Source organism: Leptonotus elevatus, chromosome 10, assembly GCF_054856555.1.
Source record: "Leptonotus elevatus isolate MCC_2025b chromosome 10, RoL_Lele_1.0, whole genome shotgun sequence".
NCBI classification, from domain to species: domain Eukaryota; kingdom Metazoa; phylum Chordata; class Actinopteri; order Syngnathiformes; family Syngnathidae; genus Leptonotus; species Leptonotus elevatus.
In genome coordinates, this window is record NC_141248.1 from 12551413 (window position 1) to 12655303 (window position 103891).

General features: G+C 40.2%; 6 protein-coding genes across 41 annotated transcripts; 4 read left to right on the forward strand and 2 right to left on the reverse strand.

The window, feature by feature from the left end:
- Window positions 1–241: 241 nt before the first annotated feature.
- spryd3 (SPRY domain containing 3) lies at window positions 242–16940 on the forward strand. Its single transcript, XM_086086805.1, has 11 exons — window positions 242–350; window positions 1328–1474; window positions 1626–1701; window positions 8330–8454; window positions 9746–9878; window positions 9953–10138; window positions 12223–12372; window positions 13826–13883; window positions 14829–14948; window positions 15032–15156; window positions 15228–16940. The coding sequence occupies exons 2-11, from the start codon at window positions 1347–1349 to the stop codon at window positions 15360–15362; spliced, it is 1236 nt and encodes a 411-aa protein (XP_085942931.1). The 5' UTR covers window positions 242–350; window positions 1328–1346; the 3' UTR covers window positions 15363–16940.
- A 158-nt stretch (window positions 16941–17098) lies between these two features.
- Window positions 17099–31496, reverse strand: LOC147167118 (LIM domain and actin-binding protein 1-like). Of its 6 annotated transcripts, none has more exons than XM_086086801.1 (11): window positions 31331–31496; window positions 31101–31214; window positions 28280–28421; window positions 28045–28090; window positions 22963–23448; window positions 21928–21982; window positions 21764–21852; window positions 20395–20473; window positions 19671–19705; window positions 19458–19591; window positions 17099–18646 (listed from the first exon to the last, which is right to left on the reverse strand). In XM_086086801.1, exons 3-11 carry the CDS (start codon window positions 28399–28401, stop codon window positions 17647–17649), a joined length of 2046 nt encoding a protein of 681 aa, XP_085942927.1. In that variant the 5' UTR covers window positions 28402–28421; window positions 31101–31214; window positions 31331–31496; the 3' UTR covers window positions 17099–17646. The 6 variants fall into 6 exon arrangements, with proteins under 6 accessions (XP_085942927.1, XP_085942926.1, XP_085942930.1 ...); XM_086086800.1 differs by having other exon boundaries at window positions 31101–31245; XM_086086804.1 differs by having other exon boundaries at window positions 22963–23141; window positions 23310–23448; window positions 31101–31384.
- A 1284-nt stretch (window positions 31497–32780) lies between these two features.
- Window positions 32781–52432, forward strand: znf740a (zinc finger protein 740a). 27 transcript variants are annotated; one of them, XM_086086360.1, is made up of 20 exons: window positions 32782–33130; window positions 34542–34710; window positions 34857–35039; window positions 35239–35385; window positions 35811–35931; window positions 36108–36191; window positions 38513–38596; window positions 39057–39140; window positions 40181–40264; window positions 41296–41379; window positions 41972–42055; window positions 43026–43109; window positions 43421–43504; window positions 45282–45365; window positions 45684–45767; window positions 46518–46601; window positions 46930–47013; window positions 48362–48445; window positions 48810–48928; window positions 50145–52432. In XM_086086360.1, exons 2-20 carry the CDS (start codon window positions 34666–34668, stop codon window positions 50316–50318), a joined length of 1881 nt encoding a protein of 626 aa, XP_085942486.1. In that variant the 5' UTR covers window positions 32782–33130; window positions 34542–34665; the 3' UTR covers window positions 50319–52432. The 27 variants fall into 27 exon arrangements, with proteins under 27 accessions (XP_085942495.1, XP_085942496.1, XP_085942488.1 ...); XM_086086361.1 differs by having other exon boundaries at window positions 32783–33130; window positions 35239–35355; XM_086086369.1 differs by lacking the exon at window positions 48362–48445 and having other exon boundaries at window positions 32781–33130.
- A 679-nt stretch (window positions 52433–53111) lies between these two features.
- Window positions 53112–55633, forward strand: LOC147167120 (single-strand selective monofunctional uracil DNA glycosylase-like). The gene is made up of 2 exons (XM_086087931.1): window positions 53112–53474; window positions 54658–55633. Exons 1-2 carry the CDS (start codon window positions 53172–53174, stop codon window positions 55222–55224), a joined length of 870 nt encoding a protein of 289 aa, XP_085944057.1. The 5' UTR covers window positions 53112–53171; the 3' UTR covers window positions 55225–55633.
- A 160-nt stretch (window positions 55634–55793) lies between these two features.
- On the forward strand, window positions 55794–62032 carry LOC147167121 (calcium-binding and coiled-coil domain-containing protein 1-like). The gene is made up of 11 exons (XM_086087930.1): window positions 55794–55988; window positions 56352–56544; window positions 57649–57751; window positions 57857–58077; window positions 58154–58366; window positions 58429–58577; window positions 59097–59166; window positions 59262–59516; window positions 59787–59912; window positions 60167–60234; window positions 60310–62032. The coding sequence occupies exons 2-11, from the start codon at window positions 56404–56406 to the stop codon at window positions 60335–60337; spliced, it is 1374 nt and encodes a 457-aa protein (XP_085944056.1). The 5' UTR covers window positions 55794–55988; window positions 56352–56403; the 3' UTR covers window positions 60338–62032.
- LOC147167122 (retinoic acid receptor gamma-A-like) lies at window positions 61839–103050 on the reverse strand. Of its 5 annotated transcripts, none has more exons than XM_086087926.1 (8): window positions 102911–103050; window positions 88407–88767; window positions 67698–67846; window positions 66057–66362; window positions 65785–65961; window positions 65477–65681; window positions 65248–65406; window positions 61839–63904 (listed from the first exon to the last, which is right to left on the reverse strand). In XM_086087926.1, the coding sequence occupies exons 2-8, from the start codon at window positions 88573–88575 to the stop codon at window positions 63564–63566; spliced, it is 1506 nt and encodes a 501-aa protein (XP_085944052.1). In that variant the 5' UTR covers window positions 88576–88767; window positions 102911–103050; the 3' UTR covers window positions 61839–63563. The 5 variants fall into 5 exon arrangements, with proteins under 5 accessions (XP_085944052.1, XP_085944051.1, XP_085944053.1 ...); XM_086087925.1 differs by lacking the exon at window positions 102911–103050 and adding an exon at window positions 99965–101141; XM_086087927.1 differs by lacking the exon at window positions 102911–103050 and adding an exon at window positions 89032–89426.
- Between the last annotated feature and the right edge of the window lie 841 nt (window positions 103051–103891).

Sequence of the window (103891 nt, forward strand, 5' to 3'; positions counted from 1 at the left end):
TTTTTTTTTTTGACCAAATGTCAGCTGCCCGCTGTGTTTATTGTCGAGGGGAAAACATAAACATGTTTGATTTTCTGAAAAACTGCAATGAATAATCCCTTGAAACTTAAACATAAAAGATCGTTTCAGTATAAATAAACACATATACAGTTCGGGCGCAGTTACGTTATGCGCCTTGAACGCGCACGTAAAAATACTCACGCGCACGTTTTATTAGTCCGCGGATCCGATTGGCTGTAGAGGCGGAACTTCCGGTAGTACCGGTTGGACAGTGGACACGAAGTAAAAGACTTCATCTGCCTAAAATCAGAAGAAAGTCAGAAGAACATCGAGTTACGACTTGTCAAAGAGTAAGAAAGTAGAATGCGAAAGCGGGAATGTAACTAGTTTGAGTTAAAACCGACGTATCGATGGGTTGTCAGCGGTTTTAATCACTCAGAGCGAAAAGTAGCAGCTAGCCGGACAACTGTGTCGTTTTGGTGAATCTTGTGGTGCGTTTGGAGACGTCGTAAATATGTAAACAAAAGTGTCGGAATTGCACGTTTCTCTTTGGGCATCTTCCGACGATTTTAGAATGTTTACTGAAGTGTTGACGTTTGGTTACAATGTTTCCGCGCGTGTGCGACCGTAGCGTTTGCTTGCGTTCAACCCGGGATTGTAAATGGTCGATTCTCATATATCTTTGTGTTGCATTACTTAAAATAAAACACTGTGGAACTTGTATCCCATCGCATTTTAGTGTTCTGTTACTTAAAGTACCCCCCAAAAAAGTTTACTCGAACCCACTTTTTTTGGTCTTTACATAGTCAAGTGTGTTTGTGTTGAACTATGATAGCCTTTTGGTGTGATATGTACTAACATGTTCCTCTTCCACTATTTACGTCAATTTGGTCTGCTTTCTAAACCTGTTTGAATGGTTTCTAGTCTTCTAATTGACTTGTCAGAGCTATTATGTATCATCATAGCCATGTCTAATTACATAACCACATATACAGTGTTTTTTTTTTATGTCTTGATCTCATACAGTGTTACTTCTATGAAATGAACAGCATATTTTTTTTGCAAATATATTCAGGCACTTGTGATATTTCATTTAGAGACTTAGGTTACTAATGGTGTAGTAGTTCACTCACCTGTCTTCCCATGGGTTAAATTTTCACTCACTGATGTGACAACCAGTTCAGGCAATAGTCATCAGGATTCCACCTTCCCACAACCCTTAACAGGATAAGTTCTATTGGAAGTGGATGGATGAAACGAGGAATTCAGATGTTATGCGTCTGATCATCAATATTTGAATGACCCGATTTGTTTCTTTTGGCTTCAGATTGTGATGATTCTCACAAATGGACGACATCAACCTCCATTATCGCTTTTTGAACTGGAGAAGGCGAATACGAGAAATTCGTGAAGTACGACCAGTGCGCTACCGAGAGCGCCTGAAAAGAATGCTGAGGGATGGTGACGTGCTCAGGTAACGCCAAAGAGAGTGTACCTCTGCATTGATTACTTTCACTTTCACTATGAAAGAAACATTTTGGGCTAGTCACATCTGGCATTTGTTGTATTTCACACATCAAAGCGTTGCGTAATGGTGGCTTTTTGTGTTTGCATTCTCATTGCAGGTACCATGGGAACTCGGATGAAGTTGGCTGTTTTGTGGCGGCGAGGCCATTGTCGAAGAGAAATTGCTATTTTGAGGTAAGTGTCACAATAATACAGTACAAATAAGAATTCAACTGTAAGATCTCAGTTTATTTTGATATAATGTGGAAAGTGGCGGCCGTGGCTCAGGGTGTAGAGACGGTTGTTCAGTAACCAGAAGGTCGGCTGTTTGATCCCCACTCCCCCCAAGTTATGTGTCGTTGTGTCCTTGGGCAAGGCACTTCACACACACATTGCCTCCGCTGCTACTCACACCGGTGTATGGAAGGTGCGAATGTCTGGTGGTGGAAGCCTCGCTTCTGTCCGGCTGCCACCAGCCACCACAATGTGGATGTGAGTGCATGAATAATGTAACTATTCCATTGTAAAGCGTCTTTGAGTGTCTAGAAAAGCGCTACATAAATCCGATGCATTATTATTATTATTATTATTATTATTATTATTATTATTATTATAATAAACTACTTAAATTCATCATCCATCCATCATTAATAATAAATAAATAATAAACTAAATTAATAAATTTATAATAAAGTGTATATATCAAAGTGCTATAGAATAATAATAACGTTATGCTCTATGTGATTTCCTTCTTAACCTCAATTTTTTTTTAAATATGAGAAACTATTCAACATAGAAATAATTAAAACATGATATAATCTATGTATCATAATGCTTTTTTAAATGTGTAGGCAATATTTTTGAAGCTACATTTACAAGAAGAAGTGACTTCTGGCTTTAGTAGTGTGAATATTATTATTTTTCAAATAAAACTAAACACAACTAAAATACGGTAAACTAAAACTACACACCCTTTGTGTTATTCAACACAAAATACCCACTGTATATTAAATCTGCAAAATTGACATTGTATTTGTAAAAAAAAGCAAGAAAAAAAAAAGCACCTTTGCCACTTATGCTGCATTCAAGGAAAGTGGGAAGTCGGACTTTTCTGTCTTCATGCTAGGAAGTGTGCAACTGCATTGGAACGCCCCTTTGAACTGACCCTGCTTTCACGTGCTATGGGAAAGATGCACCTTACCACTAATTACTATTAATTACGACCGAGTTCTGTTCATGTGCTTTTGTTGTTATAAATAAAAATACAAAAAAAATACATATAGCAGCTGATGTACTCTTTGCTCGTAAAACCAAACAATTATGGCAAATAATGAGTTGTAAAGGACAGGACATTGAATCGTGTCTGCTACATAATTGTGTAGATTCTAAAACAACCTGCTGGCGAACGTTAACGCCCTTCACAAATCTTTTTCGGCGCTCGCCGCCATGTTGAAACTTGAAAAGTTCTCTCAGCTCGGAAACTCGGGTATCAAAATAAATTCCCAGTTGTCCAGTGGAAAATACGACACGAGGGGGCGTTCACGTGCAATTTTCTACTCGAGATGTGGTATTTACCATAATTTCGATACTTTATTTATTTATTTATTTTATCAATAGACACGGAAAAACTTTCCAGCACATTTTTATTGCGTTAGTGTTGAAGCTCAGGATGACAAAACTGCCCACACTTAAGTGCATTCCAGACCAGATATTCTGTCAACTTTTATTGCAACTTTTCCGTGTTTTTTAATGCTTTTATTTTTGCCAAGCTCTTGGTGGCAGGTATTGTAGAATATTATGAAGTCATAATTACGGGATCGTGACAACGCTCCCCTCTGTAGGTATGTAATGGGGTGTGTTTATAACGCACTTCTGACAAACGACCAAAAAATTGGCTGCAATTGCGGTGGGGTGTCAGGCCCGTAATTAGCGTCTCTGGGGTGTGTTCAGCAAAAAGCGCTTACTGTTTGCATCGTTGCTGGCCCGCAGGCTCATCCATCTGCGCTGGATGTCGATAAACCCGCCTTGATTTCGAGTCTGGGTCAAGGAAGTGCTGTCAGTGAATCAGTCGGGGAAGTTGACGATATAACTGGAAAAGCCCCCGGTGGGAGATGTTACACCACATGGACGCCTTTTATGGTGTTCCACTAACCCCTTTCACATTTTCCCGTCTACACCTACACATGAGATATAGCTCATGGAATGATGCACTTTTGTTAACAATGACCTGTCCAGAATGGTCTTTTTCGTGAATGGGTGCGGGTTTTGTACCGTCAGTTCTTTCCCCTCCCTAGTCTGTATGTCTACTGTATAGAACGTGTTATTTAATTTAAGACGCATAACAGGCTTCGGGTATTGGTTGTGTGTCTCCACCTGCATGAGTCATAATAATTAAGATTTCAGTACACTTTGTTAGAATGAGCTTTTAAGCTTTAATCTGGTTACAAATGACAATACAGTATCCCAGATTGTATACAGACCCTTCAATGATGTGGTTGACCGCTGATTTGTTTGAATTTGGAAACAATCTTTCCCATTGGAAAAAATGAAATTACAAATACCGGCAATCTCATCCAGGGTCAAACTGTTGTCTTTAAAACCATTAACTATTCAGACAATGTTGTAAGTAACATTTTAATGGTAACGAAAGTGTAAAAATGAATTTGCCGCTGTTAAGAATAAAACATTGAAACATTCTTTGATGTTGAGGTACAAAATTGGAAAGTTCTTCAATTCACATGAATTCAGTTTGATTCGATTTTGATTATTCTTATTGATATTGATTATTCTTCTTAAATATCAAGGACATGATCAAAATAAAAATAAAAACCCCCATTAAATTCCATTTTGCGTTGGCAGTACCTAGACTCATTCACTCCCAGCCATTTTCACTGAAGCAACCCCCTTCGCTCCCGGCTGATTTACTGGATTTTGACCAATTTTGCAAGGCCCACAGAATATTGTGTTCTATTGCTATAAAAACATGAAACCTACCAAAAGAAAGATTACAGTCTCTTCTTTCATCAGGACATTTTTTTCATCATTATTCACAAATCTATTTAGAATTCTGAGTAATTGAGGGTTTTTTCAACATGTTACTGGTTTATTTCCTATGATCTGCTGCCACCAGCTGGCCGTTTGTGTTATAACTACAATTTCTTCAACCGCTCTTTGCAGTTGAAAGGCTGTATCAAAACCTTCTGCATTAAAAACAACAACAACCATAAAACGTATAAATACGTCTTTGGGACACGTAAAATGTTTGAAATAGAACATAATTATACGTTTTTGGGAGCAAATGAGTTACATTATTTATTTATTTATTTATGAAAGTAACACATAATCACTTACGTGTTACATAAACATTGACACCAGCATGGATGAGATGCAAATGTTCTCGTAATTCTAATATAATAAATTGTAAATATAAATTATAAAGATTCAGAATTGTCATAAAGTGCAATATGTCCGGTCTTTCATAAATGAAATTTATGTGAACAGCTAATTTGAAGAAAACAGTAAGATACCAAAAAATTGGCCTTTAGATGCATATTTTCTTGTTAATTAATGGGGGGGAAAAAGAGATATTAAAATAATCGAGTCATGGTTTTATAAATCTTATCACGCTTTCTAAAAAGGAAAATCAATTCAATATTGATTATTCCTTTTTTAAAGCCCTACTGTTAACAGATACATGTGTAAAATCATACAGAAAACCTGCCAAAACTGTTACCATAGTTACAAGTTTCTACCTGACCATGAACCTGCAAGCTTGTAACCGTTACATCATGAGCATGCATGTTGCCATAGCAGCAGTTCAGAATCAGGACAGCAACAGGAGGACCGCATTTCTTCATGAAACAAAGAACATTCTGTTTTCCAACTTTCCACATATCGCCTTACCTCAGGCTCACTTGCCATCTCGGAATCTTAGTTGTTGGCCTCGAAAACAAAGATTTACGAGTCAGGGTGTGAGCGCCGACTACATCATATGTTTTGTTGATCTGAACATTCATCAAATCACCTTCCAAGTATCTTTTTCTGAAAAATATTTTATTGTCTTTCCCAGATGGATTTGTGAAGCAAAAAGAAATAAATATGTTGTCATAGTATCTAAAAATGTCTTCATCTTTTTAGTAATGACAAGTAAGGACAGTTTCAGTTTGTGTTATGGATATACAGTTTCTATAGATATACAATGGGTATAAAAAGTGTACATACCCCTGCTTTTATTGTGCTATAAAAAAAATAAATTGAGCCCAAGATAAATTATTTGTACACATTTTCCACCATTATTGTGACCTATAACCTGTATAACTTAATAAATAAATAAAACAATTGTTTTGAAAGCGGACGTACCGTAAAAATCAACAATAGATATAATGTGGTTGCACCCTCTTGTAATGGGATGTAACTCTTTAGAATCAGCCAGTCGCAATCAATTCTCTGGTGAGATTTGTTTCCCCAAATTGTACAAGATATAGACCACAATAGAGAGAAAAAACGTAAGAAATTATTTATCTTTGTCTCATTTTTTAAAATATCACAACAACAAAAAACAGAAAAAAAAATTCTATGTACATACAGTATATAATTTTTTTGCAGTAAGATCATTAGACCTGTAAGTATTTCTTTCATAAACGATTATTGATTGTTGTTTTTAAATTATTTGGATTGTATGGGAGAATCGTTGTGAATGTTCTGAACGCCTGTTTTAATGCTAGTGTTGTACTGAATTAAATTGCGTTGCCTGGAGGAGTTGTCATGAAGTGGTTGTGGCTCAAATTCCCGTTGGTCTTCTTTAGACAGCAATCTAGTTGAGACTGCTGGCTGCAGCAAAGTAGTACGTGCTACTTTTGCCTTCAATTCTACAAGAGACGACTGATGAACAATCAATTCCACAGAATCGGAATTCCCAACAATCAATAAATCCCGATACCAACCAGGAGAATGACTGCCACCTAAGAATTGAATAATAAATATTAATTAATAAATAATAATCGATGATGTGATCCCGCATTGTTTTCCTCTGACCACAAAATATGCCTCCCGACGTGGCTGTTTACCAAGTGAGAAGCTCCTCGTTGCGTCAATTTGGCCTTAATAATTTGAAGCATGAACGATTCTGACTGGATCCAGATGATATTTTTTGGCTGTTTATCCTGTGACAAATTCAGCTCGTGAAGGAGAGTACGTGCTGCTGCCCGCATGGAGTATGGCAGCTGATTATGTGGCCAGTGTGCTACTGCATACACGTTTGCAACTACAGTAAACCCTCCAAAGTCAAATTCAGTCTGTTGTGATGCCGCTTGACTTCCAGGCTGAAACCGATGTTAAAATCTGTCTTTTTCCTACGTCACAGTACGTATGAGTTGGTTTATTGGATAAGCATGCTGCACCTGTTTTCAGCAACATTTGTTTTGACATCTTATTGAAGATTCAACTTTGGAAGTTACACCATACATGATTTCGATGCTAACTTGCAGCGGCAGACGGAACCATGTTCAGACTTGCCGAGCACACCCACGCTGTCCGGTCTACCGTTTAGTGATACACTAACCGCACCTTTTAACCTTTCGACTTGCATGTGCTTCCTTCTTATGACTCACAATGTGGGAGGCGCAGTGGAGAAGGGAGGGGGGGAGGACATCTGCGTCAGTGGGGTTGGGGGCCTAATCAGCGACGCGACCTCCTCATAGATCTGATGTCAGTATTTATGGGCCATCTGACAGATTTAAAAAGAAAAAAAGATGTATTCGCTTCTCAATCACGAGGGATCTTTAAGGGATCCGTTGAGGTCATGAGAAAGAAGTTGAAGTTTTCATCTTTTGCTTGCCCTTCGTCTGCCAGCAGCGCTCGAGCTTGTACGCTTCCATGCAGGGCTTCCCAGGAATCACGTCACACGCTTGGTATTCAGTTGCGATAACAACGGCACAGACCGGTTCCTGGCTTCGCTCTGAGTCAGTAGTTTGTATATTGGAGTTGGACATCCTACAAGATGAAAAAAAGAAAAACAATTCCATTGAACTTCATATTCATTGTATTAAGTAGATGCATATTAGTCAAGCTTAGTCACTTTTTGGGGAAAAAATAAATAAATAAGTGCAAGCTAATTGCTAATGTTAACATTTATTTACTGAGCAGATAAACTTAGCAACATGACATACCATAAAACTGACAGAGTGGAGAAGTTACGCGTGACCATATCCAACTATAATACACGTCACATAATGTAACATTTTGTAACATAAGCCAACTATTTATTCGGCAACTAGCCTTTAGCAACATAATTAAGTTAGCACGCTGACTGCTTTTCACATTTCTGAAACTTTTTTCTATCAACTGTTACTTCACTCTGACGGAGTGGAGATGTTAAGTGTGACAGTTTCCAACTACACACGTAATCTGAACGTTATGAAACATGAGCGTAAATATTTATTCCGCGACTAGCCTCACTGTTTCAGGCTCCTTTTCAAGAAAGACAAAATGGTGGACATGATGGCACAAGGGTTTCTTAAAGGGGCAGTGACCCCATCATGAAAAGGTGGATAGTGATTTCAGGGGCACATGAAACATTTTCAATATGATGAGGAAAACATAATATACATGATAAAAAAAATACTTATTTTTTTTAAATTTATTAGATCACTTGTGTACAGTAAAACCATGTAAAAATGTTTGATTTTTGTATCATTTAGGCACTTGTGACACACACATGTTAGTTAGTAGATCATTGTGCGCGCCATGCCACATATACATAGATGGCATCTTTTAATCTAATGTTTTTACAGATTTGTTACTGTGTTTTTTGTTTTGTTTTTAGGTGACAATCGTCGATACAGGAGTGAGGGGGATGATTGCTGTTGGTTTAGTGCCTCAACTGTACAAGCTGGACCATCAGCCGGGCTGGCTCCCAAATTCTGTGGCTTTCCACGCAGATGATGGCAAGTACGTGTGACCTTTTTTGTTTATTTATTTTTTCCCTTGAGGTATGCACATCATGACTTGCGGTCATGTTAAGGAGTTCATAACGTGGCAGTTTTCCTGCAGCTCACTTATCACTTACATTTAACTTGTCTGTCATGCATTGAAAGAAGTTTAAGGAAAGGTGACCTATAAATGTACACATGACACTGATTGCGCAACATTTCCGTACAGATTTGGTTTTGCATGCGCTGTGAATTCATGCGAATTCAATACTTGACTGTCACACTTCCCCTTAAAAAGTCTCACAGTGGTGGGAACGGAGAGAAATCAACAGTAAATCTCCTAGCCAGTGCCATCATCAGTATAAGTTGTATCAACATACAGTAAGGCTTGTTTTTTTTTAATCATCTTTTTTTCTTTTTTTTTAAGGTCAATGTTGATTTGACAGAATACAGTTCAGATAACTGATTCATTGGTTGATTAATTAAAAAAATTATACATGTTTAATAGGGGTGTGAATTGCCTAATACCTGGCGATTCAATTCGTATCACGATTCATAGGTCACAATTCGATTCGATTCTGATTAATCCCGATACGAATCTCTAAATTGATTATTGCGATTTATTTTATTACTCAAATTTACAAAATGCTAATCAGTAAACTTGTACATGTACACTGCAAGATTTGTATGAAAATGTATTTATTTATCTGAAAATTCAGGCTTATAACTGAGCCACTGCATTTAACAAACAGTTTGCAGTTTGTTTTATGTTTGAACATCACTGAAATAAAATTTTAAGGCTTAATGTTCCATGAATATAACATTCTTCCATACTTAATGTGTGAATCCTAACCCTAAGTAAGACGTTTTGTTGAATATTTAAAAAATTATGTTTAAAAATCGATTCGGCCGCATATTGAATCGATTCGAGAATTGCGCGCTGTAATATAGCGATATATTGCCGAATCAATTTTTTCTAACACCCCTAATGTATAATGATTAACGTGACTTATTTTTTGCTTCCTTAAAACTTATCGTAAAAAACATAGTTATTTGACAGTTTTACAATACTTTCTCCCTTACTATTTGTTTAACATTACAACAGACAGGAAAATGGTCAAACATGGGCCGATTAAAAAAAAAAAAAAAAAAAAAAAAATATATATATATATATATATATATTTTGGGTGTTTGAATACCCAATGACAATGAATTCTAGTGTTATAATAATCGTCACCCGATTTTAAAATCACTAATATCGTCAAATTAATCAGTCAGGCCCTAGTACGAGATGTCTCCTATTCCTGCAGGCTGTACAATGGCAACACAGTAGGACAACAATTTGGTCCAAAATGCTGCAGGGGGGACCGAATCGGCTGTGGAATATCCCTGGACTCCGATGATGGACAGTTGACTGTTTTTTTTACCAAGAACGGTAAAGAAGTAAGTGCTGTTACGTTTTGTTGACTTCCAATTGGGTGAATTTGAAGACTTTGTACGTATACTTTTGTGTCCAGGTTGGCAGCGTGGACGTGCCGGCAGCGGAATCTCTCTACCCTGCTGTGGGAATGCATTCGCTGGGGGAGGAAGTGCTGCTGGACCTGCACGCTGAGTGGAGAATGGAGGAGGATGATGGGCTGATGATAGTAGACAGCCATGAAGATGACTGGGGCCGCCTCCATGACATTCGAGTGTCTGGCACTGTAAGTACTCAACAGGCAGAGCGTGTTTTGTTTTTGTGATCAATAAAGTTTGGGGAACACAAACTAGTTAGTGTCTATGTAATGTGTTTCGTCACTTCTGGGGATTTTAAAGGAAAGTTCTCACTTGACACTTTTTTTTATGACAATATGAATCATTAGCGAGTCTGTCAAGCAAGAAATGCCAAATACAGAAGTAATTGTTCACAATTTTTTAATGATAGAATCAAATTATTATTACGGAAGAGGTCATTGACCTCCCTCCAATTTACGCTCCCCACCCATTTTGGAGACGTCCAGACTGCAGTGTTGGTGTCTGACTCAGATGCTGATGTGCACGAAATCTGAGCTCAATTATAGGAGGCAAGAGGGAATCGCAGCCTCGGGCAACAAGCGTCTGCAACACCTTTTCTTCATGCGTGATTTCTACAAATTAGTCCCCTATCATTTTACTGACGTCCATTCTTTCGTACATCACGACATGCGCATGCTAGCTGAATTCCTTTATACGGTCCTCAGGAGACCTGTTGGGGGGGAAAACAAAAAACAAACGGGCTTCTCACAGCGTGAACTTGCAAGCTTCTGGGGTGCTGCTTATTTCCATATATTACGGTAAAAGTGATTGCTATTTGTCTGTTAATAGTATTTTTTTAAAGCAACATACATTTGGTTCAATCATCAACATCAATTTTCATAACATTTTAAGCAATGTTTGTTTTAGGCTGTCGCTCATTTTAGGTTTTGCCATCAATATTGACATTCCCCAAAAATTTCCTTTTGTTGCACATCAAGCAGTCATCTCAATTTCATGACAAGGAGCATGTCCTTTGTCTTTAGTTTATAATGCTGGTTAACAGCAAAGAGATGACTTTTTGTGGCCCTGCACGTATTTTTGACGCTGATTTAAAAAATGTTCTTTACTTTTTTTCCTAGTACATCAGCTTTTTGAGAGATTTACATTTTTGTGTGTTTTAAGTTTGACCAATAAAAGCTTGCACCATACGGATTTTCCCATGGAATTTATAGTTCACCTGTCCACCTGTTTCTCAGCCTATCCTTTAATTCATAAATATAACTATATATTACAATACATATTATATTATTGTTATTAGGGCCAGCCAACTGATGTTTGTGAATTATTTTTACCTTTATGTACTCTGACTATTTACAGCAGTTAGACACAAGTGACATTGGTCTCATTATTTATTACACATAAATCTATATACCACAACCTTATGTCTCTAAATACTGAATTTATAAACGAAAAATCGTCATTGGCCTAAAAAAGTCCATATTGGTCAGGCTCTAATCATTATTATAATTATGAAAGCCTGGTTTGCTAGCTAGAGAAAAAAAAAACGAGAATATTACAAATCAGCAAAAAAAAAAAAAAATCTACAAAAGTGAATTTACATCTCTAAATTTACAAATCTCAGTTTGTCATGTTAGTAGTGCAGATTTGCAAGTAAAAAACTGTTAACTCATTCACTGCCATTGACGGCTATAGACGTCAAAAATTAATCTTAACTATTTCTTTTAGTTTGACACTTTTTACACTTTTGTTAATAAGAATATGAAAACCTAAAAACTTTTTTTTATTGTACATTTAGAACAGATATAAAATTTGTGATTAATCGTGAGTTTATTAATTAATGAAGTCATGTGATTAATTACAATTTAAATTAATCGCCTGACGCAATTTAAAAAGAAAAGAAAAGATAATTAAAAATTAGGGGCATCAAGCGATTACAATTTTTTATTGTAATTAATGGCATGGCTTCACTAGTTAACTCACAATTAATCACAAATGTTATATCTGTTCTAAATGTTCAATAAAAAAATCGAGGTTTTCACACTCTTGTTAACAAAAGTGGAAAAAAAAAATGTAACTAATAGAAATAGTTCAAATGAATTTTTGACGTCTATAGCCGTCAATGTGTTAACATACTATCAACATCAGTTGTTTCATTGGTTTGTCTGTTTTTAATTCGAATCATGATGACAACCTTTTGCTCTCCCGACTCTCTTTTGGGACATTTCGTCTTGTGTATGTTTGAAGCGCTAACACGAGCATGTTGTTTCTTCAGCTGCTGGAGTACACGGGCAAAGGGAAGAGCATCGTTGACGTGGGCTTGGCTCAGGCCCTTCGCCCGCTCAACACGCGCTTCCACTACTACGAGCTGGAGATCACAGACGCCGGGGAGAAATGCTACATCGCCCTGGGGCTGGCGCGCAAGGTACGAGGCAATCGGCGCGAGGCTACACGCTGCGGCTCAATCTTTCCAGTCTGTGTGATGATGGATGAGGGAGGAAAAGCTAACAACAGAATAAATATTGTCTCATTGTGCCCTCACATCTGCGTTTGCGTCCGAAGCAGGTTGTTCCACTTAGATGCTAATCTGCCTCATTAAGGAGGAAAGTGCAGTCACATCGGGGAAACTTGGTTAGGTGTTGTTTGATTGCAAATGATTCACAATCTGGAAACGGAAAAAAAGACCTGTTGAATGTTTATACATGATCGAGCCATTGTGTCATTGAAATAATATTGGAGAAGAAAGTGGGCCTTCGATCTGGAGATGTTCTGCCATGTGCTCATTGTTTTCACTTTGCGGCGGCGGTGGGCGCGTCGCCACATCGGAGAATAGAGTTGTCATTTTCATGATCATTTTTCTTGGAATTGTTTTCCCTGCACGTCTGTTGTTTTTAGAAAGAAAGAAAAAATAACAAGTCGGTCGTTCCTTTTGCTCTAATAATCAAAACAAAGGTATCTTTTTTTCCTGTCAGGGTAACAGTTTGTTCTTTGCTCAGTCCTTCCACAAGGGTTTTATTTCCATGTTCTCTTTTGAGGAAAACTAATCAATCTGCCTCTCGCTATTGATCTGATTTGGGTTGGTTTTCACTTGGCGCATGTGTTTCTCTTGTAATGTCCAGCACACGCACAAGAAGGAACAATCGCATATCTCATCTTGTGCCAGTCCGATCGGTCAATCTTATGACATTCCTAACACGTCAGCCATGTTCTTCCACTGTCAGGGAAAGTCAAGGCTGGTGATGTCAAAAGCCATTTGTAAGGAAAATGTTTATAAAGACTCTTAAAGCAACCTCACCCTGTTTAAATGCACAACTTGAAGGGTTGACGGCTAAAGCTGCAGAGAGCGCAAGTGCTCACATCAAACTTCTGCTGTCTTTGTTTTGCAAGGTCAAAGCCGTCATAAGGGGAAATTCTTAAGACTCTTAAGGCAACCTCACCCTGCAACGCAATATGAAAAGTTGAAGGATAAAGCTCGCACGAGCACAGAGGTCACGCCAAACTCTTAAGTCGCAGCACTTAAAGTGGAAGTCAAGCCAAAAATGTCTTTACAAGAATATGTTGTATGCAGCCTCACTAGTCTAAACATGCTATTCTGATTAATATTGCGTTTGTGGAATAGGAATTAAGCAGCAAAATCCACCCGTTTTTAGCCATATCAGGGGGTGGCCATTTTGTCACTTGCTGTCCACTGAAAACGGCGTCACAGTTGTAAGCAAGAATTGCCACGGTGCGCTAAAATGATCTACATGCACAAAAATACAGATATGATGCTGAACTTTACACCTTGGTTGGTAGATCAGCTTTTACATCACACCAGGGCCAAAGATTAAAGTCCATTTTCACGCATACTTGACGAAGTGTATAATTTTGTCCCACAGGACTATCCTAAAAACAGACATCCAGGATGGAGCAGAGGGTCCATCGCTTATCATGCTGGTGAGTATTGACTAGGGCTGTCACTATCGAGTCTTTTTAAAATCGATTATCCTATCGATTATTCCATCTAATAGTTTATTTTATTTTTTTACGTGAATTGAATTCAGTGAATATAACTACTCATTATTTTTATCATCATCATTGTTTTACATTATCATCTGTGCATAGGCATTATTAAACAACACAATTAGCCTATGGTAAACATTAGCGATTAGCATTAGCACACTAGTGATTACAATTTAAGGTGAACACACTAGCCACCATTTAGTTCACACATACATCATTATATGTACAGGAGTTGATATAACTACTAATTGTTTTCATTTTTTGCATGAGTATTATTATACACCAGCAAAAGTAGCCTATGCTAAACCGTTAGCAATCGCGATTAGCATTAGCGTGCTAGTGATTTACCATGATCTACCATTTATTTCACACATTCATCATTATATCTACATTACACATGTAATTGTGCTTAAAAGTCACTTAGAGACGATTGATTTGGCTACAATGAGCTCAATAACTTCCTGTCCACTCTGCGTTTGCCAAAAAGTCCATGTAGAAACAATAATGGCGGCGTAAACATATTTCCGGCGGAGCTACAAGGCAGACATTTTCAGTCGACCAATTTTTAAAGTCGACAAATCTGACTTGGTCGACTTTTTTCCCAGCCCTAGAATGAATTATGATACACAGACGGTTTTTCTTTTTGACATTGTTTTTTAATAGTTATTACTTATACATATTTTTAATATTTAATATTATTGTAATGCAGATATATTTATTTGTTTTGTTTGTTGGAAAAAAGAGGACCTTGAAAAATTAATCGCATTTTAGATCACAATATTGAGTGCAATTAGATAATTTTTCTAAATCAAATACTTCCTGTCCTTTCACTGATCACAATGATGTTGTAATTGACGTAACCCCGATGTTGCTTTGTAGATGACGGCAAGTTGTTCCAGGGCAGCGGCGTGGGCGACGCCTTCGGACCGCGTTGCTTCGAAGGAGACCTCATGGGCTGCGGCATCATGTTTCCACGTGACTTCCTCCACGATGGCGGAGGCGAGTCGCCTCACACTCCATCCGTCCACGCCATCACGCCCGCCCTCTTAACCGTCCGTCTTTCTTCTGACGGCTTCGTTTAGACGATGCCGACGACTGGGACCTGGAAATGTTTCCGCAGCCCGGCGTGGTTCAGAACGACTTGTACGCGAGCAATGACGATGACGACGATGATGAAGGGGAAGACTTGGAGGGAAGCAAGGTCACGGTGAGACGCTGGCAAAATCGCACAAAGCATCTTCATTGTCCCTCCAAAAGCTCATTGTCCTCTCGCGGCAGGTGTTCTTCACCCGCAACGGAAAGGTGGTGGGGCGCAGAGAGGTGGCCTTGCCAGCAGGAGGCTTCTACCCCACTATCGGCATGATGAGCACCGGCGAGAAGGTTAAAGTGGACCTGCACCCCCTCAGTGGCTGAACACCGCCATGGGACTCCATGACCTCATCAACAGGCTGCTGCACATCAGGATGAAACCGTGGCCTTCTCATGCTGTGAGATGTGTCTATTTTTGAAGTTGTAAGTGAAGCACACATTGTGTGGAGCAGGCTCAATATAAGCAGCAATCAACATTTATTTAGTGCCTGGGCTTTATGTCCCATAAATGGTACATTACTGCCACTCGGTGGTGGGAGTCCTGTACTGCAGTCATTCTTTCACTTTATGGCCTGAAAGTGAACGTAACAATTTTCCACCAACTTTTTGTTGAGCCAAGCCGTATATTTTTACATTAAAAAAAAAAAAAGTCTCACAGCGTACTCCAAAAACAAAAATATAACAAAAAATGTGAAATGATGATCTTGTCTCAATTAACTCACAAATTTAACTTGGTGTGAAATCTGGGCCTGTTAAATTGAACACAAATTGTATCTTCTGCCATCTAGTGGAAGAGCAGTAAATTGTCACACTGTGTTTTTTGGCATACATGGATGAACCAAAATACTACATTTTTTCAAACTGCATAATTTGCAGATACTTGGATGCCTGATGATCTCACACTAATGTGCCACAGCACTCTATGGCCCAAAAAAAGTGATTACATCTTTTTTTTTTTCCCCCCCCCTTTTTTTTGTAATGTTGCTAAACCACACAATATTTTGCAAGCTTTTTTATCAAATTACACAATTGTTTAATATTAAAAGGGAAGAAATATATATATTTTTCATATGGAAGGATAATTGACCCAAAAAATAAAATAATACAAATAGTTGAAATGTTCTTGACAATGAAGCCATAACTATGATCTATTGCGCTCAGGTATATTTAAATATCAAAACAGATCTTTTTATTTATTCAAGTCACAGATGTCCTCTACATTGCATTGCGTTTTCTTTGCCTTGCATCGTGTGTGTGTGTGTGTGTTTTTTAATAGTGTTCACATAATTGAAGATAATTGTTTTTGACGATGTCCCACTTTCATCGGAGTTTTAGCTTCCTCCACAGAAAGCAGGTTGTGTGTTCACTCACCTCCCACGTGCCACAAACATGTATGCTCGGTTTACTGAACACTAAATTGAGCCTAGGTGTGAATGTGGGATAGGCTCCAGCTTGATAGGCTCCAGATCCTGAATAGTGTAAGTAGCGTATACTGTAAAATGGTTGAATACATGGATGTTGCCATAACATTACGAGCTTTACTGATTAAAAAAAAAAAATGGCATCAGAGCAGCCAACTGTAGACAGTTCTGACCAAAGTGCCTGCACGAGTTGCATTGTCGTCACATCAGCATGTATTGTCTTTATTCATGTCACTTTTTTTTTTTTTTTACAATGATCAGTATTTTAAAAATGGCCAAATGGTGCCCTTGTGCACATTTTCACTCTCAGCTCAGCTCATGATTTCAAAACAATCAGCCAAGCCAGGCCTTATATAGCGGATGGCTCTTTTGTGTGAAGCAATCCGATACAAGCCAAAAAAGTTAATATTTGAAATAGTTTGCTATTTGCTGGTGCCTTTTACTCACATGAATTGTACATATTAAAATGTCTTATCCTGTATCCTTGTGTTTTTAATTTTTCCAATTAGAATTGCTAATTTATTTTGTTAGCTAGCTGTCTTCCTGGTTCAATGGAAAGCTGTAAATTACCCAATTTGCATTAACATTTATTTTCACAATTGCTTGTACTTTCACAAAGATGACCAAAAAAAAGCCAGATGATTTCCTTAACAATTTATTAAACTTGAACAACTTAAAATAGTGCTACTGAAGTGGAATCCATCACACGTCATGTAAAAAGCCTAACAGGAAAACCAGATCAGTGGCACTTCACATAAAAAAAAAAAAGATTTTTTGAAGCTAGTACACAAGAGCAAATATTGAGGAAAAACATCTGTAAATATATTAATCAAGAGCGCGTTTTTTTTGTGTGTGGCAATAACATTTCAAAAGCATTTTAACTGAGGCAAAAATAGTTTACACATTTCAACTCCTTTTGGATATCAATAAGGCTAACATGGCAATACCGTGTTTGGAAAAAGAAAAGGCATTTCAGAGCAGCTGCGTATTTGTGATTTTGATTTATTTACCTGAGAAGTTTTGTTTCCAGTCTAATTAATTTCTTTAACAGTCAGAAAGCAAATGAGTGACTCCTTAAACAGTACAATTAGGAGTTATGTTAAACAATTGATAAAGCTAAAACCAAAAAAGACTTGAGAAATAAGAATGTTTTTCATAAGACAATTGTTGATTACGGGATGCTCTTCTCAGTCATCGTCGTCGTCATCGTCGTCGTCATAGTAACGGTTCCTCTTGATGATGTCCTCCGCCGTCAGCCCTTCTGCGTCGCTCTCGTCTTTGTCCTCCTCCCAGAAACCGACATCCTGCGAAGAACGGTTCTCTTTGGGCTGCGCGGGCGGCGAAGGGGACGCCGAGATATCAGGGGAGATGCTCAGGGAGCCGTCCTCGGCCAATGGGCTTCCATCCTGCGCGTGTTGGCCACCCTGATGGTCGCTCTCCTCGACTTCCTCCGGGTTGCTTGCATCGACTCTTTCACTCGCAATTTGCTCATCGTTCTTCCTCTGCAGCTCCACTTTCTTGTCCGCCGTTGTTTCTTGGGATTCGTTGTTCTTCTCCAGGGATGCTCTCCAGTCCTGCAGGGCCTTGAGAGGCCGGCGAGGCTCCCTGAGAACGGCGGCGGGTTCGGGGCTGGCCTGGGCGGCAATGGTGAAGGGCCGACTGCGCTCCCTCAGAGAGGAGCTCCTCCTCAGGCTCGTCAGTTCGGCGCGCTCGGCGCTGTGGGACGACGAAGCCGAGGACAGCAAGTCGTCCTCCGGGGGCCACTTGGCCCTCCAGGCTTTGCCCCCCTCGAAGGCCGGGCTGCGCAGGCCTGCTCCGGACTCGCCGGCGGGGGGCGGCCAGGCGACCCTCAACCTGCGGGTCTCGGCTGGCTTCTCCGCCGAGATGGCGGCCGTCTGCATCCGACGAGTCTCCAGGTGGGCGGCGAGGTCGGTGACTTTGACCGGCGGTGACGCGTCGGCGGGTGGGCTGGACGGTTTGTCCGACATACTCTCCACTGACTCCGCCCTCCGTTCCCTGGGCTTCACCGCCTCCTCTTCGCCTTCGTCGCTGTCCTTGCGAGGCGCCCACAGCTCCTTATGAGGCCGATGGCCGAAGCCCTCGTCGTAGTTGCCCTTGGCTTTAAACAGCTGACTGAAATGAGGCTTGCAGTACACGTTGCCGTGAAGGGAGGCAAAGTTGCCCAGGCTGAAAACAAACAATTGGGCATTAGGGTGTGCCCAAAAAAACCCCCAGATTCTCATAAGAATCGCACAATTTGGCCACTTAGGGGCAGTGTGGTTCATCGCGTTCTGATACACTGTTAAATTGTAGCCTCGTTAGAGAGTAGAAGAAAAACGTTTATGCCAATGAAAGGTTTTTTTTGTTTGTTTTTTTCAGCGCAGGAAAAACATGCTGGTGAGTAATGTTAACATGCTCCTCTGTATACATTCCGGAAGTGTTTTTGTATGACTAGCCGTTCTTTTGAGTTTTGAGTGATAAAAGTGATGCCAGGTAGCGCGCTAATTAGCTTTCCATTGTGCGTTAGCCTTGATCTAGTTGCATTCGCATTTTTTCCCTGTGTACTTTTCTTTATTTTGTGTGTTTAGATTTACAGTTCACCTCAACTGGAGCGTAATAAACCGCTTGCTACTTAACAATAGTTGTTAGTTTGAGTTTATGTTGCTTGGGGGACTGATTAGAGTAAGGGGACACGCTACAGGAAGTGAGGTGTCCTATGAGCCAGGAATAAAGGTACTTTCCTTACAATTCACTTCCTTAATACAGAAAATGTAAAAAATAAAACATTTAAATGTCTCTATTTGTCATTGTGTTTTGCAAACCAGACTGGAGTAGCTCATGATGATTCTTTGAAGTAGAAACCAGTGTCAATCAAACAATTTTGAATCGAAAAATTGATTCTGAATCAAATCATGACACAGTCAAAGATCCCCACCCCTAATAGGGCATATACAACAAAAGTTGGATTTAACCAAACATTTTTGGACGAGAGAGCAACCTGAGCTTTGTGCTGCAGTGGACGCAGCGGAAGCAGCTCTTGTGGTAGACGTGCTGAAGAGCAGCCAACCTCTCCAGAGGGTACACCGTCTTCTGACAAGCAACGCACGTCTCCTTGACTGGAGGGCAAAACTTCTGGAAAAAAAAAACGCACAAAGATGAAATGTATAGTTTGCGTTTGTCTACTGCCCGAGCGCTGCACCGCTGGACTCACCCTGGATGCTTTTGGAAGCTCAATGCTGCTGTCCCCTGAAACGAGCAACACACACAAAAACTGGATTTAATTTCACTTGACATAAAACTGGTGACATTTCAAGATGAAATTTCATGACAATTTACGATATGAGGACACACAAACACTTTGAATAGTTTAAGCACTGTATGTGGTCAAGCTCAATGCGATTACGCCTGCTGCCAAGCGTACATAATATCGTCGTCGTCATGTCACGGTATTAAAAGCAATGCGTCTTTCGAAAACACCAGCTTGTTTTCCATTTGTGCAGTTCCAGCACCCTCTGGTGGTTAGTCTATTAGTGCAATTTTATTTAAATTAATCCTATTTTGGCCACCTTAAGTTTAACTGTCAGATAAAGGGGAACCTAACGCATTTGAGTTGCTCCACAAATGGACTCAAATCACAATGTGTGTGCTTTAATAATTAAGTTACAAACTGAGTAAGGCAGGAAGTATAGCTAAACCTGGCCTAGTATGAAAATATTTGCATGAAAACTATTTAACATCTATTTACATCTCCTTTCTGCTGTCATCCAGTTATCCCCATTCAATTTCCTTGCTTGTATATGTCATTGATTACGGTATTTTGACAACCAGCTTACAATGATGCTTGCTCGTGCGATCTGCACCGCTTAGACTGCAGTCACACGCGCTTTAGCTCGGCCACATTAAGTCACCTCAGGTCGATCCAACAAGTGACTCACCATTGCACTCGGGTCCAGGTAACACTTTCTGAATTGCAGATAGGGATATTTTGGAGGGCAGCACCTCCGGTGTCACAGCCTGGAGACAAAACAAAATGGCTGTTATGTACATACTGGTAGTGTCATGTTAATCGCAGCGTGAACATTTGAAAAGGGAGGAGGGGGCTTCAATCAAGAAGCAAATAAATACACAAACATTCACTTTTCAAAGTTCACATCGACTGCTTGATGAATCGCGTCATCCATTTGTTACATTCCATTAGTTTATGGAGAGCTAGGATGTCATGATATAAACCTCACAATATGATCATTATCACAATATTGTTGGGAGGTTGTTGATTAAAACAAAACAAAAAACACCTCATGATACTATATAAAAGGACAATATTGTAATATATATATATATATATATGTATACACACACACACACACACACACACACACACACACACACACACACTATGGGGAAAAGGCACATTGTTTTTTTTAAACAGAATAACAGTAGGTTTGCCACTTTCCGCCATCTTGAATTACTCTGAACAACAGCGTGCGGTGTGTGTTTGTATTTGCTCAAGTCATCTTGGTCTATGTGGTTCACAGTGCTGTGTTTGATTGAAGCGAGCGAAAAAGTAATGTTTCTTTATGGTCATGTTCCGCTTTTAAAATCATACCATGGCGACGACATTGTGGCAATTTTAATATTGCTGTATCGGGATATCGCAGTGATCATTACATCCCTAATAAGACTCAAACAGTTTTGGGTGAAAAGCGAACAATTGTCTATTTTGGATTACATTATTTTTCAATTTTAATATGAAGAAACTTTTTTTTCGTTGGACAGTGATAATATAAATTGACATTTCAAAAATGTCAAAATTTAGTACGAAGCACTTTACCACCCAAAAAATTTGCAAAATGGACACAAAGCCCCCCACATGACCCAAAAGGCAACGAAAATAAAAAAAATTATTGCAATGTAAAAATACTTCTCTTAAGACCAATTCCAAATGTAAGACCTTGTAATTACAGGAAGAAGATCTGGGCTAAATATTACATCACAATATTCTAGGAAATGTTGCAATAGTACAGTTCTCTCAATTTATTATTAATGCAAAGTTACCTAAATCTACCTCAGCTAAACATATTTTCTTGCTGGCTGGTAGTTGGAAACAATGAAACATTTTGAAGATCTTGAACTGTGCATATGAGGATTAAGTATCTAAATATCATATTTTACAAAAAACAAGGAAGTATCTTAACACTAAGTTATTTTCCTGGTATGTGTCCAAATATGTAGTTTCATTCTTCTGCTACATCTTCATAACGAGTCTGACGACAGGAGAGGAGAGGCGGCCATTCTTTTACTCACAGATTTAGTGTTGCTTTGTTTGGAGACAGCAGCAGAGTATTTGGCCAGCTTCTCTCTCAGTGACGTCTTCTCCAGCACGCGGTCACACACTGCCCAACGCACACAAGTTCAGCTTTTTCTTCTGTCATTCTTAGCAGTTAGCTGAAATTCATGTGAAATCTCACCAGGCGTTTGGTCCATATCTTCGGATGAGGCACTCAGTAGAGTCGACCTGGAACCCTGGGTGAAAGGTGGGGAATAACGGTTGAACATTGGCACCGGCCTTCCTCCTTTAACCGTAACGCTTAATTCAATCAGTGCACTCGGTTATCAGCTTATCATTACTCACAGGCCACTTCCACAAATTCCAGGCCGCCTTCCTGTCTTTCAGCGGCCCGTACTGTAAATGTCACGCTCCCGTGCAGTCTAGACGCAAGTTACAATGCTTTTGGCCTGCACCAACTCAATTGTGAGTGATTGTCAAGAAGATCCAATGTGAGAGCACGGTGAGAAAATGGAGAAAGGGAGATAACAGAAGTCTGATTGATGAAACAGCCCTAGGTCAGGAATGTTCCAACATTCCTCGCCTGGCTAAGGTGAGCTCTTAGTGTTTTTTTTTTTTGGGGTGTGCAAAAAATTTAAATACATACTGAAAAGATCCTTTAAAAGCTCTGGATTACTTGCTACAGAACGTTAACTGGACAACTTGCACAGCAGATGATTGGCTAGCGTCGGAAAAACTATGACCCATGATGCTCTTATCAGAAAACTACATTTTAGGGCATCACATATACAATTATACACATTGCTAATACACAATATGTTCTATACAGCCCCGCTAGTCTAAACACGGTATTCTGATTAATATTGTGTTTGTGGAATATGAATTAAGCAGCCAAATCCACCCATTTTTATTGTTATGACATCACAGTTTCTCCGGGCTCAGGCAACGGCCAATCACAGCTCACCTGTTTTCTGCAACTGAGCTGTGATTGGCTGTTACCTGAGACATGAGCAACTTATGTCATTTTTATTCGACAGCAAGTGGCAAAATGACCGCCCTCTGATTTTGATAACTGCTGGATTTTGCTGCTAAAATCATATTCCACTAACGCTATATTAACCAGAATACAGCGAGTACCTCTATTTTTACAGTTTTATATGACTCAAAGTAATGTGTCATCCATTTACAATGTAGTGCAGCAAAGCAGATGGGTCACCTTTCGTGGGCTGTCGTCAGCCTTCTCAAACTTCATCTTCAGATTGGTTAGTGGCACTCTGGGTTTTTCATAGGAGGCACGGGGACTAGTCGGGACTTGTTCGTCGAGCTTTTCGGGGGCTTCGCTTTGTGTCGGCGCATCTTTGTCCATCCCACTCGGTTCTTCTGCTCGTGGAGAGGCTGGGGGCGTGACGACAAAATCAGTGGCACAAGGGGGCGTGAGGACAGGTTTGGTGACAGGTGTGCTAGGTGGCTCTTCCTGAGGAGGACGCCAGACCACTGAGCTCTTTGGAGGAGCGGACTGCTCGCTGACAGAAACCGATCTGTTCAGAACAGAATGTAACGTGCTTTCACTGTGTATGGGCGCGGAGATGAAGGGGGTCTTGTCCTGATGGCCGCCGTTGCCTGCTTGCTCCCAGCGCTTCTTCAAAGCACTCAAGTTGCTTGTGCGCTGGGAGGAGGAGGAGGACGACGCGCCGTCAAAGCCCTGAAAGACAAACCAGAAAAAGTAAGTGAAAGGCCAAACGCAACATTAAAGAGCTCTCTTGCTTGCTGAGAAGGCAACATTGCAGGGGGAAAATTCTTTAAAGGAAATGCCACAATCTCCTCGCTTGGCTTTAATGGTCCATTTACAGAATAGCTGTTAAAAAAAAAAACTGTGCTTGAAATCTTGAAGATGTCTTTGCTGAGTCTGCTTGAGGCAAAACGAATGGCCCAAGACATATTTAAACAGGGCTGAGCATGCTTGCCGCATTCCATTGTGAACAACTTCACCTTGACTAAAACACACTGAGGAAGGCTCTGTTCGCCACTCGTGCCAATAATAAAGCATGCGGCGCGGCGGACAAGACACAGCAGAGCAACGGGAGGGAGGCAGGCTGGCAGCTGCTATGCGACCTTCAACAACTTCCTGAATTGTGAAAGGAATGACACGTTGACGAAAAGAGGATCTGTACATGGGCGTCAATCACGCTCAGAAAATCTCAGTTTACTTTTGCAGCCAACTATGAACATGGAAATAACTAAAAAAATACATGACAATGACATTCAACTTCCATCCCTAAGATACTTGAAATGATAGAATATAGCAAAACAGTATGCCCGCTACCAAACACACACAATAGGACAAAGGAACAAAAAAAAACTGCCATAAGCTCAAAATGACAAACTAAATGAAAAGCAATCGAGTCAACCTGTGGCAAAAGCAGGCAGCAAGGTGCGAGCCAGCGTCCTCTGCTTGGTCCTCTTCCGATGAGTGCGAGATGGAAGTGTGCCAGATGTTCGCCACCAGACTAAATAAGCTCCCACCACTTACTTAGTCCAACCCCTCCGACACCAGGAAAGAGTCAGAAAGCCCAGCAAGCAGGAAATGATACATATGAGGAACGTTAACTCTTTCTTTACTGTGCACTGATGGGATAGAAAGCCCTTTATTCCAACCCTGCGTGCACATGCCAGACCGCTGCATTAAAACCTGATCTTTAAATGGATATGCAGGTCTGAAATGGCTTATTGTTTTTGGACCAGAACAAGCATTTAACACGCAAAAACTTTTTAAGTGTGAGCAAAGAGAATTTAGGCTTGCAATCGACAATGTCAAAAACATGCCCGTTCACGCAAACAAACTCCCATTTGAATAAGTTCATGGTATGCAAATGAGGGATGTGTCTAATATTTTGTTTCTTAGTCAAGTTCCATGAGAGTCGAAAATATTAGAAACAGCTCTAGTCTCATTATGCTGCAGTAAAGTTCTACAGCGGTGATACTTTTTTTACACAAGAGCCACATTAGCAGAGCAAAGTCAGGGGGGGGGGGGGGGGGGACTTTAGTGACAAGAGATCAAATCACCGGACCCCATCAATAAGCTGGAACACTGACTGAGATGAAACGAGACAATGTTTGCAGTTGCATCATGTTTGTTATATATTTATGAAGCAGAATATAAAAAGGGAAACAAGTATTGACTGTGTTATCATATAGTCCTAAATTGCCACTAAACATGTGCTGATGTTACATTCCGGCGGTATAACCAAGCAAAAAGTCATACCATGGTAATAAAATGACAGCTCTAAAATGACTTCTTTAAAAATATATATATATTTGGGTAAATAAAAACAGCGCATGTGGCTCACGAGTCGCCCATTGAGTATCACTGTTCTAGTCTACAACAGCACTGCTAACGACAACAAAAATCAATACTAAATTGATAAATACTTCTTTTTTTATAAAGGCAGAATATCCAACTCCCCAGTATTATATATATATATATATATATATATATATTGTCTCGTGAAAGACTTATTGTTGCAGCTATGATGAGATGAAACTGTTGGAAAATTTAGAACATGCTTGACTGTGGGTGCGGTGTACTTCATTTTTTTCCCACCTACATACATTGATGTTTTCTTTGAAGAAGAAGCCACTCTTCTACGAATATGAGTTTATATGCTATTTGAAACACAAACAATACTTGCCAACAATCCTCGTAGCTCTTTTAATGCTGACGTGGGCTTCTTGGCAGCGTCCCTTATCACGTTTCTTCTGGACTTAACACCCACTTTAAAGGGAGGCCCGGGTGTGGGCCATGTCATCCCGGATGAGCCGGATTTTCTCCATCTGTTAAAGGTCTTCATTGTGGACTATTATGCGCTATTGTGTGTCGTATGTTAATACCCTGCCACCTAACTTGCCCCTTTAAGGGTTTCGTACCCTTTCATGCATTTTCCCCTTTGTGACTTGAGCTTTGGCTTTATGATGCTCTCCAGAAAACATCAAGAACGTTGTTAAAGAGCTGGGCTCAACTTGTAAGTACGAATTTTCATCTGTCATTTGTTGCGATGACAGAAAAACCCGCTAAATATGAGCGGTCACCTTCACAGTGAGACACAATATCATTATCGTCACATATTGTATTGTTAGCACTTATTAACGACACGTCAACACCGGGTATTGATTATATTGACATCTGCCTTTACGTTGACTTTGTGTCCAAACAAACAATGACATGATTTTATATTGTGATTCATACACTTGAGCTACCATTTTATGGTTCATCTTCGGTTGAAGAGCAATGACTAAAAAAAAAAAAAAAGTTCCAAGAACAAAGCCAACCACCATTTCTTTGTTTTAATAAACCGACAGAGAGCTAAAAACTGGATCATGAATAGGCAAAGTATGTTTGACTGATACACAAGTCAGAATGGGGTGAATCAATTCTACATGATTCTATAAAACTGCAAAATTAGGTGTAACATATAAAAGTAACACTCTTCGAGCGTTATGTTTGTGTAAACATGTTTCACTTTGCTATCCTTATTCGAACTTTCTGAACGTAACATTTTAAAACATACGTACTGAACAGAGTGTGACAAAGATTTTGATGCTCATTCTGTTGCATAACTGTTGTCTGTGTTGACTTATGTAATAACTAGCAAGCTAATCTAAAAAAAAACCGTTTTCTTAAATTGGATACTTGATGATTTTTCTAAAAGTTCTTCTCTCCACTAATTTTGATAGCTGATAAATACTGTATGCAACTCTGCTCATCCCACACTTTGTTTATGTGCACTGTCTTTTAATGTTATTTTTAACCAACAAAGGATTTCAGTGCCTTTTTGAATTGCCAAGATGCCATTTGAAAAACGTTCACGGCCAGACTTCCCCCTTTTATTTCCAGGAAGAGTTTATCCTTGAAATTTAATGACTTACATTGTGACGACTTGCTCACGCACACACAGACAAACAACAGATGGTCTTTTTTTACGCTGCATTTAAATTAGCCTCAACTACACCAACACACCATTTACCAATAGTTTAACAATGTTGCATATCCCTGAGATCTTAAAATAGAAAATAAATCACTTGGTGAACTAAAATGAACCCGATTTAAAATTTCACAACAACTAAACTTAACAGATGCAAGCTACTAACAACCATTTCCCCCAACAAACCTCTAGGAAGGCACCACAGAACACGCAGCCATATTACCTTGATTTTTTTCATGATCGTGGCTGGTCAGTTATCCATGCAATAATTATAATCATCATCATCATCAGTCCAAGCATGTGTAGTTTTGTTTTTCAGTCAGACAAAGCTGCTAACATACAGTCGCAACAGCAGAGACCATTGCGAGCAGATTACACTGACTGAGGGCGGATTATGGGGTTGATAGCCTGCCCATTGCTACTAGTTGCCAATGAGAGGTCAGCCAGGACAACACGACTTGCCAAGACTTGTGTTGATGGCATAATGTCTATCTGGCAACATTGTTCTATCCACATCAGGAGGACCAGTAATTTTGGTTTGGTTCAAAGTTCAAACATCTATTGATGAAGGCGATAGAGTACAGTGGAACTTGAAAAGCACCAAGGTCGCAAATTTTGGATTAAACCAACATTTTCTGGTGTATAGGAAAAGCAACTGCGTAAAAAAATGGAGGCCAAAGTGACCCGTCAGCCAAACGTACCTCTGTCAGCATTGGAATGATCAACTCCACATGTGTATTTGGTGTTTACAAAATCAAAAAAGGCAAAATGAGACAATAACCTTAGAAAATGGAGTGACCCACCAAGTAGTAGTAGTAATTTTAGAATATAATATTACAAATAATTTAATGACATTCACCTATGTGAAGACACGACTCATGTTACTGATTTTTCACAACATCACAAACTACTTATTTTCTATAAATTTCTTTACGTGTTCATATTTTCAAATGATTACTAATGCAACATTCCTAGGAAATCACAATGTTGCATTACTGGTGAGCTATTATTAGAACTGGCCCGTGGGCGACTTGTGGTCTATGGGCGGGATCTGGAACCCGTGGGCACAATGTTGGTGACTTTTGCATGAGAATACTTTTTTTTCAATGTCTGTCCTGACCGCTCAGTAAAATGTCCACGCCGCAAAGTGAACTGCGGGATTGTTTATTATGCATTTCTGCACATCTGGGATGCTAAGAAGATCAAGTCTTCAAAAATAATAATAAAAGAAAAAAAGGAATATAATATGGAAACATATTATATATACTTTAAAAGCGGAGGTCGGGCTTTGGAGGTTAAGCGTTCAAATATGTACTTACTCCTTTTTTCTTATTGGCATTTGACTCCTCCGCAGCTCTCTGGTACCTGAAAAAGTCACAAACACAAAGATTAGGTCTTGTAAACTATTGATTTTTCAGAAATTAAAGGAGAAATTAACCTAACAGCAGCATTTACCTTATCTTTCAGAAATGTATAAGTATCGGTAGGTCCGGTACTGTATTTTTTTTTTTTTAACTAACAATATGTGCTACAGAAATAATTGCGTTGACTCACTTGGAGAAGCGCTCAGCAATGGCGTTGCTTCTTCCTCGTCCGCTGACCAGGGACATCTCCTTCGCAGTGACACGCAATGACTGCGACACCCACGCCTGTCGACTGAATGGAGCGCTGTCCATCTTTGCAGCGACCTAAATTCCTAGACACAAACACATCACGCAAGTCAGCACACCCTGCAATCACTTACTCCTTTTACCTGCATTTTTGTCCGGTGCAAATCCAAATAAACATACAAAGTGCGATTTTCAATATGCATTCCTGGTATTGACACGTTCAAACTTGCGCTCCCGTGCCTGCTTGATCGCAAGAAGAAAACTGCAAACAGCGAGGCTGTTATTTTGGGAAGGCCAGCGCACGCTCTGCTCTGTGGATATAACTCACTGGCGGATCATAACCACATGGCTCAAAACACACACTCGCTTTTTAACTTCATTCTGACCAAGCCATATCATAACAGCGGCAGACAGATGATAACCCTCCATTAGCTTTTCTGTGTTTAGTGGAGTTTGACTTACAAAAGTCTGGGAATGAATCCCACTTCTGGTGTTCACATAGTGCTCTATAAACGTGATTTAGGAGCAATGGGAAAGACGGAAGAACCATGCTAGGACATAAAAACATTTAGTATTAAATGGCTGTTGGGTTGTGAAATACTATTTTTTATTGCACCAACATTCCCTTGGTGGACCTTTATGCATCAGCTCATGTCTGTAATATAAAAGAAGAGCCAGACCACACAGACAGACAGACAGCTCCTAAGAAGCTGGAAGCTATCAATAATAGCAGAAAAAATATGTATACACCTTTGTAACGCACTCAAACAAGTAGGTCACACAGGCATCATCATGTGAGTTGTCAGCAAATTTGGTAACTATTTTTGCGCTATTGAATGTAAATTTTCTGTAGTCATATTCTTCGACGGACCGACATAAAAAATTATTAAAAATACAATGTAGTAGTGGTGATTAGAATAGTCAAAGCTAGCAAGGCTAACTGCTACTGTTATCCACCACAGGCCACAGCTATGATAGTTTGAGATGTTTTATTTACTGGTAGTTTTTATTTTGACTTTAGTTTTTTTTTTTATTCAGTTAGTTTTAATTTGAGAGAAAGTTTGCTTTTATTAGTTTTTGTGAAAATGCCTCCTGTTAGTTTACTTTCTTAAGATATGGAGTGTTTGTTAAGTGTAAGATTAGAAAAAAAAGGTCACAAAGACTGCAATTCTCAACGACCATTTGACCTTCAGTCTTCTACATGGATGTAAAGCAATACTGAAATAATCACATTTAGAATTAACCCTGAAAGCTTATGTATGGCACTAATTGACAAAGATGAAAACAAAAGACCTTTTTGCTATAACTATAGCTTGTTTTATAAACACAAGATGCAGATTCTGTTAGCATTTGTTTTTTTTACCAACTTTGTTAACAAATTTTTATTCTAGCTTTAGTTATTCTATTAGTTTTTCTAAGTAAAATAACTTTACCACAGGTTTGATATGATATGAACAGAATTTGAATTAGTGGCCAAATTGTACAGGTTGTGTTTGACCTTTGAGGTTCCACTGGCCTTTCCATCGCACACGGGAGTGGCATTTATCACTGGTGTTAAATTCTAAGCAAACAAAGCAAAGCGGGCACAAGTGTTTGATTGCTTTTACAAGTGCACTGTGCAATATCCACAACCAAGCACTGATTGTCTCAATGTCTGGATCATCCGTTCCGGCCCTCTTACATAATCACTACGATGGCAACATATCGCGTGGACTTTGAACAAATGATTTAACACACGGTTACTATGTCGCTTGCAGTTCTTACGGTGTGAATGAACATTCTTTCATTTTGTAACGTAATTTGACACCACCACACTTGTTAATGTTTCTCTGTTGGGATTCGGTGTGTGATTACGGGATAGTTGTGTGACACTATTAAGAAATCACCAGGGTGTCAGGCAGTACAAAGCCAGAGCTGCTGAATGAACAATGACATCAGCAAATGCATATGAACTCCCCAGAAAAAAAAGAACATGCTTTCAGAATTCTTTCCATTGTTTGTTCCTGTTTAATGGATTGAAATAATAGATTACTAAAGAATGTGGCGTGTCTCTTGAGTGTGACACATTACAGTGTTGGTTCTTTATATCCTGCCTGCCCTAAGATGCTGACGTTCTTTGCTTTAGGCCTTGTGTGAACGACCGCACATTATGATGACACATGGAAAGGGAGTGCTGGCCTTGGTGATGCCTTATATCTTTTTGGTTGGTTAGTCATTAAAAGTGGCGGTCAGTTCTGAGAGTTTTACATGAACAAAGGAGAAGAAAAAAAAAGGGGGAAAAAAGTTCTTAATCATTTCGCATTAGCGCAAGGTGCATACTGAACTTGAACGTTTTCGAGTTATAACCACAGCACACTCAAATACTGATGCAGTAATAGAGGCATCACAAGAAGTTTAAGATTTAAATCAATTAATCGACGTAACGTCTGATTTGTGGGACATGTGAGACAGTAAAACTGGAGAAGACTGCTCCTACTGGCCCCTACACAGTTAGCAACATAATTACAGGTGTACGACATAGTGGCTTAAATAAAAGTCATAATTAAATTAAAAACACGTGAGCTCGTTTAACATTATATCGTGTATAGATAATGTTTGAGTTTACCGTAGGCAAAGGGACAGGTTTAGCAATTTATCCCTAAATAAGCACCGAGAGCGCATTATGACCACAATGAAGCTACGTACAAAATAACTAAATGACGAATTGTAATTAAATGAATACATTTCTTGTATGTTTTACAGTGTCGTGTTAAAAGCTGTCTTACCTGAACGTACTTCCGTGGAGTTTTGACGAACCTTCCAGACACCTGACACTCGCTACAGCCTGATGCGTGGTTGCCAGATCCAGCTGATGGTGTAGGTTAAGGATCTCTTGGCAACTGAAATGTGTGATTCCCACAGTGTGTCCCTCTGTTGTAGTTAAACAAGGTAACCAAACTAATAGAAATGTTTCATATAATCATCTAAGACATTCAAAATAATTGATAATTGGTACCTCGCTTCATCAAACTGCTCCCATTAAACCGTCCAACCTGGCAACACAAGGACAGCAGGACAGCTTGAGGTGGAGTGAAATGAAAGGTGTCACAGGAGTGGAGGAGGCGAGTCATGTGACTGTATGCACCAATGACCTTTGGTGTTACGTTACTTCTACCTGCCCGGGTTTTGTTTATTGTTCCAAGTCAAACAGGCTAGAGTACATTTACAAATTACACTTAGCACGAGATTTCAGAATTACAGGCGTTCTTAGTGGACTGGCTTTACAAAGCAAGGGAATGAAAGAAAAATGTCGTTTGGATTGTGACGTAGGCAGCTAAGCAAAGGGCGATTTAATTAAGCATTAACACGTTTCGTTACTCAGCCATTTTGCTTGGTTATATTACCAACCAAGAACTACATGATATACGCACCTGTGTCACTATAGTGGACTTAAAAGTGAGGTTTCTACTGTCTCGTGTCTATGTAAAAAACAAAAACAAAAACTTTTTAAGCAACTGGTGTCTAGTGATATAGCTCATTGTTAGGCTCATAACTTTGATTTAGGTTGAAAATATTATGTATTGCAACCAATCATCATCTGGTGCGGTTATTGTAGAAAGCTTCCCATGATAGATGTCCTGAATTATAAATATATATAAATTGTAATCATAGTAAACAATAAATATTATATGCATTTTTTTAAATAATACATTTACTGTGCTGGATCTGGTGAAATCCTTAGCCGTCTGACCCCACGTGCCATTTATTTCGAAAATATCTCTTTCCTATAAAACTGTTGATATGTATCTTAAAATATTTAAAAGTGGAACGGTTCAATTCGATTTGCTGCACTAGAATCTTTGAAAAAAGAATTTCCCATTTTAACTTTTTTGTTACACCCCTACAAAACAATCAACACTTTCCCTATTTTATGACTAAACCAGAAACGGAATCAAATTTGTTGATTTGAAATAATACCCTGTCCTGTTTTTTAATCAGATTAATTGATTGATACAAAAACCAATCAACAAATTAATCGATTATGAAAAATAGTTAGCTTAGTTCATTTAGTATATTTATCTCTTCTGTCTTCACTACTATGGTCTACACATTTAAAGTGGCACTTTGAAAAAAAGGATCAAGCAAGGCTGTTTCCAAATGGGAGACATTCACACATATAGAACCAAGGTGGCATACAAAGGTGTCTTTACTATTAAAGGACAGTGACCTATAAAATCTCTAAACAATTATTTTTTATCATGAGACACGTGTTGAGGGCAATCGTCCTAAAATTGAATTGAATTGAAATGTGAATACTGCATATTGAGATGAAAATCAATATAAAGGATTAAATTGAAATTTGTAATTCAAATGGCAGTGCGTTATTGTTTTGTGATTCTGATGGGCTTTCATTTAGAAGGGGGCTGGAGCTGGAGGGGCGCGGGTTGTTATGCTGAGTGCTTCTCTCCCTCCTCCTCTTGTTCTTCCTTCTCCATCTGCGTCTCTTCAGTCGCGCCTCTGTCCGCAGCAAAGCGCGCTAGGACAGCTCCCACAAAAAAATAAATAAAAAAAACGCCCCCACAAACTCGAAACGTCGAGTAAACGTCGCAATTTAACGTCCAAATGCTTTCCGCGAGCGCGTAAGGTTCTTTGAGTCGACGCTGGCTGGCCACAGAGTGGTTGAAGAAGATGATCTCTCGGCTCGGGGAGGCTGTGCTGCTGCTGCGTGGGGGAGTGGGTCCTTACATCCTGTGGCGTTTCCTGTGTTTGTAAACTAGACGCTCTCGGAAAATCCTCGGCCGACCGAAGCTCCAAGGTAAAATGATCGCCCTTTTATGATCATTCTAGTGTTTGCTGGGCTTTCGCGATTCGTTTTTTGTGGTGATCGCTGCTTCGTGCGAGACGCCCACGTAAGGACTAGGGTGGAAGCGAGACATTTACTCGATATTTTAGCTTAGACGTTAGCCGCCGCGAGCTAACGTTAGCTTGTTCATCGAGAGGGGGAGGCTCTCCACGACGGCCATTATGAGCGTCGTTATCGCTTCATCTAGTCTCGAGTGACTCGGGCTTTGTCTTCCAAGATTCACGAAGAGAGCGTTGTTGTTAACTCCCCTCTTCGTCACGGACGTGTTCGTCTAGCTTCTGTGTGTAATTAAAGATTAAAAGGCATAAAACACGCAATGTGTAGCATTGCAGTGGGCGAGGGCGCTACCGAGGCAAGCAAGCTAATGGCTACTTGATGTTCGCTAAACTAGCGTCAGGTCAGGTTGAAGCGCGAAGGCCAAGCCCTGCAAAATGTCGAAAAATAGCTTTCTTTCTCTCAAACATAAGGTGGTAACAAAATTACCATCGTCATAGTAATAACATACTCCAAAATGTAGCATTTTTATGTGACCCAAAATAGTGTTGTCTGCTTTAGTACCCAGTAACAAGTGTTAACGTTAGCCAAGCAAAGCTAATCTAGCACTGTAGCTTTCACCTATATAAATATTTTCGATTTTTTAAGTTTGGTTAATTGTACACGAGCCTAACGAAATACAAGGGAAGACCACTACATTATGCTCCTAAATGCATACTACCAGGCCATATTTATTAAATGAACATTATACATTTCTCCTATTTAGTTGTTAGCTTGTTGCTAAATATCGAATTCGTCGTCTGAATGTCATTAAAAAACATTTATAGCAGCTTCCACTTCATTATTATTATTTTTAACAGTTTTTCAACTAACACATTTAAAGTTCAAAAATAAAATATACTGAGTTAGATTTGTTTGCATTTTTAGCAACTTTGTTGTGGTTTAAATGTCATTTTCCATTTAAATCCATATCACAATCCCTTGTCAACATGTCCCATGCTATGTATGTTGTCAGTTATTGCCATATATTTCTGTATTGTTTATCAACTACTACAACTAGCAATACAAATTAGTACCAATACTAACTGTAAATTCAGATTATTCACACATATGTTATACTTACAGTACTTTACCTATAAATCCTTGAAAACAATAAGTAAATGTACCATTGTACTGTAAAGTGACATAATAGGGTCAATAACTTTGTGAGTTAAACATTATATTCACATTTCTCATAAGATGCATGTTTATTTCCAGTAGCCCATACTTGTATAAACATAACCACTGGAGATTACGTAGCTAAAAAGGCAAAAAGTGATGTTGTAATTCCACGTGTTGTCTATTTCATCCACATCCTCCTCTTCTTCAGTTTGAATGCTAGATGAGTGAGGTGGGTGTGGCTTCCCACCAGCCTGACCATCCTGACTGACGGCTCTCTGGATGACCTTGTCCCCACCCCTGTCCCTGCGCTCACACACACCGTTACCACAGCAATGTCACATCTGCCCAGCAGCTCAGTCCGCGACCATATGAAATGGGTTTGTGTTTTATAACACCAAAGTGGTTGCAAGTCACTTTTGATGAACAGTCTTGTGTCACTCAGGATGTTGTCGTTGATAAATTGCAATGCAGTGGATGCATGTCAACAGATTGTTAATCTTAAATCTTATCTTTCATTTCCCAGGCCGGTCTACTCGGCTGTGAAGCGGTGCTCTCGAGTATGGCCCTGATGCAGGCCAGCACCATGGCAGCTCCACCCAAAAAGATGATGGCTCCACTCGGACACGCACCGCCACAGAGGGATGGACCTGATCGTGGTCCCCAGGGTCACATGATCCTCCCGTCTGGCATGAGCTGTCCACCCCTGGTTAGGATTCACTGTGAAATTTGGGCGGCAACATTGCACTCTTTGAAAGCCAGATTTGTAATATTTCATAAAGTGTTGACTTTTTCTCAGTACAATGCAAAACCTTCATATTTTCACGGCTGGCTTTGTATAGTGTTATACATTTTAAGGAGTTCCGAAAAGCAGACATTTTGAAATAATCTTCTTTTCTTTATTTTAGCTAATCCGGAAGGAAGGTGAATTCCAAGCTCCGCGCCTGCTGGATGAGAAGGACATGAGGACCAATGAGGACCTGCAGCAGAAAAAAAAGAACAGGAAATCTGTGGCGCCCTGTAAAGTGAGAGAACAAGAGGGAAGGGGAGGGAAGGTCAGTGGCTGTGATTGCAAAACAGGGAACGGTCTCGGAGCGCTCCCCCTCTTGGGGCTCTCCCTAGTCTGCACATTTGTTTGTGTGTGTGGGGGTGGGGGGAGGAGCGGCAGGGAAGATGTGGGTGGGGGTGGAGGATCTGGAGAGGAAAGCGGGGGGAGGGGAGCAGGGCAGAGCGGTGCACAATAACAGCAGTTGTGTGCATAACAGGGGGAGCAGCACCACGGCCTTTTGGAGGGGATTGTAAGTTAATTCTCCATCAATTCTTAAACAAAAATTCTAAAATACACATTGATTTAACATATTTGTGTGTAACTTATATACATTTCATTAACAAGATGGTGGGAGAAGGTATGGAAACAAACAGTTAATGAATGGTGCACAGAAAGTGTTGCTAAACAGCGATTCATTAATGTCCTCCTCAGGGCACAGGTGGAGATGAGAACGGTCCATCTTCCAAAGTGCAGAAAAACTTTATTTGTGACCACTGTTATGGAGCATTTAGGAGCGGATACCACCTGAAGAGACATATCCTCATTCACACAGGTACACTTCATGCTATCAACCATAGTGCCCTGAATATAGCAAATCTAAAATGGTCTGGTCACTACTGTGCAGCAACTGTAAGGTTTAAAATGGCCTGTTTGATAAGATAGGATTTGCCTCACAGATTTAGTGGTTTCTGTGAGGGCTTGAACTAAAACTGGTGCTCTTCGGTTTAGGGGAGAAGCCGTATGCTTGTGCCGTATGTGACATGAGGTTTATTCAGCGTTACCACCTGGAGAGACACAGCCTCATTCACACGGGTATGCGTCTTTTAACCGTACCCATGTTGCATTTATCCTCCAGACTACCTCTGTAGTCTGACACTTTAAATAATGGACGGATGTTCAGGGTTCATTTTGTCTGTGGACAGTAATTTCCAACAAAGCCACCACGCCCCCCCCCCCCCCCAAAAAAAAATCAGTTCAGCCCGAAGCATTTTAAGCACAACGTTTGTCTTCCCAAGTTGTTTCCTCAACATCAAGTAAACCTGCTCCAGACAGTTTATCACAGTGTGTGGTCTATTAGTGCAAAGTCCACTATTAAAAACCCTTGCTTTTTGGGGTTTAGCATTTTTTTGGTAGTTTTCTTTATTTCGAATACTACAGATCCTAAATAATCTATATGGAAATTAAAAAAAAATGTGTACTTGAGAACTGCATGCATTTCCATTTAGTCACTGGTGTAGTAGGCCTGAAAGGCATAAGATTTTTTTTGTAGACAACTCTAATGTGATCAAAGTTAAGTTTAAGTTGATTTATCGACGTCCTCTATTTTTTTCAACACAGTATCAGTACAGCAGTCCCCAACCTTTTTTTCCACTACAGACCAGTTTCATTTTAATATGTATTTTGATGGACCATCATGAATTAATTAATTAATTAATTAAAGCAAATGATTAAAAGTAATCAAATCCATATTACACTGAATTCCATTAGTGAGAGCCTGGTGCATGGTTTTGTCTTAAACAGCCATCAGGAGTTGCAGATTAATCTGTGACCTTTCAGAATTTGTGAACGTACTGTGTGACTTAAGCACACATTTATACATACTTAAAATACACATATATAAATACACACGTTAATAGCGGTGTGTGCGCACGCGTATGTGTGTTCAAATATGGAGATAGAGAATTTAAAGATTAATTGATTGACTGATACAGAGAGTGAGACATTAATTTCTACATGTAATTTATCAATGCAGACACTCGGGCTTCTTAACACGTCATACAACAGCGCCCCCTATGGTCCTTATGACACCGGTTTCATCTTGTCTTCCATATCGCAGTGTGTGTTGGAAGACTGTTGTGTTATGAGGTTATAAAGGTGCAGTGGCATCAAAATATCATCTGATCACAGAATTCTGCATTAAAAAAATGCTAATAAACATTTTTGTGAAGTAAAGTTATAAAAGCAAGATTTCTTGATAGTGGACTTGACTATTGACTTTTGGACCACGGTGTTGTCCTCTATAAATAGGCCAGATGTGCACTTCTTTTTAAATACAAAACATTTTCTCATTTAGAATCACTGCATGGACATCAAAGGACTTAACATATATTTTTTGTATTATTTAAGAAAAGTCATCTTCTAATAAGTAATGTCCCTTATTATCCCTAATTATAAGAAAGTAAATCTTTCATTACGTTGACGCTGTGACATCAGGATTTAAGACCATAGGAAATCAGACATCAGGTGACATTAACAAGGACCTTGTCATCATCACACCACAACCTGTCGTCTTGACATCCCAATCACATTATTTGACTTAATGTGGACACTCTTGGTATGATGTTAATGATGGAATTGTAACCACAGTATTTGTTTTCATTCCATTTATTTAATAATGTAGCTTTTTAAAGATGACAAGTTGCAGTATTTCTTGGTGGCTCATAATTTTGGGTGTATAATTAAAATTATGGCACGTGAGGTGGAAGGAAATGTTGTATTAAGTGTGATGTTGCTCATAAGGTGTGTACTTTTTTCCCATAGATGAACATGTCACATTTGATTTGTAGTGTTTTGCATCCTCCAGCCTGGTGCATTTTGGCAGAAGCAGTTTCCTACCGTGTTACCAATTAGTCCTTTGATGTCCACCCACATTTATATGCACCTTAATGGCTGCAGCTTATGTGGCAGAGCTATAATTATCTCTGGCTTTTTTACTTGAGGCCTTCAGCAAAATTTTAATGATGTGAGTTTGGAGCAGGAATTGAATGGCAGGCTCTAGCGTTTCAAGGCAGGTCATGCCTTAAAAAAACAAAACAAAGAAATGATCTCAAACAACACCCCCTACCCAGCGTTAAAAAGGTCATTCATCATAGTAACTAGTGGTGCAATGTGTCTGCTTCGCTGGCCAGTGTGATCGCTGTCTCCCGCGTTTCTTTGCTGTCTTGCTGCTGCTGCCTTGTGTGTCTCGTTCACGCATGCTTGGCTCACATCCTGTGGCTGTTTTTGTGTCATAATCCCACACAACAAATGCTTCCAAATAACAGACGACACAATTGGACCTAAACAAACCTTTGACTGTCCCTTTTTAATGGCAAAGTGACGTTCGTAGCTAACGTGTTACTTTGTGTATGTAGGGGTGAAGCCGTACGCTTGCTCCATGTGTGACATGAGGTTCTTCCAACGTTACCATCTGGCAAGACACAGCCTCACTCATACTGGTATGCGTCTACTTACACTAGCTTCCCCGGTAGATGTTTGCAGAAGTGCCTTCACTTATCGGCTCGTTAAACAACAGACGGAAACGATATCATGTCTCCATAGAGTTTCAAATTTTTATTAGACTTGAATTGTGAGGAAGAATGATGTATCCAGACATGTTCCGACTGCCAAATATAAAATAATTCTAGCGTGACGTATACTCGTAAATGTTCGAATCGTCATCTTTTCCCCCGCTTGAATGCTCTACTTTGTTCTGCGTAATTACTTCTTTGTCCCATTAAAAAAAATAAAAAATACGTAAACACATTTTAATGTAGCTGACATGATTTGGGTATATACACAACCAAATATTAGTTGCTAGAAGGATGTGTGGATGTATAAGAAGAGCTACGCGTGAGGGAAGAGTTGATGGTTCTGAGTTGTGCTTGTAGCTTCTGCTGACATACTTTTTGTGTGTAGGGGTGAAGCCATACGCTTGCTCCATTTGTGACATGAGATTTTTCCAACGCTACCACTTGGCAAGACACAGTCTCACTCACACGGGTATGAGGTTGCTCTTCCTTGATCCATTTCAACTTTCCTACTGGCCTAGTAATAATTAACTCTTCCTTATTTCTAGAATGATCTACACTGGTCTTCTCGGGCCCAGTGCTTGTTATATTTCGACTTAACTCTTAAAGCAGTTGTTCAGCTAGATCAGGGGCCTGCAACCTCCGGCTCTGGAGCCACATGTGGTTCTTTAGTCCCTCTCCCGTGACTCCCTTTTTTTTTTCTCCCCCAATTTTTTTTTTTGAAGAAAAATTCTCTAAATAAAATATTCTTTGGACAAATTAACAATTTAGATTAAAAAAAGAATAATTATATATAAATAAATAAAAAGTCAGTTCAAATGTGTAAATTGTCCCAAAAAAAGGGAGAAAGGTTAGTTTAAAAAATAATACATTAGAATGTTCAAAAAGCAACCATAAAATGTATTTAAAAAAAATAAATAATAATAATAATAAAGAAGAAGAAAGGCAGAAAATTACCAGAAAATGTCTTTGGAATTTCCAAAAAAGGCAGAAAATAAAAACGTTCAAAAAGTAGCAATTAAATGTACAAAAACAAAGATGAAATCCCCCCCAAATTACCATAAAATGTCCACAAAATTGCCAAAACATATCAGAAAATTGATAGCAAAAAGGGCAGAATAAGATGTAAAAATATAGCCATAAAAGATCCAAAAAAGGAAGAAGAGAGGCAAAAATGTACAATGCGTCTGGTTTCGTTCATCCAATGTTCAAAGGTTTTGCGGCTCCACAAAGATGTTTTTATGTATTTGGCCTAAAATGACTCTTTTGACCATAAAAGGTTGCTGACCCCTGAGCTAGATACTTTCATTGGTTGACACACTTTGACCTTAGCTTAAAGACGAACATGTTGTACTCTTTCAACATGTATTGTGAAGGACTATAAAACAATAGCTCAGTGCGTATGGTGCCCTTTGGCATGTCTGGATACATAATAACCGGGTGTGTCCCTGTTGAGATCATTGTGGTGTTTGGTTTTTCTTTTTACAATTTTTTTTTGCTCTGTGTGTACAGGGGTGAAGCCATATGCTTGCTCCATGTGTGACATGAGATTTTTCCAGAGATACCACCTGGCGAGACACACTCTCACACATACGGGTACATGTTTATTCTCAACCCCTCTTACCTTACCTCACATTGGAGTGTTCTAGTGTTAGGCCTCACCCTACTTGTCAGAGCACTGGGACACAAAACGCCTTTCCACTGTACGATACCTACACGGACAGCTCTTGCCCTATTTCCACTGTCGGTTGAGGTTCCAAGCATGACGTGACGAGACCATATGGGCTAAACCGCGGCAGATTTGTTGTTGCGTTTTTAGAACATTTGGATACAAGGCTATAAATGATGAAAAGCAACACGCGCTAATGTTAGCATTCCATCATACTCCACAGGGCCTTGTTTTCTTGCTGGTGCCAGCCTCTCTCTAAATAAATCTCCATTATTGTTTGTTAGCGTAACTAGTTAATTCACTGCCATTGACGAGTATACTTGTCAATTAAGCTTTTTTCAACGGGGATATGTGGGGGAGCATCTGATTCTGCTCCACTGTAAATTTCAAACTTGGAAACAACTTTACTGATATGCAATTGCCAGTAGATGACATCATTGCCCCATTTTAGATATGAGATCAGCACAGTTTGATAGTTCATGAGAGAACTAGTTGCATTTATGTGCAACCTACCTTTTTTTCTAAGAATGGACAAAGGCAGAAAGTCTATTCTGTCATCTGGTAGATTCATTCAATATAATTATTGAACACAATATCGTGTGGGTATTGAACATTTTAAAATGTTTTAAAATGACTGATAATTTCATTCAGGCCTGTTTTTTTTAAAAGTTGAAAATCTACAGATTCAAGCAAACCGAGGCGAGCCGTGTAGGTGCCACACAGTGGAAAAGCAGCTCAAAACAAATAAGGGCCCTTCCATTTTGTACAGTTCTTTCATTACTTATTTTTGGTTTCCTTAATTTCATTGTATTGGCTTGAATGTGTGACTAGCGACTCGTTAGCCATGATAGAATATAGAATTTGTAATGGCCCCAAACTGACGTGTACATGTAAAAATACATTTGTGTTTGTAGCTGACAGGAGCACTTTAATAAAGTTTGGTACTGTATGTATTCAGGGGTGAAGCCGTACGCTTGCTCCATGTGTGACATGAGGTTCTTCCAACGTTACCATTTGGCAAGACACAGCCTCACTCATACCGGTATGCTGCATTTGTTCCCCTTTTACTTTAAAAACTTTAAATATAACCAACCAACAACATGTCTAACCTATTATTTAAGTCCCGTTTCCTACAATGACATCATTATGTAATTGGTGGAAAATTTCCACTAAAACTCTAGGCTTTGTTGGAAAACCGTCCACTGGAAAAAATGTCCCTCTTTGTGATTGAAAACTGTAATGTTACCTACTATAGCATGTGAAACACTGAGCACTTTATGACACCACCAATAGCGGGCACATTACACAATTAAGATTCAATGGCAGACATCAGTAGTCTGAAATAACCAAAAAGAGTTTTGAATCAATATTTGGCTTCTTGACCAATGAAATGATGCATTTGTGCAAAAACGTTGACAACTGTCTGCATTGAGACTGAACATTATTAAAGTAGCTCCTCCATATATCTTTTTTGTAATTGCTTGTGATGTCTGCCAGTTCTTTGTGGCGTAATGTCTCATCTATGATCAATTTGATAGCATTAAATCACCCAATAAATAGCATGTCCTTGCATCTTTTACATGTTGTGTTTTTGCGTTTTAGAACTGCATCTAACCTTCTTGTGTTCTATTCAGGAGTGAAGCCATATGCTTGTACCATGTGTGACATGAGGTTTATACAACGTTACCAACTGGAAAGACACAGTCTCACTCACACAGGTACGTCCTTTTTATCTGAATGTGACACTCATGGTGATGAGGTTGCCTTAAAGTTGTGTTATCGCATGTCCCAATGTAGACAAATGATTGTGTACTTCGCAAGCAGTTGTATAGTCTGATAGAAATGAAAGTCCCACTTCATGTTTTTAATTGTTATGTTTCTGTTATATTGTGGCACCATACATTGAAGATTCTTACCTAATAACTGAAGATGACGCGTTTGATACGTAGGTCTTTATTCTTAAACATGAGGAATTTTTTACAGAATCTTCATTAACATTAAATAGGTGTGAGGGATTATACAAATTATTTCGGTTAGCCCTAGGTCAGAAAAATGTTTTTTATGAGTATGTATTTGATCAACAACACACTCAGCACAGGCTTAGTTATTGTGTTGTTGCTTACTCGAGTGACTCACATTGTCTTTTCTCCACTTTTGTCTTTGAAATGATTTCCACAGAAGTATCAGTCATTCTACAGTTATCAGTTAATCACTTATCTACAGTGTTACATTTTATGTCCGATTTTACTTTGCAGATGTTTGCCAACTGCCTAAAATTGTCTAACCTGCGATCAGCGTTGAAAAATAAATCTGTAGATATTAGGAAATCTCTTATTGGCTATTGTGCTTGGTGAAATGTGTCCATTTAGGACCTCAATTTTTCGCTTGGATATTTAGGTTTCCAGGTTTGCAGATTGGTTCCGCTTGCTGCCCGGATGATTTTTATTGGCCTCCAATATTTATAAATTTGAACACAGACTGTAGCATTAGTAATCTTAGTTATAGAGAAAAGTCATGTTCAATTGGAATGGCAGATGTACTTCCTCACCTGGCGGAATCTCTGCAGCAAACTAAGCGCTGATGAGTGCAACCAAACTTTACTAAACAATTAGTAAAGTTTAGCGGCGATCATTTTTGGCAGTTGAATAATTTCTCTTCCCCGCTAAAGCTGGTACTTTGTGTGCGTAGGGGTGAAGCCGTACGCTTGCACCATGTGTGACAAGAGGTTTTTTCAGCGCTACCACCTGGCGAGACACAGCCTCACTCATATGGGTATGCGCCTGCCAATCTTAAAACCGTCACACCATTAGGATGCTGCAACATCTGTTAACTGTTTGTGTTCTGACACATTGTTGATGGGGCAGATTTAGTGTATTAGCACCATTGTCATTATTGGCTCGAGTAATTGTAAGTGGACCAGAAAATAGTGTAAATTTATACAACCACCTATTTTGCCCATGTCACTAATGTTAGGGTATGACATTGGTTATTAACCACAGACATCAATTTAGCCCGGATGATCAAGATTTCTTGTTTCTTTGGGGCAGCGACACAAATTAATGCTGTTGATGCTCTGCATTTAGGTGTGAAACCTTATGCTTGCACCATGTGTGACATGAAGTTTTGTCAGCGTTACCACCTGGCGAGACACAGCCTCACTCATACGGGTATGGGTCCGTACACCGTGCCCAGTACATCCTGTGTGCACCTTTCCATTTGTCACATCACTCATGTGTAACTTCTCATATCTGATGCGGGGGATTTGAGGAAATCTATTTTTTTTTTATTACGGTAGGATTCTGTGAGTTTTTAGTATTATTTTTGTAGTAAAGAGCATAGATCCTTATAGTTGTGAACACATTTCCTTTACTTAGTGTCAAAAATGTATTAATCGAAAATACGACCCATAGAAACAGACACATCACTCTGTATGGCTGACTTTTAATTAGGATTGTCTGCTGCTATATTTGCATGAATACGTTTAAGTAAAGTTGCAATTAATCATCTCCAATCTAAAAACTAGATAAACATGGGTATATAATGATTGTTTGAGGATATAAAGGCAGTGGCAGTTGTTTGGATTAGACAAAGGCAAAATGGAAAGCATGTGAACAGTGACAACTTCTGAAGAGGGTTAATGGACACTTTTTATGGGAATACAACATATTAAGAAAAAACGAGTTCTCTTGAAGCATGTTTATTCGTTTGCGTTATTTGCTTCGGCTTTCGAGACCCTGATTGCTTGTCAAGCATGTCAATAGGCTTGGACCGATTGCCGGTTTACCGTCAAGGTTTCAATAACCGCTAATATGCGTTTTGCTCCGATTAATGTGGATTGTCCTAAAAACAAACAACAAAAACTGTGCCTGCGAGTACTAGTTGGCCTCAAGGACAACATGAATAGCCCACGGGTCTGTTCTAAAAATAGCTCACCTGTAACTGTCCACTGTTACTTACTAAGAAAATTTAATACAGAATGTTAAAGGTGGATTCAAGGATTTTTTTTTGCCGCTGTGCCTTCCGGGTGGATCATCTTAATGATTGTTTCTCGATCCTGTCAATCAATCTGCCGTATCGAGACAGTGCGTGCTCATTCCTAGCTGCGCATGCGCACTTTGTGTGTTTTGTGAGCTTCGGATTCAGCCATTCATCGTTGTTGCTCCACCGAGCTCACCGCGTACTTAGAAAATAGCTGAGAGCCGCAAGAGGACACCCGTCTTTGAAGCGAGGCCGGCTGCAAAGATTAAAGAGACTGATGAAGATGAAGATGAGCTCGCACGTTAGCGACATTTGAGAGGCGTGTCGCCCGGACAAGCAAGAGTTGTGTGCAGTTTTTTTAAACGTCACAAACAGACGTTTGGCTTCTACTTTTTGAGGAAATCCTTGAATACACCTTTAATGTTTATTTATTTGTTTAAACGTAATATGGTACATGTTTCTTCTGCACCAAATATTGTATATTTTGTTTACAAATAAAATAGGTTGTGTTCAATGTGGGAAGAATTTTATTTATCCACACAAATTTTCCAAAAGTGATACTGCAATATTTTTGCTTACGGTTATAATACTGTCACAATCTAATATCGGCCAATGCCTTCATGTCAAGTATGTTTCTTTAACTTTAAATAGCAGCGCTGAATAACAAGACTGATTAATAATTGATTTAATAGACTCTTGTTCAAATTTGTTCTGTCGGATTGTTTGTGATGTTTGACATTAGCTCGCCTTAGCTAGCGTGTTATTTGCCTAAAGTAGTGTTTCATTATTCCACAAAATCTAAAGCTACATCGGCAGTAAAAACAAGCTGAAATGTAAACAGATTAAGACATTGTCATTGCATTAATTGGGAAATGTGTGGTTAATAACCAATAGCTTAGGCATGTTTACATAAACAAAGCAGCAAAGTGAAGCAAAAATATTATAATGTTGCTACTTTGCATTCAGGTGTGAAACCTTATGCTTGCACCATATGCGACAAGAGGTTTTTTCAGCGCTACCACCTGGCGAGACACAGCCTCACTCATATGGGTATGCGCCCACCTTGCCCATGACACTTAAACGTCACATTTGATGTGACATGACATCACACACAGCATATGTGACGGACACCTAAAATGTTGTCATATCTGTAACGACATCTTAGATGTGGATCATTGTTTTCCACATTTTGTACAGAGATTGGTCATAAATTTAAAGAAGTATTTCAAAAATATTGATCTAATTACTGAAAATGTTGGTTTACAACCCATCAATTCTTAATAGAGAAGACGCACATTGCATCACTGTTGGATTGTGAACACCAAAAACCGAAGTGTGAAAGTAATACCTGTAATACTCTGCGTTTAGGTGTGAAACCTTTCGCTTGCACCATGTGTGACATGAGGTTTGTTCAGCGCTACCACCTGTCCAGACACAGCCTCACTCATACTGGTATGCGTCTATGCACTTACTGCCCATTAAGCTTTAGTACACACAGCCTCACTTCAAATCTTTCTTTTATGTATTAACGGCAAAATGTGTTTAAAAAAAAATGCATTTGGCGTTTATAGCTGAGTTACCTTTTACAGTCGAAGGCATTCATCCTCAAGAAAATGGAGGACATTATTTTTGGATATTGTAGTGTGTTTTCACAATGCAACAGTCACAGCAGAGATGCCAACACTCCTCATTTTCAGAATCAGCCCAACTCCTGACATAAATTAAAAAAAAAAGAAAAAAAATCTGTCTTCTATTGTCTATGTGTGTTATCTGGCCACACAATTGTGAATTCAGGGCGCCTTCGCACAAAGCCATTAATTATACGACATGTCAATGTTGCGAGCTCATGCACGCATGAGCTGACGCGAGTGCACCTGAATTCACAATTAGACTTGATCACTAGTCGACGTCTGCCATGTCGGCGGTTGTGCCCATTTCTGCATCCTGGGCATTTCGAGAAGTCGGGAGGATTGGCAACTCTGTTACTGGCAGGTACTTGCATGAAATGTACAGTTGAGAATCGCGCCATATTATTTATTGTGTTGTTGTTGATGCAAAAGCAGCTAAATGCGCCGCCGAGAGGCTGAATTAAATTTTTGCATGAATTGGCGACTGTGTGGTTAATAACCAATCGCGTCGGGATGTTCTGGAAAGGAATGAAAATGGAGCGTAAGTCATATAACATTGCCACTTTGCATTTAGGTGTGAAACCTTATGCTTGCACCATGTGTGACAAGAGGTTTTTTCAGCGTTATCACCTGGCGAGACACAGCCTCACTCATTTGGGTATGCACCCGCCCACCTAAACAATGAATGTAACATAATAGATGACACAAGGCTAGCTAGCTCCTAGATGATATAACGGAATTGGTCGTGTGCCATTAAGCGTTTTCTACATCACGTTTAAATCGCAGACACTAAATAAATGCCAACATAGTGTGACATCATCAGCTCATGTTGTGTTAGCTGTGGATTTGGAAATTGGTCAAACACAACTTAAACTTCATTACTAGAATGAGTTCTGAAAAGTGGTTAACAACCCATCAATGACAATTTTACTAATCGATTTGATGACAAAGTCTTGAAAATTAATGTCTTAATGCTCTGCGTTTAGGTGTGAAACCTTTTGCTTGCACAATGTGCGACATGAGGTTTGTTCAGCGCTACCACCTGGCGAGACACAGCCTCACTCATACGGGTATGGGTCCATACACCTGCCCCTCTCATCTTTCCAGTCACTCAGTGTGTTTGACGCGATATTTCCAAGAGGATAGCTTAGACACTGCCTGCCACAAATGCCGACACTTAGTTCAACCTTTCCCTCTAATTTGAACAAAAACCTCCTTCAAGCTTTTGTCACACGCACAGGTTGAAGTTGATGACACGACAAGCCAACTTTTTTTGATTGTTACCGTGCTAATCTCTGAACTCGGATAGAGAGCGTCTCAGATGTGGATTTGTGTAATCCTCCGTCTTGTTTCCCCACTGCAACTGTTTCACAAGACGACTCATTGGGACGTAATTAGTTTAGCGTATTAGATTAACTACCAATACTTTGTTTGTTTATTTATTAATAGAAAAAAAGACATTTGTTTTGGACCCTCACTGTTTCAGTTGAAAATAAAAATAAAGGACTTCTGTAACATTAAAATAAAAAAATAAAAATAATATACCAGTCCAGATACTGGTATGTTTTTTCTTCAGGGCTGATTCTGATACCAATTACTACTACTAATTGTAGTCAAGGAGGCAGATAAATAAATAACAAAAAAAAAACTCAAACTCATAGCTTTGTTGTTGTTGTTTTTTTAAATTATTATCTTAGACAATATAATAAATTATTGTTTTAAAATTCTAACAAAAAGGTCAGGAGACTCCCAGTGTCATAATCTTGTCTTAAAAGTTAAATTTGAACTTAAATATGTAAATAGCTACTAAGTGTCTTCTACAGTTAGTAGAAAATTTCAAAATTACTAAAATGTTAAACTTTCACTTATTTTTATTTTTTATTGCAAATTAAAGTAAAAGGCCAGCAGCATCGTTTATAGTTACCTGATAAGTTAAATTCTAAATTGATCTCTTAACGGCTATCACATATTTTTTCTTAAATCAATGATAATCTCAAAGAATCGGTGCTGATAATTAGTCTGTCCCTACCGTACACATTCCTTTTGTTATCATTTCTTAACTGATTTGTTGGGAGAAATGTCAGTGCTCTATTACCTCAAAGTGAGATATGATTTTGACCCAATTTAACAAATATTGACCTTTAAACGACTCCATACATGCAGAAATTAGCCTTCGTTTATGACACGTATCTGTGAACGTGGGAGAACAAAAGTTAGGGTTCTTACAGTACATGTAGAACGCCCCATTGTTAATGTGACACAGTGCGCTTGACATATTCTGTGTTCCAGCTGTATCCACGTAGTTGCATGTGTGAACATGTGTGTGTGTGTGTGTGTGTGGCAGAGGTGATGTTGCACGTTACTTGACCTTGTGTGGTGTGTGGCGGGTAGGCCTAATACGCTGCTCTGTGTGTGTAGGGGTGAAGCCGTATGCTTGTTCCATGTGTGACATGAGGTTTATTCAGCGTAACCACCTGGAGAGACACAGCCTCACTCACACGGGTATGCGTTCCGTTGCCGCGCCTCTCCCCCCTACCCCCCACCCCTTCCCACCACTGCCGCGCGCACCCCCATCCCCCGCCCGACGCGCCACACCGCAGCTTCCACTTTGATGGGATGTTGAACCAGCATCACACAGTCGCAGCCCAGATGTTGTTGCGTACATCTGGGCCACGATAACTCCACTCTGATCTACACATAATGAGTTGATGAGCAGGCCTTTTGACAATCCAAACACTCATTAGTTACAGATAAGGCTTTTCTACTATTGCTGCAACGATAGTCCTTAAAGACAGTTTGACACACTTTAGTGGTGCAAAAACACAAATATTGACGCATTGACTCTGTTGTGTGTGCTTTTTGCTAGGGGAGAAGCCGTTTGCGTGCGACATGTGTGATATGAGGTTTATCCAGCGCTACCACCTGGAAAGACACAAGCGCGTGCACAGTGGCGAGAAGCCTTACCAGTGTGAGCGCTGCCAGCAGGTGAGAACAACCTATTTGATTTTATTCTGCAGAGGAGTTTAATTGTGAATGTTTAAAAAAATAATAAAAAAAATTATATTAATGTTGTTCACGTCAATAGTTAACAGTGATCCAAAATGTTAAAAAGTGTTTTCATTTTAATGTTACTTTCTCAAGTTTTGAAAAGTTGAATAAGTTATGATTCTTAAAATCAAAAGCAGTCATTATGTGCATAAACGGTTCCGAAAATTGATTATTTTTTGAACTAATTGATGAACAAAAAGCATTTTTAATAGGAGTGTGTAATACAATTCAAGGACATTTCAAACAGTTTTTTTTCCCCCGGTTTGATTCAGTGGGGTTCGATTTGATATGATGCACTCACTTTGAAAGTACGGAACTGCTAATGTGGAGTTAGGTTTGACTGGGCTATGTCGTTCAAGCAAACTGTAAAGTCATACAAACGTATTCATAAATGTTTTCCAATCATATTGGTGCTGAATGCTAAAAACAAAGTTTTTCCCATAATGCAATTGTGGCATCACACTGTGAAATGGGGGGAAAAATGCTACGTGTTAAGTATTTGCCACACATTTTACTAATACATTCAAACGACTTATTAATACATTCATTGAGAGTGCAGACAGGATTTCCACGGGTCTTTAAAAAGCATGAAATGCCATTAAATAGATTTTGCTCAAATGAATGCCTTAAATGGCATTAAGGATAATTAAATATGATGTATTAAATTTGATTTGCAGATAATGCATAAACAAGAATGATTATGATTCAGTTACTGGTTGACCGTTGTTTTCCAAAGTATAAGCAGAACCAATGTCTGATTTTGATTACACACAAAGATATAATCAGTCTGCTTTTGTGGAGGAGGACTACAGAAATCTGAGAATATGCACTGTTGAGAGGCTCAAAATTCCAATGGAAAGTGTCCAATTTGGAATATTTGCAAAATTCCCCATCTTAAATGTAAAATGGAAAATGTACCTTACGTTTTCCAACCTCTTTGCAAGTGTACTTGTATTTCATGTTGACGCATGTGTGGAAAACGTCATCCATCCATCCATCTTCTTAACTGCTTGTCCTCACCAGCCAATCCAGGGCACACTGAGACAAACAACCATACACACTCACAATCACACCTAGGGACAATTTAGAGTGTTCAATTAACCTGCCATGCATGTCTTGTATTAACAAAAACCCACTTGTTGCTTTCCCAAAGAACTTTTCCCGGACAGACCGTCTGCTGCGGCACCGCCGGCTGTGCCAGGGCCGCGGCGTAGCAAAAGTGGAGAACCAGCCGTGTTGTGAACCGCGCCAATACGCCCAAGAAGCTCCACCCGCCCCGCCGACCTGGAGCCCCATGCACCCACCTCCGGGTCGTCTGGCCGTCTGACATTCCATGTTCGCCGCGTCCACTATGCTACCGGACACAGGACGGGCCGACGGGCGCGGCTCAAGCGCAGACTGACCAGTCTTGGATTACTAATAACCGCGGGACATTTGTTTGTTTCGTTATAACTGTTTCTTTTCTCCCCACCATCTTTTTTTAATGACGAGACTTTTCTGTGATGAAGAGTGTTCCTGTTTTGTACTTACTCTGTTTTTATTGTTCCGATGCATCCACATTTGTTGGTACTCTGTAATGACAGCAGGTTTTTTTTGTTTTTTTTTAATGGACATACATGGACATCGTTGCGAGGAAAAGCATTTCATTGTGTCTCTTAAGCTTCGTCACTTAGGTCCAAATATGGCTTGCCGTCAACCAGGTCTGTCCGGCCGTGGCAGCTGTGTTTCAGTTGGTTTCACCATGGCAACGGTAGCTTGACCGGGACTCTATTGTGAAGCCATCTGGTTGACCGGCATTCTTTGCCTCTAACAACATTAGAGGTAAACTGTCTGTAAATATTGCTACTTACATTCACAGTCGGACTTAAGTAGATTTTTTTTTTTTTTGTGTGTGTGGCTGAGAATTATTTACAGCCTTGTGAGCCAATGGGCGTTATTGGACTTCCATGGAGTAGGAGATGAGTGGATGATCCCATTCTGGCCACGTGTTGAGTCCCCCACCCCCCGCCCCCTTTCTGTTGCTTGTACACATCTCTCACATTGAGATTTCTCTCAGTGTCAGAATCCTCTTCTTTTATCCAATTTTATTTAGCTTTTTTTCCCCCTCAATGTTTTATTATTGTGTATCAGATGTATCTACAAAGACAAAGGACGCTTTGATGTCACAGTGGACGTTTTTCCTCTAAACTGTCGTGGTTACAGAATGTTGGTGAACCCAGTGGCGCAGAAAATGTCACTGATGGGGAGTCACATAATGAGCCGCGCACTAACCATTGCCTTTTTATGCAGATATTATGTGCTTGGTGTGTTTAACAGGTGTATGTCATATCATTGGGTGTAGCCTTAACAAAGTGCGGATACACAAATAATCATTGTAATGCTAAACATTATTGTAACAAGCATTTTTGTTGTTCCGGCAATGGCAGAGAGGTTCCATCACGGCCGCTTTATTCCCTGCTGATTGATTTCTCAAACGTGACCCTCCTCGAGTTGTTGTCGTCGTCCAAGATCTTGCGACGAGAACGAGCTTGTGTGTACATAAGACATTCTTGAGGTTGACTGAATGTAAGATAGGCGCAATCCCAGAGTGTATTTACTCCCTCCGTGATTTCCAGAAAGAACGTTCACGCTTTATGTTCAATACAAATGAACGGTGTTGATTTCACTTTGCTGTGTTTACAGCCGACGGACTAACGGGAGGGTCAGGTTCGAGGAATGCATCGACACTGTTCCAGCTGTGCACAAAGCATAGTGACACTTGTTAAAAGGGCAATACAGTACTTGTTGTCAGTTTAGTTTTTAAGTAGGACCACGCAAAAGACCCCTGATGTCTCAATCGCTTGTTTTTAACATTGAGGTTTTAACTTTTCGCTCGGATCAAACGTGGGTCCGAGTTTTATTTCAAGTACGTTTTTATTCTAAAATTGTGAACACTGGAGTGACGAGAGGGGGGGGAAGGCAAATTGTGTGATGGATATTTTTGTTCCCTTCAAACTGTACTCTGTTTTAGACAAAGCCTCTTTCTCCTCAGAAAAGATGAACAAAAGCGTTTGGATCAGTACAGTTGACAGCCCACCATGGTGGTTTGTTTTTAAGTAAAAGATTCCTTCTAATGCAAAGGCCCTGGTATTGGTAGTAAATTATATTGATCATGGTATTAGGAGAGCGACGGCGTAACGGTAGCTATCACAGATTAGTTGTTTTCTTTATTAGTCTTGCATGCAGAGTTATGGTCCTCAGTTGAAATAATAGAATCTTGATATTGATTATTTTGTGTAGAAAAAATGAGTGCATTCAAGTAACTTCCTAAAACTGTTACAATAATTATTGTAAAATGGGCTAACTAATAATGTACCCTTGTGATCCAATTAGTTTCAACCGTATGGAAATCGGAGGAGAGGCTTCTTACTATTATGCTGAAATAAAAACATTTGTTAAGGATGTCTGTCTCATTAATTCAATTGCTTATACTTGATTTCAAATAACAGATTTTTACATTCAGGGAATTTAGTATGTTCAATCATTATGCATTAATTAGTACAGGTATAGTTTTGCTGTTGAAATTTAAGATTTATGCAAAACCAAGAGTGGACCTACAACTATTACTACTACTAAGTTTTTTTTTTTTTTTTTTTAACTATTCAGAAAGAGTTCTGTATTCCACATTTTCCATTTGTTTTACACAATTCACAACCAATTCAATTTAAAACTTTTCGGAACGTATGCACTATGCAGCACTATTTATCAAATTGTTTTCTGTATTCAGCAATTCACTAAAAACTCCCTCAATTTAAATATATTTGACGTATTTAGAAACTCCCTTCAGGACATTTTAGAGACTTTTTTTTTTTTTACACTCCCCGAATTCCCATATGTTCAGTATTCCACATTTTCCATCAATACAATTCTCAAATTAATTTTACAAATTTACCTCTATCTTTATAATCTGCATGTCAGTTTTAGAACAAACATTTCTTCAATTTAAATTAATTCAGAGCATTTTAGTCTAATCTCAGATTTTGAGATAATCCCAGTACAGATGTAGTACATATTCCAAGACTGAAGGCGGCGGTAATGTCCTCAAATGTTGGTTGTTGTCTCCGTAAAACAAAACGCACACAGGAAAGAAACGTCAACACAGTAGCTTGTAAATACCATCAATGCAAATTGAACAAGAATCATGTTAAATGGCAGTGAATTGTCGCGAGGTGATGGAAACGAGCAGGACGCAAAGGAACGCGTCGTACTAAAGTGGATCCCGGATCCAAACGCGACCCCTTCATGCAGGTTCCTGAAGCTCGAACTGGAGCTCAACGCGCACCTCCGTGGGCTCAGTTTCGGAGAACCCGTCCGCTATGTGTACAATCCACTGGAGTACGCATGGGAGACGCACCGATGCTACGTGGAAAAGTACTGCCAGGCGGGCCAGAGCTTCTTGTTTTTAGGCATGAATCCTGGACCGTTTGGCATGGCCCAGACTGGGGTGAGTTTAGCATTGATTTACTAGCAATCAGTCTTCAAGATCACTTCATCAGTCATTTTCATTGTATTACATACATTTGGGAAAATCTACACTACATTGTTAAAACCGAATTGATAGTGTTTCCTCACGGGAGTATGCAGGGAATTTCTTGTACGTGAAATCCATCCTCTTAATTGAAATATTGCCCCACCAACAAATGAAAATAAATCGCTTAAAACAGACTCTCAGGGCCACAGTCAAATGTTGTTGACCCCACACACCCCACCCCACCCCAAGAAAAACAACAACAAAAAACAATCAAACTCGTATATTTTTCAAAACATCTATTTTAAAAAATCTATTATTTTAAATTTTAAAGTGGTAATGTTACAAGAATAAAGCTGTATATTGTCAAAATAAAAGTTTTTTTTAGATAAAAAGTGATGAAAGGTCATTACGAGAATGAAAGCTTGTATTTTCAAGGAGGCATGTTTCCAGATTAAAATGTTGTCTTTTTTTTTTTTTTTAATTTTATGAGAAAACCATTTGTATATATATATATATATATAAATAATTTTTTTTTTAGAATAAAGTCAAATATTTTTGGGGTAAAAAGTTTAATATTTTCAAAATTTTTGTCATAATATTACAAGAATAAATTAATATTACAACAATAAGTTTTGTATTTGCAAGGAAAAAAACTAGCATGTTGCTTCAATATTAAAGTCATATAATGAGAACAAAGGTATATATATATATATATTTATTTATATACCAAAATAAGTTACATCAAAGGATGGGAACTTTAGATGTTCTGATCAAAGTGGCAAAAAACACACATAAACATCCGATCATTATGAGTATGAGCATTATCAGTAATTTGAATTGATTGTTGACTTTTTGATTGAAAGTATTAGATTGTAATTATATGACGGGTATGGAGAGAAAGCAGGTAGCTGCTTATCTCAAATGTTTGTATGTATGACTTTAATAATCATAAAACCTTACTCTGAGGTATATGACTTTGTATCTCAAATATATACGATTTAAGATTATGACTTTAATCTTGTGTTTTTTTTTCTTTTCAGTGTGACCCCAATACTCAATAATTGTTGTCGATTTCAGTCGTGCAACTAATATAATTGTCAGACGTTGACTTGCATCAATTCACTGGGAGGAAAGTAAACACCGTCATCTCTCACAGGTTCCTTTTGGTGAAGTGAAGTCGGTAGTTGATTGGCTGAAGATCACGGGGTCAGTCGGTCGCCCCGACGACGAGCATCCGAAGCGCCGCATCAGCGGCCTGGCCTGCACTCAGAGCGAAGTGAGCGGCGCCCGCTTCTGGGGCTTCTTCAGAAAGTTGTGCGGTGAGCCGGAGGTGTTCTTCCGCCACTGTTTTGTGCACAACCTTTGCCCCCTCATATTCATGAGCAGCAGCGGGAAGAACCTGACCCCCCCTGAGCTCAAATCCAGCCAGCGTGAGCAACTCCTGCGCCTATGTGACATTGCCCTGTGTCAAGCCGTGGAGGCCCTGGGTGTCTCCATGGTGATCGGTGTGGGCAGGGTGGCGGAGCAGCGGGCACGCCGCGCTCTTGCCGTAGCTGGTATTGATGTACGAGTGGAGTGCATCTTGCATCCTTCCCCCAGGAACCCTCTGGCTAATAAGGGCTGGGAGACTGTTGCTAAAGCTAAGCTAGCAGAACTGGGTGTCCTCTCTTTGCTGAGTAAAAACACATGTACAGAATCCTCTCACACTCAAGAGACTTCATAGATGGAGAATGCATCCACCCGTTTTCTATACTGCTGTCTTCATTAGGGTTGTGGGTGAACTGGATTCCCCCAGCTAATTTTGGGTGAGATTCATAAATATACTGTACACAAATGTATACTCATGGTTTTTGTTACAGGCAATACTGTATGCTGTTTTTTGTACAAATACGTTGTATTCTTATACAATTATTTATTTTGCATTACAATTTTACCACTTATGGGTATTTAGATTTCTTCTACTTAATATCATGGTTATGGTATTCTGAAGGTTTATATTCCTAAACTTTATGAATGTTCAGGTCATGTTCACACCTTGTAATGCAACACTATTACAATTCCATGTATTATTTATTATTACTACAAATTGGAAAATTGATGATAATTAAAATAAAGTGTACTGTTTGATTGTGTTTTTGGACATGAAAGTTTTTGAATTTATCTAAAAATAGTGTGTGTGTGTGTGTGTGTGTGTGGGGGGGGGGGGGTTCTAAGTGACTTATAGTCATAAATGTGTCATAAATAGCCTACCCACTCTTCCTGGGAAGCCTCTGCTACTGCCAAGAAATGAAAGAAGCGAGTAAACAACTCACGGCAGCGGATTAAGTGTCGAGAAACAGGACTCTGTTATGTTCTTGATAATGAACTACTTTTCCCATGATCCTCTGGGGGTGACTATCCACAGAAGGCACCTGGTCAACTTTCGTCAGTGTGATGTTGGGAGCACAACTGTGCACTTCTTAGAAACGACTTTTTTTCCCCCGTCAGGTAAGACGTTCTTTTCTTTCTTTTTAAACGAAATAATGATTCTTATTCTTTAAAGAAATAAATACAACAGTTGCTTGATAACAGCTTACGTGGCTGCTAGCCAAACTGAGCGGTAATGTATATGTAAAATATGTTTTGTTGTATTTATTTACTTATGACAACTATCTATCTTATCTATCTTATCTATCTTATCTATCTTATCTATCTTATCTATCTTATCTATCTTATCTATCTTATCTATCTTATCTAGTTTGCATAACAGTGGGTGAGAGTGAGCATGTTGTTTATAAACATGTTGGAGGGGGGCCATGGTGAATTGCCCAACAGTGTTTCTCTCATACATGTGTTCTAATCTCTGGCCAGCTGTCCTCGTCCCGTCGCCGAATCAGCGTTTGCCTTCCTTCTCGTCACCGTCATGGAGAAACAATATCCACAGTCCGCGGTGGTGTTTCGAAATGTGGGTCAGCGTTACTTCCCCCAAACCAGAGTCGAGTGTCACTACAGCGTGACTTCAGCCCATCAGTGGAGTAGCAGTGACTGGATTGGCATCTTCAAGGTGTTGTTATAGCGACAAGGGAATGAAGAAACCTGCTGCCGCCATTTAAAGTGCCTCTGGAGATTTGTTATGTTGAACTTTCTTGCTTTGGGATGCTTCGGGGACTGTTTTTCTTCAGCTGGAACTACCTTAGAGAAGGAAGAGGGAATTGTGAACAGAAATTAACACTCTGTGTTGGCACAAAACCTCCAAGCTTCTGATAGACAGCAATACAATGTCAGAAAAAGCCTACTGGAAGAGTTTGAACTTTATTTGGGACTAATCAGAGGCACTTAAAATAGTGGCAGTTATGTGCTGACTCCAATTATTATTTAAGCCACCCAGTTCTAAGAGGGTGTGCACACTTGTGCAACCAACACGGTTATAATAGTTTGTGATTTTTCATTATAATTAGTTCATTTAGACTTTTGTTTTTCAAAATTCAGCTAGTTTGATAAATTTTTAGGGCAAGTTTGTTACTTTTACTAGTTTTTTTTTAGTGCTTCATTTGAGTTTTTATTAGTTGTAGTATTAGTTAAAAAAATATATATATATATGGAGTATTTTTCGAATAAAAAATAGAAAAACTAGGTCACAAAATGTAGTCTAATAGATAAATAAATAAATTATAATTCTCAAACACCTTTCTTCTTCTGTAACCACTGGTATACAGCAATATCGAAATAAATACATTTAAAATACAGAACACCGAAATACATAATAATACATAATATTAATTCATAAAATTGAAAATGGACATTTTTGCTCTAATTGTACTTAGACTAGAAACTTAAGATATAGTTTTTCAGTTAGTTTTTGTTTTTTTATTTCGATGAGTGACTTTTACACTCATTTCATTAGTTTTCGTTAAATATAATAACGTTGGCAACCACATCATCTCAGTTGGTTTATTTTTACTTCCCTAAAATAATTTTTTTTCAATTGAGGTTACAACTCAAATTACCTGTGGAAAAAGTTTTTAAATGATTTAGCTTGGTCTCATTTTCTATCTCACAAAACGGTGGCATTCGAACAGGGGTGTGTAGACTTTTTTTTTTATACCCACTGTATTGTGTTTGTCATTCGATTGTGTTACCTAATGTTGGTGGTCTTGTTCCTCCATAGGTGGGATGGTCGTCACTTAGCGAGTACCACACATACTCATGGTCACTGGTCCCTGAAGGCTACACCGAAGGAAACGGCGTTGACTGCTGTGCACTTTTTCAAGGTGAACATCAAACACTGCAAAGTTTCTCTATAGTTCTGTTAAAGTAAACCACTCTGTAAAGGAAGGCCACGTATATTACAAGAGGAAACTTCAACTTTTTGTCAGCTTTCTACCTGCCTCGCCCCAGCGCAGTGGAGTACCACTTTGTCTACGTCGACAAGATGGGAAAAGTATGCGCCCAAACCCGACCCTTCACCTTCTGCTCCCCAAAACCTCTGGATGAGCTGGAGACCCTGAGAGAGGAGCGAAATGAGGAAGAAGAAGGAGGTGATGATGATGACGAGGAAGAGCTTCTCCTTGTGGTCCCCAGAGCTCAGCTGCTGCAGGTGGGTCATAGGAAGCTGCCCAACGTCTACTTTTCCACGACTCTTGAATTTTCTGTGGGTTATTTGCTATCCACAGAGAGAGCTGGACGAGTGCTTGAGGGAGAAGGCAGAGTTGCAGCAGGCTGTGCAGGAGACCAAACAGGAAATAGAGGAGGAGAGGAGGAGCAACAGAAAAGCAGAGGGGGAGTGGGAGAGCGAAAGGGACGCCTTGAAGGAGGAGATTTACCAGCTCCATCAAAACCTGACACACAAATGTGACGCTTTGAAGACGGTGGAAGGAAAACACAAAGTAAGACCAAATAGAGATCACCTATTTTGATTCTTGATTAATACTCATGTGTCGCCGTGCAGGATGTGAAAAGCAGTCAGGAAAATCTCAACTCAGAACTGAGTCAACTCGCAGCTGAAAAAGTGCGCAGTCATCAACATACCAAAGACTTGGAAGATGAAGTCAAGGTGCTGACTGATAGAGAGAAGGAGAGGAACGTTGAGTTGGAAAGGCAAGTCCTTAAAACACCTGGGCCCGGTTGTTCAAAACTCGCTTATATCTTTGACCACTGGTTAAGTAGATTTAACCCACGGTTAACTTTAACGGCACTGTTATCCTGTTGTTCAAAACTCTGTTAACTTTAACCGGCTGTTAACTTGCTCTTAAAGTTAACACACCTAAGGACCGCCGCTAACTTTTTAACAGTGTGGTTAACTCTGCGTTTGTGGCTAATGCTGCCGTCATGATGCCCGTTGAGCGCAAGAAAAAGAGAGCCAATCGAGGCCTTGACGTTGACATTGGTGATTATTCTGATGAAGAGTTACACACACGTTACCATTTAGCAGTAATACAATGCCAAGTCTCATGCTGAGTCAAAAAAGAAATAATCAAAATTTGTTTTTTAAGACGAGCTCTAAAAATGGACAGCGAGAGGGCTTCAGAAATGTTAAGGGTGTGCTCACTTTTGTGAGATTGTTACTCTATTTTGTGTGTGTGTGCGCTTGTTTATACACTGTGTTTCTTATTGCAGGCTAAAAGAGATACTGATGAAATTATCTGGTCAGATCAAACATGACGAAGAAAAGAGAAAGTTGCTGCAGGTCCGTAAAGTCCTCCAACCCAGAACATCACGTCATGATGGAATTTTCTCGTCCTAGCAAGGAAGTTCACCTTGCCCGTTCTCCTTCCCCCGCAGGTAGAGAACGAGGCCTCACAGGCCGAGGTGCGCAGCCTTCAGGCCCGCCTGGACGCGAGCGAGCGCTCGGCCGAGGGACTTCGCGGGGAGCTGAGGGAGCTGGGCACCCGTCAGGGCCACGCCCACGCCGAGCTGCACCAAAGCCGCCTGCAGGTGGCCCAGCTGGGCCTGCAGCTTTCTGAGGAGAAGCTTCTTCTCAGGGAGAAAGATGCCAACTGGGCCCTGGAGAGAGAAGCCTTCAGGAACGCAGCGCAGGTAGAGAAAAGCGCATAAATATTTTATTCCGTGCTGTAATATCGAAATTAAAATATTTAAAATCAAACTCACAAGCTCATGTATTGCATTGACTCGCAGTTGAAAATGAAGGTAATTTTTGCTATAATAATAATGAATAAAATGTTTTTGTAGTTTTGAAATTTTACATTTTCTATTTTGTTAACGAACATTTTTTTCAATTTTAGTTTAAGTTATTTTGTTTGTTTTTGTTCACTATAACAACCTTGGTGTGTGCTTGGGCATGCGTAGGTTAACCAGCAGAAAGTGGAGGAGCTGAGGAGTGAGGTGCAAAGGAAGGAAGAGCGACTACGACAGGAAACGACTAAAGTGGAGAAGCTGCAAGCAGAGTTTTTGAGAGAGAATGACAGCGATAGAGTGAGTCTACGCACACACACACACACACACACACACACACACACACACACACACACACACACACACACACACACACACACACACACACACACCTTTTAATAGAGCCGCTGGTAGGCTGCTCATTGGCGCGACTCCAATAAGATTGTCTACTGGGGAATGTCGCCAACTCACTTCTTCATGCGTCAACATTTGCGTGACCCGATAGATTCGAGATCTCCCCTTTCATTGTTTACTTGTTCTGCTGGCTCAATCAGAGGCAGACTGAGAAGCATAGTGACAAGAAACAAGTGATGCTGCCGCCAATTGTGGACCCTTTCTTCAGGTGACCCCTCCAACATTTAAACAGCACACAAGTACATAAAAACACAGCCTTTAATTCAAAGTGTTTTCTCTGCAGTGAATTGACGGGCTCCATCATGTGGTGACGCAAAGAACTGCAAGTTTTTAGGTTGCGACAGCTGTGTTGGGTTGTACATGTTTGGGCAGTGATTCCCAACCTTGATTTGATGCACAGCAAACAAAAATGGTGTACACTAAATAATAATAATAAATACATGAATAATGATAAACAAATGAAACTAAAAATGAAAAAAATAACATACAAAAACATATTAAAGATATATATCGTCACACTCTTAAAATAATTTCCTAGGTCTTTTTTTTTTCCCCCAAAATTTTTGTGGGGCAGAAATAATCTCCTCATAATGCAAATGGTTAAATTTTTTGTGTTTCCTGAAAAATCTGAAAAAATCACTTTGGCGATTATTTTAAGATGCCGTCGATAGACAAACCATCAAATAAACAATTGCACATCCTACAAGTGCATTACCCCCAAAAAATAAAATAAATGTGTAGCTACTAAAATTATATTGTAGATGTTTGCAATTTAAATTATGACAAGTAAAAATGGCATTTTCAATAGTTTTGAATGGGGGGGGAAACTGGATAACATATTTGTCGTTTTGTGTTAGATATTTTAAATTTAAATTCCAGATATTCAAAATTAATTACGACTAATCAGAACTGCAAAGTCTTTAGCCCAAAGTCTGAGCTGGAGAACATCTTAACTAAACTATGCTGTCACTTCCGGCAAAACAGTAAACCTAAAATTGTCCAGTAGGTGGCAGAAATTTTCATTTAATATTCATACTGAATGTTTGTAATGAGGTGCATACACGTGATCAATTTTACTAATACTACTAAATTTACTATGCTTCAAACAATCATATAACGAGAACAGTAATAATATTTCACTTGTATGAATTGCAACAGGTTAACACAGGTTAATCGTATCTTCTAGTGGAAGAATATTTAAATCACTCTACTCACTATAGGTCATAGATGAAAGGCAATAGATTATTCGTAAGAAAAATGATAATTTTCTATTAATAAAAAATCAGGAAATTTCCATGTGCCACTGTGGTTGGGAGTCACTACCATTATTGCATTAATGCTTAAAGAATAAATGTAGATGTTTGAGTTGGTTTTTTTTTAATTATAATTTTTATGATGCAGTTGTAAGTGTATTTGTAGAGAAAGTGATACCGGCATTGCCTGAACGGATTTGTGTTAGCATGTGTTCAAAACTTGGATTCAAGTGTGTGACAGAAAGGTTTGCATGGCTCTTGTGTGTAACTTAAGTCGAAGCTAAAACGTCTTGTTGAGCCATTTAACGCTTTCATTTACGGCTCTCATTTCATTGTCAGGATTCATGTATGACATCTTACACTACTTCTGGGTTTATGGCGGTGTATTTGGAATGCCTGCTTTTAAATCACAGTCATGAAATGAAATGCATTACGAGTGTCCGGTAAATGTGACGGTTTTAACTTGATGTGTCTTATGGGGATGACTTTCTTCATGGTTCACATGCTCATTAAGTATTTGAAAGTGATGACAAAATAAATACAGCTGCACGCCAACGGGTGTGAAAACACAAAGCGCCTTTTATCAAAAAATGGAGCCAAAATAACAAGCAAACCAAAGAAGCAAACTACATAGACAGATTTAATACAAACAGAAACAGATAAGCCCGTTGATGAGATGTTTAAATCTCTCTGCATGGAGATGACAGAGGTTGGTGATTATTAAAAAGAGACACAATGAGATGGTTTAAGCATCATTAAATATTCTCCAGTCCGTACATAACAAAACACAAAAATGTCACAACCATCAAGATGATGGAATTTTAATTAGCAAAAGTTGTTTTGATTTGTCTGAAGTTATACTTTTTTCTTTTTTTTGCAACCTTGCATGCGGCTTTTGTTTTATTGCACTGGCTCAAGTTCAGGAAAAAGACAAAAGAAACCAGACTTTATTGCCCCTGTAAGATCCTGTTGCCGAAGATCTATTGTGTTCCAAAGCAACATGCCGTGTACAACTGGATGACATTTAACAGTGCAAAAAACATTTGACTGATTTTTGTCCTTGTGACATTCAGAGTGAATTAACATTCGTCTTAAGCCTCCTTACATAAATCCTATTTAATACTTAATGACATTCTGTACATTCAGGCTCTGCAAACAGCTACAACTGCAAAGATGTGATCAGAAATTAATATTTGGCATCAGAAAAAAGACCACTGTGTCCGATGTGTGCGTTTGTTAGCTGTAAAACGACAAAATGGAGGTTGACTGTAGATGGTTAAAGTATGCAATTATTTTTCATACAGTAAAAAAAAAATACACACACACACCTGAGGATTGCTGTGATGTAAAAAGTTCGTAATGGCTGCTGGGGCGTCTTTATGGCTTAACCGCGACCTCTTCATTATGCAATGCTGATTACTGACATCGTGGAAACATGTTTCACCACTTATTTGATATCCAAGCCAACGTTGCCCCCCCCCCCCCCCCGCAAAAATTCTTAAATGGTTTTCCATACCGACATCACGAGCGGTTTCGTTTTTGAGTTGGGGATCGGTTGTTTTGAAATCACATTTGGATGACAAGGGATGGGAACGAATAAGAATTTAGTAATTCCTTAATCGACACGATTCCTTTTCAACCCTCATTGGGTGAGTGGATGAGATAATAAAAATGAGTTAGCTTGCTTTAAACTCTTAATATCTTCAACTGGTGCTTCTCAAACGTTTCACACCACGATGCAACTCCAGATTTGACCTGACCAGATAACGGAATGCATGCAAGAAATGAACCGAAGGAAGTTCAGAAGCATCTAACAATTCCAATTCGGAATCAAATCACTCTGAACCATTTCTCGATTCCCATCCCCCGTTCATGATACACAAGTCAGTATTGCTTGTTTTTAATCGATGTTGACCACCTGGAAGACCATTGGAAGTTGGAGTCCTGCTCTCACCATGTGTCACCTTAGCGCATAGAAACAGACACGCACACAGTAAAGAAAATGGACAAAGAGCTGAGACAATACATCATACAATAAGAACGTATAAGTAGCATTTCTTGTAACAAAAAAAAAAAAAAGAAGAGATGTTTTCTATACAAACGTAGCCCTTTTCCTGAGGAAGGGGACATTCCTTGTGTCCCCCCCACCTCCCTCTTGTCACTGCGGACCACAATGAGTCGCTTGTTGAGTGCTTTTGCTTTGTCCCTCACTCCCTGTAAACTTTGCAATTCTTTTATAAGAGCCTGATGGTGTGAGGATGAGTATGCCAGGGAAGGAAGCGTCCTACTGCGTTGTCCCGCTTTTCTTGTGTGTACTGGTCCCCGCCGCCGCCACAGCCGCCGCCGCCGCTTCCCCCCACGGCTCGGCGTCACTGTCCGCCAGCCGCTCCCTGTCCTCGTCCCAGTAGTCGTCGTCCTCGTCGTCCTCTTCCTCCTCCACCGCCGACTCGTACGTGGGCTTCTCCTCCTGCTTGATGGCCTGAACGGCGGGGGGCGCGGCCGCGGCGGGGCTTTCCGCCGAGTCGCTGCTGTCCTCGAAGGCGTCCGGGTTTTCCAGCATCTCCCTGATGAGCGGTGGCATGGGGCCGGGGATCTCCATCTTGAGTGTGATGGCTCTTTCTGCACCTGTGTGGACAGACGAGACGGGTGCAATGACAAGAACTGCACGACCATGTTCCTCAGCAAATAGTCAAAATGAGTAGTTGACGCCCCCCTAAAAACGTATATGCCACAAAGAGCGGCAAAGTACCACTTTTGTCTAAAGGTAAGCTCCTTATTTTAATTCAACGTAATTCCTTGGCACCAAGATGCCGCCAAAGTAAAAGCAGATGTCTGCAAATGTCTTATTATGATTGAAACACAAAGAGAATGGAGAACTACAGAAATCTGAGAATATTTAGTGTTGAGAGGCTGAAGTCATGAGCATTTGGACAATATTAAGTTAAACAAGGTCTCTTAAATTATTGATCAATTAGCAAAATAGTTATCAATTAATTTGATAATTGATTAGTAATTGATTAATTGTTGCATCTCTAGTAGGGGAGTTCAATACCATTATTTTTTCCCAAACCGGTACCAGCACCTGACAACTTTTGAGTTGTCACTGATACCAATACCAAGTACTGATACCCCAAGTACTTTTGATACATGAAATTTCCATGGGGAAAGTTTCCACCTACTGCCCGAAGCCAGCTGGGATAGGCTCCAGCACCCCCCTTGTGAAGACAAGCGGTTAAGAAAATGGATGGATAGATAGATAGCTATTAATCGGTCATCAAAATTTTATTCTACCTAATATTGGAATCGGCACCACTCAAAAAAATCCACATCACTGTGGGCCCTAGTGAAGAAGCACATTTAAAGTCAACCTTAAACATTTCTTGACAATAATATGTTATATGTGATCTCACAAGTCTAAACATGACATTCTGGTTAATTTTACATTTGTGGAATATAGGTAATGCAGCAAAATCCAGCCATTTTTATTCATCTCAGGGGGCGGCCATTTTGCCATTGGATGTTGACTGAAGGTGACATCACAGTTGCTCAGGCAATAACCAATCACACCTCACTTGTTTTCTGAAGCTGCGCTGTGATTGGTTGTTATCTAAGACCTGAGCAACATTGATGTCATCTTCAGTTGACAGCAAGTGACAAAATGGCCGCCCCCTGATATTGATAAAAACTGCTGGATTTTGCTGCTTAACTTCTATTTCACTAATGCAATATTAACCAGAATACCATATTTCAACTAGTGGGGCTGCATAGAACATATTATTGTCCCAAAAAAAAGGTTGTTTGCTCCCCATTTAAGGTTTCCCCAAAAAATATATATTTTCTCTTTTTCAAAACTGTTCCAGGTTTTAATGCTTAACAAAACACACGCCTCATAAGCCAAGTCAACCCCAATCCATTTGACCAATTATTGTGCCGTGTGCATATGCGAATGGCGCGGATGGCAAACTGACCTTTAGTGCTAATTCCTCGCAGGTCGGTGACTTTCATCAGCATGCGAGGGAACATGTGAGGCTTGTTGGGGCGTCGGCGGCGTGTGTAAATCTTCAGCGCTTCCAGCAACGGCTCCTGCAGCTTGTCCACCTTCCCGGGTTCTTCCAGGTCCATGCGGTCTGACGAGACAGCGTGAACACCTCGTCAAGGTGAGGTGAGAAGATACAAATGAGGCGAGGCTTGTTGTACCTCCGCAAATGAGGCAGATGGCGCTGAGTAGCCCCGTTTCGGTGTCGTCCATCTCCAGCGGCAGCAGCTGCCCGGCGAAGGCGAACACCAGGTCCGTGAGTGGGCCAAAGCCGGCGTTATGCATCTGGGTTCTGTTGAGGGTCAGGCCATCGGAGAAAGTCATGGTGTCTTGCTCGGGGGTGTAGCGCGTGCATATCCTCAGCATCTGTAGGCGGGAAAAAAATTGACATTTGAGGAGACTTGCTGGCAGCTGTTCACATTTTTATGTTTTGGCTAAGCTGCGTGGCGAATGAGGCGGCATTTTGTACCAGGATGTCCAGACATGCAGACTTGAGGAGGGTGATCTGGTCGGCGATGGTTAGCGTGGTGAAGCCTGGCAGTCGCTTGGCAAACTCCACAATCTTGATGATGCACTTTGTGGACAACTCGCTGAACTTGTCCCACAGGCCTAAGTCCAGCTGGACTCTGTGGTCAGAGCTCGAGTTCTGGGAGACAAAAGCGGCACACGTGTCCAAACTGGGTCGGCAAGCTTTCCACCGCCGCCGCCGCCGCCGCTTTGTCATTGTTATGCGACACTCACTGTGGTGTATTTTCCCAGCTGGCACAGCGCCGGAAACGTCTCCTGGTGAGCTTTGCTGACTTTGTTGACCAGCTCCTCCAGCTCGCCGCTCAGCTCGTAGTTCTCGGGCAGCACCGCCTCCTCCTTCACGTCCTTCTTCTTCTTGTTTCTGTCGTTGCGCACCGCCTCTTTGGACATGCCCACCTCGAAGCACTTCTGCAGCCGGCAGTACTGACAGCGGTTGCGGGTCACCTTGTTGATCTGGCAGTTCTTGTCTCGGTGGCACGTGTACACCATGTTCTTTTGGATGCTGCGCCGGAAAAAACCCTGGAACACAATAATGGAGTGACCAAGTATTTATGGTATTTATTTGTATATTAATTAAAGTTTCATTCATACATTTTACCGCCGACAGACAATATATACATGTGAGGTGCTGGTACTATTTTTGTCCACTTGAGGTCGCCATCCACACATTTTACATGTTTTTCTGCCTTTAATAGACAGTTCTGGTCTGTTGAGTGACGTGCCAGTAAACATATGTTGACGTCCTATTGGCTGGCTATTTCCTGGCTATAGCGTTTGCCACTGTTGTTTGCTGTGACGGTGTCAGTTGAGGCTGCCGGCTTTTGATAGCCGTATTTTGTTATCAGCAGCTGTTTCCATCCTCTCTCTAACAGAACCACCTGTTATAGATTACAGTTCATTCTAACTAGCAGTGGTAGGCTGTATACAATTATCTATTTACGCTTCTTAATTAAATAAATTACATTATATTCATGTTACTCACCACACTAATAAAGCAGTCATTTTTGTTTACCTCTGCTTGTGTATTTCTGGTGGGTTGTGGACCAGATGCACGGACTTATACATGGATAATATATGAGTGGATATTCACACACTGTTGCATTTTCGCCGTAGAGACGGGGGAAAACGTGGGAACGCCGCAGATAAATCAATGCATTCAAGATTGGCTGGCTTGGTGAGTGGCAACGTAAGATGGCTGCCGTACATACAAATCGTTACTGTTGTCATAAGACAAAGTTTCTTGCAAATAGAGCATGCACAGAACCCAAGCCAGTTATGTTCAAAGGAGGTACCTCAATCGCGTTTATGTCATCAAATATTCCGGTTAGAAACGGAGTAGCCCAGGGGTTTTGCGCGTGTTTACATGGCCTTCCAAAACCTGAATATTGCCAATATTTGGGTTTTGAAAGGGCTATTGACTGCATGAAAACGCAATCTGTGTGTTTTGGTGTTCTTCCCATAATGCCATATGATGCCACAAGATGGCATCAAAGCCTTGGCTGGTAGGAAAGTAACTGGTGTCAAGGAAGTATGTTGAAGTGACACGATTCAGATCTTTTTCTGGGAGGAGCTAAATTATAGCCTGGATTTCCAGTTCGTCATGAATGATTTTTTTTTTTCCTGGTGAGTGGCTATTATAAAGCTAACAAAGAGTTGCGTGATAAATTATTGCATAATTGGTGATGGTTATGATTTATTTTTTTTTTTTTTGTGCTTTTGCTCAGTCAAGGTTGAGTGTAAAAAAATACTTTTGACAGTAGTACTAGTAAGTCCACACTAGAGGGCAGTAGACTGATAACAGTGTACCAAACGTGCTTTGTAAGCTTTCCTCAGTGGGTTCTAGCGCGCAATTACCTTGCAGCCCTCGCAAGAGCTGACCCCATAGTGGTATCCGGACGACTTGTCCTGGCACACGAAGCACGGCTTGTAGATGCGGGGCGGCGGCGGCGGCGAAGGCGAGCTTGGCACCATCTCCTCTGAGCTGGTGCTCTGGGTCTCCACGGCTGAACACACAAGAAGTAGCAGCATTCAAGTCAGTGGTTTGACAGCCCGTGGTCAGCGGGGCCAGAAGGCCATCTCAAAAGCAGAGATTTTTAAGAGAAAAGGGAGGAGGGAGGCGTCCTGTCTGATTGACAGCGATTTAAAGGACACACAATTAGCTGATGGCCAGATGGCCCCGCTGATATAACGCTGATTGGCAGCTGAGATTTGATTGGCTTCTCCATTTACTGGCCAACGGGGGGGTGCGAGGGCCGAGGTGGGCGGGCGACATTCCTGTTGACTTATTCTGGAGTTTTGTGTTCACGAGCTCACATTTTTACGTGAATGCCCGTATACCTCGTGGCCCATGTGAACAAACAAAAAGCTGGACGTTTACGAGACTTGGCCCCTGTCCCCTCGCTCCGAGGGGAAACTCGATTATGACATTTGCCAAACTAAAGCCGTGTTCAAAACAAACCAAAAGAGAATGAGCAATGGTAACCAAGGCTAAAGTAAAAGGCGCAAGAAGCCACTTTGGCCTCCTCCATATTTGGAGGTGCTGACTGAAGAAGCAGATTGTCTGGAACTTGCCTTTCAACTTTCACCTTCACTCACCCCAACTTCACCTTCCTCTGCCCATTCCCACCCCCAGCCCCACCCCCTTGTTTCCTGGCCCTAAATTCCTCAGCGCAGGCAGGACGGAGTTTTAATAGTTGCCCGGGCTTACAAGCAGCCCTATAAAGGTTGTGTCTGAGATGGGAAGGAGGCCCCCGGCCAGGCTGACGACCCCTTTATTGGCATCCAGTCACCTTGGGCAGCTATTCACACATACAGCTCCATCCTCGCATCCCTTCCTAGTAAAAATTCAAGAATCCGGGGGTCAACCCCCCCCCCCCCCCCAAAGTCGGCACCCCCCCCCTTGTCACCTTCAGTAGACGACACAGAGCCCAACCAAATGTAGCCCGTCCCCCACCCTGCCACAGCAACCCTAAAATGAACCCGGTGGCCTGTCATTAACGAGAGTGGTAAGGTTTCAAAACGCACAGAGGTAAAAGCACAAAGGAATAATCCAATAAAAACAAAAGAAAGGAGAAAGAAAGAGAAGGAAGGAGGTGAGCGCCGGGACACAAACTTCCCAGTGAACAAGAGCTTCAATCAAAGCTTCCACCATTTCACTTTGACCTTGGCTCAAGAGGGTCATTACTAACTACTTGCCCAGCAGGCACTTGAAAAGTTCAATGTGTGTGCAAGTGGCATTCAACAATTCACCCTTATGTCGACGTCACTTTGTCTTATACAAAATAAGAAGAAGAGCTACAATTGTAGCTGCTTAATACTAAAGAAATATGAAGCAATATATATTTTTAAATCCGATATAAACTTATACACTCCCCATATATTAATTTTACAGCACTTCTATACTGCTGTTTCCCACGTCGCCAACCAAACAGAGCATTCCATCGTTTTCCTTCAAATGCTTCAAATAACGTGTTTGGAGGCAAATCTCAAATTTCAGCTCTGGACAGCCTTCCTGCGAAGTTTGCACGTTCTCATTGTGCTTGCATGGATTTCCCCTGTGTATTTGTCCTGACATCTTCCAAAAACAGTTTCATTGAAAACTTTCAAAAATAAAAAATTTAAACCATATCAAATCAAAACATAAATAGTAATAATAATAATGAAATAAAATAAAGATTTAAAGTGCCTTTTATGACACTTTAGGTCACTTTGTAAAACCTGGTAAGACACAAAAACAAATACAAAGTAAAAATTCTAACATGTAAATGGAATAGTTGAGTTAGAGGCTGAATGACAAAAATCTCAAATGGAAGTATATAAATTCAGCTAGTGCCAAACAATATTACTTTAACGCTAACAATAATAAATGTAATCTTCATAGCATTAAAAAAAAAATACAGAAAATTCCACCACAAGAAATTATCTTAAATTAACTTTCTATGTTTATACTCATGCAACAGAACATTAGGCAGAGATTAGGTTTCACAAAAATTTGTCAATTAAAAATATGCTTCTCTATGAGACTGTATGGTCATGTGACTGCGAAATGCAGTCAAACGTCACTAGAATGTCGCTCAATGCAATGGACTAAAAGTACCATTTCTTCTTCATAAAAATACTCAAGTAAAAAGTATGAATCTGAATTAAGCGGCAAAATCCACCCGTTCCCTCTCGGCGACCATTTTGCCAGATCCTGTTGACTGAAAATGACATCACAGTTGCTCAAGGCTCAGTGACCAATCACGGCTCAGCTTCAGAAAACAGGTGAGCTGTAATTCGTCATTACCTGTGAGCAACTGTGATGTCATTTTCAGTCGACAGGAAGTGGCAAAATGGCCGCAACCCTGAGATGGATACAAACAGGTGGATTTTGCTGCTTAACTCATATTCCACAAACGCGATATTAATCAAAATGCTGTGTTTAGATAAAAAAAATGACTTCAGTAAATGTGCCTGTGACAATGGTGGAGGAGATGCATGAATATTCTGCTGTGCTAATGTAGCTAAATAAGCTAATAGCATCAATCAAGACATAAGACCTTTTGCATTGGATCCCATTAACAAGTATCCAGTGAGTGTATTGCTCTACTAGTTCTTCTGCTGAGAACACACAAACAGTACAAGCGATGTGTTGACTTTTGAGGCTTTAGAGCTCAGGTGAGAGAGGGGGAGTGGGCGGAGCTAAAGCCGTAAGCCGATCTGTTGATATAGCAACAATGTAAGAGTGTGTCTCGGAGCGGGAAAAAGGTAGCGCATCTGGCGCCAGACGACAGGTACTGACTGACGACGTCTGAGCGTGGTGAGAAAGAGCGAGCGGGAGGAGGAGGAGACGCTACCTGGCGTGACGAAAAGAGGGAGAGGAGCCAAAAAGTGTCAGCGGGCTGTCAGCACCCTGAACTGCGCGCGGCCTCGGAGGCTTGGCTTGAAGAAACAGCGGTCGGGTCTTAACCTGCCGCTCACCCCGCTGTGTGTCATAACGTCTGTCAGCGCACCTTTTGGAGGGGCCACGACAGACGACGTGACTGGTGGAGCCACAACCCGCGCACATTTTTCCAACATCCTGGCAGACTTTCTGTCACCTACATCAGCGTACAACTATTCAAGCGCCACGTTTGTGTCTTGTTAACATCCCTTCCTTCCTTCCTTTCAGCCATGAGTTTAATGTCTCATCAACACAGTCCAGTTTGGCCTCGTAGTTGACACCTACTTGTAGTTCACCTTTGAAAAACCGCCAGTTGGCCCCCCGGCCTGCCGTGTCGCCGTCCATTTGGCGTCAATACAGTTGGACTTGACCAATCTGCCAGTGTGTGTGCCTTTACGCCGACATTGAAGGTGTTTTTTTTTATTGCTTGTGGGGGTGACTGCGCGGACGACATAGTGACATATGGCGTGCAGCTTGACTTTGGCCTAGGGGCTACACACAGCATCATATTGGGGAGGCGTCGAGGATAGTGGACCCTTTTACACTGGAGTGTCTCAGTCTTGTACAATTTGGAATCAAATTTCAGTCAGACCGCAAGTTTTGCTTTGGTTAATTGTATTATGTGACACCAGCAGAGAGAAAAGTCATTTCCAAGTATGAGATTAAGCGATTCAAAGTAACCCCAACACTAACTTACTGGCGCTTGTCTATCCTTGAACACTTGCAGGAGCATTACAATATGTTCTGCTAGCTATTAGCTCGCTTCGATACGTTAGCTTGTGTTGGCTAACGTAAAAATGTAAGAAAACAAAACGCGTAATATAAGTGTTCATACATGAGCTTGCGAGAGCCACAACTGAGGCTCAGTTTCTCAACACACAGACAGGCTAACAGGTCAGCCAGTTATGTTCTACCAGTTATATTAAATTAGCTATCATCGATATGTTAGCTTGTGTTGGCTAACGTAAAGTGGTAAGAAAACAAAACGTGTAGTAAGTGCGTTCATACATGAGCTAACAGGTTAGCCAGTTATAGAGCTGTCAAAATGAGTCGATTAATCGGTAACTCAATTGCCAAATTAATTGTCAACTATTTTAATAATCGATTAATCATTTAGACCCATTGTTTAACTTCAAATTGTCTGCCAAATCCTCTGATTTCAGCCTCTCAACAGTAAGTATCGATCTTTGTAGTCCTTCATGAAAACAGACTTATCATTTGCAAACATCTGCTTTTACTTTGGAAAACAATGATCAAGCAGAAACTGAATCAGTTTCAAAAAGGTTGGTGAGTAGACCATTAGCACTAGCGTTAGCAGTAGAGTAGATCAATCCCTCTTGTGTAACATTGCCGAATTGTTTAGTTGTTTTTTTAAATCACTAAACAATACCAAATAAACAACAAGTGGTTAATGAAGAGTACTTGGGAAAAATGATTTTCTAATACACTTTCATGCAAAATAAAATGTTATCTTACTATTCGGTTGAATAATTGATAGATTATAAAAAAATATGTGATAGTGACCACCCTAGCCAGCCAACTCTATCTGACGCCCACGGCACTCACTAGACCAGGCCCTGCCTTTTTAAGGCCATACGCACTCAATCACAGATACTACAGTAGAACGTGTGGATGGCAACCCAAAGCATGCAAAATAATACCTGCACCACATGTGCAAAATCCTTTTTTTATTCTCTTGCTCGATTAATTGATGGGACAATCAGTAGGATACTCAATTCCCAAAATATCAGCCGTGAACTGTCTTCAGCAATCCTCCATGTCCCTAAACATGACGCAACCATCACAAGTTATCGACGGCTGGGTGGTTTTGTGCATTAGATCTGTTTCCTGACATTCTTTTTAACACCTGCGTGACAGTCGAATGTCCAAAGGATGCCCTGGAGCTTTTATGCCGACAAAAGTTGGAAGGGGTTCGTTCAATTAGAATTTTCCACTTCAAACTGTCAGTCAAAGATGGCGCCTGAGGAGAATCACCATAAAGTGAAGCCGTGTGCTTCCAACAATGTCAAAGCTGAATAAAATCTAGCATGATTCTAAAAAATCATTCACAAGGCAGCATTTCATCTGGCTCCACCTAATGTTCGGCAGCACCCTGTGGAATGTGCGCGCACATGCGAAAATGTGCGAGTGTGTGTGTGTGTGTGTGTTGGGCGGCTGCACTGGGGCCGTGGGTGGGCGAGAGCGGCATGGCGCGTACACACACAAACACACAAACGCCTGCCTCGATACGATCGCTTGAAATCGATTGTCGTCGTCATTGTCAAGTGCTCGGGAGTTGTTGCGACGGACGAGGGGGAGGCGGCAGCGGCCGCAAATATGCTGAGTGAGTCGTTACCACAACAGCAGGGAGGAGATGGGGGAGATGTGAGTGACAATCCCTTTCATCAGCTGTTCTAAGTTCAATACCGAGCCCCCCACACACACACACCCCTGAGCAAACCCTCGCTAATAACCCTCTTCCCCCCCTCTGTCCTCTCCTGCCTTCCTGCCCGGGTAGGAGGAGGAGCCCTTCCTGTCATTGGTAGCGCCTCTTAAAGGAAAGACTGTGAAAACCGGGCTGCTGTCCAGAAGACAGCTCCATAAAAAACAAAGCAGCAGACATTTAAAAAGGGGGAGGCAGACACACACACACACACACACACACAAGCTGACCAGAAACCCTGGACAAATACTTCAACTTGACAATCTTCACACACTTGCGAACAGAACAACGCCCTTGGATTTCAGAGCGACTCCACAAACGTGAATCATCAGCAGTTTAGCGCTCGCTGGGTTTGAGTCGGGGGGTTGGGGGGGGGGGGGATATTAGACAGCTTGTTAAAATACGTCTTCGGCCAATCGATATATCATCAGGTCGTCAATACGCCAATCGGACAATAATCAGGCAGTACACGTGCTCTTTAAAAAAAATCATATGGAACCTTAATCACCAAATTTTGTATACAATGTAATTATGTAACATTCTAATTAGTAGGAAAAAATGCTTATGTTGGGGTTACTTGGCTATGTTTTTTTTTTTTCTTTCTTTCTTTTTTTTTTTTATTACTGGACCCCAAATTCAGTAAGTTGCACTAAAAATGACCCTAACCCATATTATAAAATATTTTTCTGTTTGTTTGTTTTTGGCCAAATTACAACGCTTAATCGACAATTCATTGATTATCACATTATTTGGTCATTATTTTTGGATAATCGATTCATCGTTTAGAGCACAGGTGTCAAAGCAAAACGGGGGAAAAAAATCTGAAAATCAAGAATGTCAACTCTCGGGGTGCGCTCTCCAAAAAAAGGCCATTTGGTTGTCGATACGTGGGGTGCAAAACAATTCAGGGACGGTTGGATTTGAAAGTGGAACAATTGAATTACGATTCGTTTCAATATGGTCTGGCTCAGCTCAAGAGGGTATGATGACTTTTTGTTGTTGTCATTTGACATACTTTTGAATGAACTCGTCAATACTGTAAATGTGCCAGTTCCTTCTAAGATATACTCTCTAATAAAAGACCATTCGATACGTATCTTGATATATTCCAAAGTGGAACGATTCGAAAACGTTTGAAACGACAACAAAAACATCCGGTCCAAACTGGTTTTTGTTACACTCAAAGTCAACTTCCATGATGCTGGCTCAAATCTGTCCCAACATTTCAAAGTGTCGTATGTAGTTAACAACTCCGTTGAGATATTGCAAACATTTTCTTGTTACGTTGAATAATATGCTGAAGCATTCCCACATATGTCATTTTTAGTCTCGCACAATTTAACATTAAATATCAACTTTTCCCCATTCATTTCCAATGGGACAAGTTAGGTAAGTGGTTTGAGCAATTGACTTGGGTTCAAACCCCGCTTTGGGCAACTCTTTAGTACAAATGCTATATTGAATACTAATGATTGTCAAATTATTTCACTGTTTGTAATTTTCACATAATTTATCTTTTCAATTGACTTCGTAAGACTTCAGCTATTAGCATTTAGCTTTTTAGCATTCCCACGCAATTTCTACAGAAATTGCACTTAGTCTAGTTGAACAAACTATTCGTCTTGAGTTCTGATTTCAAAAATTGTTATCCAGGCGACAAAAATGAGTTTGCCCCCCCCCCCCCCCCCCGGTTCATTCGTGAATATTCTGAGATTTCTGAAATCCGCAATGAAAACAAACTTATTTGACATCATCTGCTTTTACAGTGTGTCGGAAAACAATGACCAACATGTTTGCCTATTTTCTGACCTGTTGATAACCGAATATTAATTAATTTGTGTTTGTCAATTTGAAGGGAAAAAAAATTGTATATAGGAGGAAAATTTAAAACTTTTTTTTAAGTCTTATTAATTGATTATTAAATGAATAATAATCATTAATGCAGCACCACATTAATGTCATGCTGAACTTTTCTTCGATTCTACACTAAACACACGCATCTGTATCTTAGTATTGATCACTCTCATGACTTGCACGAGCTTCCGTTACCTCATCTTTACTTTTAAGATCTGCGATCAGACCGACGGAGCAGCCAAAAGCACATTCAATGCTCTTTCGCAAAGTTTCCAGACAATATTGCTGCGACCTCAAAACACAAACAAAAAACTTCCCGACTCACGAATGCGGGTCGGCGCATCTCGCTTTGTCGATTTGAAGATGCCAGCCGAGAAGGAAGATGCCCCCCCCCCCCTTCCAGGCCCGAAACGCCAACATATAAGGAGTCAATGGGAGGGGAGGCGGGGGGGGTTCGGGGGGCTAATCCCAAAACCAAATTCATCCCTCTCCTCCTCTTTCATGCCCCCACACGCCTGCTAATCTCTTAATTGAGGCCTTTTCTAATTATAATGGCTTCATTAAAAGCTGCGGGTTACACAAGACGAGGCGTGTAAACTGAGCCGTGCGCGAGGAGGACATCAGAGAGGCGGACCCACACACACACACACACACACACTGCCGGACGGGGGCCAAAGGGAGAGTGGATGCTTAAAAGCAGAGGAGAAACAAAACGTCACACACTTCGCTATGGACGCCGATCCTTTGAATGGCCGCTGACGTTGATACAAAGGACGCCACTGAGGTGCTCAGCGGACCCACAAGCACAAAAACGCAGCAAAAGCTTGCCAGAGATTCCATTTGTCCGGATGGACCAATCACATGTTTTCCCAGTCACTTAACTGAACATCCAAACTGCCTCGTTAATGACGCCATACTTTTTTGTCTTTTGACACACAAACTAAAATCTGAAAAGTACAGAGATCTTTCGCTTCAAGCGGTAACAAAAATAAAGACCGGGAAATGGTTTCTCACATTGCAACCTTGTGAAAGTGCTTCACTCTGACCCTAAAGAAGTTCAGTCAGTCACTAATAAAAACATCAAATCACATTTCAGGACAGTGTGGAATGTAGAACAACTCGTCTCGTTTTGAAATGAATGTTTTTTATCACGTAGAAAATGTTGCTGTAGTTAAGTTAGCTGGCTATCGCTAGTTATGTTATGTTACTATATTTCTCTTCAATGTATTTGGGCTGCAAATAACGATCAGTTCATCTGGTCATTATTTTTTTCGATTAATCGGATTCAAAAACTCATTTCAATTTCCAACCTAGCCATTATTTCAAATTGACAGTACACAAGTGTGAATTATGATTCAGTTACTGGTTTGGTCTCTAACGTGATGAAAATAAGACACAAATGTCGATCGTGGTATTCCAAAGTACAAGCAATTGTTTTATTTGAGTTCATAACAAAGAAATCGGAGAATATTACTGTTGAGGAGCTGAAATTCTCACCATTTGGACAATTTTTGATAAAAAAAAAAGATACCTATATTATCAATTAGTTGCCAATTAATCGTTGCACTTGTCATGAGATTACAAAAGCTAGTTTGGCTAAATGCATTCAAGCAATTCATTCCAATGTCTTGATGCATCTATAAATTCGACTTTACACCGATCTGGATGGAATGATATTTAGCATTCTATGAAAAATCGGTATTCGGCTGTAATGTCTTAATTTGCCCGATCAATCAATGACAATCGATCGGATCCACAAAATAATACGTTGCATTTTATATTTAATGTTTACCAGCATTTCTTTTTTTTTTAAATATTTTTTCTTCTTCATGTCACAAACGTGGGTTTTTATATACAGTATATTGCTCCATCTTCTGATTGAATCGGTGATGAGTTATCGTTTTTTTTTTTGGGGGGGGGTTAGACCGAAAAATTCATCATGCCTGAAGAAAGCATAATTAAGTAGTTAGTTGAAAGAATTATCAAGCAGTAACTGTCGAAGTGTAAAGAGGAGCCATCAGGTAAATGCCGATTGATATTGGGCACCATTTAAGCCTCCAAATTGTTGGTAAACAAGCAAGCGGTTGAATTTGCATTCGCATTACAAATAGATGGAGCGCAAAGGTATGAGGTGAGTCACCCTCATTTGCATGCTTCTCGTCAAATAGACTAACAGGTTAGTCCAGGAGTGAAAACACTTTAGTTTCATCGCTTCAATGCCGTTCTACGTGTCAGTTCAGTTTTTCTAAAAAAAAAAAAAATTTGGAACACGTTGAATGGATGAACATTTTGGCTTTGCGTGTGGGGAAGCTCCCGAGCGAGTTGCGACAGGCCCCCCGCGCCGTGATGTTTGCAAAGCCCACTTGTCATCCGTCATCGTTAGCCGACTCGACAAGTCGCCGGCCCAGTGATTAGTCGGGATGAATCGACTCGAGTTGCTCGGCCCGGGACGCGTCAACCAACAAATAGATCCGCTTTTTTGTCATAATCCTGAGCGGGATTGTTCCAGCGTCCACACTGTGGGACTCACAAATACATCACCGCCGTTGAAAATGAACATGGCCGCAAGAGGCCAAATGAGCAACAATGTGATTTCAAGGCCTTCAATCTGTCAAAGCGGTTTCTGTTGCGGGGGGGGGTCAGGTCCTGTATTGTTCCAAGCCGCTGTCAATCATGTGAAGTCATTCGCAAAGACAACAAACATGATGATGTATGAATATGCGCCTTGAAAGTCCCCCGCTGAGCGCATAAACAAACGGGCGGGCGGCGACCCCGATAAGAAGCCGTCCATGCCACGACTGGCCGAGTACTCACACTGAAGGCCGCCGGTCCCGGCCCAGGCGAAGGGGTCCAGGCTGGAGAAGAACGGGGGGGCCTTGGACAGCATGCAGGAGCCCTGCGCCGACACGTCGTAGAGGGGCCGCGGGGCCAGCCCAAGAGCCTCCATGCAGTCAAACATGCCGGACTCGCGCTCGCAGGCAGGAAAAGGACACAAACTCCAGCTGAGGTCTGCAGCCGACTTTCTGCCCTCGGGTCAGTCAATGGACCTCAGCTGTGTAACTGATCTCAGTTCCCCTCTCAGCCGCTCTGTGGGCCTCTCGCTCGCAACCACAGGCATGAGCGCGAGGGGGCGGGGTCCGGGGAAGGAGGAGCGGGAGCGGGAGGGGCCGGCCACGCGCTTGACGTCTGATAGGCCGCGCGGAGAACCCCCCTCATTTTCCCTCCTCATCGCCTCCAACTTTTCCAGCTTCGGATTTCACATTGGATGCAAATAAGAAACAAACGTGCCCGGCCCGGCCCGGCCTCGCAGTACACTTTGGAACTTTCTTTGCTTTGATGCCACGACTTCAGCATGAAAACGCCGTCTTTTTGAGATCCTCGAATGAGACGCTGCTCTGTTGCCGTTAGCGATGAAAACAAACGAGGGTAACACTTGAGAAGAAGAAAAAAAAATCACTTCACACCTGTTGGAAGGAAGAGAGACGCGCGTTGAGAGATGAGCGGTCACATTGAGATGATGGACTGCCGGGAGGTCCGAGTGCTTACGCAAACATACTTAGTCGCCATGCGAACAATTTCGCAACATTCAGAATCTCTTCGTACCCGTGACACTTTTTTGGGGTGTCAAAAATTATTTATTTTTTTTGTTTTTTTGCTAATGCAAGCAAGAGTGTAACAAAAACGGGTTAGAAAAATGTTTTGGGTTTTTTTTAAGTTGTGAGAGTATCAAATGAAACCGAATCGTTACACTTTGAAGTAAATCAAGATCAGAGGTGTCAAAAATGATTGATTATTCAATAACTAATCGATAATGCTAATACATTTTATTTGTGTAGCACTTTTCGAAAGGCTCATTGTGATGTGGGAATGCTTTTTTTTTTGCCGTGTAACAACTCGCACGCGATACTTTCGATTGACACAAATTTCAAACTTGCTTAAAAAAATCATTGTATTTCACGTTACTTACAGCATTCACACAGTTTAACGTTAAATATCAACTTTTCCCTTTTCATTTTCAATGGGACTGACATTGAACTTTCCACGCCCACTTCCACGCATACAACTTATCATCATTACCATCTGTCCGATACTGCTCATTGCCGCATTTAGTAAGGAGGGGTCGCCGGTTCGAATCCCACCTCCGACTGTACATTGCAAATTCATCCATGACCATTATGCTAAGTGACATGTATACCAACTGAGAAAAAGAAAGCATTCGAGTCTGCGTGTCAATTCGGCGCGGAAGGTTTTCGCAAGCGTTCTATTTTTTTCCCGGACGCCGCATGCAAATTTTCATGAAGCGGGAACAATTACACGAGCCAGACAGGAAGTCGAGCGTCGGTATATTTCAAAATAAAACAGTTTGCAAACTAATTTTGGGGGGAGGGAAGCTAGCTAACCACCATAGCATGACATGAGTCGGACATTTTAGACAATTTTTAAAACATTTTTATCAGTAAAATACCACATAAGCAACAATAAGAGTATCAGGGGGGGGGGGGGGGGCGTTGTAATGCACGTAAATGCAAAATCAAATTTTATCGGATTGATGAATGGAAAAATGAATAGAATAATCTATTTTAAAAATATGCGATAGTGATAGCCCTAATCGAGATATGTATCAAATCGTCTTTTGGCACATTTACATTATTGACAAGTTCATCCAAATGTCTGTAAAATGACAACAACAAAATCGTTGTATCATACCCGCTCGAACTGAACCGCACCACATCAAATTGTTCCACTTTCAAATCAAACAGTCCATGAATCGTTCCGCACTCCCTCATATCGAAAAGCGAATAAAATATAAAAGAAACATTTGAGTTGCCTTGATTGAATCTTTGCTGATTACCAGGCTGCTTAAGCAACTGCCATTTATGTTGCAGCCCATTTTTATTTTATTCACCAATATTTAAAACATGAAAAATTATCCTCTGTGTGTTTTCACTTTTTCCACAGAATTTATTTGAGTCTTTTATATTGTATGATCACTTTTAGCAAAAATATCTGTGCTGATTTCAATAACTTGGATGACTGAAAATCAACACAGTCAAAGAAAAAACAACATTTATAGTACTTAGTATTTAAGTACATTGGTATTTTTTTTCATTGATATTGTGGCAAGTTAAAAATGACATAGGCTTATGCTGTTAGGCTTGGTTATTTCTTTTAGGGATGGACCCATTACATTTAAATGTGAAATTTCAATATTTTATTTTTAATAGTATTAATTTTACATTGAAATTTAATTATGTTTTGTTTTATTATAATGCATTTAATTTAGTTTAAAATGGTATTATAATTGTAATTATAAATTAAAATTCGTTTTTATACTACTATTCAAATGGTTGAATAAAAACACACCTGTTCAATTACTATGAAACAACATCATGAGCGAGCAATTTAAATGCAATCTTAAATCCTGTTAACTGAGCCACAAATCTCATCAGATCATTTGATATATATATTTTTTTTTCCCCATCATGGCCTAGATTTGGCATTCAAAGATTAATTAAAGTCCAAGTGCTCTTTTTTTTTAAACGTCACATATGATTTTTCTTCATTTCTCCGAAAGCGTCCCCCGGCATGTGCTGCTATCTAAATTCCCTTCTTTCATACACGGGGTCCAACCTGATTAAGTTGTGCGCGTGTTCAGCTTACCGGACCGCAGGACCCGAACGAAGTGTGTGCGCTGCAGGCGACACGCACACGCGCACGCTCGCGCACGCACGCACGCTGGCCTGCGGTGTGAATAGTTTGTATACTAGACAGCTTCACTCTCCTCCCTCCACACTCCTCCCTTTCCTTCCCTCCTTCAAGAGGGATGAACTCTAGAAGAAACCCCCACTGGGGCTCCACCCCCCCCCCACCCGCCCCCTCCCTCTGCACACACACGCACACACACATGCACACTTACTCCCAAATATGTCATGCCTTCGGCTTTGTACACTCCGAGTATTACAATTGTGTGTGCGTGGTTTTTTTTCTTCCTCTTTTGTTTGTTTCTCTTCACCCCCCCCCCCCCCCCCCCCGACTGCATACATGATGATTTGGAAGTTAAAGGGATGCTGCGCTCTATTTCACACATCGTGTGAGCTCTCCTCTGACCCGCTCCTTGTTTTTTTTCTCGTTCTGTTGTACCTGTCTTTCAACATCGCGGCCGGGCACACACAAACACGCGCTATAATGACACACCGCAGGGAGCAGAGTGGCACAATAACAGCCCGCTGAGCTCTCTCCACACCTTGAGACAATTACCCCTCCCCGCCTCGCAGCACCCTGCCCCCCTGTTGCTGCTTTGTGCAAAAAGAGACGGGGGGAATGTGAAAGAAGAAGACTCATTTTGCTTCACTTTTTTTGGGGGGGGGGACCAAGAAATACGAGCCGCCACCTCACCGGGGCGCGTTTTGCACTCGCAAACCACTCGATTCCGCCTCATACTTTTTTTTGCAAGAGGGTCACGTTACAAGCGTTCACAATCAGGTTCTTCAGCTATTCATCCCGTCGTCATGTCTGACACAAACACACACACACAGGCGAACAATAGCCCCTCTCTCTCTCTCTCTCTCTCTCTCTCTCTCTCTCTCTCTCTCTCTCTCTCTCTCTCGCTCCGGCTCGGTCGCAGATATTTGCACAAAGTCTCACTGCGGCCGTCACACGGCGCACAAATAAGTCACGAATGCGAGAAGCACGCCGTTCGCCAATGCCGGAATGTGCAGCCAGCCTACGGAGTGGCAATGGGAAGATCGGCAGTATGTGTGTGTGTGTGTGTGTGTGTGTGTGTGTGTGTGTGTGTGTGTGTGTGTGTGTGTGTGTGTGTGTGTGTGTGTGTGTGTGTGTGTGTGTGTGTGTGTGTGTGATAGTAACTTGAGGCCGAGAGTGGGACTTGTGTGTTTTTCTTTTTGTCTGTCATCACAGGCACTCAGTTCAAGCATACACGCATAGTTGTGCGTCGGCACGCACACGCACACACACGCGCACACACACACTACAAAGAGTGAGTGAATTTATGTGATGAAACCACCAAAGGACATTGTGTTCATTTATAAGGAAAACAAAAAAAAAGAAGAAAACAATTGTTTCCTCATATCAATATGGTGACATGTTGAAATGTTTTTCAATGTCTACGCAATATGCCACACCAAATTATCACCACAAAAGGTTTTTCCTGTTTGCGCTGGATAACATACAGTGGATATAAAAAGTCTACACACCCTTGTTCCAATGCTACTGCCAATGTGGGAAACATTTTTGGACAAATGTGTTTGAACGTATTTGAAAATGTTTGCAAGCAGAGGTGGCAAATCCAGATCCAGAAAGTAAAAAACACAGTTTGGCTTTAGCCCCAGGTGCTAGCTAGCTAGCTCCCTAGCTCGCTTCCCGGGTGAATGTCGACCTAGCATGAGGGGCTAAAGCCAAACTGTGGCAGGGTTTTTACTTTCTGGACCTGGATTTGCCATCTCTGTTTGCAAGTAACTTCAAATGTACTTCTGGGCTAAATGCTAAAAACTTAGCATTTTTTCCCCCATAATGCCACGGGAAATTGACATCTGCATGCACATACCCTGTGGCAGTATGGGGGGAAAATAAAACACAAATCATGTATAATAATAACTCTCTGAAATTACGAATAAACAATGCTTACTTAATTTTCAAATGTATTGATTAGAGCTGTCAAACGATTAAATGTTTTAATCAGATTAATCACATCTTAGAATTCTGAGTAATCACAATTAATCGGCTAATAAAAAAGGCTTTTTTTATCCCCCAAAAAATTCCCGCCAAATTCGAAGAGCACCTGTTATGTGTTAATTTTTTCAACATATGTTATGAGGACGTCTTAAAAAAATGTTATCCACTGCACATGTTCATCCTCTTTTTCTAATCAGTTAATTACTTGCATAGTTTAAAATGGAAAAAAAATGACCCCGACGTTTTGACATGAACAAATATTCTAAATGTGATACGCAAACATTTATTAAATGCTTTACTTTAATGCATGAAATGATGTTTATTGCTCAAACACAAGCTGTGCTACCTTAAACGTAGCCATCCGCTGTCACGCTAAAGGATGATCTGCGCTCAAAATTAATAGTGCGATTAAGCTGCGTTAATTCATGATTAATGCAATCATTTTTTTTGTGATGAATTAATCAATTAACTTTGACAGCAATGTAGACCAAATGTTTAAAAAATAAATACAAAAATTAACTTGCACATGCGCAATGCTATGTTTTTAGCATTTAGCCTCGAAGTACATTTAACCGTACTTGCAAACACATTTGAACGTTTCTGCCTGTCAAAAAAGTTTACTCCACATTGGCAGTTCCACGCTTCCGTAGAACGCCAGATTTTTGTGATGTGAAAAAAATGAGATCACGATAAATCATTTCAAACCTTTTACCGCCCTATAAAAGTCCATTTTGTTTTAAATCTTTTTGAGAAGGAAAGTAAAAAATAAACAGCTGAGATAATGTGGTAAATGTGTGATAAATGCTTGTCAGCATGTCTGCCAACATTTAAAGCTCCTCTAACCTCAAATGAAGTTCAGATGTTCTAGTAGGCTTTTCATGACATTTTTTCCTGACAAGATTTGTGTGGACACTGACTGATACTACTGTCACCATGTTTCACTGTAGCTGCGGTGTGCTTTTGACAGGCCATGAAAACATTTCACAGGTGGGAAATGGGGTGTGTAGACTTTTTATAACCACACTTTGGCTTGAATAAATTTGAAAAACACAGAGCGTCCGATGGGATTTGAGATAGAAAAACAAGTTCAATATTTGCATTAGTGAAATAAAAGACGTCGTATTGTATGAGTGAATAGGCTGCCACAAGCTTTTGAAGTCGATACTGTATGCGCTTCAAGTGCGCCAATGTTTCATCTCATTAGGGAACGCCGCACGCGGATTAATTAGCAAAATAATGAGAGATCACTGCTGCTTTATTTGATGTAAAGGAATGGCCGTGCGATCCCGATAGAAACCCTCGGAGAACCATTTCAAACAAGCGAACCGGGACCTTGTTGGCATGTTGGCAATTAGTATTCAAAAGACGCCATCCATCAAGTAGCTTTATATCTCACCGCTGCGAAGCGAGGGCGCCCGTCGAGAATTGGGTGTCACGATGATTCAAAACAGTGAGATCAAATTTGATGTCATAGCTATTTTGCATTTTTATTTCTTCTTCTTGCTTAGATTAGATTTACATTTCTTTTAACTCCTACTCCATGCTGCTATTTATGTGACTTTTTTACTTCATTGGTTGTACTTGTTTCTATAGTCAGGGGTCAGTCACCTTTCCTGTCAAAAGAGCCATTTTAGGCCAATTAAATCATTTAAAAAAAATCTGTCTGGAGCCGCAAAACATTTGAACATTGTGATGAAGGAAACAGTGTGTTAGTGTTAGTCTAATGTACTGAAGGCCCAAGAGCTCATAGAGCTGCATCATAACTTAAAAATATGCAACATCCAATATGTAGATTCATTTTCTCCTCCAACTTTTTGTACACTTTGTTTTTCCATACATTTTTAGTTTTTTTGTATTTCTGTCAAATTTCAGACGTTTTTGGCAATTTATGGACATATGGTAATTTTCTGCCTCTCTTCTTCCCTATTAGACATGGCTATTTTTTGACATTTTTTTCTGCCTTATTTGCTATAAATTTTCTGAAATTTTGGACAATTTCGTAGACATTTTATGGTCATTTTTTGCATTTATTCGTTTTTTTTTTAATGGTTATTTTTTTTAAAAAGTTTTCTGTCTCTTTGAAAATATGTATTCTGACTTTTTTTGGGCAATTTTGTGTACATTTAGTTATTTATTGAACGTTTTCTTCTTTTTTAAATCGATTTCTGACTTTTTTTTGCAATTCCATTAGGGTAATTTTTTGCCTTTCTTTTCTGTTTTCTGTCTCTTTGAAAATGTGTAATAAGACTTTTTTTTGGGGGGGGGGGGCAATTGTGTGTACATTTAGTTACTTATTAAACTTTTTCTGCTTCTTCTTTTTTTTTTAAACAATTTCTGACTTTTTTGGGGGGCAATTCCAAATAATTTTTTTCTTTTGTTTTTGCACATTTTTGGTTACTTTTTGAAAATGATCTTTTCCGCTTTTACTCTTTCTTTCTGCTTTTCTTTTTCCTTTTTGGACATTCTTTGGTCCATTTTATTTTTTTTTACTTTATCTACCTTTCATCTTTCTTTTTCTGACAACTCAAAAATGTGGACTCTAAAAAATAGTTTTTTAAATATTTAATTATTCATTTGTTATATAAATCATTAATCCATTTAAAAATATTTTTTATCCTAAAAATCCCGTGGTATAAATTACTGTATGTGTGTGTGATCTAAATAGGTTCTAGGTAGGTAGGTAGATAGATAGATAGATAGATAGATAGATAGATAGATAGATAGATAGATAGATAGATAGATAGATAGATAGATAGATAGATAGATAGATAGATAGATAGATAGATAGATAGATAGATAGATAGATAGATAGATAGATAGATAGATAGATAGATAGATAGAAATGGAATTTCAAATCGTCAACTACGGCAGTACCTTGATGGAACTATCATAATTACAATTAGCCTACCATCTGCTAGCCACTATTATCCATCGTTACCACCACTAAATCTCAACTACATGACTTGAGTGCAAGTCTGACACATCTGTCTTCATATGTGATAAAGCACCGGGAGCGACATGTCGGCGATGTAATCACATGCTGTGAGCTACTAGCCTGGTGAAATACATGCCGCTATAGGCTCCACTAAACGATTGCAGATCAAATGATAACAGCTGCTCGGCGGAGCGTGCACAATTACACACACATGCGCTCAAACGCACACAAAGCGATTGACAGGCATGTTGGGCCCGGTGCCTGTTTCGCAGGGTAGTGGCACACAAACATGCTATGTAAAATGTTTGATTTGGACAGCGCACGACTTCGCACCGCTGTGCTGCCTTGTTCTTTTGCACGTCCCTGTCCATTGGGAGCGCCGCATTGTGGCTACAAGATTATTATGCAGCTAGCCGGGACATGACTTCAGACTGACTGCAGCAGGCTAATGTGGAAGCTACACTCAGCGGGGGATGTTCAGGTGGGAATTAGTTACTGTAAATGTGGCTATTTATATCCACAATGGTAAATTTGAGATCATTTGGGGATGGCGATCAAATAAACTTGGCTTAAATGGGAAGTTGGAAGAGGATGAATGTTGAATGTGACCACGTGACCTTCAGCAAGACATCAAATCCAAATCAGATTCATCAATTGAATATTGCAGCTGGAATGGTAATCAGGCCAAACCAATTTTTTACACAAAATTACAAGACGACTATTGTTCGGACTGACTGACTTTGACTATTAAGAGGCCTTTTCCAAAACAAGACCAAAAACAATTTCAACATTATTCTTCACAGACTCGACTGTACACGCCACTTTCGTTTATTGTTTAGATTGACACGTTGATTTGTTCTAGCAGCATCAAATTTAGTCTGGGTAAACAATCTGATTTTGAATCGAAATGGATTTCTCGTGTTTTGGAAAAGAGCTCTTCATGTGGGACTTCTGTTTTAAACGGAGAAATTAGGAGCAATTCTGTGTATCAAACAGGCGCATTCAACTACAAAACAACTTTTTCCATTCACATTAGAATTTAAATAGATCGAAAATAATGGATTTACTTTGCTGGCCAACTAACTACAAGTAAAAAAAAAAAAAAAAACACAGTTAAACAAACGCATAACATATAAGTTTGCAATCTTCTCTTTTCATGACTTGATTGGCATCCAGTAATTACGAGAAGACTGGTAAAAGTTGAAGAACTCCAGGAGCAATTCGGCTTTTTTTTTTTTTCACTACTTTTGAGCGCCACCGTAACCACGAGAGCCAAGGCAGATCTCTGTGCAAAAATAGTTGTAAGGGATAACTTTACAGCTCTTTGAACTAAACACAATACAGATGTAGTATTTTCTGATGTTCAAATGTGGAATACAAAAAGCAGTTTTGATCTTGCGCAGTCATCATGTCATATCTACAGCACTATTTTCTTCCATAGATAAAAAAAAAAAAAACTTCTTCAAAGTGATGTGTTCTCTCAAACCCCAAGTCTCCTCTTAGGAATAAATGTAAAATGTCTAGTTTCTTTTAATGTAATAGTTTGTTTTTCTATGCATTTAAATGTACGGAAGAAATGAGAAAAAACTTATTTTCGGACATCTTGTCCAAATGGGAGCTATTGTAATTATTATTTATTTATATTCACTATCCTTTCAGCTTCAAACCTGGAGCGTCATTTCATCTTACGTCATGCTAATATTGACAAGGATGACGGTACACTTTAGGCCCTCTACACAAGAGAATTCAAGCCAAACTTAAAAAAAATAATCAACAACAAACTGGTTGAACCAAGAAGAGACCAACAGCCACAACATTAGGTACAGAGTCCCACTCGAGTAGCTGTATAAAATGTACGCCTTTTACATTTAATGGACACTGTTAGATATTATTTAACAACATGCTAATCATGTTGATAGTTGTAATGAAGTGAGCAGTAGTAGACTTTGACCTTGTGACAGAACTGAATGAGTCAACCAAAATATTAGAAATGGCTCGATTGTTGCTGTGGGAATGAGGTCATCCATTTGAAGTGTGGCTTTTTTTTTCTTCTTTTTTTTTTAAAGGCTCTTTATACTCAGAAGTGACCACCCCTCATTGACTGTTCATGTGAGAATGATCTGTCTGAATGTTTCCTTTGTTCTCCTTGCGTTTATGCTACTTTCAAATGTAATCTGACAATTAATATCTGGATGATAATGGTATCAAATAATGAAGTATTAAAGGTCAAGCGAGGAAACCGTGTCACGCTTTAAGATTATGGAAGTACAATAGCACCCCCTGTAGCTCAAATGAAGTCATCTCATGCTTGAGTTCAAGGCTCAATTGAACTTCAAAAACAACCGCAGCTCACAAACGTCGGGCCTCAAAATAGCTCTAAAACGCTCCCTAAATTGAGAGGAATTCCAAAGTTGTTCACACGGCACAGACAGGCCACACGCCGTGTCATGTGCAGGACTGTGTGACTGAGATTAAAAATGCCAATTCTTCACGCATTTTATAATTACCAGCAGAATCCGACCTCAGCTGCATTTTTGAGCCCGTTATACGTATTAACTGGAATGTAGGACGTTTTTCTCCATCGATACATCCATGAATTTTCGGTCGCCGCTCTCGGCGAGCTGGGGGGTTGTTACACTTGTAAAATATATTCTGTGAGGAAACAATATTTGTTGCGCCGTGTTTGTAAACACAAATTGAATTGAAGTCATGACATACACAACGCCGCCATCTCTTTGGGAAGGTCAGCTCCAAAGCGGCCGAAAAGGTTGCTGCTGGCCAGCAGGTCAAAGGGCGAGTGGCTCCTCATGGCGTTAAAGGGGAACGGGTAGACGGTGCGAGGGAAGCCGGCCATATGACGCAGTTGATGCTCCCTGTTGGTTGCCATGGTAACACTAGAACGCTGCTGCTGGTGCAAGGCTGGCGATTCTTAGCGGACTTGTGTCGACGTCTTGGAGGTGCTCAGGGGTGAACGTGAGAGGGGCCGGTGCCATTCAGCCCCTCAAGGTGCTGGCTCGTCCCAGGTCGGGATTCCGGCTGGGTGATGCTGACCGCCTCCCAGGAAGAGCCTGGCCGAAGTCTGTAGAGGGCAGAAGGCAATAGAGACGAGTTGAGAAAAGGTTCGAATAAATGTGAAAAACAATCCCGCTGCTGCTGAAGAAAAAAGCGGGAAAAGGAACAGCTTTTCCCGAGCGCGGTCATGATTTCAAGGCAATGCCATATGATTTCAATCAGCACAACTGTATTTATAAAGGGTCTCTGTGTTCCCCCTGCCAGCCTGCCATGGGTGAAATGAACCCCTTACAACAACACGCACACAAAACTTAAGTCGTCCTCATCGTACCCCACAGGAAGCCCTCTCTCTCTGCGCGTTTGGCTTTGCTCAAGGTCGCCCAGCTCTCGTCCCACCTTTTCTGTCGTTCGGGACTCCCGCTGTGCCTCAGTGACCCGCTGGAAAAGTTATACGAGGGCTGCCCTCTCTTGTTTCTTTCTCATTCCCTTCAGTGATTTTCGCGAGTAGGCGGGGCTTAAGTCTCTGTGGTAGAGCTGCGGTAAATACAGCTCAGCCAAAGAATGTCTTGTTGTTTTGGGCCTGCTTCAGCTTGCGAATCAAACGCGCGCGCGCACGCAGGCCGAGGGAGGGAGATCCGAATATACACGTCTTCCACTAAAGTACAAAGAACAATACACCAGTGGGGGGGGGGGGGGGGGGGAGCGAAAATAGGCAGAGTGGCGGAAGTCGTTATCACAGGTACACGCTGTCACACACCAGCTGCTTGTCACTTCCACGGCGACTGCAGCCGGTCGACTCCTCAATACCTGCTTCGATAGTAAACTGTTCCACATGTGCGGGGAAACGTGAACACGCGCACACACACACACACACACACACACACACACACACACACACACACACACACACACACGCATACCTGTGAATGTAGCTGCAATACACTTCATTGTCAGAATGTTTTCGTTTTGCGCTTCACATTTTTAAAAAGGCATAATGGCATCAGTGCTGTCCAAACACAACGCTTTGCTCACTCTGAATAATCCACAAGACCCCGGTTTGGAAAGTTTTTACAAGGACTCGCTTATGAAAGAAGGTACATCCAGTCTATATAATGGTTCAGTTTGACTGGTATGTAAACGTGGAAGTATGTATAACAAAATGTGAGGTAATACACCCATAACTAACTCAATATAGTTAGGAAAAAAAGTTTATAAGTGCCTATATTTGTAGTTCAAACTCACAAAAAATATCACAAAATATGATGGCAATAAACACCTAAATAGCATATCAAAATGATTTGCTAAAAACAAAAACAAAAAACTGAAATCAAAATTCCACGTGGCAAATACTCAAGATCTCTCAAACAGTACATCATTGACACCAATTACTACTTTCTTATTCTTAGCCAGGGCTTTGGCGCCATCTTGTGACATCTTAGAGATTTGCAGTACAAAAATATGCAAATAGGTGAAGATTTTAGCAACAACCTTAGGATGGCACACTGTTTATAAACAGGATGCATTCTGAGGTACTACACCAATACATTTTACAACCAATATAATAAGTCTACACACCCTGGTTTATATATTCTTCACACAGTTTTTCATTGTTTGGCTGGTCCGGTGAGTTATACTCAGGTGCGACTTGTGTATATTAAAATTAGAGCCCGGACTCACACCTAAAATCCCCGTTCTCTAATCGCGTTGACGCTAACAGCTTGTAAGCTAACAGCTAACAAGTTTTGGTTGGATTTGAAACTTCCACTTCCAACTACGGACGGTAAAAGAAGTAGTCATGGCAACTAATATGTGATGTATCTCTCATGGCAACAAAGGGACAGTGACAACCCAGCTAGCTCGCTAGTTTAGCATGCAGCATCCGCCACAACAAGGATTTGCTATTTACAGCAGTAAAAGGCGCAATGACTGACCAGGGTTCCACCTTTGGCCACAGTGAGATGCGGGAATTTAGTTAAGGTAAGCCAAAAAGAAAACCGTTTCCGTAGATAGATCTCAGCCCTGGAAATAATCATATTTCATGAGCATTAATACAGCACGTTGGGTAACATTAGAATGACAAATCAGCAGTTGTCATTACAGTCAAATTATTTTTGCTGTTTCTTCCCCCACTCTCTCTCACACACAAAGTCAGTGCACTCAATGTTGTTTTTAAAGTCATATTTCCCATATTGACATATTTCTGTAACTGCTCGGCTCCGCTGCGGTTTTTCTTCACCGCGAGGGCCAGTTGGGGAGAGTCCCTGAAACTATTTCCACAAAGAACTTTTGACTGTTTGACGATCAAAGAATGTCAAACTCCGGCTGGACAAAGTGGGCAGTTAGTTTAAAAAAAATACATTTAAAAAAAACGTATGCATGTGCACAATGCCACATTTACCCAACATTAACATACACATGCCTGCACATGAGAGAAACACCGACACATGCAAGCAGAGACATGTAGCCCGCAGAAGTGAATGTACACAGATGTTCTGCACATTTAACCCTTTGGGGTTCAAGGACTTTTTTTCCCCCCGACTTGGATGAATACAATAATGAATATAACATGGTTTCTTTGTTCAGCACCACCTGTGCTATTTTGTATTATTATTACACGCTGGTTTGAAAATACGATCACGTAAGAGCGAAGCCAAAAGAAACGAATAAAACAAGAGTTTCAATTCTAAGCGACTTTCAACACAAGAAGCTACATAAATATTGATCAAAGTGTCAAATACTCGCTTTTCCCGGCATCACTAAAAACTGAGAGGGTTAATCATTTTCAGGGGCAAATAATCAAGTGGAACATTCGGGCAGTTCACACAAGCTGAAGCATCATTGAAAGCTGTAAATTGACCTTGAAGAATGAAGGAGTAAATATAGGACAGCGAATGCCTCCACAGATGTAGGTTTACGTTGACTCTTTTACAAAATCAAACCCCCAAAAGACAAAAAAAAGTCAAGTATGAAAGCCAGATGTGTAAAAACATTTGCCATGGAGAGAGAGAGAGAGAGAGAGAGAGAGAAAATCGAGTGTTGAAAGTTGAAAAAAGATGGCAGAAGAGAGCACGAGGAACACGGGAAGGAGTTCCAAGCATCTGGCCCGGCCATGTGTAAAGAGTGGAGTGCTATTAATTAGGGGGCGCATTGGAAAGTGGATTAACAGGAGAAAGAAGGAACTGTGGTGACACAGCATGAGGCAACAAGAAAGCAGACAGAGTCGTTACCGAAAGCAAACATAAAAATAAAGCAACACTTTTATTTCTGCTAATAAACTATGAAATAAAGCGTGGCTGCGCCAAGGAATGGTTTCTTTCTCTAATGAGTAACACCCTCCGCCCCCTCGTTCTGCCTCCAGGGGGAATACACCTTGGGTAGGGCAACAAAAGTGGTGCTGTGTCTCCGGGCCTCCGGGCCTCAATGCTGCTTTTATGAGCGCAAGGCTGGGTCAGGTCAGACTGGGTCACCTGGTCCCGGTCCTGCTGACACACACGTACACTTATATGTGCAAACCAACGCTGCCTTTTCCCAGACTATGGGGATTAAAAACAGCTTTAGTGTAAAAAACGATGAATGGGGCTTTCCGTCGGAGTGTCTTTTCCAACAAGTTGCTACATAAGTTACCATCAGTTCTGCTTATTTTCACTCCATTTCCACATCTAAACAGTTGAAATGACATCAACTTTTTCAATCACATGTTCCGCTGTTTGTGAGGCGAGTCATCTGGATCTAGTTATCCTTTGTAAAATGCGACTGGATTTTTATAGATTTTCCAAATCAGCTTGCGGTTACAGTTATGAAACGCACACGGCCGTTACTGAGAGTCACACTGGTAACGGGTGCCAACCATTTTATATTAATGCACGCGTCCACGGAAGAATCCCCAAACACCTTCACGCACATTTCTGGTAAAAAAAAAAAAGACTGAAAAACAAACACATTTAAGTTTGCTACTTTCCATTTGTCTGGCACAAGCTTTTGAACAAAGCAAGCTCTCATGGCAATTTATAAAGTTTAGTACCTTGGCCACTCCGACACGCAGACAGGAGGAGTCAACGCTTCAGCTGCCAAGCCGTTAGTGCTCATTAGTGGACGCAGAAGACGACTGGCGCTGTTATGAGCCTCGGTTAGCTAAGCTAACTTCTTGACTTGCTGTGATGATTACACGCGGCGATAAACATTTAAACACACGGTCCGAAAACAAAGATGCCTTTGCCAATTCATGAACTGCACACAAACGCACATCTGTGTTACCAACATCACGTCTTGTTATCAACATTGTTTGATCATGTTAGTATGCTACAAGTTAGTGCAACGACGACTCACAAAACAATATGCGAGACGTTGACACTCTTCAAGCAAATGCTGTAGGGCAGTTCTGTTAAGTGAAGCGCACAATATTTACGGTTTCCATGGTCAGGTCCTCGTGAATTGTCCCAAAAATAGCTTATGAACCATTTCGTGGCACCCTCCATTTTGGTTCCAACCGCGGTCGTACAGTGGAAATAGACAAACACAATCGTCACTTGTGTGTGACAACAAGTATGGAAAGGAAAGGATAGAAAATGCACATTTTCTGAAAACCTCTCCTTGTCATTCACACCACTCGACATTCATTGTTAAGAACGTTAAATGTTTAATGTCGTGCTTTGATTACTGTTCAGAGAAAAGCAGAGCGAACTCTCCCGCTTTGTGTAAAAGCGGCTTTTCGACTTCTGCAAGCAATTAGGGTAACACCACGGCATGGATGTTGACACAAATATACTTTTAGAACACTATAAACAAATCTCCAATAATTATTGTATGAGATCTTCAATGTGACTATCCAGCCCATTCGAAACTCTTCCCTAAAATTGTTTTAATAAAATAAAAATCACTGGCCACTTAAACACCACCTGTTCATCAAGGTCCCTAAAAACCACAACGGTTATTTCTCATTTTTGTGCCCAACCACGTAAACATCCTTTGTTGAGTATAGTATAAACTTGAGCTATTCTAATCTTCCGATTACTGAGGCTGCTAATGAAAGCACATAGATCTTGTATGTAAACACTTTGAAAAGCATGATATCCTAACAACATTAGTCTCATAAGTCAAACCAACACAGTTGAAGATGGACGTAAAGATAGTCACGCTTCATAACCACATGGTCTGAGCCATTTGTAGATCACCAACAAGTGCTGTTGGTTACCATTTACATTTTTAGTCCAGCCTCAATCGCGCTTGTTAGTTTTTATCATAGTTAAGTCAACCACATCCCAATTTTTTTTTGGTCAACTGTAAATCTAGCATTTTAGTCTTTATTTTAGTCTAAATCCCCCAAAAATTTTCATCTAGTTTTAGTCAACCAAAACTGTCTAGTTTTAGTCAGGACATAATTTTTTTTGTCATCAGATAATGTTGAACATTTTGGATCTAAAACTATTTCACATAAAAATGTTCCCACATCTTTTTGATGAAAAACAACTTGACACACAATTACAGTATATCAACAAGTGGCGACTATGGCTCCATGCTACGAGCTAGTAATTTAGCCAGTATTAGTTAGCGGTCGGATTAGCATTATTGTTGAAACGTTATAGCCGTTGGATTAATGTCACGTTATTTATCACGATAATTGACTTCTTTTTTTAATATTTCACCGTGAATTCCCCTCCTGTCTGTCCCATGTGTGTGCATATTGCACTCGCTAGCTGCATATTTGAAAGTGACAGATTAGCAGAGACAGGATTTTACAAAATCTTATAATTTTCGTCTCGTCTTTGTTCATGAACTAAAATGTCTATATATTTTAGTCCAGTTTTTATTAAGTGAAGTAAATTTTTGTCACGTCTTCATTAATCGACGAAAAATGCATACTGATTTTGAGTTATCGTTTATTAATGTGGATTTTAGTCTAATCTAGTTTTCGCCCGGTGACGAATTTTTTTTTTCGTTTTCGTTAACGAAATTAACGCTACGTACACATTTTCAACAATGAAAAAATGTAATGCCCTACAACACAATAAATACATAAAGTTGTTTTCCAATGACCACGTCAGTTTGAAAGCCTGCTCTGCTCTATGACACGGAATACGTCCAAATTGCCATAGCTAGTTAGCTAGCTAGCACCTAGCTAACGGTGGTAATTTCTTTAAGCTTCTTCTAGCTAAACGTTGCAATTCTTTTGACACACTTGTCCAACTCATCCATCTTCTTTTTTTTTACTCCATTTCACACACATTCCTGTAGCAGAACGTGACGTCAAACAACGGCAATAAACCAATTTCATGTGACTTGGGCTGATGTCGCCAAATGGTGTTAATGGCGGAACGCAGACGTGATGTTCGGCAATGCTTGGATGGCCTCCAGTGGTTACAAAGTAGAGCCAGTGAGGACAAATTGTCTGCTTCACACTGTACAATGGTGGTCTTTATGTAGTTTGATCATGTGGTTGATTAGCACTCAATGTTAGCATAGCTTATGGATTTCATGGGGCTGTGACACCCTCCGTAGAAGTGTCTATCTACGACTTTTGAATCTGTGCTTTTATGAGAACCACACTCAACTGAACGCCTCAATATTTATGTTTGTAGACCTTCAAGTATTTGCCAAAGTGACAGTAGCATAAAGGCAAAGCGATCGGTTCCTTTGTGATTCATCAGCTGCAGACTATTTTCCCACTTTGACACCAACCATTGCAACAACAGTTAATCATGGAAATTAATATTAAACCACCCTTGCTTCTTCAAGTTATTATTCCTTTGAAATGTCTGGTACAACTAAATCTACCTTTGATTGGACAAAGATAATGATAACAACAAAAATAGCTCTTTATTTTTTATTTTTACTTAAGCACTGATATCTAGCCATTTTTATGGTTATTATTATTTTCTTTCTGTTGGTCACATGATACACCTTTAAATGGTAGGGGAGAGTGTCTTTTTACGCAAAGGGATTACAGGAAACCCTCCAACTAAAATATGTTTGTATAGTTCAGGATGTTTTGCATCCCTGGTAGCCATCACTTTGGATCATCAATAAACTGTTTCAGAAATATAGCTTCAAAAAAAAATTCCCCATCCTGCATAATTTTATCTCATTCCCAACAAGATGTATGTTCTTCCCCTCTTTCACTGCTCTTTCCAACTCCTCCAGAGGAGTTGAAACCCTGACTGTCTTCTTTTTGTATCTGGTGGCATGATTCATTTTGGTCAAAAATTAAGAATGGCACATACTTTTAGTGATCCAATGTAAAAATGCAGTTTACAACAATAATAAAATACAAAAAAAGTAATATCGAGCAAATAATCATAATTATGGGGAAGTTGTGCCAAACCCAGGTCCTTTGGCACAAATTACCCCAAACCCACCATTTTGAAAAAAAAAAATGCATCCCCCAGCTGTTTTGAGCCAGCATCATGCTAACCATATAGACTCATAACGTAGCTCACTAAAGCACTAAAACATGTGTGAACTGAAAAAAACCTTAATCATAGAAATTTAACTTTGGAGGGCAAAAACATGTCTTTTGAACTTATACGTGCTTACCTCTCAAGCCATGTGTCTCCCTTTTTTAACCTGATGAGCAAAATGGATGTCTCTTCAAAGAAATGTCTATGGTTTTCTAAATAACAGGGGTGTAACTACTTGCACCTTGGCACAAATTAAGATTAGCAAGAAATTAAAGGTCTAAAAATGTAAATACTTACATAACAAACAGTATATTTGATTTATGTCAGATTAAAGCCACATGTTAAATTAGCCTAGAACCACTTTAAAAAAAAACCCACTATTTTAATGAGGGGGTGGGGGAATTCTACTTCAACCACAGATGGAGCCACAAAAGACCAATAAAAATAAATATGTGATGAAAATAACAAAGGAAAATAAACAGGACAATAAGCTGTAAACACACCAACCACATTCACAATCATATCTGCCATATTTTAAAATACGGGGTGGGAGATGGCCAATATCTCGACAATACCATAAAAGACACAAATGCCCCTTTCTCACTACAGGCTATAATCTCAATTTTCCATTGGTAAAAGGCCGTTGCCAATATGGATGGGCAGTGCTGTTTTCAGAATTTCTGCAGATTGAATTATTTTGCAAGATTTTTTAAGATTTTTTTTCCTCTGGAAAACACAAATTGAAGATTTATCAGTGTTTTTGAAGAACTTGCTCATCAATTATACACACATTTTTTGCTATTGGCGGAGCAGTCAAAGTCAAGTCAAGTATACATCTCACATATAATATAAAATGGATGGTTGGGTGGATTCTTTTAAGTTGGGAATCTTATCTAGTTCAAACCAAGGTGAGAATAGCCAGTAGATACATAAGAATTTTAGCCCCAAACCTTGCAATTGTATTTCCTCCAAAACTTTCAACGTGTCCAGTGTGACGATGAGGAATGTGCCAATGTGATAATTAATTGATCATTTAAAGTATTTGGCGTGTCAAAATGGCGCTAAATACGCTGTTGTTACCCTTCATTTGTTTCAAATTTGCTGTTACGCTGGCAAGGATTTTGATAAATGAGCTCCACATTTTTTTTTCAAAACATAAATCAAGCGCTCTCCACAAAAACAGGAGTACTTGGATCTTGGAATTACACAGCGCAGATGGGGATGATGTGGATTGACCGTGATGTTTTACCAAACACACAATGTTGTCATTATGTGGAGTGAAGCCTGTGGGCTGCTCAAGGTCTCCAGGTCGACGCCGGGGTCAGCTTCTGTAGCTCCGGGCCTCGTAGTCCGGCCATGGGTCAGGCCTAATTGAGGCATTTGGTAGGCAGCTTTTCATTTAGTATTTAAGTGAAAAGTGAGTCTAAACTCCCCCCGCCCCGACCCCCACCCCCCCTCACACACGCTCACGCACAGTCCGCGGCTCCAGATGGAAGATTAGAAGCGTGTTGTGTTGGACTTGTAGCCAGTGCTGAGCACAGAACATCCTCAGGCCCACAATTGAACACACATTGTGAGCTTCTTTCAATGCACTGGCGCACACACAAGAAAGCAGCAATTCCAGTGACTTCCAAATCTCTGAAGTCAATTCGGCATGCATGACTCTCACAATATCTTTCTAAATAATTCCATGGAGAAGGAGAAAACATTTGCTGGGTTGAGGATGCTTCAGTCTCAAGTTTCTGCTTATTGTACAATAACAAACAACAAAGACAACTGGGGACAAAAAGTTGGACAAGGATTAAGAATAAAGACTGATAAAAGTTATTAGCCAAACAGATGATCTCTAAAGTCGTCTTAGCCTACGGGGGTCATTCTTGAAAATTGTAGACAACAAAAGATGAAATAATGACATCCAGCACACTCAAATCAATTTGAGCAGACACCAATAAACAATCGGAGGAGTTTCCATGCGACAGGATGTAAGCACCAACAGATGCATGCAACTTTATTTGATAGAGCTTTTGAGTTGAGTTTGCAGTTCAGTCGAAAACGGCAGATTGGGAATGAGAGCGACGAGCTGAGCAGACATGAAATGCATTATATATAGCAGGGCACATCAATAGGTGGGCTTTTTTTCTAGATCCGGACGCAGACACGCTAGCAAACTTATAAGCACGGGTATGCTCCCACGTGCAGGTTTTATGGTAACAGGTAACAGTTATTTCCTCAATTGGTTCGATTTTGATTCGAGTTCAGTTCGATTAGATTTTCCAGATATCGATTAATTACAGAACTTCAATTCTTCTTAGATGTCAAGGAACGCCACAAATATTAAGTTCCAAATTAAATTTTGCGGAGGTCAAATGATTTTGTTTATTAATGAAAGTAACGTGTTATAATCAGTTACTGGTAAGTGTTACACAAACATTGACATCAGCAAGAATGAGATGAAAATATTTTGTTTATATATATTCAGAATTGTCTTAAAGTGCAATAAGTCAGGTCTTTAATAAATTTAAGAAAATAATTTTAAATTCACGTGAACAGTAAATTTCAAGAAAACAGTAAAAACAAATTTTTTATTGGCCTTTAAAAATCTTTTTGCGTAGGAATTTATGGGGGAAAAATGAGATATTTAAATAATCGATTAATCGTTTTATGAATCAATAAGGATAATCGAATCAATATCGATTTATGTATCGATACGGCGGCATCAGAATCGATATTATAGTTTTCCTGCTCCTTGCTATACAGTGTGCACACATTTTGACAAGGCATGACGCTGGCGGCAAACCGGAAGCGCTGCTAATATTAGAAAATGAAAATATTTTTGCCATCCAGCAAATATAATAAAAACATGATGTGGGTATGTATATTACTGTTTTCAGAAACATTTATGTAAAGTCATATAGAATATCTGGATACGTATCGACTTGAAGACTATGTATCGCGATACGTATCGTGATACATGTCTCGCAATACGTATCGTATGTATCCCTGAATCACTGAAAATATTTGTTATTCACGTTTTTTCGTTTTTTTTTTATGCAGACCAGTGTAATAATTCTATATATCTGTGTTTTTTTTTTTTCAAGAGTTGGTGGCAGCAAAATATATGCGACTAAATTATGATCCATACGTTTCCCTGAATTGGACCGCTGACTTTTAATTGTTATCGTGAGTCAGTCGTCAGCATGTCCCGAGTGTTTACTCAACTTTTGATGCCCCCATCAACATGATGAACTGATATGACGCCAATAATAAAGAGCCATGGCAGGACTGCTCAACAGTATAGTGTCAGGGGGGCCGGCCTGGATATCGCGGGTGAAGTGGGGGAGAAGGCACTTGTTAGCAACTTACTCTTACTCATCAATCATGCTGTATTTATAGAGCACAGGCAGCATTAAGGACATGACAAAAAAAAGTAACACAATGCAAACTGGAAGAGATTGGACAGATCCCGTGACCAAATGTGTACATACTCTGCTAAGGGATCTACTTGGCTATTGTTATGCGAGTGGAGTGACCCATCAGCCAACTTTTCAACAATCTCACATTTTAAAGATGATCTTTCAGCATCGGTGAAGCCGAGAGGTCACACGTGTGCATCCATCACCGGAGCAAACCGGGCCGCGCAAACAGCCGTGTAAAACTCCCGAACCCGCTTCCCCTTCAACTTTTCTTCTCTTTTGCCCTGATCTCAACTCAAACCGCCTTCAGCAAAGCCAACCTCTGCACCCGTGCTGTCCCGACAACACACAAACAGGCAGAAAGAGAGACATCTCACTCGTGCTCTGACATGTCCGTCTTTTCTTACACTCCAGTTTGAAAGGAAAAATTCAGATGCAGCCCAAAAGTCAAACTTACCAGATGTTTGATGGGAGTCCGGCACAGTCTGCTTGCTTCTTTTTTTTAATTTATTTTATTTAAAAAAAAATTACAAGGATATCAAGTCAGAGCTTGAAGTCAAACTTGTGAAGTTTCTCTCACGGCGACGACTGACTTTAGCCTGTTGCATTCCGCCTCCCTCTCCTTTTCCCCGTCTCTCCCTCTCTCTCTCTTGAAGTCATAGTGCGCTTTGATTCACAAACCCAGCCTCTGTCACGTGATCCAAAACCTCAAATATACAGTGCATTTTTTTGCCGGCCACAGAATGCCCGTAGGAAGGGAGAACGGGGTCCGCAAGGCTTAGGTTTCATTGTGCTGCCCACCCCCCTCCCATTTTTCTTTTTTAATAGCCTTTGTCTCACAGCACGTTTCACTTTGTACCTTTACGCTGTATCATCAGCAAACACTCTTTTTTTTTATTGAGTTTTGCTTCCAGCTCTTTGTCCAAATATAGTCCACAGCTGACACGCGGTCGCACTAATGAAACAGTCGTTAGCTAGCAGACGTACACAAACTCGCATGGCCAAACAGGGCCGCGCACCTTTGGGGGTATCAGTATCACACCCATTGCGCCATGTTTACTATGCCTTGACTTGAACCTTGTGGCCAACCAATGTGCGAGTCCAAAGGGGGTCCAGGAACATTCAAGGAGACACAACATGAGGCACGAGGACTAAATACGACTCATTTGTAAGAAGCTAGTGGAAGAGTCCTGATAATAAGATTGAAGATTGAAATAAAAGGAGACATTTTGCTTTGCGAGCTCTCAACTCAAGCAAAAGATCTGTTTTCGTGTTTTTGCTGTTGTGGTCGGTTGCATACAATAATGACCTTTTTCGTTTATATAATCAATTGTATCCATATTCTGTGTGTATTAGTCATCCATTTTGTTTTATGTACAGTATTTTAACATTTTCATGATTACAGTTGAGCCTAAGCTGACTGGGATGAGAGTTGGGTACACCCTAGACTGGTCACCAGTCAATTACAGGGCACATATAGACTAAACAATCATAGAGTCTTCAATTAAAGGGGAAGACAAACTTAAACATTTCTTTGACAATAATATGTTATATGTGACCTCACTAGTCTAAACATGACATTGTGATGAATATTACATTTGTGGAAAATGAGCTCAGAAGCAAAATCCAGCCCTTTTTATCCAACTCAGGGGGCGGCCATTTTGCCACTTGCTGTCGACTGAAGATGACATCACAGTTGCTCAGGGGGTGCTCAGGCAACGACCAATCACAGCCCATCTGTTTACTGAAGCTGAGCTATGATTGGTTGTTACCGGAGACTTGAGCAACTGTGATGTCATTTTCACGCGACAGCAAGTGGCAAAATGGCCGCCCCCCCTGAGATGGATAAAAAGGGCTGGATTTTGCTGCTTAACTCATATTCCACTAACTCATCTTTCTTCTACAGAGACCACACTAATCTGTTACTTACACAACTAAAAACTTTTTAATGAAATGATGGAATTTACCTGCCTTAAAATAATGTGTAAAGCCCATCATGAAATTTTACCAGTCAATATACAAATATATATATATTTTTTTAAAGGGAAAGTGAGAACAAATGAAGGGGAACAGACATTTTTTTCCAAACCTAAATATAGAACAAAACAAAAAGAACAATGTATTCCAACTCAAGGTGTCAGTATGTGGAACAATCTGAATTGTAAAACAAAATCTTCTCAGTCAATTTATATTTTTGAATTTTTTTATAAAAAGCACAATTACTAGAAAATATATGTGTAGATCAGGGGCCGATATAACACGTTTTTACTTCTTTCTGTCCCCTTTCATTTTCTTTTCTTTTAAAGAGTGAAATACATTTTTGAATTGAAACTCAAATTTAATTTTATTCAATTTTACATTTAGACTAGTGGGGTTGACTTCCCCTTTAACCTAGCATGCATGTTATTTAAAAGTGGGAGGAAATCCGAGTACACAAAGAAGACACATTCTTCAAAGAAAAACCAGAGATGAGATTCAAACCCAGAACCTCTGACTGTGGAGCAGCCATGACCATGAAAGAGGAAGTAGAGTCACACATTTTCATTTCCTCACAACTAACAGCTACCACAACAACAACAAAAAAAATCAACCTCGAAGGACGTTTTCATTGGTTGTTTGGCAAACATGGCTATTTATTGTGAATTCCTTTTCTTATCATTTCTCACACCTTAATACAAATTCAAACGCTTTCAAATCATGAAAACCCAACCCCATTTTCATGAATTTCAAACACTTGTGGGAATCCTGCTTTGTACTGCATTTGCATAAAATATTCATATAAACGCCAATCCAGTGAGACTTCCGTATGACAACGAGCATAGGAAATTGAGAAAAGTGATCCGCACGTACTTCACAAACGAGAATTATATGCAAAATAGTCAATAGATTGCAAATCCTTGCTATAAATATATGACACGACTTCATTAAAACACCCTAACGTCGACTCTTCTTGCGCTACTGGAGTTTCGAACCAGTTACTGCCTGGTTAGGAATCGTTAAATGCAGCCCCATGATGAGATCAAACCTGAGCCGTCGGCCCCTCCAGGGTTCCGGCTACCTGCTTCCTCAGACAAAAAGCGTCTACTACAGTCTGACTAAACGCTCACAGCTTGGCCTCTCCAATCACTGCCGGCCCATAAAAAAACAATCAAGGGGGGTAATGTACTGTATGTTCTTTAGAAAGATGTTATCACAGTACCTGTCAATTAAAGATAATATACTGCCTTATAAAGTTTGTTGTAGAAAAAAAAGAATGATTAAGATGTCCAAGAATTTGCGTTGAATGCAATAAGAGAGACAGACGTAGCTACTTATCTGGATTTATCTGGACGCTCCTCTCTGAGCACGTCCGCTGAAGTGAAGCCGAGGTGCCGATGGGCAACCTGCAGTCCAACGTGCGTACCTGCAATAGCCGGCACACAGATTTTGTTCTCGGTGGAGGTCCAAGTCCATTTGTGTTTTAGCTCAAGTGGTACGCGGGTGACATCCTGGACAATTTTGGGCTCGATGGTGGCTTTTGGCCAAGTGACCCAAAAAAAACCCTGCATGTGACTTTTGATATATTGCACAAGCACCTAACACCTCTTCCATCCTTTAAATTCGGCTTCCTTTTAGACATCATTACCTTTGTATTCCTTTGACAATTTCCACTGCTTTTATACTTGAATGGGACTTTGCTTGGGGCGATAGCAAAGCATAACAAAATTACTTAATCAATTGAATTCAGTCTAGTTTTTCAGGCGGTATATTTATTTGCCACACGTGAAACTCATTGTTTTCAATCATTTGAAGAAGTGTGTAGGGACACTTTATTATATTGGATTTTTTTTATACAAAAAAAAAACAAAAAACTTGCTTTCCAAATTTTCTTTCCAAATGTAAAGTGTGCCTTATCTTTCGCAGATTTCAATATCATTCACAAGTTTCAGAGAAATCCATGATTCCAAACAACCTCCATTGTCCGCGAATCACGTCTGTTTGATAAGGCCACCTTCATTCATTCACAGCGTGCAGTGCGTGCAGTGGGTGTGTCTGAATTCTGCACGGGCGAACCTACGTGAAATGAAACGCTTAAAGGGCTGATGTGCAAACGGGGGGAATCAGGCCCAAAATGCTTTTTCTCATCGAACACCGACACAAAGTTGGCCATCATTAAACTATAACACACCATCAGGAATTCAGTCGTAGGGTCCTGTCATATTCACCGTCGACATCAATTTAAGCCATGTGTGGAGAAATGAATATGTGGCAGGTTTAAGCGCAGGCTCAAACGACGACCTCAAATGCAACACACAACGGGCGCATGTACAAAATGTACGTTCGTACGACCCCACGCCAAAGACAACAGAAAATGGGGCAACTATCAAAAAGGGGCAGAGGGCAA

Bases quoted from the DNA above. Each gene is read 5' to 3' on its own strand.
- spryd3 (XM_086086805.1), top strand. From the start codon at position 1,347: ATGGACGACATCAACCTCCATTATCGCTTTTTGAACTGGAGAAGGCGA. The intron at 13,884-14,828 runs GTGAGTATTGAC...GTTGCTTTGTAG, and splicing joins GTCCATCGCTTATCATGCTG to ATGACGGCAAGTTGTTCCAG. The intron at 15,157-15,227 runs GTGAGACGCTGG...CTCTCGCGGCAG, and splicing joins TGGAGGGAAGCAAGGTCACG to GTGTTCTTCACCCGCAACGG.
- LOC147167118 (XM_086086801.1), bottom strand. From the start codon at position 28,401: ATGGACAGCGCTCCATTCAGTCGACAGGCGTGGGTGTCGCAGTCATTG. The intron at 28,091-28,279 runs GTGAGTCAACGC...TGACTTTTTCAG, and splicing joins ATTGCTGAGCGCTTCTCCAA to GTACCAGAGAGCTGCGGAGG. The intron at 21,983-22,962 runs GTGACCCATCTG...CCTTTCACCCAG, and splicing joins CTGACGACAGCCCACGAAAG to GGTTCCAGGTCGACTCTACT.
- znf740a (XM_086086360.1), top strand. From the start codon at position 34,666: ATGTCACATCTGCCCAGCAGCTCAGTCCGCGACCATATGAAATGG. The intron at 35,386-35,810 runs GTCAGTGGCTGT...TGTCCTCCTCAG, and splicing joins AAGAGGGAAGGGGAGGGAAG to GGCACAGGTGGAGATGAGAA. The intron at 48,929-50,144 runs GTGAGAACAACC...GCTTTCCCAAAG, and splicing joins AGTGTGAGCGCTGCCAGCAG to AACTTTTCCCGGACAGACCG.
- LOC147167120 (XM_086087931.1), top strand. From the start codon at position 53,172: ATGTTAAATGGCAGTGAATTGTCGCGAGGTGATGGAAACGAGCAGGAC. The intron at 53,475-54,657 runs GTGAGTTTAGCA...CATCTCTCACAG, and splicing joins TTGGCATGGCCCAGACTGGG to GTTCCTTTTGGTGAAGTGAA.
- LOC147167121 (XM_086087930.1), top strand. From the start codon at position 56,404: ATGGAGAAACAATATCCACAGTCCGCGGTGGTGTTTCGAAATGTGGGT. The intron at 58,367-58,428 runs GTAAGACCAAAT...GTCGCCGTGCAG, and splicing joins CGGTGGAAGGAAAACACAAA to GATGTGAAAAGCAGTCAGGA. The intron at 58,578-59,096 runs GCAAGTCCTTAA...TTCTTATTGCAG, and splicing joins AGGAACGTTGAGTTGGAAAG to GCTAAAAGAGATACTGATGA.
- LOC147167122 (XM_086087929.1), bottom strand. From the start codon at position 88,575: ATGGCAACCAACAGGGAGCATCAACTGCGTCATATGGCCGGCTTCCCT. The intron at 65,962-66,056 runs GTGAGTGTCGCA...TTTGTCTCCCAG, and splicing joins AGCTGGGAAAATACACCACA to AACTCGAGCTCTGACCACAG. The intron at 65,682-65,784 runs GTACAAAATGCC...TCCCGCCTACAG, and splicing joins CTGCATGTCTGGACATCCTG to ATGCTGAGGATATGCACGCG.